This window comes from Apus apus, chromosome 3 (assembly GCF_020740795.1).
Source record: "Apus apus isolate bApuApu2 chromosome 3, bApuApu2.pri.cur, whole genome shotgun sequence".
Taxonomy (NCBI): domain Eukaryota; kingdom Metazoa; phylum Chordata; class Aves; order Apodiformes; family Apodidae; genus Apus; species Apus apus.
Window position 1 is genome coordinate 73,616,561 of NC_067284.1, and position 144,179 is coordinate 73,760,739.

At 43.5% G+C, this 144,179-nt stretch overlaps 3 protein-coding genes across 6 annotated transcripts in view; all 3 read right to left on the reverse strand.

Moving 5' to 3' along the window:
* Positions 1 to 286: 286 nt before the first annotated feature.
* On the reverse strand, positions 287 to 80,234 carry PLB1 (phospholipase B1). Its single transcript, XM_051616061.1, has 58 exons — positions 80,189 to 80,234; positions 77,873 to 77,910; positions 76,630 to 76,693; positions 76,105 to 76,163; positions 74,573 to 74,613; positions 73,649 to 73,692; positions 72,601 to 72,685; positions 72,276 to 72,327; positions 71,200 to 71,286; positions 70,659 to 70,721; positions 68,541 to 68,623; positions 65,621 to 65,687; positions 64,824 to 64,928; positions 63,039 to 63,128; positions 57,344 to 57,412; positions 56,471 to 56,551; positions 54,899 to 54,965; positions 54,112 to 54,170; positions 52,954 to 53,027; positions 51,582 to 51,625; positions 50,635 to 50,743; positions 49,732 to 49,783; positions 47,676 to 47,756; positions 46,088 to 46,153; positions 44,927 to 45,027; positions 41,875 to 41,956; positions 41,117 to 41,221; positions 40,349 to 40,444; positions 39,793 to 39,864; positions 39,105 to 39,164; positions 38,640 to 38,700; positions 37,917 to 37,975; positions 36,070 to 36,137; positions 35,163 to 35,206; positions 34,643 to 34,751; positions 30,953 to 31,004; positions 30,728 to 30,808; positions 29,550 to 29,615; positions 29,115 to 29,215; positions 28,156 to 28,237; positions 27,540 to 27,644; positions 25,696 to 25,791; positions 24,538 to 24,609; positions 22,758 to 22,835; positions 20,714 to 20,774; positions 19,941 to 19,999; positions 17,328 to 17,386; positions 16,128 to 16,171; positions 14,829 to 14,928; positions 13,385 to 13,436; positions 11,454 to 11,534; positions 10,321 to 10,386; positions 9,681 to 9,775; positions 8,442 to 8,523; positions 6,981 to 7,085; positions 5,850 to 5,945; positions 1,915 to 1,989; positions 287 to 1,441 (listed from the first exon to the last, which is right to left on the reverse strand). Exons 1-58 carry the CDS (start codon positions 80,232 to 80,234, stop codon positions 1,220 to 1,222), a joined length of 4,413 nt encoding a protein of 1,470 aa, XP_051472021.1. The 3' UTR covers positions 287 to 1,219.
* An 18,333-nt stretch (positions 80,235 to 98,567) lies between these two features.
* Positions 98,568 to 114,999, reverse strand: FOSL2 (FOS like 2, AP-1 transcription factor subunit). Of its 2 annotated transcripts, XM_051615507.1 has the most exons (4): positions 114,732 to 114,999; positions 108,574 to 108,828; positions 104,775 to 104,882; positions 98,568 to 103,318 (listed from the first exon to the last, which is right to left on the reverse strand). In XM_051615507.1, the coding sequence occupies exons 1-4, from the start codon at positions 114,828 to 114,830 to the stop codon at positions 102,809 to 102,811; spliced, it is 972 nt and encodes a 323-aa protein (XP_051471467.1). In that variant the 5' UTR covers positions 114,831 to 114,999; the 3' UTR covers positions 98,568 to 102,808. The 2 variants fall into 2 exon arrangements, with proteins under 2 accessions (XP_051471467.1, XP_051471468.1); XM_051615508.1 differs by lacking the exon at positions 104,775 to 104,882.
* A 26,936-nt stretch (positions 115,000 to 141,935) lies between these two features.
* Positions 141,936 to 144,179, reverse strand: part of BABAM2 (BRISC and BRCA1 A complex member 2) — a 172,982-nt gene continuing 170,738 nt past the window's right edge. For all 3 annotated transcript variants that reach the window (XM_051614076.1, XM_051614075.1, XM_051614077.1), the window contains exon 12: positions 141,936 to 144,179. This exon is cut by the window's right edge and continues 1,097 nt beyond it. The gene's annotated coding sequence lies outside the window, so the exon portion shown is untranslated.

Consider the following 144,179-nt stretch of genomic DNA (forward strand, 5'->3'; position numbering starts at 1 on the left):
ATATATCCCCACCAGGGGCTGCATGTAGAGCTCCTGGACACACATCTGTCGATAAGATTTAGACAAATAAGAGTCCTACTAATAATAGCCCAGCCTTTGAGAGCAGACCAAAGGAGAGATGAGTGGAGCTACAGCCCCTGAAACCTGACTATACAACTTGTTTTTTACCCATCTCTTTTTTATCTTAGCAAAGACAATTGCAGGAGTGAAACGGAAAAAGGAGAAGTCTGAATACCCTCTGTATGCATAATAAGGAAATTTAGGAATCTCAGAACACTTTCTTCTCTGAAACATTTTAATTTTCTGCTCATTTGCATTTCTGGAGTAGAAATGTAGTACACCTCATAAAAAATTACACCACTGCAAGCCACACTTTGGTTTCAATAAAATCAAAATGTAAATTATTAGACACAGGAAATAAGATACCAGAAAAAAAAAAAAATCACAGGGAACCTGTGAAGTATCTTTTGTGTTGGTAGATCATATTAATTGACCTACAAGTATAAAACAAGGAATGTCTGATTTCCCAGAAAGATCTCTGTCCTGGGCTACTTAGCCCTGGAGGAGAAGTGATGCATGTAGCCCAGCTCCACATCCAGTACCAGAGAGATGGAGCCTGGAGTCCAAGGCACTTGCAGAGAGTGAAGTTATTCTAGCTGTGATGCTCAGCACTGCACCAGGGAGGTGACATCGATGGTCCAGGTTGCTTGGAAGTTGGCTTAAAGATGTTTCCATGGTATTGTACTTGCCTGTGTAGAATCAACTTAGCACCTTCAACTCAATGGTCTTGCTGGAATTTAATGTGTAATTGCAGCTTTTCTTTTTTATCTCACTTACCTTGCTCTTGGGGAATACAAGGTCACAATCACAGTCTTGTAGCTAAGATTTTATATACAGTTTTGTAAGAAAAAAGGGCAGTTGCGCAATTAATGCCAAGATGCATGAACAAGTTTTCTCACTTCATGGAGCCAACTGACATCCCAAGTAATACACATTAAATGGAGAATTGCATCCCAGAATGAAAAAGCTTTAACATTTTAAACTTCATCCTCCACTTGACTGATCTGCAGAAGCTAAATCTACAGCACATTTTGGATCAAGATTATTGGGCCCCAAAATCCCTGGCTAACAAAGAAGCTTCATTTTTATCCAACAGTTCTTTTTATCCTGCTGCTCTCTGGTCTCTCCTCAGCAAAGGCAGATGTTTGTCCCACTTGCTTTACAGAGATGTCAACTTAATGTTCTTTCCTGTGTCAGTCTCATGTTGGCTCCTCTTGGCTCTTTTTCGTGACACAAGCCACATGAGTAAAGAACCTGCCAGGATTCCAGCTACTGCAGCCACAATGACAGCCCAGTAGGGGACTGAAGTTTCGGTTTTCTCCAAGTTGAGATCTGAATTTCTGAAGCCACTATTTCTCAGTGTAGAAAGAAAGGGTGTCTCCTACAAAGGAAAAGCAAAGGGTTTAATGACCACAAACCACTCAACAGGCAGCACTCAGACAATATGCCATCTCCCCTACCCAGAGAGAAACTGTCAGTCTTTGAGCTGCTTCTGTCTTCATTCCATCTTAGCTCAAACTCTTTCCTGCCTTATTCCTTGAAAGTTCCAAGAACAAAAAACAGGAGCCATCTCAGAGAGCAATGGCATAGTTTCCAATTTTTTTTTTGCTGCAGACAACCAAATGGAAATACTTAGACTCACTAAAACTGGCTTAAATACGACGCTTTCCACTGGAGTAAAGAAATTTTTTTTTGCATTACATTTTAAGCAGACTTTCCTGTGTGTAACAAAGCAGAAGTTAGCTATTTTAAAACCTTCACAAAGATACTCTTTTAAATAATTTTACTAATAAGAAGAATGGAGAAACATAAAAATGGTAAATGGAGAGTATAGACAACTTGACCTTTACTTACTCGGTTTGGACACTTGAGTTTTGATCTGTCATGGGTAAAGTTGTTGTAAGTCTGCTTTTCACCAACTGGCTCCAGCTGAAGAAGAGAAAAGCAATAGTAAGCATGCCTCTTTTTTTCCTCCTCAGAGTCTCCTGACTTGGGCGGTTACAACTTTTTATTCTATCTTTTAGTGCTTGCAGCAGTGAAGATATATGGTAGAAGGAGCATCACAGGACAGTTTCCAAACAGTTTAACACTCATGTAATGTAGACATTGAGAATCTGATGTACTGTCTGCAGAAAAACTCCCTCAGGAAGCAAGGAACAGGAGAAACCTTTCCTCCTTTTGCACTAAGTGGAGGAGAAAATAGCTCTGAATACCACATACTTTAAATATTCTGCTAAAACAAAGTGGTTCACTCTACATCCAGTTCTCCCACGTAACACATCTCAAATGACAGTATAAACCACAAAGAAAAAAACCCAACAACATACATGACAGATGTTAGTCATGTTACTTAGCATGGTATTGAAAGATCCTTAGGTGTCACAGTGACAGGATGAGATGGTGCCAACCTTTGTAGTCTTCACTCAGACAAATTTCCTGGGAGTTTTAGCTGAGGCTAAGTTCACAAGATTGCAAGAAGTTAGTCAAATAGAGCTTTTTTTATACTAGCAGTTGTCAGCTAGGTTGCCATAGGAGATCAATGGCTCATTCTGAGTCCATTTCAAACTCAAAATATGTCCAGGCTAATGGAATAGCATTTGTGGTTGGTGAGGAGTGCACATACCATCGGTTACCATAGTTAAGCTAATGAGAAGAAGCTTGCTCAGTCATGCTAACTGAAGTGCTTACAACTTTTTACGGACATGCCTGAAGTAATGACTTCAGGGCTGGTCCAAAGAGAACCACAGAGTTGTCATCCAGCACTTCTGGGAATACAGCACAGCAGAGTACTGGTGCTTCTGCTATTGTCTTTATATGCATTTACAGTCCTCAAGTGGTTAAAAGGTCAGCTGTATGTTGGAGAGAAACAATACCACAACAAGTCTGCCACAATATGGAGAGAACAAATTCTATTAATAAGATTCTCATATGGAAATACTAGGAATATCTTCTCTCTCTAGTTTAGACTTAAAAAAAACAAAAACAAAAACCCAAACCGAACAAAACAGAAAATAAAAGGAAGTAGACACTGAAAAATTAAGAAAGATAAACCGTGTCAAAATGATACTACATAAGGAAAGAAATCTAGTAAGTGGAGAGAAGATGAGAAGCAAAACAGAGTGCCAAGTTTTGCTGATTGTCATGGGGTCCTGCTGGACTCACGTAAGAGTCCTAACCACTTGGCCTGCCCATCAGCTTCTGTTATGAAGACTGAATTTGGTAGTTCTTTTGCATCTTAAAGGGAACATCTCAAATTCTGATGTGGTAATTTGTAAGATGTGTGGCTTATATCCTATAGCATTTTCTCTGGAGTACAACGGGTTATTTGCAGATAATTGCAATATTCCCATGCCAGGATACTTGCTAAGGAATCTGTTTCAGAGCCCAGGCAAAGGATGATAAGGTGCAAAATTCTGTAGCCAGCCCTGCTTGCTTCATCTCTGTGCAATCTGTTCCTCAGAAGCATTAGCGTTGAAGATGACAGTATCTCCATGTTCATGAGCGTACAGGCCAACTTCTGGAAGAAATGCATAGCTCCTCTAGAGCATACGGCAAATGTGGAGGCAGAAGTTAAAGACATTATCTGTGTGCAAGTCTTTCCCTGGGCCAGGGGACTAATAAGGTGGAATTTGGAGCAGTGGGGTCCCTTAAGACTACAGAGTTCTCTGACTTCAGAGAGCAGAAGCATGCTTTGCTTCGCATAAAGCAAAAAGGCCAAAGAACATCATGGTGAGGGAGAGGCTCCTTAAGCCATTCTTGTCCCCACATACCAACACAGTGGCCAGGCACAGTCTGGCCCTTTATGTGTTCTGACAAGAATCCATGTCATTTGGCCATGAGCCTACAGCCTGCTGAGCTTTTCAGGGAACAGGGAAACAATACGGCCTTACAGGAAGCTTGCACAGCCCCAGCGTACATGGACGGCGAGTGAAAAGAAGCAGAGATGTGTTACAAGAACTAGATTTAAATAACAAATAGTAAAATCTTCAGCTGGCATAGACCTACAGATCTCTCTGGAAGGGAATATTGCACTTTGCATCAGTAAGAATGTGATCTCCACCACCTCAGTAGAAAGCTTTGTGTCGATATCCTGACATGCATAGGAAATGATTGACATTCTGGACAGAATAAAACTCCAGTGGTGTAGAAAAAAAACTCATGGTGATTCAGGAATGAGTAATGGCCAATAGGAACACCATGTGACAACAGAAACCCAATTTAAGGCTATGATATATCCAGGTGCTGTCACTTTTTCGTCTTGAAACCTGCAGCCATGCTCAAATTGAATGTTTCTACACTTGCCTGGGGCTCCTGGGCCACCATCAGCCCTGTTTTAGCTACTGTACAACAAAGCCTACCAGACTGTTCTCATCTGGAGTCTGAGACAGGGAAGCCTGATGGAAAACAGGCAGATTTGATGTGCATGCACAAAACAATTACTCAGAGCACATGCATGCTCTGTATGTCTACTGCTTTCTATAACCCTGAACCTACAGCTTATATCCTATCCTTATATCCTACAGCTTATATCCTTATATCCTGTGCAACTGCACAAATTTCTGCCCTGCATTTCCCAGTCCTCATTCTCAAGTTCATAGAATATGCTGAGTTGGAAGGGACCCACCAGGATCATCAAGTCCAACTCCTGTCCCTGTGTAGGGTACCCCAAGAATCACACCATGTGCCTGAGAGCATCATCCAAATGCTTCTTGAACTCAGGCAGGCTTGGTGCTGTGACCATTTCCCTGGGGAGCCTGTTCCAGTGCTCAGCCACCCTCTGGGTGAAAAACCTTTTCCTGATATCTAAGTTAAACCTCCCTTGATTCAGCTTCCTACCATTTCCCCAAGTCTGTCACTGATCACAGGAGTGAAGAGATCAGTCTCTGCCCCATCTATTCCCCTCCTGAGGAAGCCATAGACTGCAATGAGACCCCTCAGCCTTCTCTTCTCCAAGTTGAATAATCCAGGTGACCTTAGCCACTCCTCATAAGTCATTCCTTCCAGACTCATCACTATCATTGTGGCTCTCCTTTGGACACACTCCAATAGCTTGATGTCTTTTTATACTGTGGTGCCCAAAATTGCACACAGTACTGAAGGTGAGGCCAGCACCAGTGCAGAGTAGACTGGGACAATCACCTGCTTAAACTTTTACTTAAACTGAAAAAAAAAAAAAATTCTCCCCCATTTATGCTTTTTTTTTGTACAAACCAGGATACAGGATTTTTGCTATCACAACATGTTTGGGTACTGGTGTTTATGAGACAAGAGGAGGAAATGTTGCTGGGGCATGAAAATGTCATAGTCTTCCTTCCACCATGGGAAACATCATGGTGTTCTGAAAGCAACTGTGACCTTGGAGTTACCAAGTCCAACATGTGCCTCCTATACACCCTTTCAGCACTATTCAAAACCTATCATTTCCCCAAAATGACAGAAGGAATGTGACTGCAAGCAGAGGCATCATAGGTGTGATTTCAGCCCCCCAGTAGCTTCAGTGACTCTACTAGAATTGCTTCAGATCCTACAGGGAATTTTTCATTACATTCAGACACAGAACTTCTCATTTTGCATGAGCAAAGACTTGCACTTTTTTATGCAACATGATTGCTTTGGATTGTGTTCTTAAGGAGTGCAGATTGAGAAAGGTCTCAGAGTTGAACAGCCCCCCTCTTGTCACAATACTGATTGCATTTCTTGCTTACTGTTTTGTTTCAGACACCTTTCTTGTGATCTTTTGTAGGGACTGCTACCACAAACATATAAGGATCTAGGTCATAACCTCTTACCATATTATTCCAGAGAGCCATGGCCATCTCAGCATAGCCTCTTACACTGAAATGAAAGCAGTCTGCAGCAAAGAAACTCATATCTGGCTTGTCATTCTACAATAAAAGAAAAAAATGTATTTCTCAGCACATTTCAACCTTCGTAATCCAACATATATAATAGTTCACTGTACTTGGCATACTCACTTCACAATTTTGGTATCTTTCTAAAGGCAATATGCTCATATTTGGACACAAAATAAACTTAGGTACTCCTGCCTGTGGGCTGATTACTGCATCTTGACACCTACGCTGTAATTCAGCCTGCTCGACTTCAGTATTCATAACAAACCTAAACTTATCATTAAACCAACAGACACTGCTATTGACCCACACTCCACCTCATACAGAACTGATAGAAAAGTGCTTATTCCTGCTTGATAAACATCTATAATTCAGACTTAGAACCTTTCAGGTGTTGAAATTTGTGATGAATTTCAGGCAATGTTAAAAATTGTGGGCTTAACCAGCTGTGGCAAATACCTGTCTGAGGGAGAGTTTGCCTCATCTTTACCTGCATGGTGGCCATTCTTTGGACTTGAAGGCTGCCAGAAAAAAATGGGGATGATACTACCAAAGGATCAGTATTATGCAAAACTGGATGTTTCTGACCAGGATTAATGCTAAATATTTGTATCCTTAACTACACAGCATACATAATGCTAAGGTTGGAGAAGAGGAGAATCGGTGTTTGGCTTCAAAGGCTGCCTCCTGTTTCCAGGCTGGGATGAACCAGGCATACAAGTGCTGGTCTCTCTGTGAAGGAAACCTGAACACGTTCCATAGCCTAGATCAGAAGAAAATTTTGGTGCACGACAACCAAGCCTCCAACAGGGGAAACAACATGCAGTTTAGAGGAAGCCAGAAGGTGCTTGGGTTTAATAGGTGCAAACAACAAAGGTTTCCTAAAGCCACTTTGACTAACAGGCAGCACAGTCTTTCGTGTCTTTTCCTCTGTCACTCTTACCACAGGTTCCACCCTGTGCTGCCAGACTGTGCAAAGAAAACACAGACTGTGTGGTACAGATCTTACTTACATAGAGAAATCAAAATACTGGTCCTAGTGTAAAGGGAAAGAAAAACAGGACTCACTCTATCCAGGGGCAACAAAGTGTTTCGGAAAAATGGCTGCATGACAACGGCAAAGTCCTCTCGCTTCTCGTACCGCCCACTGTTGATCAGCTGTAAGGCTTCAGTCTGTATGGAGTTGCACGAGTGGAAACACCAGAATTACTTACAAGGTTCGTCTGATATTTGTCAGCCATCAAACCCATGCATATTGCACTTCCTTCAGTGTGGGAAGCCATAAATTATTAATGTAAATCCAGCTGAACAGTTTAAATCAGTCCAGAGAATGGCTAGGAAAAGAATTTGGTTCATGAAGAGATTTCTCATGAAGAAAATGCACAGAAGGTAGGAGAATTTGAAATGTAAAGTTGCTTAATAAAAATAAAATAAAAAAAAGATGTTTGTACCTTACACTGCTGCACAATTGCAACAAGATTAAAATGTACAGAGAATTTAAAAAAAAAACAAATGCCCAAGCCCAAAATTGTTGAAAGTTACAAGTGAAGTTGGCCCAGAAGGCCAACTTGAGACTGAAGTGTGCTTGATTTTTCAGAAAGGTGTACTTGAAGTAAAATGCAACTTAAGCATTGAAAAAATCACCTGCCACTTTTGAAAACTACGGCAATAGACTTTAATTCAATTAAAAAAAAAATATCTCATTGTTACTTGCCAGCTTATGGGTATAAATTCTAATGCTCCCAGTTGTATCTCTAAACATTCTAAGTGCCACTTCATTAGTTAAGAGAACCACTCCCTGGATAGGTTTATACAAGTATTATCCAAGCTGGATTTTTTAAAGCATTGTCAGGTTCATCAGACAACATTCACTGCCAGAGCAAGAATGGAAGACTGGAGAACATAATGTGAACTGATACAGTGATTCCTGTATTTATAGGAGTAAGGATGGCCAAACTTTCTGCTCCACTAGCTATTTATAGCCTTTGTTAAATTTGAGTGAATCTTATGCCTGGGGCTTCAAAAAGTTACTCTTAGGTAGCAAGCTGACCCATGGGAAGCTATCTGTGTGCGTGCTGTCAGCCCATAGCAAAAGAAAAGAATATCAGGTTGGCTTAGTTAATTTTCTCTGCTAAGAATTACCACAAAGCAGCTGATACAAAGCAATGTGTCACCCTTGCAGTGATGCGTTAATTCATGTGAGCCGTTCATTGGATTAATAATGGACAAACACATATAAACAAAACAGCCATCACCAGTTACTCCTTTTCAGCTGTCAAAACAGCAACGGGAGATAAAACTGGTCTCAATCTGCCTCCAGCTCAACACTGAGGTCAAATTATGAGGCAGCATGGAAAGACTTGCACTGCTGCTAACCAGTTAGCTGGGTAAGGCTTTAGTTGTTAGACTGTAGCCAAGCTGTTTCCCAGTTATTCCCCTCTGTCCTGCTGAGGAAGGGTCTAAGAGGAAGGGAAGTGATATAAGGAGAGACACAAGTAAAGATAACCCATTACAGAATCAAGGTCTTACCTGAAAATCTCTGTTAACTCTTTTAATTTCTTGTAGTTCAGAAGAGTTTTCCTCGGGGTTTAAGAAACATGGACAGAAATTCCTTCAACAAAAGAAGTACTAGAATTAAAAGCTGATGTGAAATAGCTTAGGCAATTCTTCAGCAATTTGTGTCTGTTTCAAGAAGCTCAGGATACATGCTCAAAGCTCTCATGCAGAAGGAGAGCCACCTCCTTGGCCTAGAGGTTGACAAATACTTCAGAAATAAAAAACTCTTACTGACTTAGTTCTCAAAGTGACCACCTGTCACTGCCAGTAAGAGCTTCAGGATCCACAACTCTGAGTCAGATACACTGTTTAGTATACCACATACTAGCAGGAAATCACGTTAGGCTTAAAAAACCCCATATACACACTTACAGAAGAGTTTCAGGGTTTGGGGGTTTAAAGACTGAAAAGACAAACTGTTCATGTAGTCTGACTACTCAGACTCCTGTGCTTCATTCTGCCAATCCCCATATCAAGAGGCAATAACTTGTGTTTCACTGAAACGCATCCTCTAAGAACGTGCCTGGAATAAACGTGAAGACATAAAGCAATATAGTCTATTCACTGCTTTTCCTTCTTGTACATTCCAGGAGTTAATTGCTTCTGTTATTAAAAATCTATGCCTAATTTCATTTGAATTAATTAGGCATCAGCTTCCAACCACTGGTCTATGTTACACTTTTCTCTTAGACTAAAGAATCTTTTCATGTCCACACTGACTCATGTAAAGGCACTACTGCTTTCTAAAACAAGTCCCTCAGTCTTCTTTAAGACTTTGCTAACCTTCATTAGGTGTGAAAAGTTGTTCCTGGTTGTGCACTCTGCTGTATGCAAACCAGCCTGCACCCAAAGGAATGAAGCACTGAACACAAACAGAGGCATCAGGGATGTCAGTCTGTGCTGCTGAGCAGTGAATGTCTGGGCATAAAAGGCTTTGAAGTTCAGTAGTACAGCAATTATATGGTGATTCATGCTGTGAAGGGCTGCCTTAGAGCTTAGAAGAAAAGTGATGACTCTGCTACCTACAGGTGCATGCCTTTTAGTTGGAGTATTGGAAGAAGTAGTAGAAAGTTGATGGGAACTAGTGTATCAAGTAAACGCAGCAGTGAAAATAGCTTGGAAAGCTCAGTCTGGATGTCCTCCTGTAGAAGCAATCTAGATTGATGAAAAAAAGTAGCACTTTAAAGGCAAAGACCTGCTTTGCTCACTTACTTTGCTGTCAAAGCACACTGTGAAGAGCTTGCTGCGATCTGACGCAGTCCAGAAATCTCAAGTATCTCCACCACGTTGACAAAGACTCTTGGAAGCTGCAGGGATTATAATAACCAGACATATGAAATCACCAAACATTATACCACTACAAAGTGAGAAAGAAGTGCCATCTGTAGGTCAGGGAGTCAGGGCAAACTGCACCAACTGCAACCAATGGCATGTGCAAGGATTATGCATAAAGGGAGGGGGAGGGAAACATATAGTGGATGTCAGCCAAAAAACTCCCGGCAGCTAGTACCAGCTAGTTGAAATGCTGCTTCACTTTCTGGGGCATTTCCATTTTCTCTATGGTAAGAGAAACTTCATAGTTTGTTTAGCCCTCAAAACTGGCAGTAGCGTTGTGCTATGTTTGGTTCACAGCAAAAATACCACGAAACACAGTTTTCCTGAAACTACAACCCATTTTCTGAGTGTATTATCTAATACAGTGGTTGAAATGCAGTGCTGAGGAGCAGTCTGACTCAAGCTATTTGGAAGATGACCTTTTGTGAAACATAATCACTGGCAGTCTATCAGAGGCGAGAAAAACACCAGTGTGCTTGCCAGGAACATAGCTTGCTAGGGTATCTTAAAAGCTTACCTCCTTATAGAAAACATCCAGAGTGTCCTGAAGGTGCTTTACATACTTTTGCACTGAATAGGTTTCCTGTGTAGTTAAAAAAAAAAAATAAAAAAATTAAAATTGGATCAGGCTTCTTTTAGGAACCAAGAAGTTTAACTGTTTTGCCTGAACAAAGGAGCACACAGACTCTAGTTGCAAGGAGCTCCATGAGAAGGTACACCACTCAGTTCTCCTTTTTTGCCTTTGTTGGCAGATATGTTTTCAGATCAAGAGGTTTATTGCCACATGCACACAGGTTATGTAGTGCTTGCATTTCTATGTCACTAATATATTCCCCTAATCTCTGTAGAAAATCCTGAAGTATAGAATAGTTCTTGGCAGAGGCTTTGCCTGATGAATGACTACATAAATCACATTTTTGGATTTCATGTTGTCTTTTATGGGACCTAGATCAGACTGGTTCACCATATGAACAGAGCAATATATTTTTTTTAAACTGCCAATCTGGAGAGATGGATATGGAGGCAATCAGGCCTCTCAAAACCCATAGGCAAACGATTTTGTGACTGTGGTTACAGAGGTGTATCTCTGGGGGCAAAGGCTCCAGGCTGCAGCAAAACTGAGAGCAGAATCCCTGATAATTTAAATTAGCTTGGGTCCAGACCCCAGTCTGTGCTACATGAACACTTTCAGAGGGGGGTACCTAGATAAAGTACATCTTTTTCACTATAAAGTGATGTTATTTCTTTTGGTGTCATTCTGAATCAGGCATCCTCAGTAATTATTGCATGGAGATGCTTTCCAAAATAAAACATCACTTGTGTCCCCATAACAACATGCCTAAGACACTACACTGTCTTGATTACTTTGTCCAGTTAAGCTGGGAGAGCTCTTCAATATATCCTTGGTGATTTGTTCAATATGGGGCAGGCTGCTGGTTCTTCAATAATGCATTACTTCAGAGCTGCCTGGCCCCAGTATTAAAAGCTGTGCACTTTTTTTTCTGATAAAATACAGATTAAAGGAACAGGACTTCTAAATGCTTTTTAAACAAAGAGGAGCTTTGGCTCACAGAGAGAGAGAAAGGTTAAATTTCCAGGGCTGGTCACTTGCCAAGAGCCCGGATGAGCATGTCTAATTCAGATACAAACCTTGTCCAAGCAGTACTGGCATAGGTCATTGCCTCCAATGAGGACTGTGATCAGCTTCCAGTCTTCCTTGAAATTAATTTTCTAGTGGCACATAAAATAAACAGATTGCAGCATCCATTGCTTAGGCATGCAGAGGTAACATTCCCCAATGGGGCTAAACAGGGTACAGACAGCATGGCAGAACAGAGAGAGGAGGTAGGCTGAGTGAAGACGACAGAAGAAAAGCATCTGTCCGGGGGAAGACGTGAACTGTTTGCTAGTGTAGCTGCAATTCACCTTGGCTTTTGCAAGGAAATCCTCTTCAGCAGACGTGATCTGTCAGGGTAGCTGACAGAAATGTGTCTGTGGCAGCAAGCATGTCTAAATGAATATTAGCTTCAGGACAGGGATGGACAGGAGAGATTTACCAGCCATGGCTGAACACTGCAGGCAGTGTGGGGATGAATCAGTGTGGGTGTGGATGCTGGAGTGACTCATGGAGCTGCGGAACTGGAGCTGCTGGGGATCTCTGCCAGCTGGGCAAGTATTACCCCATGGCCAGAAGGGGTGAGGAGCGCCTCAGGGAACAGACAGCTGGATTAAAATAGAAGAATCCAAGAGGCTGGTGACTTCACTGAGCTCATATAAGGGCAGCTGCAGCATCCACGTCACTGCAAGCTAACAATAGGAGCTGCTGGGAGCTGGATCTCATAAAAACATTTTGTAACATTCAGTACAAAGAAAGGAATCAAAGGCAACTATTTTTAGAGAGGCGCATTTACGTAATAAACATCTGCAAAAGGATCCCACAGATAGAGGAAAGGCCTGGGAATCACCCACAGGTCTGAATTCTCCTCCTTAACCAGCACTTAGCTCTGAAAGGCCTTTCATGGAGAGGCAAAGTGTGGCAGGGACTTCCCTCCTTCCCTGTTTTTAAAGATGCATAAAAAGCAGCAAATAAAGCTCTAGAGCCATGTACTATTTTATTGAAGAGCCATGCCAGCACCCTTCACTCTGCCAAACAACCACTAATACAGAGTAACTGTCAGTGGGACTAGCATGCAGCATCCATCAAGGGTGCTGGCACAGAGAGATGAATGCTTTGACAAATCCTGCTTATTTCATGCTTTCCTTTCCCATTCAGCCTGAGCCAAGGAGCACCAGGCACTCCCATTCCCTTAGAGGGTGCTCTCCGTGAACCACCAGCTCACACCCAGAGAGTCATCTGCTCAAATTCAGCTGACATTTGTAGCAGGGCAGCCTTGGCTCTCTCCCAGATTTCCTCCTCCCACCCCAAACTGCAGCAGCAGCCACTAAAAGTGAGTCGCCCTTTTGGTGCCCATTGTAGCCCTCAGTGGAGCTGGCACAGCAGGCTGGTCCACAACACTAGATCCTCTACTAATTCCCTAAAAGCTTGTAGCATGACAAGGATTCACACAACCCTGAGGTTTCCAGCCTCTGATTAATCACTTGCCTGTTCAGCAGAAAATTTTCAGAGGTCCTAATCTCCTGGGAAGACTTCAGTTGTCCCCCTTCCCAGCTCTGCCATTTCCCAGGGCCAAGAGTGAATAGTGTGATTGGTGTTGGTCACCAGGTGTTTGTTTCAGTGATTCTACACTCAGCCCTTATGACCTCCACTTCAAATGCTGCTGTTCAGCTAAGCAGTCCTGTGATCTCCCCAGATCTTTCTTCTTCCTCAACACCACTCTCACAACTCCTGGCCACACTGCACCCTGCTTTGTTTGTTTGCACTTTGCATGGATTTGCATAGGAAAATTATCATCTCCTAAAGGCTAATCCCTAGTACATTCATCTTGGAAAGCACACCAGAGACAAGGACACTAACTTTTCTTCCATCAGTAAAGTACTCTTCACTACTCAAGCATCCCATCAATTAAAGTCATCTCCCAGAGACCAGGAAAGCAGTGAGGGGTGGCCCAAGTTGCACTTACCGGGCTGTTTCTCATTAGCTCCACCAATTCATGTGCTTGGGCTAACATATTGCTGTAGAGAGAGGACAGAAGCAATTTAGATGCATGCCCTGGAAGCACATGATCTTCCTCATCTCCCACTCCTCATTTCAGGGAATATTAGGATCAGCAGAAATCAGTACAAGGAATGTGATGCCTCAAAAGGATGAGCAAACATAGAAGGACCAAGATCAGCAGCAGTTGCACAAGTGAATGATCTGAAGGGGCTTCAGCTAGGATGGCGGCCAAGTGGCAGGCAACTAGGATGAATTTTTCCTATCTCAGGAGTTGGCTAAAGTGGATTTTGTTTGGAGAAAAACACTAATGCCCAGATGCACAGAGATATTTAGTTGCACAGCTCCCTTCAAAATCTAGGGGTGGAGTTGGTAGTTACACAGAAGCTGGGCACATAATCAGTATTCATGATCTGGCCTTAAATTTCCATGGCTTCTCTTATGGCTGGAAGATACTGTTTACTCTGTGAAACTGGCAGGCTGGACAGTCCCTGTCCAGCTCTGGGCAGGATGCTATGTGTATGGAGTGAAGCACAAACCATGCTGAGACACCAGCTGGAAACTCAAGCTCCTGGTATACTAGCATGAGACTATGCTGGATATAATAATCCCTGCCCACGCAAATGCAGTTAAATTATTTGCATCCCCACAACCATACTGATGGCCCTGAGTCTTTGCTCAGGGCACCCATGTAGTATTTACTAGCTAAATAGGCTTTGCTGGCTACCCTGAAACTCTCTTGCAGTAATTTAGTGACTGTTGAAGGTGTCACAGAAAGTCTTGGAAGCAAATTCCATGAGCATCCATAAGCAGGCACAGTATATGCCATACAAACTCTTAACTATTTTGGTTCCTAACAGACTGGTTGAGTTTTCTTCTGAAGGAGAAAGGAATTACTTTCCAGCTGCTCATTCTGTTATTTTAAGTTGCACTGCAAACACAGATAGTTCTTAATGCCCTTGAAGATAAGAGTGGGCTTCTATTTGTTAGTTTGAGGCACATTTTGCAGAAATCAAGAAATAAATGAAAGATGCTAATGGATTTTTTTCCCTCTACAGATATAGCCTGACAGTGAATCAGGGACCTGTGTACTGAACGCTGGGCAGAAAAAGGTATTGGTGGAATAAGATACATAATTAAGGAATTGACTTGGAAATTCTGGGTAAAGGTCAAATGAAGAAAGGAAGTTTCTGTTCCTAATTTAGAACAAAATACAAATAAATCCTCCAAATACTTAATTATTAAAAAAAAATATATTAAAACCCAAACATTTAAAACCATCAGATCACAGAAACAGGCTCAGTACAAGTAGCTCACCTATATTAACTCAACCTTGACATGCAGTTCAAAGTTATTCTGCTAATCCATCAGTTCTCACCCCTTTGCCCTTTCTCAGCTGTGACCACACTCACCGTGCTGCGGCACCTCTCTGTGCAACGTTGAATCCAGCTGTTTCCTTGGAGCTGCCAGTGGAGAAGCCAAAGAGGTTTGGATTGAATTTTTTCAAGATATCTTAAAAAGAGAAAAAAACATGTTTAATCATTTGTAGTTCAACTGGCAGCGTTGCCTCCTGCAGAAGTGCAAGCCAATTGAGTGATAAGAATACAGAACTGGGTTTTCCCCTCATTTAACCTGACCTTAAAGAAGCTACACCTGCCTTGGAGACCATAGTTACTGTCCAGATGTCAGCACTGCAACTATTTCTTTCTGTAGCCTTGAGGAGCCAGGGTCTGGCAGATGGACGGGTCCCAGGTAACTCGTTAGTCTTGTATTTGAGTGCCAGAGTAATCATAGTTATTTTCCTTCATGAACCAGGAAGCAGATGCTCTGAATATGGCCCTCTATGTCCTACTCCTCCAGCTACCCACCAAAATACTAGTAGGGGTTGTAAATAACTGAATTTTATTCACATTTCGAGATCCCACCAAACCCTCAGTGGGGAAGCAGTGTCTGAAAATTGTTACTGTATCTGTAGTGCTGTCTGAAACCTCTTGATAGAATCTCATTTATAATGCGTAAATGAAATGTGGCTTCTGTTTTTCTTTGAGCACAGCAATGTGTGTGGTACAAGATAAAGCACGTTAGATTTTATTACCAACAATATCAGGTATTGTCAAACTGCCCCACAGCACGGATCACAAACAAATAGATGAACGATTGTCAATAAATGCCCTCCAATTTGTGGTCACACTGACCACTTAATGGTTTCTATGGCAACTACAGGGGCTGACTACACAGAACACTAGGACAAGTATTTTTAGATATTTTTTTTTTTAAGTGCTGTGTAGCAACTCAAAATGATCAGGAGGAACCATAACCTTGTCTACAACCCTCTCTAGATGGACTGCTAATTGTTTCATAACCCTTCATTTGCCCTCAGCCTTTATGACCAGTCACTGGAAAGCACAAAATGAAATCAGGGAGGAGCAGGTCTGCCATGAAGTTCTGTTACTTTCAGCACATTTACTCCTAATCATTTCTTTCAAAAGGACCATACGATCACATGCATGTCTTGTGACGAGGAGGGGCTGAGTCAACTTTACAGCTAGTCAGGTCAGTCTGGGTTTCAGCTGTGACTCACATGAACTGCCCATATCCACAACAGATGGAGATCCCCAACCGTTTGCAGATGTTTACTAGCATCCACTTAGACTACTTTCAGAGTAATACTCGCCTTCTGCTTTTCTCAATTGATTTTCCAGGATACTCACTGGGTAAAGTAGTCTGGGTCTCCAGGGTCCCATCACCTCCAATACTACAAAGGGAAAAAAACAAGACACCAAGTAGGGTTAATCCTGCAACCATCTGTCATAATGTCACCATATGTTGCTGTAGCAGCCCAGGAAGAAAAAAAAAAAAAAAAAAGACAAAAAAAAAGACTAACCTCAAACAGGACTAAGGAGAGAAACCACAAGAATTCAGGGAACGTACTGAGAGGAGATTCACATTAAATCAACCAGGGCATCACTTAAGCTAGAAGCTATGCCTCCAGACTGGGAATAGAGCATACTGGGAGAACTGTTTTTTCATATACACATGCTGGGGTGCCCATCATAGAAAGGTGTATTTCCTCACCAAAATTGCTGAAACTAAATTTGTGTACAGTTATGCATAGAGGAGAGACTCCACTAAATGCTCATTAACCACCTCTCTGGGATTCTGCAACATTATGAGAAAAGCTTCTGCCCCTATCACTCAAGATTTGTCTGTGTGCTTAGCTGATACATTCTTATACCACTTCTGTCAGCCCCTCCTGAAGACATCTACTCCTGCAGATATATACAAGGTGAGAAGAAAGGATGAAGGAAAGAATGTATACATGCGCATATGCTTAGCAATCTCTGCCCATATGAAGCAGGCAGTTTCCTTTTGCTGTAGCATGGATATTGAGAGTCACACTCATTCTGACATGTATTCTCTTTGTCCACTTTGCAACAGCAAAGATATTGGAGACATTTTCATTGAATATGCATGCAGTGCTCTCAACATGCTCATGCCAGTCCACACTTACTCAGACTCTCTCTAGCATTAAACAACATGTTAGATAATCACAGTAACACCAACGTTTGGAATAAACTCCAGAGAGACTAGCAGGAGGCTGAAAGTATTCACTCATATTAATAATCCAGTGCTGTCAGACACACAGGACCACGCTTGTAGCAAATCAGGTCTGATTAAAAAAAAAAAAATATTAAAAAAAAATCCACAAAAACCAAACACAAACCCCCCACAAGAATCACTCCCTTTCTCTTCCAGTTATGACTCCTCCAATCCTTACCCAGCAATACTTGCTCTCAGCATCCTACCCCTGCATTTACATACTTAAACATATAACTACAGAATGAGGTGACCCAGGCTTTTAACTGTGTGTCTAGATAGAAATGCGGAAAGAGAAAATTGAGCATTTTCACCTCCAGGAAAGTCCCCTCCAGTCTGTTTGTAGATCAGTTCCTTTGGCTTCTAATGCAGTCTGGAAAGGATGGAAAGAACAATTTATAAAATATTAGAAGAAGAAAATGCTGCAAGTTTAGGTAAGACAGATAATGTGATTTGAAAGTGCTAAAGCATTTTGGTAACTCTACACTGCATCCAGCCAAGCATTTGCAATATCCCAGTTTTAGCATAAATGGTCCATGTCGTTATTCACCACCACACACTGGCCTCTGGGCAGCCCTGCATCTCCCGTGATTCAAATTCATGGGCTTCTCCTCATATACAAACGCAGCTCATCTAGATAGTAAACCATGGAACACCAGAGCAGAGACAGTCCAGCCAGAGGTTATCAGACTGTAATGTCGAGGACATAAGGCTACTTATGTACTCAAACTACTACCTTGATAATATTTTAGCAAACAATCCAGTGAGACACAGAATAACATCAGCAGGTTTGTATTTGTTTGGATTTTTTCTGATGGAAAATTCTTCATCCTGGCATTTCCTGAAGAATGTTGATTTTGAGAGACTTAATAATCCAGGGGAAAAACAAAACCAAAAACAATCCAACCAACAACAACAAAAAAAAAACCCACTGATGAAAACTCCCAGCCAGTTTAAATCAGTAGAGGAGCTACTTTTTAATCTTTAAACAAATTTTTGGTGTAAAATCCACTTTTCTTCTGCTGGACCCAGTCTGCTAGTCTAACACACAGACTTGATGAGGTGTAGGCAGGATTGTTTTTTGCCAATACAGATAAGCATATCGGCATATTGATTGCCTTCACTGTGCATTGGTGCTAAGAAGCCAGGCGGATACACTCCAGCCAGTGACATGACTAAATTACTCAATGTTTCATTAGTTTCCAAATGCATCTAGACTGAGAATGGCTTTCCTGTAGTGTGAACTTTAATATGTTTTATAAATAAATAAAACAGGCAAGCAAGCCATCAGAATTAAGAAGTTTGTGAGGAATTAGACTAGGTGACAGGACTGGGACAGACCTCTAGCAAGGTCTGCACGCTGACTTGCATTCAGGACAGCAATCGCGAATATGGGTTGTTCTGCAGTGTCACTGTTTCTTAGTGGTTTCACTTAATGTTGTATTCTTCAAACAGCCATGGTATCAATTCAGCCATGAACACTGACTGCATTCAGGGCTTTAGTGGGAAGTCCAGGTGGAAAATCAATGCCATAGTGGACCAAGGCAGATTTTCACTGCTGCAGCCCCTCTGTGCCAGAGGTGGTTAAGCAGCAAGTGTGCACTGCTGCTGGCTGTACTGCTCTTTGTGTGTGCATGCATATATAAGGGTGTGTGTACGCAGGCAACAGAAACACTCTGTCACTGCCCACCATCCCAACTCCCCAGTCCCCATCAGCAATAAATCCCTTAATAAAAATCTCAGTCACATCTTGCTGTGGCAACAGCAATGAATAGGAACTGCATGAATAATGGCAGAATGAAAACTGTCTTGCTGAGCTCTTAAGACACAGACCTCGAGCATCAGAGTCTGGCCCTTATGACTAGGGATCTCCAAGATATTTTATGTACTAAAAGAATTTACATTTTAAAAAGATGTGTGCTAGTGCACATGTCTAGCATAAGATATGGGAGAGAAAAACCAAGCAATTAATTTTAAGAGTCATGGCAATGGATAGGAGGGAGACTTGCAGGGTCATTACTGAGGTCTTCTAAGAAAAGCTCAAAGCTCAGCAGGAGGAAAGACAGGATTACATCAGGTCAAGCAAAATCAGTTTCAAAGCTAATGAGGAGGTGAAGACATGCACACCTGCCTATAGATAAGCCTGATCATTTAAAGGCTTCATTCCCTTCAACTCCCTCTGAACTCTATGGGAGCTGAAACTGCCAGAATGAGCACCAGTTTAGCTCGGGAGTTAAAATTCATGGGAACTGTTGACACAAATGTTTGCTTTTATCCTATGCCAGAAAAATTCTGTAGTGTTGTGTAATTCTGGAACTTTTTCCTCAGAAAACTTCAGTGCAGATCTGCAGTATTGCCTGCTATTCTTTTCTGAAGCCTTTCTCTTCTGTGCCCAGTCTTTTCAGTTTGCATTTCTGAGTACATGAAATACATTAGAGTTTTAGCCAGAAGATGTCTAAACTAGGAAGCAACATCTGAAAGAAAAATTCTGAGATACAGAAGCATCAGAATTATCTCAAGTGAGAAGCACTTTATTCTGCAATCAATTATTTCCATAGGATTTTTTATCAAGATTTCTCATTGCATGAAAAATATCAATTGCTTGCTCTCTTTTTTATGGCAGAAAAGACTGTTATGATAAGGCAGACATTTCCCTTTTCAAAAACACCTGAATAAACTGTGTGCAATAGAGAATGTGATCCCATCTCCATTCTGGCCTGAATTATTCATTACCAGATTACACAACTACCAGTGTCACTCAAATCCCTTTAGGCTGTTTCTTTGCAATGGGACACAGGTAGGTTAGTTTTACTTTGCCAAGCCAAAGCAATTTGCTTTCTATCTGATGATGCCTGAAACGACCACATTTAGGTAGGCATCTACAACTGCTCTTCACATTCTAAACATGGGAATACAGCAGTACTCACAGTCAGGGAATCTCCCAGTGCTCCTATGACTTTGATGTCAGCAGGTTGCAGCTCATGTACTAAAAAGCAAGTAGGAGAAGCAAGTATGACTGTTGATAACTGACACCAAATACTGTTTAAGAGAATAAAGATCCAAGTCTTTGTTTCCAATCTGATTATATTTTTATAGACTTCTAGGGAGAATGAGCCTGAAGTTCTATGTGTCAGCTGGGCAAAAGGCATAACAAAAGGTAAAACTTTTTGCCTTCTATTCCAATAGTGTCCTCAACTAACAAAGAAATAAATAGACCTTAAAGCAGCTTAGGAAAAAAAATAAATCAAAACAGATTCAATATGTTTAGGGATGCAAACATTCAATCTCTCTTAATTGGTTTCCAGGTTTCAGTCAGAGATCGATACTTCCCATTAGCAACCTGCCCTTAAAACCTTCCAACTACACACAGTGCCCCTGCTGTGCTCCTTGCCAGAGTAGGCTCGTCAGGTAGGTCACACTCGGGAGCCACTAACCTACATAGGCCATTTCAATCTGCCATGTTGCTGCATATGATATATGAACATGATAAATGTGATATTTTTTTCCACAGAGAGCAAACCTGCTGTGTGCAGAATTTCCTGTGTATGGTAAGACAAACTTTTTTCCTTTGCTGATAAAAATATCAGTTTTTATTTTTTCCTTTCCATCTAGGACTTGAAAATGCAAGTTCTTGTTGTTTTTAAAAACAACAGGTGAAATCTTTCTTATTTGTGATTTTAGCTTACAAGTTTTTTCTCACCTGATGTTGGGACACGACTGGAGGGAGCCTGTTCAGGACATGACAGGTCACTGCCCCAATTCTGAAACAGCAAGTTACAAAATTGGTTTACTTTGTGGTTAGAAGGTAATACAGAAGTCATAAGTGGTTTCATTGTCCAATGAAGGGCAAAATCAAGTTAACACACAGATCCTAGGTTAGCACCTATATAGCTCAACAGTCCTTTTCTCTTCTTTGTGGAATACTGTCCAAACAATAACTACTTTTGGTGAAATTTTCTAGCCAAAGCTTAAAATTTTTCCAAAGACAAAACATTTAATCTAAAAATATTGCTTATGACAAATTTCCATAAGAAAGATAATTTTTTTCCTCTACAGCCTAGATATTTTATTCACAGTCTAGAAGTCTGGATCTCAAGGTTTGAAGTCCTGCTCTGTCTCAAGAGACGTCAGATGTAAAACCAAACAAAAAAAATACAACAATAAAATCCTCTGCAAAGTTACAATACTATATTAATGTATTATATTATTATTTCCTATGTATCTTGCTAAAAACCTATTCTTTACCTAGAAATTTTAAAAAGGTCTTGTTTTCACTGAATATAAAATATAAACAAAAATTCTGAAGCTTCAAAAGTTTCAGCAAATAGAGCAACCAGCCTCTAAATAATTGGACTTTACCATACATTTGTAGCTGATATAATAGCTATTATGTTTATTCCACCAGTTGAGGAACACAGGTCACAGAACATATTGGTTCACCAGCAGAAGCAGCTGATGAATATGCTGCCCATACTTTTTGATAGTGATCAACAACATAGCAGAGAAGGCAGCGAGGGAAAATATGTGATTGTTGTTATGGGCAGTCCCTGTAAGAGCAAAGACAGTTGCTTATGATGATCAAAGAGCCAGCCCTGCTTGGAGCACTTGGACAAGTGATATCCAGAAGTCCCTTTTCCAACCTCAGTTATTCTACAATTCCACAAATTCTACCAATCAGACAAACTACATGGACCAGTGGTCTTCAGAAAGCATGGTTGGTGTTAAAAAAAAAAACACAAAAAATCAAGACAAATTAATCTGTTGCTGTAAAAAATTGTGTAGTAGGGTCTGCATCAGCCATCTGATTCAAGACTGGTTGCAGAGGCTAGAAAGGAGAGCTGGACTTTTTTTTTAGACCAGAGAGGAAACTGTTCCTTTACTGTTCTACTGTTTCTTTCCTTTACCCTATCACTTAAAAACTATTACTGTTGAGATTCAGTGGAAGTGCAAGAATTGCCCATGAAAAATATACCTCTAGCTCTACAGATAAAAATCCCATTTCAACTTCGCAAACGATGGCTTCCTGAAATAACAGCTGCTGCTCTTTGTAACCCTCAGGGCGCACACAGATTTTTATAATCTGGCTAGGCTACAGAACCTCCACTAAGCTGAACCAGCCCAGCCCATTTGGCTGCCATCTCCAAGCACACTTAGCCTGCATGCCTGCAGCTGTTTGTCAAGCAAATAACTGCCCCATTTCTTCAAGTCCTACACCAAGTCTGTTTCTGCAGTTTGTTCAATCTACTTTGTGGTGGTTGTTCAGTCATGGTGGAAAGTGAATCCCTTTGAAAATGGATTCCTATTGCCTCTTTTGTACCTGGCCACATACCCATATGCAAAGGAGACTGCTCTCTGCAGGTTAGGCTTACTTGAGTGCATGGAAGTAGACTGGCTCAAGAAGAGAATACTTAAACCTTCCTCAGATCATCTCGGGCCTTAGGGTTCTCAGTTATCTTCTTCCTGTTGTGAGGAACTCACTGTCTGAACTAATGATGCATCCCAGTTGACTTACTGTTTAGCACAGTTTTGATACAGTTGAACCAATTAATACAATAATTTTGATTGGCTTTTAGGAAGAGTTAAACATTTGTTTACACAGGAATAAACGCAATGTAAATTAGACCTCCCTTTCTGAAAACAAGTAATACTTTATCTCTTCTATAAATTCAGACTGATGTATAAACAGTTGCCAGATGCAGTTTTGCATAGTTCTTCTCAAATGCAGCAAGAGATGCAACAATTACCTCTATTGGCTCCTGAGTGGGCTCCACAGGTGGAGGTGTGTAGTTGCTATTCTTGTATGTTCCGAGGAATGGTTTGTTCTAGAGAAAGAGGAATACAAAAGTAAGAGAAATTAAGCAATAAACATGTGACACAGACCATAACAAGTGACATCAAGAGATCATATCACCAAGAAAATAATTGCCTAAGCTACAAAATGGGGATCTGGATTTTAAAGCCATGCTCCTTACTTAAAATTTGGAAGTAAAATTTGTGTTTGGCACCTTAAGGCAAAAATTACATATGCCAGATCCCGATTCCAGTTTAATATTTTCCTCTCCTAATCTTCCACAAATTAGTTAGACTTCATTAGATGTTTATTCCTTTCAAAAGACACTGATGCAAAGTCTAGACAAATCTGGGCAGCTCCTCCTGTGTCAGCAGAGGGGAGATGAGAGACTGATTACTAAAAGGATCACTCCTCCCTCCAAAGAGAGGCTGTATACATCACATGGCTATTTTTGTCCCCTACTAATGCAACATGCTGTCAGGAAGACATGCACATTATATAGACTAAAAAAATGTCACCAGGTTGCCCAACTATCTCAATTAATAGCAACTCCAGGATCTGCATAAGGAGATCTTACAAAGCATTAAAATCAGAAGACATATTTAACTGATTAGAAGATCCACTGGTTCATTTTTTTTGCAGGGTTTTCTCTTACTTTAAGTTGCTTCAATAAAATACATGGAAATTGTGGGTGTCAAAATACGAAATAATTTTCTAGTCCCTTTAGTAGCACAGAAGGTGAAATCCCCCGGAAACAGTCTATTTATTCATTTGTAGCACTGTTTCATAGTCTCTATATCAGAGCTTTCTGAGCTGGGAAGGGTACTGGCACTTTTATCAATGACTTTTTCAAAGCACTGTGAGCTTACCATTTCTTAAAAAAATGGGCATATATTCTCTGCAAGTGATATAAAAGCCACATTATTCAGCACTGAGGAAGTTGCTAAGTTAATTTAAGCTGCCTGAAAAGAACAATGGATAAAATTAAGTACGATAAATTCAAATGAATGTGAGGACTTTTGAAACATGCTTATTAATAACTCAGCAAATATTCCTTTTCTGATAGGATAGACACACAACATAGCCAAAATCCTCCTGTATGACTTGAATTACTCTCTCCAGACCTAAGAATATGACTCAGCTCCCTGGTCTTTTTAGTTCTTTGGCCTCCTCGTTGAAACTGGTAAAGAAAGGGGGTAATTTCTTGCTGATTGCAGTGGTCATTTCCACTTGCTGATACCTCGCAACTGTACTGCAAGTTCAACAGGTTGTTTTATAACTGTAGAAGCAGCTTCCAAAGAGTCTGAAGTATCTCTGTTATGCATCAGGACAGGAAAATTAGCCTGCCAGTAATTCAAGTGATAACAGATACTGGGGGTTTTCAGAGCCACTGTGGTGCCCAAACTCATTGATCCTAATGGGAAAGTTAATGCAGAATATTTTGTTGTTTGCTGCTTGAGTTGCCTCTGTACTTCACAAACATAACAACACAACCTCTGGTACAACTGAAAACACACAAATCATCATGTTGTCAATCAGCATTCGTTGCACAGCAAAAAGCCTAGGGACACCAGAGCAGGTGGTATGTAAGAGCACCTGCTCACACAGAAGTAAGCAGAGAACACAATTTTTCAGTAAACTTCTTTCAGATATCCCAACCCCCCATTCTCTTCAGCAAGCACAAGCACTTACAGCCTCCTGATAGCCAGCTTCCACAACACGGATGTATTTACCTGAGCTGGACAGTCAAGGACAATGTCAGCCATGAAATCAAATGAGTCAGCTTTCTGGCCTACAGGCTGTAGCTAGAAAGGAAGAGAAAAAAACTGATTTTGTAACTATGTTGGTTCTCCTTACATTTGCATAACAGTTCTAATCCAAAAGGATCTAAATATGTAAATTTATGTAAACCAGCCAGTATTTACAGACCTTGATTTACCCAAGGCTGAAATGCATCTACTTCTCAGAAAGAACATGGCAACTGCACAACTAAACAGCAACTCTAGAAAGAATCTTAAAATGGGAGGTTGAAAGCTACCCTGGATCAGTTTAAACTCCTGGAGGATTTTGGCAGGCACAAGAAGTACCTTGGAATTTCACCAGAAGGCAAGGTCGTAAACTCTCTCTTGCATAAAAGACAAGACACGAAGAGTCCCTCAATTTTTATAGCTAAGCTGCATAAGGGCATCTCCAACAAAGGCTGTTTATGCATAGAATATTAGACCAGATTTAATTAGAGGTACTGCATGATGATTGCAAGCAATCATGTCAGCTGCTAAGACATTACCCCAAAGTATATAGGAGTTACCATCCAGGATCTGAGGTACCACCTCTGACTGCATGCCTGCTCCAACTGCACTGCAATGCTAAGTAAAATAAGTTTGCTTAAGCAATCTTTAACAACACCTTTTTGTTGAGCTTAACTCGTTTCCAAAGGTAATAAAACTAAACTGAAATAAAGGCACTTTAGTTCGTAATGAGACATTCACAATACATGGATTTAAAACAAACTTCCAAGTAATCAACTTTAAATTGTCATATGCAGTTACAAGTTTTTATTTGGTAGTTTCCCACATCAGCTCATAGAAACATCATTCTTATTGAATACTGTCCTGCCTGTCATGACAATAGGTGACATAAATTGTTCAGCTGAAATCACAAATGACCATGATCATTCACTTACAGCACCCCTCTGCTCCCACAATTTAAGAAGCAAGAGATTCTAGGCTGAGAGCAGCACTAGAAATTTGTGGGTATCTGACTACGTAAAAAAGAAACAAATACAAGGTCCAGCATTATCAAGGCCTTCATTTCAATATTAATTACAGAGATTATTTTAATGGCAGTCAGGTCTAGGTAAAGACCACACTATGCAGAGTCTGTCACCTTACCATAGCATTCCAGAGAGCCTTGGCAAGCTGAGAATGGCCTTCCTGGCTTGGATGGAAGCAGTCAGGTGCAAAGTAGGAGACATTTGGATGCCCATCCTACAAATGAAAGCATAAAGGACATCTGAGTGCAGAATAATCCATACAACTCCAAATTGGATTTTTCTGAAGCCAAATCAGAGCCAGTAATGGGAAGTTCATGCTTCTTGCTCTTGCTGCTCCAATGCAGAAGGTCTCATGATTACTTGGTGATACAAAGTGTACTTCAGCAGGTCCATGAGCTACCAAAATTCCTTAACTAGAGATGCTTAGGTGCATTCAAGGGCAGATCCACCCAAAAAGTAGCAAAACTGCCATTTTCAATTATGTGTCAACTCTCTTTGTGTTCTGCCATAAAGAGGGATTCCTCTCCTTAGCATGTCATCAGAACTGGCACCACAGGCAACACTGCTCTCCAGTACCTTTATATAGCAGGAAGAATGTTACAGGTGCTTTACCAGAAGGAAGAGAGCCCATCTACTTTTTCACAGCTGTGTTCTGCATATTTGAAAGGAGCAGGAAGCAAGTAAGTGTTTGAGTGAAGGCTGACCAAGTACACCAGTATAGTCTCTTTTCTGAGCAAAGCCACACTTTAATACAGATCCTGGAGAATCTGAAGGAAATGCAGTTTGGAAATTTAAGTATCTTGGCTTGTATTTCATGTGAGTATTTAAATGAGAAATAGTTTAGGTCAGAGATGACTGAAATTTTTTTTTTTTTTTTTTTTCAGAGCAGTCCTTCCTCAAAACTTGAGGTTTTGATTCAGCATGTTTGGACTACCTTATTAGAGAACTATGACCAAAATTTGCATTTATATCTGATCGTTTGCCAAGTTTAGAGTTTTCAGTTAAGGAACATCTGAATGTTGTATAAGATAAGAAGAAAAAAACAGCATCCTGGGCTTTCTCAAATGCTTGGGAGACTATAAAGAAGTTCAGAAATATTTCCTTTTTCTATTTTTATTTCTGTGTTCCCTACCTCAGCACAAAAACCCCTTAGCGATGACTTTTCATATGAACCAGCTTCACAAACAAAAACAACCAAACCAAAATGAAATCAATCCCTCCAAATGTTTCCCAGGAAAAATTTCAGCCAATTTTCCAAATTTGTCTGTACCAACATTTGAATTTTTCAAACTTATCACAAGCCTTTGCCAGCAATAACTCTAGTTAAATTATACCAGAGCAATCCCTGCTCAGTATTTTGCCCCATCTGCTCATAGTTCCAAGTGAGACGAGGAAGTGCAGATGTGAGTGAAAATTAGAAAATGGAGTTTCAGAGTAATTTCCTAGATTTATAATCTACTGAGACTTATGATTCAAGGTATTGAAATATAATTGCCAGTAAGAGGGAAAAGGGCTTATTCCATAAAACTACTGCTCCCACTAGATCATCTGTAAATTTCTCTTTCAGTCAGACGCAGAAGAATGAGTTATGAGACATGAAGATGTGATGCTGTAGCCTCCAGGAAACAATGCAACGATGTTGCTGTAGGAAATGTAACTTTGTATCTCTGTCCTTTATTAATCATATTTTCAGAAATAGAAATATTTAGGTACCCTTGAGAACATACACAAATCTCTTAATTCAGGTTTGGTTCCTTTTCCAAAACAGAAATTCATACTGACATCCCAATATGTAGAACAAAGAACTGCTAACTGTAGGAAGAAATCTGATGTACTATACCAAAAAGCAACAAGTTCTAATAAGAAAAGCACAGAACGAGCTGAAAGTATTTTGCATATAGTGTCTAAAATTTAGATACCCACACTTAGTCCTTTGCATACAGAAGTCTCTTTAGACCATACCTGACCGAAAGGAATCTTGACATTTTGGAGGAAAGGCTGGATGATCACTGTGAAATTTTCATGAGTATCGTATCTGCCAGACTCCACTAGTCTCTGAAGGCCAAGCTACAAGAAACAAACAAAAAAAATCCACCAATAATCCATCAATATCTCTGTATCATAACTTGGTGTTGGTTTGGGTTTTGTTGTTTGTTTGGTTTGATTTTTTTTTTTTTGGGGGGGGGGTGGTGGTGAGGTGGGTTTTATTTGTTTGCTTGTTGCTGGTTTGGAGAGCCCAAGAAACAACAGAAAGCATTTACTTCTTAACTGAAATAGCCACCTATGTTGGCAAAAGTTGAGCCTTGCAAAGTGGCTGAAAAGGCTGGAACACAAGATTTTTGGGGGACAGGATTTTGGTTACTAAATTCCCACCTATCCATCTGTACTAGAAAACAACATTTTGCTGAAGAGCTTTGCTGCTGGTTTTGGTCATGTGGTGTTTTGGATGGCATAAGGTTACCTTCTGCTTAGCTCATGGGGCGCATTTGGGCAAAATATTGCTTTTATATATTGCATGGTAATCAAGAGCTCATCTCAGCTGGAAATAAAGTAACTGCACCATTCTTTACATACATACCTGGTAAGCTCTGGTGGCTTCCTTCACCATTGTTAAATTTGGTGAATTTTCTTCTCCTGTGAGAACACAACTACACAGATAACTGTGGGAGAAGTTAGATGAAAAAACAGGAATAGAGACAGTTAGAGATCAAAGAATGCAGAAGTCATCCTTTACCACCCAACAACCTCATGACATAGGAGGAACAAGGAAACCTGTGCAGTCATGTTTCTGTGAAAATGTCTTATTGTCCTTGCCATCATTCATCATTTCAACCCTTAGTGTTATTTTCTGCCTCACGTGAATGATACTACTTTAAATCAGTTTGGTTTCATCACTAGGTATATCAAAGTGATACACTACGATAGTTTGTCCCATTCATGACACCCTGGCATCCAAAGGCCCTGCAGCCTGACAAAGGTGCACAGCAGTTCTTCTGGAACTAGAAAACATATCTTTGAAATGGACTGTCTGCATTACCTGTGAGCTGACAACTTTCCAATCAACAAGTCCTTTTGCATTCCCACGACAGAATTTGTCCCTGTCTGGAGCGTCAGCAAAGAATGCAAATTACCCAATGAAATAAAGCCTCTGAAACAAAAGAAACCTGTCTACTCTGCAAATACTTCACATTCTCTCAAAAAGCCTGAAAATCCAAATGCTTGTAGACTTGAACCCCACCTTGAGGAACCCTTTGTCAATAACTTCAACCCAAGCTTACTGAGGTGTTCATTATGCATCACAGGAAACCTTACAGTTATAGACAAGGACAAAGCAGGTTTTAGGGCATCACTTAGGTCAAAACCAAGGGAATGCAACACCATCAGGCAGGGTGATGTCAGCACTGCATGGGATGTACTTAGGACTGTAATGCTACCTTTGGACATCAGTTCAAATTATGAGAGAAGCATGGAATAAGAACATGCTTTCTAATCATGGATAATGAGCTCAGGTACAAAAGGAAGTCAAACAAGCCTTACTCTGCCATGTAAGTGGGGCACTGAACTTGAGTATCCACAAACATCTGTCTCAAAGGGAGGACGTCTATCACATCAACCAGACTCACAAGAGCTTTTGGAACCTGAAAGGTAAGACAGACTTTAGCCTAGAAGAAACTGGTTATACAGCCCAAATTGCATTTGTTTTCCCCCAAAGTCCAACCATTTGGCACCCCTTCCCTTTCTCCATTGTTGGAAGGAGGGGAAAACAAACAAACAAACAAACAAACAGAAACCAACCAAACAAAAAACAAAAAAGTGCAATGAAAACCCCCACCAAACTCCCCAACTCAGCTTTTGATTCTTTGCCAACACCATGGTCCAGTGTTCCTGTCTGTGGTTTCAGACTGCATCTCAAGTCAAAACAGGCTGGCAACAGAATGAGCTATAATGCCAGAAAAATTTCACAGCACTTGCCTGCTCGTGCAGAATATCAAGAGTTTCTTGAATCCTTCTGACAAAATTTGCAGCTGAGTAGTGGTCCTGATGGAAACAGAAGAGAAGAGATTACTGTTAAATGGAGACACAGGCATTTTGGTTCAGAGGCTGGAGAACCACATGAGTTCACTTCCTTTTCTGCCATATAACACCATGGTCAGTAGAATATTCTTGCTTCTTCCTAAAGACCAGGGATTTTAAGAATATCAAATAATCCAAAATGTAAACTTTGGATTTAGAATAAACCTTGTTGAGTAGCAGTATATTTAAACCAAATCCACTGGGTCCTTCATGTAAAGACACAAGAAGGAACCCAATCTGAGTGCATGCTGAACAGCATAAACCAAGCAACCATAGGCGTGCTCACAGTCAGGTGAGAAGCTCTCATAAAATTAGGTGAAATCATTGCTAGCCAAGGTCATGTCTATAAATAAAGCTATAAAACTTGGCAGCAGCAGCAAAGACACCTAGCAAGGCTCCTGCAGAAGCAGACAATTTCTCAAGCACAAGGAGCTGCAGGAGAATTGAAAATGTTCACAAGAAGTTAGCATATTAGAAGCAAGAGAGTAAGAACTGGCAGAGAAAGGTGGCCTCTCCCTGCCACCTGCCCACTCAGCTCCCATGATCTCCTTACAGCAGCCCTAAAGGCTTTTCCATAATCCAGAGAAGCGTAAAATTCAAATTATATTTAGCACTGCAGCAACTTCCCTAATATGTACTCACCTGCACCTAGCACCTCCCTACATTGTGAGTTACAGGTGATGAGAACTGAAGGATTGGACTAGTGGCAGTTCAAAGCAGTAAAATTAGTGCCTGGATGTCTAGAGAGACCTTTCTAATGGTACAGCAGTTACCAGATTAGAGGAGTGAAGCTTTTCTCCTCTTCCACTTTTTGCTCATGGTCAAAAGACAGTAACAAAGACAGTGGTTCTTACCCTGGAGTAAGCCAGAGAGAATGCAACCATCCCACTCTGTTGCTGGTAATGGTTTTTATATCAGGGCGCTGTCAGCAGCAACCATGATTAAAACATACAGCAGCACAGATAACTTATCCTGTCTCTTGGAAGGCTCTAAGAATCCACAGATTTCCCTTGACATACTTCTACACTGACACTGCAGTCCCACTACAATTTCAGTTAACCAGTTCTACTACTCACAGGGTCTTTACAATAGTTGCACAGATCGTTGCCTCCAATGTGCAGCGTTATGAGCTTCCAGTCAGCACGGAAGTCAATTCTCTGTGCAATAAAGAAGAAAAGAATGAGCTTGAATTTCCCCGACTTTGTGATATCCACATGGTATCACTGCAAGTGGATCTATTATGTGATGCAACACTTCTTTCTTTTCATGCTATAAGATTAAAGGGGTCCCAAACAACTTACAGGATCAGTTTTCATTAGTCTCAGGAGATTTCTTGCTTGGGCTGGTAAGTGCCTGTGAAGAAGGACAACTTTTGAGTGAAAGACATAGCCTAATGGAGAGATCAACATTAATGCTCTTCAGACACCTTAGATCAAATTGTCAGGTATCAGTAATTAATCAGGTATCATAAGTTTAGCTTCTACTACAGTGCTTAGCACCTAAACCAGCTGAAAAGCCAGACACAGCAACACGTTTGTAAGCAGATGGCCTGTTTAGAACTAGGCTGCTATCAATCGTGGACTAAACCAACAAGGAAATCCCACGTCCCAATACCAAACTGACCTCTTGAGCAACATTTGTACATAAACCACTGCTCATCCTCCTGAAATACTGAAGTGTTCCAGAGCCCACAGTGCACACTTCCCTCATTTCTGTAGCCTGCACCTGGAGTCAATACTTAATTTTCTGTTACGTAAAACAGCTCCATGCACACTGCCTTTCCAGGTAATTAAAAACCCAAGAAACTTTCAAGATTACTCAGACAAGTCAAGATGACAGTCATGCTGTTTTCCAATAGCCAGGTGAGCACTCTCTTTCTGCATATATACACATTATGTATGTATATATACACACATATGAGATACACACACACACACATATATGAATTTTGAGTTTCATAGGCTGAACACTTCAGTCTTGTTTGACTGCCCTGACAGGCAGATCCTCAAATATGCATAGAGAATGTGGTCAGAAAGCTTTGGCCTTCCAGGCAGCTTTGTTGTATGATATGAGCTGCGTCTCCCTCCAGGCTCTTGTTAGAAACACTTCACTGACTGTCATTTCTGGAAGCATATCAGCTGACATTAATAAGCATGACACTTGTTCTGTAGGGCAACTGGAGCTTAGCTCTCCTTTGCAACACTGTGTTTGCTGTGGGAATAAGAGATAGCTCTCACCACCCTCCTCCAATTGAATACTGATCTAACACTAACATACAAGTATTTACTGGGGAATGAGCCCTGTCATCCATTTACTTGTAGCAGACACCATGCGCATCTGATAGTTATGTTCACTGTTACCCTTGTCCAATGTCATAACCCACTTTTTTATATCCCAAAGCTAGCACAAGCCACAAGTGGTCACAATTTCCCTCTGTTCTTGCTGTGGAAGTCCCTAAGCTAGGGCATTGACTTCAATATTGATTCAGAGGAAAACACCACTTACTGAGCTGAGACTCTGCAACAGCTTTGATCTCTCATGCAGACACTGAAGTGCTGATTTATCCTGAACCTAAGCAGTCAGTAAGATCTAACAGCATCTTGAATGAAACAGTGCCAACAATCACCAATCCTGGAGCCGCAGTTATCACCAAATTTATATTCTGATCAACAGAAAGGCTGGCTAATGGGAAATACAGATATGCACCGTTCTCTCCTCTCAGTCTTAAATTCTTAGCTTCATTTTTTTTCACATTAAATCAGAGATCTCAGCCAGGCTCTGCTTCAGCAACATACTTCAGATCTATCCTTAACTCCTGTATATATATAAGCACTTTGGCAATGAATGCAGATAGGCTTAGGAACCTTTTGCTGAATGAGACCTGCATTGCTACATTGCCATCAAGTTCACTAAAGAGCCCTTCAAAGAGGCCACTGATTTAATTTTAAGAAACCCTTACACCTGGTTTCCAAAAGCTGGACAGGATGCAGAACTACCTGAATGCAGAAAGGTCCCAACACCTCTGGAAAGCAGTTTCCAGTTTGGCACCCAAAAGTGAGACAGGCCAGATAACAATTCTGAAATACCAGCATTAGCTGATGGACTGTTTTTGCTCTCTGAATCATAGGAAAATGGATATTTTTGACTGATGAAGATAAAGGCTGGATTGTATCCCAGAGCCAAACACCTAAAGCAAGAGACACATTTCCTTATGTTGCAATACTTTCCAGTATTCAACTAGGATGCATTTATCTTCTCAGATGCATTTAAGAGCCACAATGTGACAGAACAGAACTGCAAAAGAAGCATCTCAAAGTTGAGGGAGATTAGTGTTGTAGTTTACAGGACTTTACTTCTGCACACCTTTCTATGGATGGCTATGAGACAGAAACAACAGAAGACTAGCAGAAGTCTGGGACAATTGTCTGCATCTCCTTGCTGAATGTTTACAAAACATGGCTGCAGAACACAGAGAGCTCCACTTCATCATGTTTATCCAGTCCAGCTGCTTGCATGGGAAGAGGGAAGGCTAATTGGTATAGATGAAGGAGACAATTTTTCATTAGACACATATCCATCAACTCATTTCATATAGCTAACAAATAATTATGTAATAGTAATGCCTCAGTTACTACTGATACAAACTGCTTTAAGTCATATTGGAGACTTAGGAGGTTGTGTATGCTGTTTCAAGTCCTGCCACAGCTCCAAAAAGCCTGTTTATGACTTAACAGACACAAAATACAAGACAGGCACCTATCTTATTCTTTCCTATAGCAAGCAAAAGCTAAAGCTAATCTGGATATATGCTGCATATAGAAGTATGTTAACAAATTCTTATTAATGGCTGAACCTGGGCCATAATCCTTTCACATTTCACTGACATACACAGATAGATTCATTCATCACTAGGAAACAAAAGCCGTTCTCTGAGGTATGGGCTGCTGTAGGATATACCAGGGCACCTAGCAGACCATTTCTGTCAGAAAATCCATGCATTTACTGAGATTGCTAGTATGAGTCAGAAGCTACTCAAGGCCCACAGGAGAGCAATAAAAACCACCTGATAAATCCCAATGATATTTGCTTAGATAGAGCAAATTCAAACACCTCACTTGGCCTATTAACCTCACTTTCAAGACCTCTTTGGGAAGAGGATTTTTTTTTTTAAACAAACAAACAAAAGACTGTGTAATATCAACTAACAATGTCAAATCCATGCATGGTCTGCCAGAACCTGTGCCCAGACTATCACAAAACTCAAACAGCCATCTGTTTTGTTAATTAAACAGCACTGACTCTTTCAATAAGAAGCCAGGGATTTCTGGGATAAGCAATACAACAAACCTCAACTCAGGCAGCCTTCCAGGTGTGGCTAAAAGCAAAGAGCCAAGTTCAGATGACTTCAAGATATTACAATTCCTATTATATTGGCAGAACTGGCTGCAACTGCACAGGTCTACAATGAACCAAAACCCACATATGACCATCCACAATTCTGACCATCCACAATTCTCCTTTCTCCAGATTCCAGACTGTGGCTGTTTTTTTTAGCTCTCTCTTGACCATTCTTGCTTGCGTATCCAGAAGCCTTAGGCCAGAACATGAAAGATTTCACCCCTTTTTTCTCCTAGTATCTCTTTACCAATCCACTACATGCTCATTTCCTGAAAACATCCATGCTCTCAGACATTTGAGGAGAGATCATAGATAAACGAATAGAGGTTGAAGAGGAAGAGTAGAAACCACCACTGCCAAACAGTTTCTGCCAGTTTCTTGTTTGTGGATTTCGTAACCAGGACTGTTGGCTTCATTTGAAACTTCAGCTATGAAATAAGCCCATAGATTTAACAGGTTTGCGCCAATTTTCAACTCTGACTAGACTGGTTTTGCTTGCTATTCAGAGCAAGTTGTGACAGCACATGAGACAGTTGAAAGGGAATTAGATGAAGCATCCATCATCTGCAAATGTAAAACAAAAAGCTATGTACTCAGCCTGAGCTCCAGGAACTGCCTGGTTAAGGAATGCATTCGAATCATTCACGCTCCCAGTGCCAGTTGAATAGCCCGTGATATTAACATTGAACTCTCGAAAGATGTCTGGAAAAGAAAACAGCAATGAAAGGAAAATGCCTACATCTGCTTCTTGGCTACAGGGATAGTGCACACCAGCACTGCCAGTTCTGCTCTCTGACAGCACAGCACAGCTGCTGCAGCCTCCACTCAACTAGCTGGATCCACCAAGCAGTGGCAAGAGGAACCATCAGCTGGCAGCAACTACTGCACGCTTGCTGTGCCCTGTGCATTGTCACCAGAGGGTAACATGAGCAGAATCAAGGACTACTGTGTGCAGTTCTCTCTCATATTGTCTGTGGCTAAGGCCTAAAATAAAATCCTCAGTCATATGATGGTGACTTTGAGATACCTAAGAGCCCTCTGTAAACCAATCAGAAATCAGCCCACTCCCTCTCTTCAGTCTTGCCTATTTGATCTAGCAAAGCATTTACTTACTGGGTAGAGTTGTCACATTCTCTAATGATGCATCTCCTCCAATACTAAAATGAGAAAGAGAAATCCCAGTCACTCATCTCTTAGCTGGACACAGACAATAAACAAAATTAAAACCTACCCCACATCATGAAAAAAAAACCAACAACATAGGTTGATTAATTTGGTAACTATCAATCTGTCAGATTACATGGAGAGGACAGAAGGGGAAGTGCTATTGGGAAGAACAGCGGAGCTACAGCAGTGACTCCTTGTTCTCTTCTCCTGCTTCCTGCACAGGGTATGTTCTCTCCAGCTTTTCAGTTGGTGGGACACACTGAGGCCAAACTCTAGCTTATGGAGAGGGGTTAGGAAAGCACAGAACTGCTTCAGGCATTATCTACAGAGCTACATTGTCACACAAAAAATTTAGTCTTTTACAACTGTGCACTGCATGTGGTAAAGGTCTCCACTTAAACTCTTTTCCATTACAAAAAGTTCAGAAATAGCAAACTTTGATGATTTGTCCCCAAACCAACCAGTTCTTACTTGTTGGTTGCAGTGATTTTTCTCCACTTATGTAGATTTCCAACTTGTTATCCCATTTAAAAAAAAGAAAAACAAACAAAAAACCAACCAAACACACAAACAAGCAAACCAAACCAAAACCACAAAAAACCCCCAAACCCTAAACTTCACAAGCAGCCAAAGATGAAAGCATGAGAGAATTCAAAAGGCTAGCTTAAAATCCACGGCTGAAAGTGTTTTCTGGCAAATCCTAGATCTTGCTACATCTTCACAAGAAATGTTAGTTCAGGAAGTAACTTTTTTTTTCTACTTTCTGAGAGCTAAAAGCCCAAAAACATGTGGAAGAGAATAATATTCTTTTCAGGAGAGAATACACATCTCACCACCTTGGCTGAAGACTTACCTCCAAGACAGTCCCCGGTATTCAGTGCCCAATTCCATGAGATTATCTGAGGCAATTCCTGTACCAGCCTGGACATTATTTTTCATTAACCAAATGAAATTAAAGCACAATTACTAATACAATAGTCATTCATATATAGACATGTTATTTACTTTTGAATGCATCTCTTCAAAAGCTTTAGAAGGCATCTGGCTTCTCCTCAACCTTCCTCCTGAAGAATGCATCAATACCTTTCACAATTATTTACAAGCATCATATTGTACATGACGCACAAAGTACATGATGGAGCCACGGAACAAAGGCTTTCTTCTCATGGGTCTCGATAAGCTGAATTACTCATTTACAATTGTGTTACTCAAAAATGATTAAACCATCTCAAACCCACACACAAAACTTTTGACTAATGATAAGAAACACTAAATGAAGTCACAGAAAACATACATAACACAGAAAGAAGCACTGTAATGCTTTTACACCAATTTGAAAAGTTCTTTGCTAAATGCAGAGACCTGTAGTAGTACTGCAGCAATGAGGAAAGGACTTTCCCTATAAGAGGGGAAGCTAAGAGGAAGCAAGAGGCTTCAACCTAACAACTACATTCCTCCCAAAACAACACCAGAATGCCTGCCAGCTGTGATACTATAGTTTCATGCTAAATTTGGGTGTGGGGTAGTACTTCAGTACAGCACAAGACCAGGGGGACTATTTGCTGCTACTTCAGCATAAACCACAACACTACATTTTCTCCTGTGCATTAGCTTTATCAAATTAATGGAAGACTAGTGTTCAGAATTACTGTGCATGGGCCAAATGCAGCTCTGAGAAAGCAGAGCACTGCTGTGCTTTCTACGAAGCAGATCTTACTCTCAGTTCTTACAGACTATACTTAGAAGCAGAAACACCTGCAAGATATTATAATATGGCAACCACAGCAATATCCAGAATATCTTTCATTTGTCAATGTTGCAGGTTTTTAATTCAAGTGCTTCTATTTATTTCAGTAGCCTCCTCTGTGTAGGAGTTTTAGCAACATGTCTGCCAGAGGGTTGTAAAGGCTTCATGGTTTGTACACACAGTATCTTTGCTGATAAGGTTCAGATTCAGAGAATTATGTCTTTCTATATTCCAATTATGTATTTCTGCTCATTGTTTACTTTGAACCGGTGTTTCAGTCTTTGACCAGTATGAAAACATTAGGCAGAAAGATATAATTGGAATACAGGATATCTGGATCTTGAGACATATTCCTTTTCTAGGCTACCAAAGATGATAATCCTCAGCAAGAACTACATCTGGACAAAGACATTGGCTATGAGTTAAAACAGGCACAATAAAAAGAATTCATATCTTCTGAGATGGACAAAGTCAGAGGTTTCTCACCTCTGTACATCCTTATCTCATTAATGCCAAAATGAATAAAATGCTATTATCTGAAGTCACTTAGTCATACCCTGTTCCTGAAAGAACAGAGACAAAAGAACAGGTTCACCAGTTTGTTCCTATTCAGAAAGACTTTCAAAAACACAGTCACCTAAGGCTTGTGCTGTGTCCCATTAGTTTCAACAGCATCTGATCTCCTCTGTTTCCATTTCAGCAAACCATTTAAGCTCCTCTTTAAAGGATTTGTCTGTGTTTTTGTCTGAGTTCAAAAAGTATGTGAATATGTGCGTGGGGGGAACAGAGTGCTGGAGAACTGACACCTTCTTTCTTTTTCTAGCTGTTGGATCTATTATCATCCAGGAATTAATGGATCTTTGCTTCTAGGTACAACAGCTATTTTCCCTCCACTGGAGAAGGCACATGTTTGTAGTTTTACTAAAAGAACAGTAAAAATACTATCTTCTTACCGTCAAAGAATCTCCAAGGGCTGCTATAATTTTCACATCAGCTGGCTTTAGGGAATGCACTGCAAAGGAAACAGATGCAGATGAACCTGGATAGCAAATAGCTATTCTTTTTTACATATGAAACATGCCATTTTGCATTCTAATGCTCAGACATGTTTTTCCAGTACTCAAGTGATAAAGCCGGAGCTCACTCCAGCTTATCTTGCATGGTTGTAGCAGCAGCATATGCATATTATTCAGCATCTCAATGATTAACATTGCTACTGAAAAGACAGAAAAGCGAGGAGCAAGTACCAGTAAGCTGTAAACAATACCCAGTGTCAAGATGAAGGTAAAAGGACAAAGTATAAGACAAAGCAGGAATGTCTTGTTAAAGCTCTAGACGGCAGAGAAAACTCAGGGGAAGACAATATGAAGTTATTTTAAAAACTGAATACTGCTATGTCAAAGACTAACAAGCATAAAGCTGGATTTCTAATTCCCTTCCCCAAGATTTAGGTGGGATCACTTATAGGCTATGCCAGCACACAAATTTGGATTTTATCATGAGATATTTTGAAGTTCTCTGGCAGTGAGGTAAGTCAAAAGTGATGGTATGACATTGTATCTATTAAGCAGTTGCATCTTTTCACAGTCCAGCAGTCATTTCACCAAAAATATTAACTCATCTTGAAGGACATTTGAAAGTAATTCAGCCTCTTAAGAGAAAACAGGCAAGACTACCTGAAGTTGCAGGAGGGGAGGAGGGAGACCTGTCCTCGCATAACAGCTGGCTTCCATAATTCTAAAGAGAAGAAAAAAGCTGAATATCGTTTTGCTAGGAAATATAGTCAGTAGTAACTGGGATATTCCTTATAGAGGCCAGGAGGATAAACCAAAGCCTTTCTAGCATATAATTAACCAGACAAGACTTGATTGCTCAACTCAATAAGTCATATTCAGTACTGCACAAACTAAAGTAGTACTGTACTGATAACTGTACTGTCTGAGTATGTGTTCATACAGGTGTTTCTGGATGCATTTTGCCTAACTCAGGGAACGCTTTCTTCTTCCCTGCCATACACTTGGCCTCCCAAACTCCTTTGGCCAAAGACTGATTTCACCTGTGGTGCAGAACATTACTCATCTGGTTATTATACAGGAGCAGACTCAGCAGAGTAAAAGTGGGATGGTGATGTTGACACTTACTGGGGTTTGGTTAGGGTATGTGTAATTACTGTTCTTGTAGGTCCTCAAGAATGGCACAGCCTACAGAAAAATAATAATAAAAAATGGTAATCTGAGTCCATGCAAAGCATCAGAAGAATACATTGAGATTTCCACTCTCCAACCTTCAGTTCTCACATGTCTGTAGATTACTAGCCGCTTGATGCAAATGAATACCAGGGATAAAAAATAAAAAAAAAAAAAAAAGGCATTTTAAAAATGCATACAACACTGTAAACCTGGGACAGTATTTTTACATAGCTGGGATGTACAAAATAAGCTTGGGACCCTGCTGTGTATGATTAACAAGAAGCTTGTGGTTGCTCTGCAAGGTAGTCGCAGTGACCTGTGCTGACTTGTGCCATCATTGCTGTTTCTCCCACTGAAGCTCTGTCGTTCAGCATGGATACTTGATGGTCTTGGCTAGGTAGGCCAAAAAACCTTCCCTTGTGTTTCAGCTAGCCATGCTGTGTGGCTGCGAGAAAGCTTGCTCCTAAGATGAGCTTGCCCTCCATCTCACGGGGCAATGCTCATACTGCCACTAGTCACAGTGGCACAAAACATGCAAGGAAGAGTCAGACTCCCCTCACGGAGACAACGTTTCAGGCTCATGCAGACCCCCAGCCAACCCCAGCACCTCTACAGAGACACAGGTACCCTTCTAACTTACCTCACTTGGACATTTGAGAACAATCTCATCATCTATTTGCTGATTATCTTTCTTCTCCCCTAAGGGTTCCAGCTGTGGGAAAAGGGGGCAGCACAGAAGAAAAGTGAAAGACAAGAAAACTATCAGAGACCAACAGGTAATGCTGTGCTACCAGCCACTGGAAGCCACCTCTGCAGCACAGCAAGACAACTGCAATGCACTGCACCCATGCTGGTGGCTGCCTCCACACACTGCTGCCTTGGGCACTGAAGAAGCTAGTTCTTACACACCATGAACGTGGCCTGATGGTCAACATGCCATGCAGGTGTCATCTCCCTGAGAGAAGTAGTCTAACACTCTCAGCCTTAACACAGCCTGAGATTTATTGGTTTGATATGACTGGTTAACAGTTTGAGTGGCCTTTCTTCACATTGTCACTTTTTCCCTTGTAAATATATTTAAGGGTCCAGAAGAGATAGGACTATCTACACAGTATCCCCCCTGGGGTATTTTTTTGGCTGCCAAGGGCAGGATGGACCAGACAAGGAGTGACAAATACAACCTTCAGAAATCTTACCATGTTGTTCCACAAACCACGTGCAGCCTGGGAATGAGTCTTCTGGCTGAAGTGGAAACAGTCTGGGGCAAAATAGGAACTGTCTGGCAGCCCTTCCTAGAGAATGAGACAGATGCTGTCACAGAGGCAGTACATGTGCAACAAGCTGTGCCTCATCCCCCCTCTCTTCCAGTGAGGTACACCAGCTAACTTCACACTGAAGTAGATGCAAATGCCTCTGAGGTCAAGAGAATTAAATCAGGCCAAAGAATGCTAGCAACTCAGAACTAAGAAGCCTTTTAAAGCTTTTCAATATAGGATTTTCACAGTAACAAGGAAAACAAACCTCTATGACTCTGGATATAGTATATCTGGGCACAGATATTAATTGTATTCTTTATTACCCCCAAGATTCACACATTATAGTCTTTGAAGCATGTGGGGTTTCATACTAAAAGTAAATTACCAAAGCACTGGAGGGGACTTTGTGATGCATAGGAATATAGGGTGTTTCCTGACTTCGAACTAAGTATCTACTGCATTGTTGTTTGATTGCAGTGGAGTGGACTCAGTGCCCAAAACTGTGCCTTCAGGGTCTGTATTCCTGTTTCCCATTATATCCAAGTTATTCCATAAGCCTTTTTTAAAAATCTGGATGTTAATTCAACTGGCCATAATAATTATTAGGCCAGAAAACTGCTGGTCACATTTACAGCCAAGACAACTTTGACAAGTCAGTGGAATCACACCAGAATTTAATGTAGGGGTGGGGGTTTTGGTTGTTATTACCTGTGTTTTTGGCACGTTCACATTTATCATAAATGGTTGCATAACCACTGTGAAATCATCTGTAGTGTCATACCTTCCGCTCTCCACCAACTGGCGGGTTCTCTCCTAAAGAGTGAAAGAAAAGTTGTCACCACTCCTTCTTTTATGTTTAGCTCATCAAGTCCCTCTGTCCATTTACATTTCACCCAAAGGGTCCCCCACCCTAGTGCAGAAACCCAGACATGGCCATGGTTTCCAGCTCACACCAGACAGCCAGTGCAGCCATCTTTTTGAGACATGCATCCCAGGCTTCTTCTCAGAGAGGCTGCCTGGGGGTGACTGCTTCACTGACATGGGCAGGCAACCTGCCAGCAATTAGATTTTCTGCCAAAAAGACTTCCTTCCAGAAAAACTGAAGCATGAAAAAGACTGACATCCCATGCCCAAAGCTTGTTCCTGAGCTATCAGGTTCATTGATTTAAATCTGATCTTCAGTGAGATAAGTGATAAAAAAATTGCAGGCTCTCTGACATACTCTACTTTACATGGCTCTTTAACAATTTTTCTTTTCATTTAATTCTTTTAATGAATCAGTTGTAAAGCTCGAGCCTACATCCATCTCCCCCTCACCTTTTTTTTTTTTTTTTCTAAATCACAACTATAAACGTGTCATTAAAACAAATGGAAACTGTTCTCCACCTTCAAATATTAACCCCTCTGTGGTCCCTTGATCAACAGGAGGATGACATTAAACCTGTGACAAATACTACATGCCTTACCTGATACCTTCTGTTAAAGTAGACCAACTTCTTGAATTCACTGGAATTGTCCTTAGGGTCTACAACACAAGGGCACATCATCCTGTGGGATGAAAACATGGTGCTGAGATCTGCTCCTCTTTTTTTTCCTGCTCCCAAGCTAACAAGCTGCAAGGTTAAAAATGTCTCAGAAATATATTTCTCTGAAAGGCTGCTCAGTGGGAGCTTTAGCTCTCACAGTCCTGCTTTTTGAGTAGAAACACATTTATTACAGATCAATTCATAAATGTAAAGGGAGGAAAAGGCTCCATTCAAGCAAAAAGTGTCCTGGGTGCCCACAGCAGGAAGAGGAGAGGCCAGGGCTGCCTGTGCTGGACATGGACAATTCCAGCCAGCTTCAACAAATCAACCACAAGGCACAGCTGAGGTTGTCAGCCAAGATGGTGGTGCCTCTGTGAAAACCTGTTTAAGAAATGGCAGAAAACACCAGAGGGCGAGGAGGAGAGAACAACAGTGAGAATGAGGAGAAGGTGCTCATGGCAGAGCAGGCATTCCCCTGAAAAGACTGTAGCCTGTCGAAGAGCCCATTCAAGAGCAGGTACATCTGAAGAATTCATGCTGGAGCACAGGACAAGAGTGAGAAGGAATGGCGGAGTGCTAACACTATGTTCAGAACCCAAATTCCCATGCCATCCATGCCTCACTGAGAGTACCCTGCAGCACTAACAAGGGAGTAGGGAGAGGTGCTTGGAGTGAAATTGAGCCTGGGAATAAGGGAGGATAGGTCCTTTTAGTGTTTAGCTTTTTTGTCTGTTTGTTTCTCAATACCTAAATCAGTAAATATTTATGCTAATGGACAATACATTCAGTTTCATGCCCCAAGTCAAGTCTGTTTTGCCTGCAATGGCACTTGGTAAGTGATTTCCTTGTCTTTATTTTGATCCATGAGTTTTCTTGCTCATGTTCATCTCATTTTCTCCCCTGTGCTGCTGGCATGGGGTGAATGAGTGGCTGTGTGGGTGCTCAGCTGCCACCTGCACCTAGGGTGCAACCCAACACAAAAGACATTCATTAGTACACCTGTGCAATGTGGTTTGTTTCAGCAGAACTATGCAAGCATCCTTCAAGACAGAGTTCCCACAAATTTGTTCTGATCAACAGGGAGAGTCACAAGTTGCAGGAGGTTTAGCATGGAAGATGGTAGAGCACTAAAATTAATGTTAAGACTGATGATGGAATCTCCATCCTTAAAAAGCCATTCCAACCTGAGCCATTTTAAGTTTCAGTGAACTCCTGCTGGCCACTTTTATTCCCCCCTGAAATTCTGACCCTTCTAGCACATTGTTTTTCTCTTCTGATGCTCCCACTTCCTGGGCATGCCTCATTACTTGACAAATCCAAATCAGAAAAAGGGCTTCTTTTAAAAATCCTGTCATATGATTACATTAAAGCATCTCTGAGAGAGCTGCTAGAGAAATACCTCCTATAGAGATGCAGCTGATACATATAAAGTATACACAGATGCCTACCACCTCCAAACTTGTCTTAATGGAGAGCAACTAAAAAACTAAGATTTTACTTCTACAGCACATTTATATGAAGGCAATACAAACATAAATTGTGTTTTCAGAAGTGTTCAAGTAACATAAGCAAAACAGAATTAGTGAAGACATAATATCTCTTCAGGTTATTTGCTACTCTTGGAAAAAAAAGAGACAAGCTTTGAAAATCAAAAAACTCCTTCAGGTCCTTCTTCAATTCAGTAACATAGCATTTATTATCCCACACAGGGTCTGGTTATTACCCTGTAAACTTGTCTTGCTGCCAGACAGGCAAATGTTACATTCAACATGGCACCTGAAATTATGGGAAAAGGCTACATGTATCTTGAGATAGTCTAATCCTAAAAGCTCCACTAACTCCCCTTATCTGATAATTAGAGTTTTGAGATACATGTGCACTCTAGCCACTAGCCTTTGTTAAAAATAAAAACTACAACTGGTTATTGGAAGCATCAGCAGTCTGAGTTTAGAAGCTAATTTTCCACTGACAGCCACCAGACTATACTTAAATGAGAACAAGAAGGTCATATCTACACTTCTCCAGTAAAACCACCTTCTTTCATGAGGCTCTTTTAGTTTCCACACCTCCCTTGTCAGCAACTGCAGAGTCCATTATGGCTGAAGGGATCCAGCAGGATGGATTCAAAGCAGATGTTCTACAGAGGCAGCTGGGTACAGGAGACCCTGTAGTTCTCCTGTTACTCTGGCCTCCAAGCTAACTCTTGCAATCTCTGCTGATGGAACCTGCTACCAGCTTCTTGGCCCAAGCAGTGGGAGAGGCAATGACTGCCTACATTCACAGGACAAAGGTATTCTGCTGGTCTGTCCAGAAAATTGAAGATTTGTTTTTCTGAACCCAAGCAAGTCCTACCAGGAGCAAGTCTGGGGGGGACATGCTGGATCCTAACAGAGTCACCAGAAGCTCACTGAGGCACAGACCTGCCACCTCAGTGGCAGATTGAGGCTGACCTGGGAAGATTGTTTAGCCACAAAGCAACAGGTAGCACAATTAAGCATCCCGAACATCTACTTGAGAGATTAATTAACAATAAAACTAATAATCTGCAATGAGATTACAGAGATCGGAAACGACAGAAACAAGAGCCAGAGTTTTAAGATGGCAGAAAGGTAAATCTATAAATAAAGCTAGATTACAGTGATAACTAAGAAAAGCTTGTGTCTTAATTTCTTTTCTGTTTTTGCCTGAAGAGTGCACAGCTGAGCTTCTTCTGTGCAGGCCTGAACTCTCCTGCAGCGTAAGTTACAAGCCACTAAAAAGGGACCTCCACAAAAAGTGTAACAACAGGGCTCAGATGTAGAGACCTAATAGACAGACAGGTATTTCTAAATGCTGTGTTGAAATTAGTGTGTAGGTACATAGGGGCACAGAGAGGAACACATTTGGTGGTCTGAAGTACTAGAACCTTTTCCCTTTAAGGAAACAGTTTCCCAAGAAGACCTTACAGCCTTCTGTGAGCAACAGTGAGAGCTGTAACAAATAATCTTCAGACCTCATAAGCAGCTTTGGGCAGCTACTGGCTTTTGATTCATACAGCTCCCGGAGGCTTGTTATGGAAAGCACTGTCACCAGGTTCACAAACGCCCGTGGAACCTGCCAAGAGGACAAGGAAACCCACAGTCAGTGCCCAGAGCACAATGTGCTATCTTTGTCCCTACGCAGCCACAGCAGCCCTCAGGTAGCAGCCTGCTGATTCAGGCAGCTTGCATTATTTATAACACAGGTGTTCAAAGTACTTTCTCAATAATTAATCCCCCACACGTACAATACTAAATTACAGCCCCTGCCTGTGCTGCCTAGTTCTACCTTAAATGCTGATGGCTGGTCACTTGAGAACGATTACTTCAAAAAAGTCCAAACAAGTTGATACAAGTTTAAAAAAAAAAAACCAACAAACCACCAAACAAAACACCAAAGAAGAACAAAAAAACCCCAGACCAACTTACCAACCCAAACCAACTCCAAACCCAGCAGAAAACCCAAAACAGCCCAACCAAAACTCATTGGCCAGTTTGGATCTGTTGCTCTGTCTATGCTCTCTCCCAGCTTCTTGTGCATCTCCACGCCAGCAAAGCATGGGAAGTTGAAAAGTCCTTGATTTCTTAGCAACAACGAAAAATATTAGTATATTATCAACATTCTTCTCATACCAAATCCCATACTAAATCCAAAACACAATGCTGTTCTAGCTACTAAGAAAATTATCTTCATCCCAGCTGAAACCAGGACAAGGTCTCAACATGGCTCAGATTTCTGCTAATTCTTTGAGTACTCTCATCATCCTCACCCTCATCTGGATTACCAGAATCTTTCTCTTAACTACCAAAAAAATCCAACCAAACTTATTTGCAGTATAATGAATGAGAATTTTCTAACCATTGAATACTGTATGTTTGTTCAAATTTGTTAGAACGCTTTTTCTGTTATTTGTCTCCAGCACATCAGCTAGAACCGATCACAACCCTATTGCTTCAGCAAAATACTTCTCTAGCCCTTTCTGCCTCTCACAAAGATTTCCCTGCAAGCAAGTATCCCTGCATATAGCAGTGCTCTGCAGATGCAAGAAGAGAACTACATTCTCAAGCAATGATCAGTGACTGCTTTACAAGCAGAACACAACCCCCACACCACATACTAGAAAAGTCTGTTTTACCTCTCTGTGAAGTATGTCCAAAGCTGTTTGTATACTGTAGGTGTAGTTTTCAGGAGAATAGTGTTCCTATTGAATCAAGAGGGTTGAATTTTGTTATCAGTTTACTAAAGCAGTCAAAACAGTGATTAGCTGCAGTCTCTCACAGCAGCATTCATGTTTCTAACTCTTGGGTCAAACGTAACAGAGTCTTAGGAAAAACTGTCCTGTCTCTGCTTTTCTGCCTTCCCATCATAGCTCTCACTCTAGCAGCCACAGGATACCTGAGCAAATTCAGGGGGCATTATCAGACATCACAACATCCCCAATCCCCAGGCTTGCTTGGGCCAGTCTTAAAAGCAGGGCTAACATTTCGCTAACAAGGGACTGACTTTAGGAGAGATCTGTTTAAGTAAAAGTAAGTTTGTTTCTGCGGTATGAAATATTAGCAATGTGCCTCCCCTAAGCTCCTTACCTGCCATAAATAATAACTGGCAAAACTTAAGTGTTTATAGGGGAATTTAATCACTTTATATACCTGCCTCTTGGTGGCAAAATTTCCTGTTCCATTTGAGTGGTTTAAAACCTCTAATTTAATTGTTTTAAGTAATCCAACTTTTATTTCTTCACTCATAGAACTATTCAACACTCAAATAAACTTCCCTATGACAAACGCCTGTCTTACTTTCAACCTTAATTCTCTTTGATTTAAATCCAAACAGAAGTTGTTCACTGAGACCCCACTGGCCTACTCTACAAAAACTAGTCAGTTCAGTTGCTTTATTCATTTCCTAAATCAAAGCTCACCAAGAGCATTGGGGTTGGCACTATTCGTAGCTGTAAAACATAAAGGAAGTATCACTGTGATTTCTGGATGCAGATGCACCACCTCCTTGTCACTCATATTCATGTGCCTGCCATTTTGTGTCTGGGTCAGAAGCAGACGGTAGGAATGGTTAATTTGCTCCTTCCTTGTTTTATAACCATCTTACTGTGCTGCTTTACTGTCTTTCCTGATCTAAATCTAATCACAAAGAATGAAAATTATGTGCTGTGCTGCTAGTAAGTAGGTAAGACTCACCACTAAGAGAGGAATCTGCCACTACCTTTCACCTCCTCTATACTCACATATACCAAAGGTCATATCATATACAATATATACTACATTATATATAATTGCACCAGTGAGAGTTGTGCGTAGGACCATTCCCATTGCACTGAAACTGGCAAGAGAGCACCAGCTAAGACACAGGAGTGAGAGTGTACACAAGGCAAAGAAGAGCAAAAACCCTTGATCTTTTATCTTCAGGTGCTAAAGTGACTAGATAATGGAAAGTTATCTTATTAAGCAGCAAGATAAAGTAGCCACAATTATGTAATGTACTAAAAAGATAAGATTCTAAAGATGTGTTCTGAAGATACCACTTTGTTTATGATAACATAAGGGTGAACAAACTAAAGGTCTCAGTGCAGTTACATTCTAGCGCTGCACAAACAAGATCTACCTCATTCTGGTCACACCCAATGAGTTCTGCCCTCTCACCCACTGCAATGCACAGAGACCCTACACCCAGGCTGGCCCAGTTTCTGCTGCAGGCAGCAGGGGACTTACTGGATTGACACAGAATCCGCATAGGTCGTTTCCTCCTACGAAAAGTGTTATGAGCTTCCAGTCAGTCTGAAAATTTATTCTCTGCATGCAGAAGGAGATGAAATGAAAGTTGTTATTAAAATTAAAAATCAAACAGTAAAAAAGAGGAGGGAGGAGGAAGGCAACATACAAACCAAAAAAACAAATATTTCTCAGGGTACCTGGCTGCAGTTCTCTAAGCATGCTCAACAAAAATGCACTTGTAGTCATGACTGAAGGTGTAGAAAATACTATGACCTGAAGAAGGTTTGCAATATCAATAGTACCATGAAAAAAAATTTACTTCAAAAAACTACAGCTTAAAATCCATCTGTATGCTTCTTTTAGTGATATCTTGTGTATACACTAAGTGACTCCTGCAGTCCTAGGGATATATTTTCATTGCAAAAAAATAATGGTATATGTTTTACTGTGTCATAAATAATGCAGCTATCCTGCTGGAAAACCCTTAAGAGCAATATATTTCAGTCGTGCTGTGAGACAAACTGCAAAGAACAGAGGGGCAATATTAACTCCGTCTAACCATGCTGGTAAAAAATATAGCACTTCTCTGGAAGGATTTTGCAAAGGGCTAGTTAACTCGAGGTAGTTATACTTCAGTAAATGCACACCTTCTTAGCTTTGAGGAAAGGTTCCAATATGCTTAGTATCATGTAGCTGATGTTGTATTAAATATCTTGACGCTTTAATTTCCATGCAAAACACCACTAAGAAAGCAGCAACAGTACACTAGCCTCAAGCGGTTTAAAAATATCTATCTTCAAAGGCAGAAGGCAGCATATTCCAGCTAGTAAACATACTGTTTGGTTGTTTGGTCTCAAAACATACTTATCGGAATAAAATGAGGGGGAAATTTTCCTCCTGCATTGAACAGGTGTTTTAGAAAGAGGGGGGGGAAATTTTAAAAAGAGCTCTTAAATCAAAGATATACGAGCCATATGATGTATGAACATTCTTTCTAGTTAGGCAGGAGTTTATTGGTTAAATAAAGAAAAGTTTATCAGTTAAATCTACAGCATTTACTATAATTTCTGTTGTGTGATGTTTCCAAACTGATAAGTATGACAGAGTAGACTTAGAAGCCTTGAATGGTTTGAACAAAAACCATCCAACCGCTACACTGCTAGCTGCTATCCCTTTTAATCTCATTTCACGTATAGCTAGCTATCAGAGTGAAATCTTATTTATGAGAAAGTGAACCAAAAAGGAAGGTACTGCAAATATTTTTAACAATATGTATTCACCAGAGTGTTTATACTAGACATGTACATAGAGTTATCTTGAAGGCTTTTTGGCTGCCTTCCAAGTGTACAATTGGAAAGCCAAAATAATATCATGTAACTTAGGTCACAGATTTCACAGCGTATTTGTCAAATTACAAATAGCAAACATTCAAAGCAGTAGCCGAGGTGAAAAATATGCAAGCAATCCTCAACTTGATATGTGTTTTACAGACCATTAATCAAATAATTCCTAACAACAAACATGTAAGTAAAAATCAGCTGATGACTCAGCTTTGTGAAAGAAGGGAATAAATTGGTTTTAAAGAAGACAAGTTCTTTCCTCACTTCACATGTTCACTCCATGTGATTTGCCACTTGAAAAGTTTGCCCTCAACATCCTACCATGTATCATTCCTGCTGGCAAAACCATATGCTTACAAGATAATTATTAGCACCACAGCAAAATCCTAGCAGAGAAAAAGTTCTGTCATCTTACATGATGACATAGGTTGGGAGGGGAAGTAATAGCACTGAATTTAGCTGCCACTTGTGGTAAAAATGATAAGATTATAATTATCTGGGTTTGATGGTAACTAGCACATGGCGTTATAAATTCATTTAAGATGAGGCTATAGATTATTTTGTTTTCACTCACTCTCTGCACTTGGGAATAATACATGGTACACTGCTGTACCCATAGCTTTTATGTTTGGCATCTGCTGTTGGTCTGTCAGGAACTTATGATGTCACATAACTTCATCTTTCTAAAGATATTAATGACATATTAGACTCACAGAGTCACTCTTCATTCGGTCCAAAAGTCTTCTAACCTGTTCAGGAACATTCCTAAAAAGAAAAGTAAAATAACAAAATTTAAACAGGAAATAAAGACACATCCCTCACATAACGCCTAAACAATTCTAGAAAAGTCCAGTTTTCATTGGATTAGAGGTATGATAGATAGAAAATGGTTTATTTTGAGAAACTGATAGGAAAAAATGTGAGAAACTAATTAGCATCCAACAGGCACTTGTACCCTTCACAAACACTGCATAGTTCCGCTTTTACAGGCTATATAGAAAATACACTATACTGCCACAAAATAAATGCACTCTGCTCCTTCCCAACATCAAATAGATGCTATTGATACATGTATCACTGAAGCATCCATGCATGTATCAATGTTATTACATGCACTCAAGCCACTGATGCATGTCTCATAAGAAGTGCTCCCAAGAGAAAAAAATTTTCTATGAATTTCTGACACAGACTCATCAGAAGCAATTAATAATTTTCTCTGTGTTTGATTCTCTACACAAACTTCTGGTCCTACTGACAAGAGAGTTTGAATATACCAACCAATAAAATAGGGGTATATTTTTTTTCTGCCTCAGAGTAGGAATGTGAAGAAGCTTTCCAAGTAGTGCTTGTAAAGTGCTTTGTGATACTTGATCAAAAATGCTAAAGAACCATTGCTTTTGCTACTAATTTATTTGACATAGATTAGAAACATTGCAAAGTTCCCATCACATTTCTTGGTCTTCATGCTAGAGATGAGCTAAAAAAAATTGGGGGGGGCTTGCCTATCAGCCTTATTGCACTCCTGCCCAAGTACAGACTTTGGGCCTTTTTTAGCTCAAACTGAGTTTTAAAGAAAAATCAACTTTCAGTTGAAGTGAAAATGGTTTTTCCCTTACTCCGCATGAGCCCCTGCCACAGCTTGGTTGAGTGCAGCGCTCTTTGAAGTCTCCTTTCCCCTGCCAGTGGAATACCCTACCAGGGATGGATTGAACTCACGAAGAATGTCTGCAGAAAAAGACAGCAGCCTGAAATGTTGCTTCCTTCAACAAATCACAAATGAGGTTATAGAGATTAGACCTTAGCAAAAGATAATTTAAAAGCTTTAGGAGATACCGATCAAAAGATAGCCTTGAATTTCAGTTGACATGGGGATTATCACCACACAACTTCTTCCTTGTGTTCAAGATTTCTGAATTTCATTAATTGAGATATCTCATAACTTAATGTGATCATCTTGGCCAGCAATGCCATTTTGCCTGGTAAGTGAAGCTGAGTAACCCTATGCTCAGGCAGGAGACTCTCATGCCATTGTACTCTAACTGCAGATGAGTTGGAATAAAATCCTTTGGCCTGATTTCCCCAGATGTATTAACCCCAAAGACCTCACATTCCCTTCTAGATCTTAGGTTACAAACCAGCCTTACAAACACCCCAGATCTAAAATTTCCTGACATCTAAAAAGCATGTAAAATCTGATCTTGTAACATGATTCTGCTCCTGCTTAAAACAACTTTTCTGTACAGTCAAAACAGTTTCTTTAGGCTATGATCTAAGATCTTTGATTCCTCCATGCCCAACACTTTTTGGACAGAACTATTACCAGCAGTATAATACTGAAACAACCAAACCCCTAGGAATTACAAAATACATAGTTAAGTCATGCACAGCAAATTAAAGCCTGGGTGTTATGCAACTTTTACTCAGCACTGGACATTGAATACAAAGGGATAGCTTCTGTCATACTACAAATTGTAAACCTTTCCTCATGTATTTTTTTATAATATCAGCTATTTTAATAAACAACTCAAGATATTTATCAGGTTCACAGAAAAAAGGCACTTACTTGCTAGTGTCGTGACTGTGCTTATGTTTTCATTTCCTCCAACACTGTTAAAAAGAAAGAAGAAAAATGATCCAAGATAGGATGGACTCGGTAAGGCAGCTCCCCCTCATGGGGTTTCTACACATGTACACAGCACGTCCTAAGCCAAAGCAGGCTCTTTGTGTGCATACCAATGGGGTCACAAAAGCAGAGACACTGTTATAATCACAATAATTACATTAAAAGCCCTGTATATGAGCTGCCCTTTCATTTTTCTCATGTGTTTTAACATAAGTTCAACCTACATGAAAGAAATGAGAAATTTTAAAAGCTGCTGTCTTTGCTACTGTTGTCCCTGTTAAAATATTTATTACCTCCGTTTTTAGTTAACAGAACCTTTGTATCCATAACAACTAGTTCTAAAAGCATATATTTCACAGTGATAAGTATACTCAATACCTCCCTCCATTTCACTCAACTGAAAAAATTCTACTAGTCTGGTAAAATTCACCATATGTCTGTGTGCTCTTTACCCTCCTTCATGCTGTAGAGAATGTGAGGATACTTTTCCCTCCAAATGTCAGTAGAATATTATGAAAGATCAACATATCAAATGCTGGACTTACAACATCTCTACAGCACCTCTTTAATTTGGAACAGAGTATTTTGAAGTGCTCTAGTCCCTATTTAAAGCTCTTACAGAGCTGCAGTATTTCAGATGGATTAGAAATTATGAACAGAAAATCAACCCGACAGGTTTGGTGTTAAATAATACAGTTGCAGAATAATAAGTGAATGTAGTTGCCTGTCTTCAGAGTGGCTTTTTGACCTATCTAATTAAATGCTGCATATGTAACAGTCTGTACTGAATCATAATTGATAAACTGTTCTGCATGATGTAAGCAATACTGGGAAAGGGTCAAGGAAATAGATACTGTCTATGAAACAGAAGCAGCAAAAAAAGATCCCATTCTGGCTTAACATAGACCACTGGTTTTAAATGAGACACATGGGTGACATGGGCCACCACAGGGAGGAGCAGACAGGGTATAAAAAGAGCAGGGACAGAAATGCAGCATGCACAAGTGGTGCAATGCCACTGGGGTCTAGAAGTTCCCTTTACAATAAGTACAACCATAACAGGAGAAAAGGACCTTGTTCCATCCGCATAACCAGGCCTATTCCAGCCACGCTACATCCTAGTCTACATAGTCGCTAGTTTGAATATTTTATTTCTCATGAGTAAAAAATACAGCTGTTCATCTCCATGAAAAATGTGGAGTTAAATTCACTCTCCACAAGCCTCCATTTGTTACAAAAAAAAAAAAGTGATACATATGTAAACCTAAGAAAAAGGATTCCCTCCCATTGGAGGGGAGTTACTGGGACTCACCTCCAAGAAACACCTCGATATTGAGTCAGGACATCAATAACATTGTGGGGTTTGGATACTGCCCCATTAGCTGCCTGGAAGCAGAAAGGAAGAGTTCATCTTCAGAAAGTAAGAACTGCTACAGTAACTAATTCTCTGACTGATCCTAGTGAAAATAATTAAAGAGGATGTTAATGAAGCAAGTTACATCATTTCCCCCAAAATATAACAGATCCTGGCTTCAAGAGGATCAAGGACTGAGGTTATTTCATGTCTACTCCAGTGAATTAGCCTCTTCTATCAGCTTCTTGATTAGATCAAGTGGAGAAAAAAATGGTTGAGAATGTTCTAAATATTCATATAATTATAAATTTATATAAGGAATAAAAAAGATAGCAATGGTCCTGAATTAAAAATTTATTATAATGTTCCTCACATTAACAAGTGATATGATGATTTTATGTCTTTTCTCCCCCAGTTTCCCCAAGGAAGGAGACTACAAGGATTTAATGTGATAATTAACACAGGACACATAAGAAACATTAATTATTATATGAGCTGTGAAGCAGTTGTCACTGTCTGGAGAATCATGGCCACTCTAGGGTAACTAGTTTATATAGTTCCTGGAAGAGTGTTAAAAAAATTCTCAAGTTACACTTGATACACCCAATGATCTATTGTAATTTTATGCAAATATGTAGTTAGTATAAATGGACATGGCTTTATATCCTTTGGTATGATCATATTTCTATAAATTATATATATGCATATAACATACATGCATATGCATACACACAGTTTGCTGCAGAATTTGTTCTTACTATTTAAGCTGCTTACTAATAGCTTTAGAGGCCAGTACCTTGGGAGCTGCCTAAAGTCAATAAAGAAAAGCAATTGTTCCAAGTTCACACTAGCAGGCTGGTTTTGCTGCTGTGCCATCTAATCTTGTAGCTCTTCCTTGTGTGGCACGCTTGTGGACTTTAAATGGGAACTGTGCACTCAGATTAGACTCAGGATGTGATTACCAGTAAATCAAGGTGGAGTAAGGAAAAGAACATGTGAAAAATGTGTTTGGCTCAATGGGGCGTAACTGTGTGTATTTTGTGTTCCAGGTTAAAAGCTCAGAAATGCTTTTGCATTACTGGCTTTAGTGAGAGAGATCCAGAAACCTTAACTTACTGTGATTGAGTCTCCCAGGGCAGCAATTACCCGAATATCTGCTGGTTTCAACTTATGAACTAATAAATAAAATAAATAAACTTTGTGTAAGTGAAAGAGGAAAGAAATAAAACTTCAAACTGTGATAGTTATCAGAAACATTCTCTAGAATAAGCCTAAAGTAGTGCAAAGACGGTATTTTAATATTCATGATAGCATCAGCTCAGAATGACAGACACTGCCAGGCATCAAATCAGAAATTATGCTTGCTACTATAGCTTGGCATTAGCTACAGTGACAAGGGAAGCATTAAGATTTCAGTCTTGGATCTGTGCTTACTCAGAATCCTTTTAAGCACTGGAAATGCCTGAAAAGCAAGCACAGCTCTGGTGCCAGCACAGGGTGGAAATTTTGGTATAGTTGCAGCTTCCGAGGGAAGACAAAACTCACCCAGTGACAGGATTCTTTGTGGCTTCTTACACCCCAGAATGCACTGACAAGAGCCCCTACTCCATCCATACACAGTTTTACCACCCTTTCAACTGAAGTACCCAACTACCTCCTGTCTTTTCCACTGCCAGCTCTTTCTACACAAAAGGTACCATTACATAAGGTTTCACCACTGTTAAGGGAGAATTTGCATCTTGCTATACAACTCGTTAGGTTGCTCCAAAAAGGACCTTTAAAGCCACAGCCGATACAGTGCACTGCTTCAAAGAAAAGTGTATCTTTTCTAATTAAACCTGTTCCAGTTCATTTTCTATCATCATATGAAGTAGCTCTACAATAAAATTGCATAGATATGTACCTGAAACTGGAACTGTGTCAGAGGGATCCCGGTCAAAACAGGGAACATTTGTTCCATAATTCCTCTCCTGTAAAGACAAGACAGGGAAAGACTCCACATCAGACCCACTATACTCTGGTCACGACAAACCATTTATGTCTCAGAACATTAGATTAGAGAATTTCTCACATACTTTGTATACATCTAGCCAGCTTAGCCTGCCTCCAGGCCATGCCTACAACTGCCCTGTGATGGCAGACACAAGCTCAGTCTGCTCAGAAGTTGCACGGTCATGTTACTGCAGCACGGCTCTTGCCTACCAGTGGGGCCACTTATTTCAGATTCTGTGCCATGTTGTGTTCAGCTATGAAACATCTTATGCACCCATACTCTGAGCTAGGCAAGCTCACATCCTTTTGTGAGGAATTGTTTGAACAGCCCTGGAATGCCCCAGCACTGGACCGTACCTTTGTCAGCAGGCCGGGAGCCTGTCTTCTTCACATGAGCCCTCTATGTGCAGCCATGGATTTGCCCTCCTGGCTCTTTTGGGTTGCAGCCTACTGATGGAAGCACCCCCAAGGTCTACTGTTAGTGAAAGCTGATTGTCTACCAGAGCAAACCATTGCACATGAGCCAAGGACGTGTGTTTGCTTCAAGTCTCCCCACAGAACTCCTTACGTAGGCTAACTTGCCTAAGGAAAAGATACTTTGGTGTGTTGTCCCATTGCTCCATGTTGTGGTTTTGGGTTTTTTTGTTTGGTTGTTTGGGTTTTTTTTTAATTTTAAAAGAAACAACCCACAAACATAACACAGTGTTGCTTCTTGCCTCCTACACTATAGCTACCACCAAAACTCAGAGTGGTAGGTACCATTGCCCCATGTAGAGGTCTATACACCCTGAATAAATAACAAAACAGATGGCATTGTATTAAAATGAATGGAGAAATGTGTATCACTATTTCAATGACATACAGACCATTTTGAGTACAGATGTGGTCGAGACACTGTATTCTGGGGCATAAAAATGAACACTGTCACCCTCCTCTGTAGCTGCTTGGGAGCACCAAGTCATGCTCAGAACATAGACCATGATTAAAAAAAAAAAAAAGCACAGCTGTTTATCTCTGCCCATCACATCTGCAACTGTTGCACAAGGAGAAAAAAGAAAAATCCGTATTTCTTCAGTTTTACTAAGGCATAAATGAGATTAAACCAGCCCCACACAGTGGTGTAATGCTGATCTGATCTAGTCTCCTCCATCGCAGGACGTAATGGTTCCGTTTTCACTATCTTCTCATCCCAGGGAAATTAACATTGTTATTCATGTTTAAAAAAGGTTCTTCACAGTGAAGGCAAGACTTAATGTAGGCTGGCTGAAAACATCTACCTTAAATCACACTCTACAAAATCCTCTAGGGACAAAATGGCTATTAAGCATCTGACTATTTAGCCAAGCATGGAAATGAAGAGCTAGAGCTTTGTATTTAGCTTACCCAGGTAGCATTGTTCAATTTAATTACAACACACTCTCACCCATCTGCCCCACTCCCTGGCATGCACACAGTCCACATGATGAAAACAGTCCTACTATACCTGAGAAGTTTCTTCAGTGTTTGATGTCTTCAAGGAAGATGAGTAGTTACTATTTCTATATGTAAACAAATATGGATTTTCCTGCAGAGTAAAGAGAGTATGTTTACCAACACTAGCAGAACACACAGCCAGCTTCCACACAAGTCTTCTGGCTAGATTTTCCAAGGGAAGAAAATCATTACAGTATGAATTTTTGAATTAACATTGCACTACCAAAGTAAACCAGGTTAGACCAGAAAATTAAGCCCTGGTATGCTCTAGGCACAGCACCACCTCTTACCTTAAACATAACATCAAACAAATCACATAATTCCATTTCTTTGATGCTTTAATTGCTGTTTAGTGAAGCTTTTGGATGCCAGTAACATTTTATCACTATCAAATTATTTAAGTCAGAGCTTAAATTCAAAAGTGTGCAAGAACCAGTTCTTTAAACCAGATATGGTGAGACCCCGAAGATACTGCTGGACCACTGACAGCTCCAGGGACTAAAACAGTTAAACCTGACAGCAGACAGAGTCAAATCACTGAAAAAGCTAAATTATATAAAGTACATGGATTCAGTTTTATTGCTGACTCAGATTTTAATACTTATCCTGGATATTCACAATTATTAAATTCAGATTAGCTAGTTATATTTTTAAGAAAATAAAATCAGACACAATAAGATGATTTAACTGAATTTTGTCGAAAGTTCTTTTCCTCAGAGTTTCGTCTTTATAAAATAAAGAGTCTGTGTGATCAAACTTTAAAAATAGTATCTTGGGTAAGTGCACATTCCCAAGAACTTCAGAAGACAACAATAGTATTTGAAAACTTGTAAATTCTTCAAAGAGGCAGTAAAATCTCACAGTAATAAGGAAACCCTTTTACCTGCGATGGACACTGGACCGGATACATTTTTGCGAAATCATAAGGCTGTTTCCATCCAACTGGTTCCATCTGGAAAGGGAGAGAACAGAGGAATTGTACCCATGCTGTGTGGGGGAGGGAAGGGAGAGAAGCAGCAATACAAAGGTTCTAGTGCCTGGAGTTTCCCCGTCAGGTCCATACAGATATTTAAAAACTTGTTTTGTTTATGATAAATATTTATCTATGTATAACACACCACATGGATACCTACAAAAGCAAGAAACTGAAAACAAGGCCTCTCATATGATCAGACTGTCTTCCAATCATTGTTAAAACAAGCATCCACACATTAACTCTGCTCTTGGGAATACTTACCCTGTAAGGGTTTTTCTCTCAAGGCACTGTCCTCATACCACAGTACTCAACTGCTTGCAACCAAATCACTATTTATCAGCTCAACCACAGTAACTGTAGAGATGTTTTAGAAGAGCATAGCTTAATGCACCCTCGTCATTAATTTTCCCCCCTTATAGTATGCAGTTTAAACTTCACTGAGATTTGCAAGCCAGTTTTAATTCCCAGCTGGGATGAATGAGTGTGAGAAAGCAAAAGGTGGGTTGCCAGAGCTTCTACATCTGTCTGTCCCCCCAGGCCTCATTCACCACACGTTTTTTTGTCTTCTCCCAGGCTGTGAAACCATGCTCACAAACATTTGAGACAGGAAAGGTCAGGAGACCTTTCTTCAGCTTTCTACAGTTTATAGTTGTCATATAAAGAAACTAAAGACTTTTGTTTTGGAGGAAAAGCAACTCTGAGTAGACTGAAGCTTTGAAGTAAAAATGGTATTACTGAAACTCCTTCTAAAATTAATTTTGACTTAGATTATACACAGAAGGCTTGGGTAAGTCCACATAACTTTAACTCACAAGGAGAAATTATAAAATCTCTAATATAAACAGAAAAGTAAAAATCTTCCATTTTGTGATACATTCATGTAGCTTTTTTTTTTTCCTTCTGTCTCATGGGCACTATCTTTATGTACACTTCTGCTACAAATACATTTTGCAGCAATGTCAGAACTGTGGAATACAACACATTAAGGTCACACACCAATCCTCTAAGAGCTGTAGCCTGTGCAATTCAAAGCTTGCTAATACAATCCATCTTCCAGAGCCATTTCCTTATCTGTGTTTACATACATGTTAGATAACATGAAAAGGTGCACTCCAAGTCTGCTCAGAGGTTTGTTAATACTTATATTTGTTGGTCATTTTCTAACAAGATGGAAAAGGGATTGTTGTTAATGAAAAATTACGGAATTATACTATACTAAATACTGACAGCACAAAGTGGTAAGTACTACCAAAAAATCACTTCATCTGTTCAGGCACCTTGCTGGGTGCTAATTAAATTGCAGTCACACTCAAAGGGGTTGGCCACTGTTTTAGGTTCCTGAGTGAATGTCTGTTCATTTTGCATAAGCAGCTGCCAGAGAACAGACTACAGGACAAACAGGATTGAAGGCACAGAAAATTACAGCAGTAACAGTCTTGCCGTCACGGATTCATTGTGGGCAGGTATGTTACAATCTGTTTTGGTTGTTCCATCAGTAAAAAAAAATAATTGTACAATTCAGAGAAATAGAGGTTTACAGAGCTAGGTGTTCTTTGAAAGAGTCTGTTCTTTTTTAAGAGAGAGACAGGAATAAAAGGAATGTTTATGAAACATGAATAATAATAAAGATCAGAGAAAAGATATATTGGGAGCTGGTACAATCCCATCCTCCTGGGACAAAACAAAGTAGTTATTTAATTACATTCCTAAAAGAAAATATTCTTCTTCCAGCACAGAATGATCCCACAAAACATGGGACAATGGTGGCATTTCTTGGCTATGAATGAATTTCAAACAAGTATTAGACACTTGTATGCTGCTGGGAGTTTGGTGATGACAACTAATTTTTCCAGGAGGCAATTCATACCAGGTGGCTCAAAGACACTGTTCTCCCAGCAGAGACTGACAACTCATGCAGAAGAGCTGCAAGGTCCTGGTCAGGAAATCAGGCAGCAAGGCTGCAGTTTGGTCAGTCAAAACCTCCCCTGATTTCTAGCACATCTGTTGTGCAGGCCCATTAGTGTGCAAGTCTGCTCTGGTCCTGCAGCAGTTTCTAAGTCAGCATAAACCCCTGAGCACAGAATAGAGGCACAGGCAACCACCAGCAGTGATGCTGCCTTTTGGGTTCTTGCCTGTTTTGAGTTTCTCTCTTCATTGCAGGATAGTTTTTTGTGGCCTGTTACAAAGGAGAATGTCAAACACAAGAATAAGAGCTTCTTGTCCAAATTCTTTACACACATGAAAGGAACTTTGCTCCCAGATATATTTCCTGAGATAAAATTGTAGGCATTTGCCAAACTGGATCAGTCAGGCTCTCTGTGGTAAACATCAGAACTGTCCAAGTAAACAACCAACCTCTCTCAGCTTGTCCTAGGTACCCAATGTAATTTTGCAGACTGTTCTCTGATGTGCTTAGTGTACAAATTGCATCGCTCCTAGATAGCTAGAAGTATTTTTGTTACAATGTCCAGCCATGCCTAGGACAAGTCCTTAGCACCTGCTAGCTCAGCTTCTCAGCCAGATTGAAGCACAGTCCAACTGCCAATTTTCAAAGTTTTGCCCTTTGGCCAATAAGCAGGTAATTACTCCAAGAAGGCTGGTACCAATCCTGAAAACAAGGTATGGGTGGCCTGGCATACAGCAGGAGGAGGGAAACTCTCTGAAAGCTGTTCTCAGGAACTTTATCTTTTTCTTGTTCTTGCTGCTCGACAAATCATGTTCTTGATTTCCTGTCAGATTCCAGTACTGCATTGTGGGTTGGTTTGTTTTTAAAGCAGTCAGCATAAACCATCAGATGGACTTCCCAGGAGAAGCAGAATGACCTTTACCCAGTGAGGACACCTGGCAGTGCTTGTAACGCTGAAAGCATCTTTCATATCATCTGCTTTTACATCATGGCAGACTATGATCACAAGCAGATAAGAAACCTACATGATTGCTCGCTGTACTAAGAAAGGTCCACTAAATCAAAGAGGAGGCAGGAAAACAGAGGGGAAAAGGAGTTGTGAAGGGGATACTACCACTCCAGTAGTCTTCCTTCAAGCCAGTAGCAGGACGTAGTTTTGCTACATTTTGCACTTCCTCCAGATCAGCTAGGCTGTCCCTTCACTAGAGGAACAAGCTCACAATCAGGAAAAACACTGAAATAAAGCAAAGTTGGTGTTTGTCTCCTTTATGACAATTATCAGATTTTGGTGGCTTCCCAGCACGCTCACTTGGGTACCTGGCCCTAACACAGCCATCCTTAAGAGTACAACTTCATTTTGCTTTTACTTTCCCACCTCTGCTCTTTCCACAAAATGCTCCTAGAAAGAGCTCTACTCTAGACTTAGAAAAAAGTGAAAGTGAAGACCACTAGCAGTACATGAGCTCTCCTAATTGCAGAAGGATATTACTCAAAGCTGAAGGTCAGCTTCCAACTGATAAGCCCTACAATACATATTAGCTCAGACTGATCTATCACCACAGTTAGGTGGATCTCAGATTCTGACAACTTTGGTTTAGCTGGACCCAAACAATCCCTGATGGAGATGTTCAAAATGGTCTGGGAAACTGACAGTACTGTGGTCCCTCTGCAGTTTGAAGCATTATTCTCTCAGCTAGTGCAGAAAACTATTTATAATTTTGTTTCAAAAATTTGCTGATTGAAAAACAGTTTAAGCAGATGTTAAGGACCACTTTTCACAGCAAGTTGGATGTTTGTACTTTGTCTGACTTGCTCCTGACTAGCTTCAGTATTTACAATGGTTAGCATTAAATAAGGGTATGCCACAATTTCTAGTGTCTTACACATAGTAATTGTGTTACCTAGGTAAATATCTCCAACAACAATGGAGACACCAAGATATGGGCAGTTGAAGTAACTTGCTCAATTTCTTAACAGAAATCTGCCAGAAACAGAGAGAATGTTTAGTTCACATATCAGGAATCTGACTTTCAGTGTCTACTTTGCTCATTTTAATAGTGAAACTCATTGTCTAGTGAGGTCAAGGTAAAACAACAATAAAGAAGCCAACATACATCTTATCATGGCATCTATTTTATGACAGATAAACTGAGGAAGGAACTTTGACATAATCATGGGTTATGTCACAGATAACAGCAAAGGATATAACTGGATGCAGCACATTTGGTCCAAGGTTAGAAGTTCAACACCAGATCAGTTTTTAACTCTTTGGCTCCTACTAATCAACTAAAGTCCCCCTAACTTTAACTAAAACATTTTTGTTTAGAGTGATTCTATGATTTTTCTAGCTATATCATCTGGTTGAATGAAAGCCTCTTCCTGCAAATCCTGCTTCTTTAAATGACCAGGACTACAACAGCATTATACTGCCAGAATTAGCATAAAAGGAAATGAGAATGTGCCCATCTGCATGGATTTTTAAATGTGGTTTACTAAAGGGTGGTTGCAGTATATAGACTTTTTTACCTTCATGTCTAGGATAATTTGGACAGACATGGGAATAGTACGTGCTCTCAAATGAAAATCTTATTAACACATGGACTGCAAAACAAGCCAAAAAGGAAGTCTTTTATCTCTAACTCAATTTGCCATTACAGATTCTTTTTAATGAAATAAACCAAACCAAACCAAAAAAACCCACAAAAGTTATATATGCTATAAAAAGCATCTTAGGAAATAAAGCAGAATATTTTGGAAGTTTCTGAGTCAGAAAGAATAGCAAAATCAACATCTTATCTAAAGCCACTGATATCAGGGCATATCCAAACATAATACGCGCTAAGCAGTAACATCCTGCTTTGCTCTGATGAGTCCAAAACCATGTGCCTTCTTTTTTGTCTCATTCATATTGAAAAGCAATTCCCTCTTATTTACTTGCCCTCAGCATAAATTTTTAAATGCTTTCCAGCTGTACTTGCATCCACCTGGTCACACATACAAATGCTGTGTGTCCACAGCTCAAGCCTGCAGAAGAAAATAGCCACCTACAGGACTGGTCATCATGTTCAAGCATGAGTGGGTAAGAGACTCCACGTTTCCCTTAGACACCCACTCCCTCCCATAAGAAGGCATAATTTGTTGGCTTTCCCTAGCTGGTAGGACATCCAGTTCTTAAGGAAGTAATAGGAGCACCTCAAGTCTGTCTATGACCTTTTTAGTATGAGCAACAGCAGCAGAGGAATTATGGTTAGAGGAGCAAACCTTATGAGACTCATTAATAAAGAGGGGGATGGATATGGGATAGAAGAGTATAATTGCTATAATCTCAGGTCAGGACAAGCCTCAGTTTATCACTGTGCCGCTCTGTCACAGAGGTGAGACTAGCAAAAGAAGGGTCTGTGACAGCTCATTTACTTCCTGAGAATTCCCAAAGAGCTACTTTGGAAACCTTTCTAAAAACCTCTTGACAGTAAGTAGCACCACAGAACAGAAAGACATCTGTCTCTGGAGTGTAGGGCATGTAGCATTATTTGAGACCATTCTCTTCTCAAAGCTAGAAGAGCAGTCATGGGATGCTTCTTTCCTATATTCTTCCTTCCTTTCCCCTCCTTACTACTCAAAGTCTGGCTAGTGTGGAGTTGCTACCAGGCATCCATACTAAGTCCAGTAAACAACAGCATCTGTGGTACTGCTCACCATGTTGTTCCAGAGGCCCACAGTCATGAAAATACAGTCTTCCAGAGTTTCCACTTGTGCCTTTGATGTGACAATGAAACCATCCCTGTCCTGAAAAAGAAAGCATTTTGAGCATGAGGAAACACTTTGGAGTACGAAAACAACCCAGGGAGGCTGCTGATGCCCCATCCCTGGAGATTTTTAAGGCCAGGTTGGATGAGGTTTTGTGCAACCTGGTCTAGTGGTAGGGTTCCCTGCTCCTGGCAGGGGGGTTGGAACTTGATGATCTTTGCAGGTCCCTTCCAACCTTAACGATTCTATGATTCTATTGTTCTAAGGCGAGACATTCAGCCACAAAAGATCTCATTCTAAAAAGTAATATTCATATCCACAAGAATAACCATCTCTGGTACTCTCATTAAGCCACTTGTTGTTAATCTCTGTTACTGCTGGTGTGGCAAGGCAGAAGAGTTGCTGTTCTTTCAAGTGATTGCTGTAAGGTAGCCGTGAAGGGACAGCACATCATCACGACAAGAAGAGCCACATCAAGGCACAATCACAACGGTGACAAATAGGAGATGAGGGAAACATGCAGCTGTGATCACAGGAATTATTTGGAATAAACAACACTTCTAGCTACCACTTACATGCATATAAAACATGGAGGCATGCAGAGTTTGTCTTAAAAGATCTTGCCTATTTCAAATGAAAGTGACTGTTGGAAGAGTTTGAAAGATTCCTCATGGGTGGTCTGCAGGTTTACCACAAACCAGAAGAAATAAAGAATCCACCTGTGACATAAGATAGCATTTGAGGCAATGACAGAGCAAATTGCTGAGGAAAAAGTAATTCCATGAAAGTTAAAAGGCTGCCATTTACATACAGGCCAACTATCTACAAAGCAAGCCTATCATAAGACCGAGCAGCAAAAGAAGATTTCACAACACAGCAGACCCCAGCCTTCCTGGAAGACAAGTTTCTCCTCCCAGTCCGTTTCATTCTGATATTGAGCTGCAGGGAGCAATGGAACTGCCACAAATTCAAGGAGCCTTTATGATGCCTAGGAACCTGACCACGATTTACCACCAACGTGTTTTACAGATAACCACCTAATGGTTTGTGTTGGATTTTACTGCCTTGGCTCTGAGTGAACCATTATCTAGTAAGCAGTATCTTCTCTCTTCATTGCCAGGTCACAGATAACCTTGTCCTTTGAACTTCCCGTTATAAATCACCTGCCACAAAATCCTGTCTGACATCCCAGGAAACCCTACCTATATTCATTTCCCACTGGCTATACCAATAAAAAATCTGGACAAAATTAATGCCCAGGTTCTCAGATTCTGCATTAATCTCACTGTATGGAGGTAACTCTGTTTTCCAACAGAGCTTTCAAAATATTTATTTTTTTTTTCCCACTACCCATTTTTAAATATTTCTTGTTACTTTCTTCTTGCCTATGTTTCCAAACACACATTAACATAATTGGGGAAGAATAACCTGATGAGTTCAAAGATATGGAAGAAATTACAGTTTCCAGACACTTGTGCCCTAATCCACAGAGGTGCCATGACTTGATTTCTCCAAGGAACATACTATTCAAAAAAACACAGGATATCTGACTGGCACTGTTGGAAGCAAGCTTCACTGTCAGAACCTCTGCATCTGATCCTGAGATGTGTTCTGCATGTGCCTAACTGCCCTTGTCTTCTGGCATTAAACATAGCCTAGAGAGGAAAGCTGAATATTGCACTCAATCTCAGCAGATACGGTCGAGAAAGGATGGAACAATTAAACTTTCCTCACCGGTCTGAGCAGCAGATTTCTTTCTTGGAGAGAAGGCTGAAGAACAACAGTGAAGTCATCCTTTTGATCATACCTCTCAGATTTCAGTAGTTTTTCCCAAGCATCCTGAAGAGACAACCATTTAATCAGATTACTATTATCAGGCAGAGAGTAATGGATGTGCAATTCATCAGGGCTTAAAGTGAAGTAAAATTATTCCCATCCCTAATAAGCCACAATAGTAAAATTCTGTAATCTAGAACAAAACCAAACAAATCTAGAACAAAGTTCAATGAAATCTTCTTACATAATAATTGTAAACTCCTTGTAGAATCATAGAATCATAGAATCATAGATAAGAGAAAGCTCTGCTGACCTACCATCATTTTCTTTCAAAGAGCAGCAAGGTTAGCAAGGCGATTAAATGTCATCCTTGCTTCCCTCCTGTCATTTTTTAAAGGAATTCCAACACAACTGTCTTTGTCTTAACAGAAAGATTCCCCCTTCTAAATCATGTTTCAGGTTACTGGACAAGATGGATCATTTCTTTGATGTGATATGATAAATCTTAGGTTGCCAAAAGTTATATAGTCATTAGAAACTTTAGGAGACACTTAGATCACTCTGATATAGACAGAACTTATCTTCAATGTTCCTAATGTGAGAAATGGGGTCAGGATCACTGTGGACATGTGGTTAAAAAGGCTGCTAACTTCCTTACTGCTATTCCTCCCTTAACTCCTCACTTCAGTCAAATTTGGAATGTGAATAGACATGTGTAGCAATACTAGAGCCAAACAACACAGAAGATGCCATACCTGATAGGACCACCACAATATGTTATCACCTAATGTGGAACATTCACCAACACAACTGCACTGATTCCTGCAAAAAAGAATGGAAAATGTGAAAGACATTATGACCTTTCAATAGCCAAGACAGATAGCACCAACTCTGTTAAGCCACTGACAAGCACATATTGAAGATTAAATTGTTGCATATACTGAGAAAGCTAATTTTTTATATAAACATAGAATGATATATATTCCATGTCCAGAGCTTTGGATTGCTTTTTGATTTAAAAGCCCATTGAGATAACAAATATGCCGGACTTGGATTAGCACAAGGTCTCACAGGATAGATGCACGCTCCGGCTTAAAAAAGCAGATGCACTAGTTTTGAAACATTTCCCTCTCTATAGTCACGTAGGAAAACCAAACACACTCAGAATATTTCCACTGGAACTTCTGCCTTAATATCTGGCAGCAAGACCTCCATCTAGAAATGTGGATGGAAGCTTAATGCTACAAAAGCTTATGTGTGCTAAAGGATGGCCAGGAGCTATTAAGCACCAACCTCAGCCAAATTCCTGACTTGCAAGGTGAGGATGTGTATACTGTGTATTTCTGCAGGTAGTTGGAGAACTCAGACCTTCTCCCATTGCTGTAGACAGGAACAATATAAGTTACATTTATGATTAGTCTGGTTCCAGCAAAGGCATAATCAACTGAAAATGCCTGGATAGACTGGGCTCCGAGACATTTTGTGAGGTTTGCAGATGTAAGCAATAAGTACCTATCAGGATCAGACTATCATTTTCACAGAACTCCAGCTAATCCTATAAAATGGGAGTTTTCTGTTAAAATGCTTTTAACACTGCTGGTCAGTGAAAGAAATATAAACTCAGGACCAGAATCTTACACAGTCCTAATGGGAGAACTTCATACAATACACAGAGAGAATTATATGCCTAAAAATGTGTTTCACACGGTACTTTTACACAGACAACACTTCTAGTTGGTAAAAAACTAATAAAGGAAGGAACTTTAAATCCCTATTACATCCCAAAATTCAATGCCTAAAGTTAGGCACTGGCGTGGGACTGCAAGTGTCAGCCACTATTCTCTTCTTATACACTTGAAATTTCATCTTTTGGGATGGGCTTATGTTTTTCTCTCAAAGGATAGTTCAAAATGTGAACCTGGTAGCCTAATGCTGAGGCCCTTATCTGGGAGATGATCTGGGCCTGAGGCTGAGATGAACCCAGGAGTTTACCAAACATTGAAGTACAAGGCTTGCAGACTGGTAGAACTGTTCAACTAGATAAACACAGCTACAAGAGCATGCTGACAACGAGAAAGAAAATGCCTTAACCTGAAAAGGAAATACACAAGTTTCTCAGAGGAAAAAAAAATAGATCTATTTAATTTTATTTTAAGGCCTTCAGTATATGGCAAGGCCCATATTCCTAAATTCATCTTTTCCCCCTCCTATCTGCCTGTCTCGTATTTTCTCCTCAGTGCCTGTGCAGAAGAAATGAGCTAGAATGCTCCATGCAATTGCTTCTGAAAAGGAAAGCTTCTCCTCTGCTTATACTTGTTGTTAAGCACATGGTTATGCAGCTCCTTCCTTGACTGATGGAGTGTCTCCCAGGTTGTATACATGCAAAGATTATGAAACACTTCAGGATGACTATATTAGTACATATGGTGTCTTATGCCACAGGCAGAGGAAAAAAAATTACTGTGGAGTAAGATGGAGTGTAATCTTATCAGCTCTAAACCACCCTGTCATAACTGTCCATGTGCCCACTCCTACTCCTTACTAAATTGGGACATAAGCTACTCACACTTTTGTTACAAGGTACTGAGAGACAGAGATGGATGAAAGCATCTATGCACAGTTACCATAAGGAACCAACAAGTTGAACCTTCTCCATCCTACCACACCCTAAGCCTGAGTAGTAGCTTTCACATAACATAACAATTCCCTTTAAAACCAATTATTCCTTTTGTGAACATTGATACTTAGAAACACAAGCTTTTAAATAGCCTTGAGAGTTTGAATCTAGAGTTGCAGGGCAGAAGTAGCACTGACTAAAATGCAGGGTGTAGGTAGACTGCAGTCTTGTGACCACAATCTCAGTACTGGGTATGGCTGGGATAGAGTTAACTTTCTTCATAGCAGCCCATACGGTGCTGTGTTTTGGATTTGTAGCTAAAACTGTTGATAATACACCAATGCTTTGGCTCTTGCTGAACAGTGCTTCTACAGTGTTGAGGCTCTTTCTTTTTCCCCCACTCTGACCCATCCAGTGAGTAGGCTGGGAGCAAACAAGAGATTGTGAGAGGACACAACTGGGACAGCTGACCTGAACTGGATGAGGGTCACCACATAACATCATGCTAAGCAATAAAAACTGAGGTAGAGGAAGAAGAAGAGGGCTTTTAACTTCCAAGGTTGCTGTTGTTGGAGACTGGCTGGACATTACCCCACTTGTAGGAGGAGTGTTGGATGATTACCTTTGTGTAATTTTCACCTTATTTTGCCCCCACCCCTTTCTTTCATCTATTGAACTGCCTTTATCTCAACTCAAGAGCTTCCTTGCTTTCATTCTTCCTAGCCTCTCCCCTGTCCTCTTGGGGAGGGTGGGGAGGTGAATGACTGTGGATGCTGACCAGGTTCAATCCCCCACAAACACAAGGTGCAATATTTAAACACATGCTATCCAACCTGGCAGGATTAAAAACACCTGCTCTTCCTGATAAAAATATGCCTTGTAGAGAGGGGTTATCAGAAACAAAGTGAAAATGTAAAATCTTTGACATACTTTTGTATTAAGGGCAGAAAAACTGTTCAGAAGACTCCATTTTAATTATAAAGTCAATACATAAACACATCTGTGTGTCTGAACACTACCAGGAGACAAGGACAAGAATTTAAAGGAAACTCTGTTACCTGGTGTAATTGTAATCTTGGTATGCAAGAGAGCAAGTTGCAAGTTCTGTGGAATCCACCAGATTTACAAAGGCCTTGGGAACCTGCAGTCATAAAGTAAAAATCAATCACAATCTATCTGAAATTCAGGATTAGCAACTCGTGTTCTTGTTTGGTGGGTTTTTTGGTAGCGGGGAAAGGGCCGCAGGGGTGGCTCTGGTAAGAAGCTGAGAAGCTCCCCCTGCTTCCAAAAAAACAGCCAAGGAACCATTAGAGGGACAACAGATACGCCTCAGGGATTAACATACGAAAGAAGTGGTGTAACACCTGAGCAGAGAGGCACCTGGGGGGAAAAGAGCTGTGCAGGAGGAGGAGAACGGTGCTAGTGGTTGGTGAGGAAGAAGGGGAAGAAGGTGCCCAAGCAGAAGTTTCCCTGCAACCCATGGTGAGATGGCAGCTGTCCCCCTGCACTCATGGAAGAACGTGGTGGAACATTCTCTGAAGGCCCCAGGAGGGGTGAACTTGGCCAGTGGACTTGGATGATGTGGCCAGAGGATTTGCTGCCAGTGGACTGACTCTAAACCCCATGCCCTGTCCCCCTGTGCTGCTGGGGGGAAGGAGGGAGAGAAACCAGGAACAAAGTGATTTGGGCCCAGGAAGAAGGGAGGGGTGTGGTAACATATGCAAGCCCTGCTCTGTGTGTTGGCTGTGTCCTGCGTGTGGTTGATTACTGTGAAATCAAATTATTATTTTTTCCCCAAGTTGAGTTTCTTTTGCCCATGACCTTAATCGGTGAAGAACCCTCCTTGTCCTTTGTCTCAACCCAGGAGGTTTGTTCTCCTTGTCCCGGGGCGGGGGGGGAGTTGAGTGAGCGACCATGGGGCTGCTCCTTTGTTGTCGTGTTGGGCCCAAAACCATGACAACTAGTGATAATGGTAAATTACATCAACAGCTTCACATAAGTTACCTCTGGCCTGAGATTCTGCCTGCATGAAATTAATGGTCTAAGTCTTTGCCAGTTATGTCCTGAACACTACTCCTATGTCTGCCATCTAGAATAACATCACTCTTAATTCATGAAGTACTTGTGACCATGACTGCTTGACTGAGAGCCAGCAATTAACTGTACATAACCAACATGGCCACTAGCCAACTAAATTGATTTTAAATTAACTAGAAACTACCAGTTTGATGACAACATGCCGATGCAAAGCTGGGAATTTAACACCCTGCACTCGTGCATCCCACCTCACCTGCTCCCCAGGCAGAAAGCAGCTTTCCATTTACATAATGATATTTCACTTTTACAATGAGCACAAATAGATTCTGGGAATAATAGTGGAGAGAATCTGAAGAGAACGCATGAGTGGAACTTCACCTCTACACAACATTTGTTGAAGTCAGCCTGAGAAAAATGAGTGATTGCGGTGTGATGCAATCAAACTGTAGTGGGTTTAGAATACCTTTTAGGCCTTCAATCCAGCAAAACAAAACTCTTGGGAGATGCTATTGGAATACTTCAGATAAACAGTTAATATTTTGCTTTAGTAGTGATATATCTGCATCTAGTCTACTATTCAATAGTAGACTACAACTCCGCACAGAGTTCCCAGAAACCATCCTAGGTAAGCCGATAATTCATAGCTGAAGCATCTAGAAAACCTTTAGAAATGCTGAGATCTTAAAATTAACACATAGTAGAAAAAAGACACATTTGACATCTTTTTAATGGGTGTTTTCCCTGGTTTGTAAAAATTATCTCCAGGTAGTTAGCAGCCTGCACACTGCCTAGGTAGCTCCACACATCCAGTAGTTAGATATCAGTTATTTTCACAAACAGCTCTGCTAAACATGACTGGCTTTCAGCCTAGACAAATGTACTCCACTTTTAATAGAATGAGTGGTACATCAGCTTGTGTTGCCAAACAAAGCCGTTATCTGTCTGTTCTTCCAGTTTGCATGCATTAGCTTTTTAAAAGCACAAATAAAACACTTATGAACAAGGAATGAAGCCAGTGGACTGAAGTCAAGTTCAATGTTCTAAGTCACCTGAACAATGGTAAAAGCTCTAGTCCAGTAAGGGAGACTAGAAAAATCAGCCAAGGATTCAGGTATTTAAGGTTGATTAAGAAATCTTACGTTTTTATACAAAAAATCCAAGACAGCCTTAAGTTCTTCCAGGTTGTCCAGTATGCAGTTCTTCTGTAAATGAGATGAGAAATACCATCAAGACTAGTAGAAAAAAAAAATTAAAAATTTCCAAAAGTCACAAACCTTGTGTGTTGAGCTGTGTGTACTGAAATGACCACTATACTTTGGAGTCAGCCTTAACCAGCATTAAGAAGAAACACAAGGAGCTAATCCTGCAATGCAACTACCTATAATTAGACAACATAAAAAAAAAAAAAATTGGGATAGGGAAGAAAAGTATCTTTACACTTGAAGGTGGAAAAGAGCTGCTCTACTAAGGCATCTCAGACTTGGGATCACAAGTTAAGTACGCGTGTTTATAAACAATCAAATAAGTAAATAAGTGTTCCATGAGCTTACATCACTGGATAGAGTCATTCCAAAATCCCAGAATGAGCTACTGTTTTGCCTCACCATGGCAGGGAGCAGAGCTTGGCAAAGTGTCTTAATGATGTGACTTGACTGCTACACCACCCTATCAAAAGCTTACCAGTTGTTTGGAGGCACAGGAGGAACACAGGTTTTCAGCATTAAAAAAAACTGTGATCAGTTTCCAGTCATTCTGGAAGTCCATCATCTGGGAGGAAAAAAAAAAAAAATTAAAAAGGTTATAATGATAATATTATAAGAGATTGATTTGCTATTCTCCTTTCTCACAGAAGATTCACTATGGCTTTAAATCAGCAACACCAAGCACTAGTCCATGACTCAAACTGGCTACTCTGGTCACTTCCATTTGACAAACCATCCAGATTTCTCAACAGCAGAGAGCAAATGGATGGTTAGGCAGCAAATAAAAAAAGCCGAGAGCTAGTGCCCTGCTCAGCTGTGCTATGTTTATTAGACAGTTCTTGCCAATGCTGAAGAGTATTGGTTAGAACCACTCAGTTCCACAAAACTGTGCTAAATCCATGTACAAACAGTTCAGTGGGCTCCCTGTAGAGTGAAAAGGCAACAGCAGAATTGCCTTGGCAATTAAATTTTCCTGTTATGTCAAGACCATTTACAAAATAACATGCCTCAGGGTTAAGAATAGAAGAAAAATGAATGCATAAAATTCCAGGATGGAATTTATAAAGCACTCAGCCATAAGTGATAACTCAAGCTCTCACCTCTCTCTCAAACACTGACATCAGCCAAAGCATATCTATCTTTACTGTCATTTTTGAAAATATGATCCTAAAAGACTAAAAGGAAACTGAAGACTTAAATGCTGAGAATTATTTGAATTGGTTTCTCAGAAACACTGTCACGGTTATTGTGTAGCTAGCAGAGGTCTCACACCCTTAACTAGTAGAAAACAAACATATTAGCTTCCTCACCAAGCACTTCAGGCACCCTGACAAATGTAAACTAGGTGGGATACTTTCAAGAACAAAACTCTCTTCATGAAAGGTACAGATTTTATTCTTATTTACAACAGAAAGACCAAAGTCTGTTAACATCAAGAAATGGCATTTGCTATTTTGAAGAGATTTTTGAGTGCCATTTAACGTATTTTATCTCATTTCTTCCTTTTTCTGCTTAGGGCCACATTCTCTGAATTGTCCTGTGCTTTAAACAAACCTCATTCTCTTTCATGAGCTTCACTATTTCTTCTGCTTGATGCAGGAGGTCTCTGAGAAAAAGAAAGGAAAAGAGAAACTATGAAGGCATCAGTAAGGGTTTGGCTTTGGCTGATTTTTACCACTAAATCAAATAACTGATGTTCAGTCAGGTGATCCAGACCCCAAAGTGCACAGTGGGCTTTGTTCCTCATGCTTCTGAAGGATGTCAATTGAGCCACAGCAGCAGGGTCTGTCCCTGTCAAGTGCTCCAGCATCAAAGGCTTCCATCTTCCACCTTTCCAGCTGTAAACAAACTGCCCAGCCAAAAAAACCCTCAGACTTACATGGCTTGACTGTCTGATGTCACTCCCTTTGTGCCAGGTGGAGGAGACTGGTGCAGGACCAATGGATTAAAACTGCTAATAAGAACTGAAAGACACACACAGGTTAGACCATTTCTGCATACAATGAACTGCTACTCTGCAGTTTCACTATAAACACAACAGAACTAGAAGAGCCAGAAAATGTGAACTTTGAGGATCTCTTAGCAGGCATGACTAGTACACTTGAGCGCCTCTGCAGCTGTTCTTGCTGGTTTTGCTCCTCACCTTCTGAAGTGGAGGTTTGGTGTCTGAGTTTGCATCCACACTCACGTCAGAAACCTCCATTCCCACCTCTCATGTCAGCCACAACTAGTATGGGTGGATTCACATGCAGACAGCTGTAGAAATGAAGCTACTGGGAAGGGCTACCCAGAACTGCCTCTTGAAGCTCTGAGGAGTTGCCAGGTTTTATAACCCTTTCACAGGGAAATAGAGCTGATGTTAAAACACTAGGAGTGAGATTTGGAGGGGGACAATCCTGGAGCTACACACTACTCAACTCAGCATTTCAGTAGACCTGAAGGTTTTACCTGCAACACCCTTCAAGCAAGTCAAGAGGCTTTAGAGCCTTCAGAGCCAGGGGGAACCAGCTGATAAATCACTAACTCAGCCACATAGCGCGTGCCCCCGTGTAAATCCTGAACACGTCAGCAGAAAGAGTACTGGACAGGCAAACTCACACAAGATTTCACTGGGCTAACCCGGGCAGCAAGCACATGCCAGCAGCATACCCCAAAATCCCTGTTGGACGTGCAAGACTCTTACAGCACTCTGGAGCACCACTTCTTCACCACTATTTGTCTACCTGGACAGTCTCTTTAAAGCCAGCACAGATAATCCAGTTTGGCTGTACTCATGTCCCCCCAGGTACGCTGATCCTCAGGCCTTGCTTACACTCCTGCAGTGTGCTTCTGCTGCACGCACCCTGCAGTCCAGCAAAACACTGGCCCTCCTGCCAGTGTGCTGTTCTACCAGTTTGCTCAAGTTTCAGTGTGACGACAAGACACACCTGCTAAAGTTTCCACGCTGACTTCAAGGAGGCACTTTCCTCTGCTACAGGAAGGAAAGAGAGAACAGGAAGTTGCTGTTATTCCGTTTCTCAAAGAAAAAATATGCTACAGCACAGCCTCAATTTCTTATTAGCTATGCTACAGCTCTGAGTGCCTATTCACAGCAGCTGCTGAAATCAAGAATGGGGCTTTTCTCTCCCCAAAACCATCATGTCACCAGCTACTGCTGAGTATGAACAAAGTCTTGAATCTCAATTTTTTGGTGTCTCTCTGCACTTTCCATGTTGCAGTAATTGTACTTATGCATATGTATGAGCAATGCAGGAATCTCTTTGTGTGCACCCACATAGAAGTGGACATGGACGTCTGTACAACCATTTTCAAAAATTAACCTTTTAACGTTTTTCTGCACAGAGGCAATTCCTCATCCAGAACGCCGTGACTCAAAAGAGCTACACAGACTTCTATCTTACATGGTTTAGCCATTTGTTCACTCACTGATTTAGATCTACTAAGGGGGCATAAAAGAAGAAAATGGGGTAAGGCTTGCCCATGAAGCACCGGGAATCATTCAAGCAGGTATCAGAACTACTGGGTTCTTACTTTGCTTTAATCAGTCTCTGCTTTCTGGTTTCTAACTACTGGATGATGATATTTACTCCCTAGGATTCATCATGTAGCAATGATTCTTAATCAAGGTTATTGCAACCCTAAGGTAGTTCTGTATCTTGCATAAGTATGAAGAATTTCTGTTAAGTAAGGATTGGGAAGGCTCCAATGTCTCAAAATCCATTATATTTTATACAGGTTTTCTCCTCCTCTCTAGAAAACAATAATAAAACCTGCTTGGGTCTAATTCCTGCACTGTGATACTTTATAAATTAGTATCATGACACTTTTCAACGCTAACAATTCATGGTTACCTTCGGAGTAAATCCTCATGATATACACCAGATCCCCGTGCCTGTGAACAAGCAAGCAATAAGAGTAGTATTAGGCAATGGGTAAACTAGCTATACATGTGTTCCCTTCATCTGTTCCCCTACCATATTCCACTCCTTTTATAGGTAGTATTGTTTCCTACATACGTTTCTCCATTTTGTTGCTGTTACTCACAATTTACATGATTTTTCAGAGCTTCCTTATTACAGCACATTTGCATAGTCTGGTAATCCTTTCTTAGTTCCTGCTTTCATTAATGAATGTATTACATATAACTTAACATAAAATTGACTAATTTAACTCAGTCAAATGAAATGCTGTTCTTACCCAATTTTTTTCTGGATCTACTCTTTTTTCAACAAGGGACATGACCTGAAGTCATTTAAGATCATTTACATGGATAGCACTCAGCCAGTATGGTGTCCATAAAAAAACCCTTAACATAAACAGAAGAACTTCATTAATTTCAAAGAATCTGAGGAGGAAACAGGGACAGAAAAGTTTGCTCTTGAAAAGCAGACATTCCTTAAAATAAGATCATGTGTTTTTCAACAGTGCCATCCATAAGCAGCAAAAACATTAGCACAAAAAAGACTTGCTCTTAAGGGGCATGCATCTGATATGGGTGAAGCACCTTTGCACTGAGGACAATCATTTTCTTCCAAAGAGAGAGGTACTCACAAGGACTCCAGGAGGGATAATTTTCTAATGGAAAGCTTTCATCCCAAGGGATAGTATGGTATCTTGATGAATACTACCTCAAATATGAAAGTTGATTTGTGATAAGAGAGAATCTCCCCCATTTCTTTGCCAGTGCAGCCCCAGCAATGGCTACCAATTTTTGCTCAATAAGCACTTCCTCAAAGCTTGAAAATTGTGGTTAAATACTTTTAATTAGGCCTCATATCTACTTCAGATGTTTGCTTCCAACTATTAAGATAAGCAAAGATCATCCAAATCTGACTATATTAGAACAGGCAGAAGAACTTTACCCAATGATTTATACATTAGAAGTAAATCCTTGTGATTCTTCTAGAGCTTCTGTCTTGTAGAGAGGAAAACTTTATCTATGGAAAACACTTCATCAGGACGGAAAATCTACTGCATTTCTTGATAATCTGTTATAATGGTGATCACCAAAACGGAACTTTTTTTTCCAGTTTGAATTTTCCCAGCTTCTTCTTCCAGTAATTCAATCTGCTATGCTCATTGCTAGGAAAATCCAAGCACTCTAATCAAATATCATGGTTGTCTGCAAGAGCACTGTTACCACATTTCCTCCTGCACCAAGTCAGCTGGCTATTCTTAGACTCAGGGTATACCGGAACACTGAACAGCAGGTATTTCCAGTAATTTTTCACCAGAAGTCTTTGATGCTTGTGGGAAGATTCAACTCCTGAACGCCCTAACTGGGACCCCAGACTACATCACCAGCTCACTTCATCGTCATCTCATCACGGGGCCAGAACAGAGGAAATGGGTTATGTTCGGCACACTTCCTGCTTGTACTTACTCTTTGCAAATTTCCTATTGCAGCAACTGTTTTAATGTCAGCTGGCCTCAGAGCATGAACTGCAGAAAGGTGAAGGAATTGATGTTAAAAAGCAAGGAGCAGTAATGCTGAAAGAAAATTACATTCACCAGTGTACTAAAACATAGGCAAATTGACTAAAACATAAGAAGACTATACTGATCTTTTTTGACTGGCAGTTTTAAATTGGTCAGAGAGGACGAGAAGCTTTACTCAGGTGTTCAGTAAATACTTTGGGTGCTCAGATGCATTGAAATGCTCAGGCATCAGGCAAAAAGAGATGTGGATTATTAAGTAACTGTGGCATCCTCAGTTAGCAGCTGAAGAAACTGAGGTAGAAAAGTAATTCTGAACAGAAGAAAAAAAATAAGGAGTTCATAGAACCCACCCTCACTTCAGTCACATCCCACATATATACATCCCCTCTAACAGCTTATTTGTCCCTCAGCTCATTCTCAAATAATTTTGGCAGAGAAATCTTCTACCAAGACAATATTAAAAACAAACCTGAAGTTGAAGGGGTCTCAGGTAACTTCACCTGCTCACATGAAAACTGGATTCTTCTTAGAGCCTTTGACATAAACAAATAAAATATGATTGATTGCTTAGATCTAATAAGATATTTGTGGAAGGAGAGGTTATACGGGCTCCATTCTCACACAGTACCAAGCTCTTACTTGTGTAAGATCAATTTTAAAGAACAATTACACCTCAGGTAGAAATACATGGTAACACCAATTTGGAGAGCTGCATTTTAAATCCACTCATCCAAAACTGTATGGTTTTTTATCTATTTTCTTACTGATTGTCACATAAGTGGGCCTGAGCAAACAATAAAATGTGCTGAACACAATCTGCTACATCCATTGTTGCAAACAGTGAGTGATTAATCTGGAAGATGTCATATGAACAGCTACTGCTCACATCTTCACATGCCAAGGGGCACACAACATACACAACAAAAAGCTACAACTCCAGTACACTACAGGAAAGGTAGAATGAATGAAGAACATCACTCATACTCTGGGTCCTTGGCAACTAGCAGTTTCCATGTGATCATACAAATAACTAAATAGAAAAAAAGAAGATAATTTTTTAAAAAATTCTGGGTCAAGGGTATGAGTGCTGTTATTCATGCAGCAGGAGAGACACCTCAGTACCACCAGGACAATTATTTCACGCCCTCCTACACCCTGAGTGTAGGTACAGGCCAGTCTCTTAACACTTTAAAGAGACAATAAAGTCAGCCCACTGAGGTGACTTTGCTAGGGATTCCCTTGCCACTGTGACCACGTTTGTCTAGCTGACCACTGCTATTATGTAAAGATGAAATCCACATTGTGTCAAGGACCACCACCACCCTCCAACTAGTCCTCAGTCAGAGGACTTCAGTGGCACACACTTGGCACCATTATAGTGTGAGAAAGAGTTTAATGTTGTGTTTCTAAAAGGGCAACAGAGCATCCAGGAAGAAGCGTGAACTACAACCGACCTGTATAGAGGATATGCAACCTAATAACAAACGTTCCTCTGAGAAACCTTTCTTTCCTGATTAGGTACTATAATCCTGCATCTGCAGTACCACATCTCTGCATCATTCACCTTGCATTTATTCTTTGCAGGATCAGTTTGGAGTACCAAGCTGTATTGTTTTTTCTTCTGCCAGCCTCAGAGAAAGCAACAGCCAAAGAGGTAATGATAGGTATTGAAAAAAGGATAAAAAATAGATAAAGCTGTACTTGTACTTTACCTTTAGTTTTTCTTCTTCTTTCAGATTATCTGCATTACCTTAAAAACATTAAAATAATTAATAGTGTTTTGTTTTTTTTACCTTTAAAAACACTTCAGAGGACTTAATACACCTAAAACCACAGAATCCAGAGAGAAGAAATGTTTCTCATATGCCCTTTTTTCCAAAAGTGAGGCTCATCCTAACAACCAAACGTATTGTCTTAGTTTTTGCTATACTAGAATAAGGTTTTAGTTATTATAAGCAGGTGTGATCTGTGGAAATTACTGGAGTACACTGAAGTCACACACAGAGGTCATGGACTGCGAGCGGATCTTCTTGACCAACCTCATCCTTTTCTACCTCTTCTCCAGCACATTTAATATATTTCTGTAGTCTTATTTTGTCCAAATTTAGAGTAATTTGAACACATTCAAATGGGAACTTCTTAGAAAGGAGCAACTCACTTGAATCTACATATTCTGCAGTCAGAGAGTAACTGTTGTGAGCTTGCCATAGTGACACAGAAACAGCTGCAATTTCTTCTCTTAGCAGAGAGTGCTGGCAGATGAAATAGCCTCTGGAGCCAGAAATCAGGCCTCTAGCTTTTTCAGTAAACATTATTCTCTTTCCTTGAGTATACACTTGAATTAATACACATAGATTTTGGTTTATCCTGAAATCTCCACAAAAGTAGCCACGAAGTCTGGGTCTGGATCCTCAGTTGAACTTCAAAGCATGCTCGTATCCGTCCCTGCTTGCCAAACTGAAGCCATAAGCATCCAGCAAGTCTCATAACAAAACTTTCTATGCTTAGAATAATTCTTCTTTGACATCTCCTTTGACATTTAGATGGTGCTTTTACTCACAATAACAACCAGAACCCCAGTTCTGTTGTTTGAGATACTGGAGGCACATGCAATGAAGGATTCTGCATCATGCAAATCTGTTTAGAAACAGTATCTTTGAGATTGGTAACACTCATTTCAACTACATTTGAAAACAGATCCACAGGTTACATTGAGGAAGAAAGGGGGTCCAACCCCAGTTTCTGGGACTGGGGGGCCAGGGGAAGAGGGACCAGTCTCTCAATATTTCAAAGATTTAAGAACAGCCATTCTGTGTCAGACTGAACATCCATCTAATCTGAGATTCTGCCTCTGATAACATCCAAATGTAGAAGCTTAGGGAAACAATAAGGAAAATACAGTTATACTTCCATGCTCTATCCTCCCAACTGTCTGTGCTGTTGTGCCCCCACAGCAAACACTTAATGTTGAAGAACTCCCTGAGACCTTTGTTCCATTATTTTTCTTATTTGTTTTTCCTAACACTTTCACACTTTTGGCTTCTCCCCACGTTCTGTGGTACAGGCGCTTCACCATTTCCTAGTAACTTGATGTGTTTCTTCTTGTAGTCATTCCCCCGTTTCCACAAAATGTAACGTTTTGCATACTTCTGTATGTCATTATCATATACCTATTCATCCTTCTTCCAGGGCGATGAGTCAGTCTATTCATATGGAAATTGTTTCGGAAGTCTGAGCAGTCTTCCCCTTTATCCTGCTCCTAGGATTTTCTGTATCTTTTTTTTTTTTGAGATGAAAAGTATGGATAACTCTCAAGATGCGGGTGAACTATGGACCTATAAACAGCAGCAGAAATCTGTTTTCTGTGCTGTTCTCTCCCTGACTCCCGAAATTGTTTGGCTCTCTGACTGTTGCTAACACTGAGCTGATGTCTTCAGACAGCTATGCTCTGTGACCAAGCAATATCTAATTTAGAGCTCACCACAGTGTACACAGAACTAGAGTAAATTTTCCCCACATAAGTTACTATTAAGTTTTCATTCTGAGCACCCTGAATAGTTCTGCATATAGTATAGGGAACAGAGTCTCTCCCCCTGCCCCAAAATTTGCAGAAATCTGAACAATTCTCTGAGTGCCAGGATATTGCTTAACCCATTCACACAATCTTCTATTACTGAAAAGAAGATTATCCTAGATATGAATTCCTCTGCCCATTGCTTGAATTTCTGCGCCATTTTGGGACAGATCTCACTGTTAGTCTCATTATTTGATGATGGTTTTTTTCATCAGAAAGCCTTAGTGCCTGCCTAAGGTGCAGTCCATTTCCAGAACACTGCAAATCGAGGCATGTATCCTTATTAAAAATGATCAAACATACCTGAAATTACATGCAAGATCACAGTTTTACTCACTGATTCTCTTTATCCTGCCTCTAACACTCCTGCCATACACCCACCTTGCAACAACTAAAGATGTATGTTCCTAAATACTGTGTAATTTGAATTTTCAAAGAGCCTTTCAAAACTCACCTTCTGAGGAGAGCAACCAAAGGAACAGGCCTAACAATAGCTTCATGATAAGTGCCTCTATGAATTGATAATTTTGGAGTGCTGTCAGCGAGACGTGGAGTCTGTGAAGAAAGAAAATATCTTCTCTTTCGTCCTTTATATTTTAACAAGTTGATAACTCAGCAGCCATAAAATTTATTAGCCTCTTTACCTTTGGAAAGCAAGGCAACAGTGGTGTCTTATTTCAAAGACACGAGCAAAGACAAGTTTGCCCCATCCAAGGGTCAAAGGAGTACAGAAGTGGCACAGTTTCTCTCACTTGTTCAGAGACAACTGAACTCTTTTCAGGGGGACTCTCAGCAAATCCTAGACCACATGAGTCAGCTTCCAGCAGCATCAAGGCTCTTCCAAGCAACACACAACACATTGATTTGGCATTAGCCTGTCTCTATCAGACAGGAAAGAAGCCTCTGTTCATGAGGCAACAAGGGCAATTGAGCCCAATGTAAGAGCCTACAGGCACTGAAAGAGAAAGGTTGTGGTCTTCCTTGTCTGCTTTCCTGCTTCTGATCCTGCCTTGCCTTCAGCCACCTTCATACCATTCTTGTTTCTCTTCCACTAGCTCCAGAACCGTCAGGGCCTTCCCTAAGCTGATTTGACTCACTGAAACTCCAAAAAGCTAAGTTTAACTGGTTGCCAGAGGGGTGTGAAAAACATCAGAGACAGAACAGAAGAGTGTGGGAAGGTCACGATCTAAGCAAGAAGACCAAGCCTCCACCCAGAGGAGCAGCAAACCATGGCGCAGGGCAGCACAGCTCTGCCTTGTGCTGTGAAACCTTGTCCTAGATTGAGACAACATCAGGGGTGCGTCACCTCTCCTGTGTCACCTGAGACAATAAAGTTCCTCATAGGGGGAGAAGAAGCAGACAGGCACTGAGGAAAGCCATGCAAACCTTCAAGTACCATCAGTCCTGGCAACAGGCACATTAAAGACCACCTTCACAGCTTCAGCCCAGGATACGTGGGCAGGTCTCCAGGTGAATTTTCCTTCACTGGTATATGCAAAGACACAGCTCTGGCAGAGAAGCAGGATCTGTAATTCTGTCCTCATTCTGCCCAGGTCTTCTAAACCCTATCCTGCATGCAGAGCATGCAGAAATGCCAGTGACGCTCCTCAGGGAGACTCTGCTATACCTTGATTACAGCGTCAAGCCTCTGAAGGACAGCTTACTGTCCTCACATAAAGCATCAGAGTGCCCTCATTGAGACCTAGGTAGAGCTGCTACATGAATAATAGGAGGCTGCTTAAATAAATAGCTTAAAAGGCTTAAGTAAGCCACTGACACACATCTCAGGCAGCCTAACCCATCCTTCAAAGGGCTGTTTATTTTGGCTTTCTGTTGTTTCATGACTGAAGTTTGACACTATGTGAATGAACGTGTTGGAGGTAGGATCTTATGCCCACTTCACTTTTAAAAAAATAGGAATGTAATATTAAAGCTGAAGATGAACAGCTGTTGTTCAGAAGTGACATGCAAGGAGATACCTGCGCAGACAGGGGAAAATATTCCTCCACCCACTGAGACTCCAACCTCATCCCAGCAAAAAAAAATGTCATAGACCTACTACTCACCTGAGACACGGCAGCACATTCAAGTCTGAGAGGGATTAACTCATTCCACATGGGAAGTCTCATCTCTCCAGTTTGACACCCAGGCTCTTTTGACCAGTAAGGTAATGAAAAATCAAAAGCTTACTCACTGTCAGGGCAGCACAGCAGCCAACAGCTCCTCTGGCTGGGCTGAGCTGAAATGGACCTCCCAGGCTTGTGGGCAGGGTGAAGGATGCCCCAGGTGAGGCCATTATCACCTGTCAGTCAAGGTGGCATTGCACAGTCTCAGTCTGGATGGGAGTTGCCTTTGGTGGGTTTTGCCATTATGTGCAAAGGGTAGTTACTGCTTCACTCAGCAACAGAAAGCTCTCTTTATCAACAAGAAACAGACTTTTTGGTGAGCTGCAAGTGTTTAAAATCCCAGGAAGTCTCTTCTTCACTGTACATGAAGCAAAACACAGAGAGGAAGATAGCATTAATTCATATATTTGCCATAAGCCACAGCTCCAAGAGTAAGAGTTTAGCCTTTAGACACTGTGACATGCTCCAGAAGGGAAACAGCATTAACTGAAAGGCTTGTAATCTTCTGTAAACACTCCATCCCACCACTCAAGCATCAAAATAGCTCCTAGATTGAATAGCAAATAGCAGGTGGCAGCAAAGATCAAAGAAGTTTGCAAAAAGGAGAAGAGAGAGTTTTCTCTTAGATGTAGAAGGTGTCAGAGGCAAATTAAAAATTTCACATTACCGCAAGGGCAAAGCTGCATCTCACAGAAGGTATGTAGAGTTCCAGACCATGAGTCAACTCTCAGCTGACAGTATTTAGATATACTTCAAGGAACTGCAGCCCTATAACTAATTACCTAATGAGCAACACAGAGCATCATCTTGTGCCTTCCCTAAAGTGCCTGCCACTGCTCAGGTGGTACAGGAAGCTAACTGGACCTTGTAGCTAACCCTGCCTGAATTGTGTGACTTCTTTGTCACCTGCCCTGGATGGAGGAGGCTGACAACAGAACTGATTGAAGAGCTTTATGTGGAAGTTGGTGGTTTAAAAGCAGAAGTTTTTGCCTTGGTACATTCTCAAACAAAGGACCTGTTTCACATGCTTAGGCCCAGCAGTGCATAATAACTCAAAAACAAAAGTCAGGTCCCACTTACAGCTGGTTACAGCTTTAAAATAAGCAACGTTGAAAAGATACTCAAATGTATGCACTAAAATGTTAGTCAAACTTCTCAGCCCATTGGTACATTTTTAGGTGGCTTATACCTAGAGCTTCACCTCTTATACCTGGTATGGAAGCTATAGCTGGGAAAGCCAAGGAATTTTTCTACCTTATGTTTAAGTTTTTTCTTATCTGCTCACTTAAATAACCTATGTCCTCACTTATAGGACCAGTGTTTTAAAATATAAAATAATTACTCTATAGCTGCACATGTAAAGAAAATAAAAAAACAACCAGCCAACCAAAAAAAACCAAACAAACCAGACACAAAATCCCATAACATTCAACTACTCATCATTAAATCCAAGATGTTTGTCACCACAAGCACAGCCTTTTACTGAGTACGTCAGGGAAGTAAATTGCCCAGCTGCTAGCAAGGAGAAGCCGTATATTAGAGGGTAATATAATGGCATCCACAAAACCATCATATCATATCAGCACAGCAGAGGACTTGTGGAAATACAAAGCAGACTGATTCTCCATTTCATTTGAAGATACAGCCCGTGCGTGACTTGTGAGTCACTTCAGCTAATTCTACTGCTTAGACAAGGCCTTAGATCTGAATTTTTTATTTAGGAAGCATATCCCTGAATTGTTCTATCCACAAGACCCCCTCCTCACCCATAAGGGGTAGAATCTTACAGAGCCGTGAAACCATTAGGAGTAAAACTTATACTTTCCTCTTGATCTTGTGCCATCACTTCCTGTTGCTGTGCCTCACATTGCTGGTAAATTCGGTGCACACTCTGGACCTAAGCAGCAGATCTTTCTCCACGGGAGAGTTCAGGCATGCAGAGGGTGAGGAGATGAAATGAGGACAAGGGCAGCAGGGACATGAATCACAGGGCAGCGATTCTGCGGCAGGAGTACAGCTGCACAGCTTAAAGGAGGCTGCTACCACCTGCTGGACAGCATGGAAATACTCAAAGGAAAGGAAGAACCCATACACCCATCTGTCCATTTCGGGCAGGAGTTGGAAAGCATTGCTCTGCATATAGTCAGGTTACTGAAAGTGGGCAAAAGGCCTTGTCATACTTGGTGCCCTCCTCAAAACACAAAACAAACCACAAAAACCAAAACCCAAACAAACAGACAAGCAAACAAAAAAACCCCCAACAACACAAAAAAACCCAACGAAACAAAAACACAAACCCACCAGACTTGTAGAGTTGCAGATGAGGAGGATTTAAATTGTTTCTAAAATGGCTTTCCAAAAGAGAGACCAGTAGATACAAACAAACACAAAGCCTCAAATAAACGTCCTTAAAGCACATTTTTCAAAGCTCAGCACATGACTGAAGCACTGGACTCTTCGCTTGGGTATTTGGGATTGTCAGAGCTGCTACAGAGACCTGAGATGTGGCCATAAATACGTAAAAAAGCAAGGACACCACTGAAGTTAAACCCATGTTTTTTATGAGCTATGAAGCAGCAGCCTCCCGCAAACATCCAGCAGTAGCTGAAGGCAGCAATATTACAATGAAACCTCAGATCCACCGTTAATAAGTGAGTGAATCTCAAGACTTCTTCCTTGTGCCTGCAGGAGGGAACAACCTCCCACACAGATTGTTTAATTGCTTGGCAAGGGCACAAGCCCTTTTGCCACTGACCTGAGGCTGGCACCAGAGTAAAGCACAAAGTCCATCTCCACACGCTGTGCACGATGCTGCCGGGAAGCTGGTGGTACCCCAGCCTGCCTTTGCAGCTTGTACAGCTGGCACAGGTCCCTCACACCCCAACACCTGACAAAAAAAATCATGGTGTATGTACCCTTGCAGCAAAAGCTGGACCTGCTCCTTGATGTCTTTTCCAGGACTTTGATACAGGTGAGCTGCAGATCATGCCATAGGCTGAATTACTCCCTGCTCCACAGGGGCAGGAGCCTCAGGGCTGTGGAAAGGGAGTCCTCCTGCTAGTCATTTCTCTACTGTAGGCCAGCTGAACTGTGATGACAGCTGCAAGCCAGCTGAGGGCTCTGAACACTCTGAGAATGGAAGTCAAGATTTAAAGATCCTCTGCTAAAGATTCCTTACTGGCTTTTCTGTAGCATGAGGATTTGTTTGAGCCTGTAAGCAGCATGAAGATGGGCACCAGATACTCCCCATGTCCTCAACTTCAGCTGGCCCCTCAGTTACCAGATCAGGAGATAATGCTCATTTTTGGAGAGCCCTGTTTACAGCCACAGACTTGGGAGAGTCCACCAGCGCTACCACAGCCTTGAGAGAGCAGCACTGGCAGGAAGGCAGATAGCAAAGGGAAGCAGTCTGTCTGTCTCTGATAGACAGTGACAGCATTTTAATGTAGGGACCAGAAAATATGTGCTGTCTTTCTGTGAGTCTCTGGGTGAGTTCATTAATAACTCACATTCAAAGAACCTAATTCTCAAAGATTTGGATGAAAATCAGGCACTTCAATAAATACCTCTGTGAATTGAAGCCCACGTCTCAAAGCACTGTGGTTCTCTGTAAAATGGAAACAGTAGTATTCCACTTCTCCCATTCTTTTCCATTAAGTTATAAAATTCCCAAAGCAGTACCAGCTTTTTGCTGTTTGTACTCACGCCACAAAGGGGCTCTGTTTTCAGCCCGCGTTGTAATTGCAGCAACCATGTGGGAAGCTTCTGACTCTCCTGTGCTCTCTGAAGCTCTTCCCACATGAAGGTACAAGACACAGACTTGGTGGGGTCAGCCTGTCTAGGTGCCATGGTGTCCCAGACTCACAGGTCCACTTACCCACACCCCAAAAACCCTCTGTTTACCTGACTCCCCCGCAGAAGTTTGTTTCTCAGCCTGCCTCTACATGTCAGAAAACGTATCCCTTTGACCTCAAGCAGCCCCAGCTGCACTATATTCCTTTTGCATCGGTAATATTTGTGCTGCCTGTGAAAAAGAGGACTATCAAGTGGTAGTATAGTGGATTAGATGGGGAGAGGGGGTAAGGCTGCTTTTCCTCACAAGGGATGAGGCCATTTGACTTTCTTGGCTGCAGTTGCACCAAACATTTACAGAACTTTACACTCCACGGTCCTCAAGGGTCATCAGTTTTTGTCCATCCCCAGAAGGAGCACCTGGAGCCAGCAGCTTATGGCTCAGCATGCTCCCTTTACATACTTTACACACCACGAATTGTGGCAAACACGTCCTCCCACCGTACTGTTCACCATCTATGCAATGCTCTCAGCTGCTCTCACCTGTTTTGTGGCTAAGAGAGCCAAACACAAGCCATCCAGATGCTTTGTGTCTTCTTGCTCACCAGTTCTTTCACCTGGTGAGTGGAACCGCATTGGGGAAAGCCTGAGGGTAACAGATTAAGTGCTTAGAGAAGTGGGTCAAAAGGCCTTTGGACACAGGTACACTTCTTTGCAAGGGCAAGCAGCTAAAGCCTTCACTAACTGTGAAGAGGTGCTCACAGAATGTAAATTTCCTTTCGTGAGGTAAAGAAATCACAGGGGAACAACAAGCAAACACCAGCAAGCTGATCTCAAACCCAAAGTCACGCACACCCTCAGCAGTCCAGAAGGGAGAGTGGCTAGCCGGGCACACAATAAATAGGAGGGGTGAGCATACAGAAACTATAGAAGCCAGAGTGGACTAGAAATATTTACAGTGCAGGGCGGAGAGGAATATCACCGCTGTGGCTGGGGCACATGGCCAGTTGGCCTAAATGACAACCCTGGGTTTGCACGGTCACCCTCGCTTTTGCCAACTGTAACTCGCAGAGTAACCACCAGAGGGCAGCAAATTCCTACGTTTTCACTTCTGAACGCAACGTGTACCTGGACCCTCCGGCTGGCAGGAGGGAAAACAGAGTCCTGGTGGTGGAACTGTAGCTCCAGTCCTTAGGAGAAAACCAGGCCAGAGGATTCTTGATGAGGACTCTGGTTGTCCGGGTGTACAACCACACAAGAGTAGCTTCATCTCCTCCCTTACAGTAAGAAGCCAATTTCAAGCTTGCATCTTTGCAGTGACTACACGTTTTGAAGACTGGTAATAATACAGAAAATATCAGTTATTCAAACCAACACTAGACGATTGAAGACCAAAAGCCACTGCCAGCTGAACAGATGCTCTTATTCCATATTTCCATTGAAAGAGCCTTCCAAAATTCACAGCTTTGCCAGGCTTCATCCTGACATTTCAGCTGAATACTGCAAGAACGCCATCAAGTGCTAGAGGCCTTTCTTTTTAAGACAGAAAGGCTGGGCTCTGGAAGCATCTATGGGTGCAGGCATGGGCCTGTGCATAGGATTTTCTGAACAATTAATCTGCACGTTATTATTTCAAGTGATCTCAATAAATTGCAAAACCTGCTCAGAATCAACTGGATAAAATTCAATTAAAACAGAGCAAAGTACAATGATTGGGAAGGAGAAATTAAGTGCACAAATGAATGACTTGGAATAGTTGTTAAGCAGCAGTACTACACCAAAGGACCTGGAGGAATTAGACTGGATCATATAATGAGTCAACGGTATGCTGCTGTTGCAACAAAAACATTTCTTTGGGGATATGTTAATGGCGTGTCATAAGCATATCACAGAAGGTCACTATTATGCTTTATCCCAAAAGAGTGCTCTCCGATGCTAAACATTGTGCCAAATTTGGGACACACCAGCAAGTTCAGAAAGATGGATTTTAGAGCAGAGCAGCCGGCCTATAAGAGGAAGCTTAAGAAACCCTGAGGAAAACTGGAAGGACTGGGGGAGCTTTTTCCAGGAAAGAGGAGGAGAGTGAGGACAGCCACCCCAAATGCAGGATGCTGTTCTAGCCAGCAGCAACTACCACTCATCTGTTTTCCCTTGCAGCTCAGAAGAAAGATATGAAGCGGGGTCCCAGATCAGTGTGGAACAATAACAGACACCAAACTCAGGGCTAGTTTGGGTTTCACCCCAACAGGCATCTCTGCTTCCCTTACACAAGAAGGAAGGCATGCAGGTGGGGGATGGGAGGGGTCATGAGTTTTGATGTGACTGTCAGTGACAACGTGGAAACTTGCTTTCAGGTGAGGAATGGTCCTTTTAACACAACAAAGTGGCACACCCAGGAGTGCATACACAGACCACACCTTCTGGAGCCAGCTTCCACAGGGTTGTTTGTACAGCAAGCAAAGGAGAAAATAAAGACTGGAGATGGAGCTTCCTTTTTGCCCATATTTCCCCAGGTCAACCAGGCCCTACAAATAGTAGGGCAAGGCTGTTCACATATTACTACTTTCTGCTTCTCCTAGGGAATTTCATGGTCCAGCTAGTCTCACAGCTGTTGTTAGATTCCTGCCACTTAGACCTGGTTTCCATCAAGCACCTAAACAAATCTGGCCTTATCCCCATTCAGCGAAGGCCTTAAGCACATGCTTACACTTAGGCATGAGCTTCCGACAAAGTGAGTGTTCAACTACTTCTGCAAACAAGGCCTTAACCTTACAAAAATACGGATAAAACAGCTTTTCACTCTAGCTAGGTTCAAACACTTTCCTCATACTCCTTCAAGTCGAGTCTACCACCTATTTGACACTGAAATAATGCCTTGCATAAGAAGATTCTCTTGCTTCCTCTCTGCTGTAACTCCTCAGCTCTTCCCTGCTCTGGGGCACGTACCTCTGGGGACAGATGAGATCTACTGTTTGTTACTATGCAGAGCTAGATCTCAGAAGCAGCGATAAAGGCCCTTGCACATCCTAGCTTGCTTTCTGGTACTTCCCTTTTCTCTGGAATTCGTACTCCTCACCTGCCCTCCCTTCCCCCTTCCCCGTTTGCTCATACTTCTGGAAAGATGACTAAAGGCTAACTAATGAGTAAGACGCTGCTGCACGTCATCACCTGTCTGCTGCAAGAAGGGGTGAACAAGTTCGCTTGTCCATGGGTTAAAGTGAGGTTGCCATCCAAACAAGGAGCATGTAATTGGGAGACCAAGCAGTGGGAAACCTGCCCTCTCTTCTCTCTCGTCTGGAATGTTTAATTTCTCTTGTTTTCTTCATTGCATACACCACTTTATGCCTGCACAGCATCTTTCAAGCAAGGATCTCAAAGAGCCTTACAGACCTTAATTAAACTTCATAAATCCCTAATTGATAGATGAAAATTCTGAGTCACAAAAAGGTGAAGTGGTGTGCTCATGGAGAAACAGTGAGTCAGATGCAGAGCTTGGAGCAGGGCTGTAGTGATCCCAGTCTGCTATTCGGCATCTTCCCCAGTCACCAGACCTTATGGAGGACATGGATCTGCGCAGGAAGTGAGTTCAGCAGCTCCCTGATGCAGCTGCCAGTGGCTGTTCAGTCACCAGCAGGGAACAAGCATCAGTGGCATTGGGCACTGGCTAAGAGCGGAGGCCAGGACAGGTGGACTGTATGAACTGGGAAGAGCCTGAAGCCCCGCTCCCCGCTGGTTGTGACACCAGAGCCTGGCCGGGGCCTGGTTAAGGCAGTTTCCAAATCCCCAGGCAGCAACCACAGAACAAGGCCAGCCCCTTCGCCTTCCAAAAATGGTGGCCTGGCAGGAGGGTCTTCACACCCTGGTAAATGCCTGTGGGAGCAATGTTGGAGCCGGCTTCGGGCTGGGCCAAAGGACCCACCATGGACCTGCAGGGGCACAGTCCACCTGTGCTAGTGGGACCCAGTCCATGTGCCCAAGCCGGTTCCTGGCTGTCTATTGGCTGCAGGCAAGTCCCTTTTCTCCTCCAATTTCCCTCCCCAGCTTTTGTTTTTGTGTCTGCAGCGTGTGGGCTCGGCAGGGCAGGGACCCTCCCGGCGGGGCGTTCGCACAGAGCCGTCCCCAGCCGGGCCCGCTGGGCTGGCAGGACAGTGTGGCCCTGCCCGCCGAGTCCACCCCGCCGCAGTGCCAGGGAGCCGGGCTCTCTCGGTGGGCATCGTCACAGTCTGCTTTCCAATTACAGCATTTCAGGGCTGCGACCGTGTTTAATTGTCTGAGTTTTATAAACACTAAACGGCCTTGGCTGACGCCCGAGTTAATGATCCCCTGCAGAAGCGACTTTGGCCAGCCGGCTCCCAGCCACACCCGCCAGAAAGGGTCAATTAAAAAAAGACAGGAGAGGATAAAAACGCAGAAAAGGGACTTAAAAGATGATGCTGCATCTAAGGAAATTACACATAACTCCCTGCTGTCTGAGAGTGTTACGTGATGCTGCTGCTGAGCTGGGTTTTCCTGGAGGCACCAAACAGCGTCTGCCCTGGTCCTCCAACCCACCTGGCTCCTCCAATCCAAGCACCGCTTCCTGCTGTCCTGGTGACCACCCGGACCAGGGGCCAACAACTGCGGAAGACCTGTAGCAGGACAAGCAGTTGGATTAACCTACCATGTCAAACCTATGTTTCTTTCCTTCAGATTTTCACCCCTGTTAACATCAACAAAGAAAAAAAACCCAACACAATGCACCTCAAAAATGCGAACATAATGAAAAACCCCACAAGAGTAAATAGCCAAGGCTTTTATATTAATTCAAGAGTCGCTGACAGCATCAAAACAAAGAAAAAAAATCTCTGGGTCAAATTTGCAACTGATGTAAATAGGCCTGTTGAGTTCCAGTGTAGAGCACTGACTTCATACAGTAAATACATAAGTATATATGCTCCCCTCGGCCCCTTCTGCTAATGCATCCCAGCTCAGTGTGATGAAGGACACTGGAAGGGGAGCAGATGACACTCTGGTATAATTTCTACATATGCACCACTAAAGCTAAGCATTTCTATTTAAAAAAAAAAATAATAATAAAATAATAAAACCAGGCGAGCACACAGCTGCAAGGCAGCCTGGGTAATTGTGCAATGCTGGGAACTCTTAGGTAGTTAATAATTATACTCAACCTTCAGTCTAGTTCCTAACAACACCCCTAGGCGTGTCGCTCTTACAGAATAAGGGCACACGCCCTGCTGTGTCTCCTTGCTTAACAGGAACACAAAGTACAGTAGTAGGAGGTGTTTCCTTGAACTCTGAACAATTGGACATTTAAGGATTAATTACTGTTAAGGAGCTTTGGACTGGCAAACACACTAACTCAGCTCTTGGCTGCGTCTCCCAGCCAAGTTCTCCCAGTCATCCTAATTAGACATTCTGATACCATCTTTAATTATATGATCTCACATGCTATTTTTTTTCTTCTTTTTTTTTCTTTTTTTTTTTCCCCCTCTTTTTACACTGAACCCCTGTCTTGTGCAGCATGCCGAGAGGGCCGAGCACAGAGGGGTGAACTGTCGGTGAGGAAGGTGCCTGGTTGGCAGTCACTGCCTCCCAACTGGCTTGGTGCAGAAGCGGCACAACCCTGCACCGCAGGGACCCGAACTCCCTGTGCTGCTGAAAACACTCTGGGTCTTTTACAAGAGGGAGGAAAGCATCAAGCCTGCCACTGCTCCCTTGCTTCTGTGGGCAAGACAGGACGTATACTGTATTTGTCAGTATTGACTGCGGTCCGACTGGAATAATCCTGCGCTGAGAGGCTCCCGCGCCAGCCGCAGCGAATGCATGTATACGCACATGCATATACACACACGCGCTCTCCTGTACACACCTTGGTCTTGTTGAAACAACAGGAGGAGCACAATGCGTGTTATTACTGTTTTCCACCTTTGTAAACACTCTATCGCTGGGGCGACGCTCCTGCGCCCTGACTTGCAGCACTGCTGGTGCTGCAGGCCTGGCGCCCTCCCATCCCCCTTGTCCTGGCATCTGCCAAAAGCTGCTGCGCATTCAAGCTCGTCCTGCTGGTCTGCAACAGCCTCCTAGGAAAGGGACCTGGCTACATCCGAGACTCGCTTACCCAACATCCCCTTGCTTTCTATGCATCACTGTTTGCTGCCCATCTTCCCATAGCCCCCCCTTCCCCCAGATGCAGGGAGGGAAGTTTTGGGTGGCATGTTTTCAACTGAAACGCTGCGCCGCTGAGCTGGAAACTCAGTATACCCTGAGGTCAGCCGAGGTTCACTCAGCTGAGGAACTCCTTAAATGGTATAGTCTGAAAAGCCAGCTCCCTACGTCTTCGTGAGCAGAGCGGCAATGGATGGGCAAGTTCTCAATGGGACCCTTTTCTAAATGCTGGATCCCCAATCTTGCATGAATGTGGGAACAAGGAGGTAGCCACTGCCTCCCTGCTTTTGCCAGCACCAGCCTGCTCCCTGGAAATAGCTCCAAGATCCATCCCTGCCTCTATCTGCCAGCGCACTGGTTGGCCTCAGCAGGGAGGGTGCACAGCACCCATGCTTGTACCATGCTCCTGGGGCTGGCAAGCCTGGCACGCAACCCAGCAGGGTCTCTGCCTGCCATCCTCTAGGCTCTGGGCTAGCCTGCAGGCATAAGGGCTGCTGAGTGCTCCACTACCTCTTCCAAAATCGAGGAGGACTAAAGGAGGACCTGACTGTCCCAGGCAGGCAGCAATACCCCACACAGGGAGGAGCCCTCTCCTCCCAGCTCCTTGGCGTGTCTCACTGATTCAGAGTCAACATAATGGGGCCGAGATGGCGCCATTGATCCTGCTGGGCAGGCAGAGCCGCTGGATGGCTGGGATTAGTAATGGCTTTCTTCCCTGTGGCACCGGGTCACAGGATTCAACCCTTCATACCATACAGCCCTATGGCAGAAACAGCCTTACTCCCTCCATACCACCAGAAATGTACTTCTGGAGCAGCCACTGGCCCTGGGGAATGCATCAATGGCAGCAGCTGCACAGGGAAATTCAGAGTTGGAGCCAAGTGAAAAAAGAACAGCAAAGTAGAGACCAGATAGTCACCATGGATGGAGGATAGGCATCTGTGCCAAGGCAGCCAACCATACTCTTTAGAGTGAATCTCTGGGACTTCCTTCCAGCCCCCAGGACAGGCATGTCCATGCAATCAAGGACCTCCTACATTAGAGGCACCTCTTAGGGAGCTGTGGGTTGCCAAGTCCTTCTGCTCTGTGCCACCTCAACCACAGCTCAACCTCGCTCATCACAACTGCCTGAGGCAGCCTGGCCAGGGGTGACTGTGGCTCCAGCAACCCCCCACCTCCACCATGGTAACAGGAGCTGGGGACAGGAAGAGCAGAACTCGAAGAGCACCCGTCCCAGCTGCAGGTGCTGGCAGAAGAGCATGCACAAGGTCACAGAAAGCACCTGAAGGTGATATTTTGAAGGTGTCACTCTTCTTTCCTATTCCCTCTGTTTCACCACAGTGTCACAGGCAGGTCTTCATTTCCGCAGCTGCCAGAAGTGGAGAAGGTAATTAGATACCAGCATGGCCTCAGAACATTGCTCAGACTAGAGATGTAATCACAGTCCTTGTGGCTCATAAACACAATGTTAAATTTGAGGCTACAAATGGCAGCTAACATCTCCCATCACCCCCTGTGACCTGTAGAAGCCAGCAAGGAGTGGAGGGTTGCAGCCCTCCAAATCAGCATCACTAGAATGAAGTCTACAGCAGCTGACTCCTTCTGCAGGAGGCTCTGGTGCTGCTCACTCTGGTGCTGGCATCCTGCCCTAAGCCCTAGCTTTGAGTGGTCGGAGCAGGGCTGTGCCTGGTTAGACCACAGGGCAATCTTAGATGTGGAGGGATCATGAGTTTACCTTTCCCCCTAGATTACTGGAGACATTCATGGACCTCTGGCATGTAACTTCTCTTTTAAGCCCACAGGCTGGCGTCTGCTGCTCTACCCTCATTAACATGAGATAAACAGTTTCAAAACAAAGTTAAGTCCATTTCAGAGTAATAATATGATGTAAGCAGTTGAAATAGAAATTAAGTGAATTAGAGCATCCAGTGCTCAAGCTACCCAAAAGAACTGACCTATTTCTACCCTTTGCCCAAAACCAGCATAATTTCCTGCTGTGGCCATTCACATCAGCAATCACCAGCGTGAGTGTGTGTCATCATGGGGAGCCACTGATGAATTTGCTCAAGTTTAGGAACTGAATTACAGTTACAGAAAGAGTGGGGGGGCACAAGGGGAAGCATCTGTGCTCAGTTGATGGATTGTGCCTGATTCATGAGCTCACCTAGGATCACTGGCTGTAGATCTGTATGTACCTTTCCAGGCAACTTGAATAACAACTTCTGCCTGAGAGAGGAAAAATTGTAGGAGAGCCTATGAAAGACAAGTAGGCAACAGTTCCTGGAACTGCCTGTGAACTTGCAGAGTTGTACAGTCATTTGTGGGATGCAGGCTTTAGATTACGGCCATGTAAGGCCTGTCTCCCTCTCTTCCCCCGTCTGTGGAATGGATCATGCAAAATAAAAAGGCAAATCTGAGACTCACACTGAACAGGCTGAACAGTTTACATTCTTGTCTGCCATGATATCCTCCTCCCAGCTTAGTCCTTATCTGTTTGACCTCGCATAGCCAGCATCAAAAAAGTCGATGGTTAGTACAGAGGAATTCTGGAGTTCAAATGCAAAGGGGAAAGAAATATACTAGCAATGTACTCTTTCTGGACTGTGTTGAATCAAAAGCAGAAACATAGAATGGTCAAGGCTGGCAGGCATCACTGGAGAGTGTCTAATTCACCTCTCTGCTCAAGCAGGGTCAGTTAGAGCCATGTCCAGTCAGGTTTTGAATTTCTCCAAGCTTGGAGACTCCACAAACCTTCCTATGCAACCTATGCCAGTGTTAGACCACCTTCACCATGAAAATGTTATTTTCTTGTTCTCAATTGCAAATTGTGATCCTTGCCTCTTGTCCTGTCAGTTGGTACTATTGGGAAGAGTTTGACCATATTTCCCTTGTTCCCTATCCCCACCAGGTATTTACATACTTTGGTACGATACTCCCTGAGCCTTCTTTTCTCAAAGCCAAACAATCTTTCTCTTTCAGCTTCTGCTCCCAGCCTTGCCCTGTCTTCATCAAGGAAAATCTTCCTGAGGTGCCTTGGATCTCCCTACACTGGAGCGTGCATGAAAAACCTTCTTTTAAATCTCAGCCTTATGAGAACATGCCAGCAACTTCCACCCATTTGATAATCCTCCTCTATTGCTCCCTATGCTGACAGTGGCCAAGCATTGCCAACAAGGAGACTCACTTGTGCTACAGGAGACAGGAACCCTTGCAACAGAATTCAGGAGCTTGTTATGATGACATGAAACTTCAGGAGGATCAGGTCATAAATGTCAATAGGAGTAGGACCATAAGGTGATGTGAGTTGTGTTTTCTTTTTGATGCACAGTTTGTTCCACTTTGGGGTATCTGATGCAATAGCCATGTCACAGTTTTCCTCTGTCACATCCTTCCCACATGACAGTGGAAACATTACTTAAAACCAGCATTCTGGATGTTCTCCTTTCCCCCACACTCCCACTCCAGTTTTGATTGCCTTTAAGCTTTCTTCAGGTTTAGCACATGCTTATTCTTTCCATTGGCTGTAGAATTTCTACAGTGTTCCCGTAGCTGCTCCTGCAGATTCTAGATGAAATTTAAAAAGTTTTCAAAAAAAGACACCACAAGCCTTCATCTGACAGCTTGCCATCTCTGACGTGATATATTCGAGTCACTCTTTCTTGCCACAAAAGCTCTGCCCCAGGTAGGGTTTCTGCTCCACTGAATAGGTCAGAAGACCAGGCTACCAGCACACACTGCTTAGAGAGATGAGCCAGTTCTTGGTACTTCACTAAGAAATGTGACCATGAGGAAACTCCAGAGATGAGTCTCACATCATGGGACAGGCAAAAGAGATTGGGGAGCCTCTCATAATTCTTATACACACTAACGACCTAATTGGCATGAATATTGATACTGATGAAAGAGGTTTTGGTGCATGTGCCCCTCACAACCTTTCTTTGCAAAAAAGAATTGGAGATCTCTCTTCCAGCAGGATTCTGCCTGCCCCATGGTAACACACAGATCACTCATTTGCATGACAAGGTCTGGGCATCACAGGGAGGAGGAAAGGCAAGGCTCTTTCAGAAGGAGGGGAATTCCCTACGTGAAGCAAAGATCTAAAACAAGATGAGGATGTCAGGAAAAACACAATTTCCATGTCAATGTGGTAGAATTTGGCCTCCCACAGGTAGAAGACTGGTGGAGAACAGTTTGCTCTGCTGTGTAATTTAATCCTTCAAAACCAAATTATAGCAACTGCTGTGGACATTCCAGTGTCTGCAAGCTAATGATGATAAGAGGCAGTCAAAACCAGCCAGTGCTTGGAGGAAATCAGGTGGGAGGCACAACCTCACAACCAGCATTTGCAGACAAGCAAAGTTAAGCCTTTTCGAAGGGTGCTGTCAGCAAACAGGAGCTTAGGGAGCACTTCAGGTTGGCAGGAGGCAAGAAAGAACGTATCCTCCTGTTAGCCTTTTTTTTTTGGGAGGGGGCGGAAGGGGGATGCACTGCCAAAGGAGCCGGTTTGACAAAATCGGGGCTGGATGCCTCTGTGCACCAGCGTAATGGGAAAGCCCTTCATGAGGCAGGAAATCCTGGAGGCATTCCCCATAGAGAAAGCTTGTGTGCAGTAGAAGATCAAATGGAGACTCCCCCATGCCTGAGGCCCTGCAGAGATAGGCATTAAGAGATTATGCTCTTGTATTTGCTTATAATCACCATGCCCCACAGAATAACTACTTTTTCCCTTAGCCCCACAAGGACAAGTGCATTTAGAAAAAGGCTCCCAAAGGCTCTCCCTCACCCCCTGTGTCATCCTTGGCCCCACAGGACACCCTAAGGCTGGCACCAGCTCTGCAGTCCAAACCCTCCTATGTTGACTTTGTGTCAACGTTCCTACAATATGGATTCCTAACTGCTGAACTAACTTCACACAGGCATATGCATGTATTCACCATTCTGGTGACTGATACCTTTAGCATTCCCCATGACTTCACAAATATTTTCATACACCAGCCACATAACTTACTCTGACATCTCTCATCTTCCCCATGTCACTGTGAGAACATGGGTTAAAAAAAAGAAACAAATAAAAAGTGGGGGGGGGGGGGGGGGGGGGTGCGGGGCAGGGGGGAAGAAGGAAAAAAAAAAAAATGATAGGGACAGGGACCAGCAGGAAGCCAAAGCAGACATTACTCCTAAGGAAAACCATGAGTAAGGAGTAGCTTTGCCTGGTGCCAGCTGGGCTAGCCACAACTCACCTAACATCTCCTCACCAACATTTTTTTTTAACTTGAATATGACATCCTCCATTTCTGACCTGGTGTAGCAAGGTTCCTTCCACTCCAGAGACTGTAGCTTCTCCTAGGTGAGCAAGGGAGCCTCATCTTAACCTCCTCCTTACTACCAGTCAAGACACCATGCTTTCTACCCCATGTTTTCAGGATAGAAGCTTTGAGCCCTTCTGGCTGAGGAGGTAAATTTTTTAAAAAAAAAAGTAAAGTCACCTCAGCACACATTTTCTAGCTCTAGCCCTTTCTTTTTGAAACCAACATGAAAAGATTAATGCATTATGTGCCTTTTAGCCCAGGTGGTCTGCTCTGCTAGCCTCTGCCCCATTTACCATTGTAGCAGCAAACAACTGTCTGGATTGCAGCTGCTCTAATGAAAGAAGCCCTGAAATGTGCTATAACCAGGCACCTGGCAATGTACCCGTTTGTTCATATTGAAGGAACATGCGAACTTTTAATTGTTCATGGCAAAGGGAGCTTTTTAATTACTTCAATTAACAGAGAGAGAAAAACTCCAGTTAGCTCTTGCTATACAAAAGAGTGTCCACAATGTCATTAAAACAAGATTTACAAGTGTCATAACTCTCAGCAGCATAGTCAACAATACAGCCAATCATTACAACTGAGCACCAAAGGAAAAGGGGGGAACACCACACCACCAAGGAATGGGAAGAAAAGAAAAGAGTATCGGGGGGTGGAAGGTGCAGAGGAAAAAGAAAAGTCATTTTTTCTTTTCAGTCTAAATTGATTTTATTCTACAAAATTCTACTCAGTTAAAATTGTAAAAGCAAAACCATTTTAATAAGTTCTTTCTTCATAGCAGCAAGCTTTCTCTAACAAGCTTTTTGTTTTAGTGCAAATACTGTAGGCCTGTATTACAGTAAAATAACAAGAACAGAAGAGACAACACCAGAGAGAATGCCTCAGAGCTGAGACTCTCCAGGACTGCAAGAACAGTATCAAGATCACAATGAGCAAAGAAGGGTCCCAATTCAGCAGTCACCTTTAAGAACCTCCTTGGCAGAATCAATTTCACCACAGACAAAAAAAAAAAAAAAAAAAAAAAAAAAAAAGGAAAAACCAAGATCTAAAACTTAACTTTTGAGGGGAAAAAAAATATAATGGTGCCCCCAAACCTTCGATAATCCTCATGGTTGCCTATTAATCACTGAGGCTTGATTCCACCTCTGACATCTGCTTTGCAGCACTGAAATGCTACTGATACTTTAAATTTGCCCCCAGGAGACTGGAATCAGAGTAAGGCCCTTTCTGTATCTGAGGATCTTAAAGCAGACTTTAGTGACACTAGTAACTTATCGCTCTAATAAAGATGCACTATCCCTTATTGATGTTACTTTGAACTACACAGTATATCAAGATATATACAACACTTCATCCTCTCACTCAGCAAAAACAATTGGATACCTATTTTCTACACATTTTAATATGGTTTTAATATCAAGTAACCACAAACAAGAAAGTGGAATAACCCTTTAATCATACAAGATAGGAGGGGAACAATTAAGTAAAACAGGATGGGATTTTATTATTATTTTGTATTCTGAGATTTGTCCTCAACTCCACCTACTGTTCACAGAGGAATGATAATGCATCTTTAGAAACATCTCTTTTTACATTTTATACAGACAACAACAAAACCCAGAATCTTTTATTTAAAGAATCAAAAAAAAAAAAAATTATCAGCCTAAAAAAAGAAGATTGGAGTATTTTTAATGCTTTATTATATCCAAGTCTTGAACAGAAAAAAAAATGTAAACATGATAAATAAATAAGAAATAAAATGTAGATTGTTCCCCCCACCTCTTAAAATATTTGACTTGGCCTTCCTAATGAAAATGAACTTTTAAGTGTCATAATGATAAGATTACTTACATTTCAGAAGTCTGTTTTAGAATGGAAAAAAACAACAAAAAGGGGAAAGAAAAAAAAAAAAAAAAGGCAATAACCGAACACCAGGAATGTGATTTGGGAGGATGTTAAATTAATGGCGGGCAGATCTGCTGGAGCAGGCACAAGATGGCTGCCTGCCAATAAATAAGAATATAGCAGGGAGGAGGGGGGTGTCTTAGGTTTGTTTTCATTTTGTCTTTTCATTTAGGATGAGGGCCAGGTGGATCCTACATACAGTAAGCAGCAAAATTAAAGGTTCAGATGAACTAAACAGATCATTTAAATAATAATTATAAAAACAAAACAGAGAGCTACTGTCCCCAGCATGTTGGTCCCAAATCCCATCACACCACAAGCAGTTTGAGACTTACCCAGTCTCCACACCTACAAGAAAGGAATGGATGAAGGCAAGGCCACAACTGGGAAGGGGGAAAGAGGAACAAGGGAAAAACTAGAACAGCAAACATGACCTGGAAGCTGAATGTTGCCTCCAGTGCAGCTGCAACTGCTCCTCCCAGTTTGGCATTGGTTAATTTAAGTTATTATTAGAGGCTTCATTGGGACATTTGCTAGAGGGTTGACCCAATACCAGCTGAAATTCCCTGGGCCTTTTTATACTGACTTCAACAACTCTTGATCAGACACTAGTTATAAGAGCTCCCATATCTCCGTTACATGCAGAACATGGAGACACTGTACATTTAGGAACTGGCAGGGAAGATAATAATGGAAAATACCATTTTGGGGATGGGGAAGACAGTCAATTCCCAAAAAGCACACCAATAAACCTGAAAAGAAGGCAGCGCCGGACCAAAACAGCAGCAAAGCTCAAGTTGTACCTGTCTGCCAGAAATTAAACAAATGTAAGGCTGATCCACAAAATACAGAAGGCAGGAGACCAGCGATCCCAACATAGACATCCTCTGAGAGATCTGAGTGACAAAATGGACAGGCACAAGGTATTCAGGGCTTTTCCCAGATACTAGAAAATAATCCTCTTTTCTGGGCAGTTTCACATGGCTCCTGTCAGTATCACAGGACAAGAAAAGGGACTGTCCTGTGTCTGAGAAGGTTGATGACAAGGCAGCAGGCAGTGGGCAAAGGCCAGCTGCATGCAGCTCCTTTTGGCAATGATTCAGTGACCAAAACCAAAGGTAGGCTTTTTCTGTTCCACTAGGAGTTAGGCTGCATTAGGTTTGAGGAGGCACCTGGCTTCCCAAAACCCCTAGTAGGAGTGCTCCTGATCTCCTGGGAGACAGCAGTCCTGTTCAGATGGCCTCAAAAGTAGCTGCATCACATTAGGATTCACCATTTGTCTATGTTGTGTTCTGCTCAACAATGGGTGGAAATGACAGTCAGAGACATTTTATTGAGAAGTTTCAGATTCTTAATCCAGAGGGGCCCAAACAAGCATCTGGCAAAATGGAGACCATTAAAGAAGCAGCAGTTTCACCTGAAGTGGTATCATCTACATAAAACCCTATGAAAATAGGATCCTCTGTGCTAACTACAAGAAGTTTAAGGTTTACTTTATTAAAAAGGAAGTTTTGATGGTTTGTGTGAGGAAAAAGGAACTCCTTAATCAATTTTACTTATTATGTAAGTTCAGTTTGAAACCAGTTCGCTCTAGCACCAGTATAATGATCAAAGTGTTTAAGTAATAAAGAAAAAGCCTGAATCACAATCAGCTTTATGAAGCAAAAAGATCACTCTGACAGGTCTGGTAAATACCTGGGTTTAAAAATAATAGTAGTAATAAAAAAGCAAAGCCTACCTTTAGAGCCAAAGTAGTGTCCCTTTGAAATGATTCAAGGAATGGGCAGTGGCCAGGGTTTGAGGGAAGTCAGCCCTGCTGAGTAAAGGTCCAGTTCCACTAAACGGAACCCTATTAATTCCAAGTGGAGTTGGCGGGGATTGCAGCAGATTAGCATCTTGCAGGACTGGCTCTATAATTGCATATTGCATTTCTCCAGGTCCAGCCTGACCAAGAAACACCCTGGTTTCAGTTGATTACATATATATATATATAAATATATATATATATAAGAACAAGAAAATCTTACACCAAAATAAATAGCTGCCAACACAGCTTCAACAGGCAGGTTCAAAGAGTTATCCCCCAAGTGGCTTAGCTGGTAAGCTGGGCAATCCTAGTGTGCATATGGTCGTGGTTCGTCAGTGCCTTGACATCAACAGGAATTGAGCTTGGCTCCAAACAGGAACAGGTTACACACGTTACTGTTTTCAGTAGTAAACACCAAGGCTGGAGAGCTTGTGCCCTCTGTGCGCACTTAGGAATAGCAGCCAAGCCCACACATTGGAGAAGGTTAAGAACCCAGTGCTAGTGGAATAACCCTCTGATTTGTTTTTTGTCTTCATGCCAATCAATCCCAACAAAACCAGACCAATTGCCAAAAAAAAAAAAAAAAAAAAAGAAAAAAAACAAGCCACAGACCAAGGTGCAAATAACAGCAATCGATTTTCCTCTGCTGTTGATTTGTCATTCATAATCCGAGTTTATCAGAAGCTCTCTTCTAGTTCAAACAGGTCATCACTTCAACCATGCCATTCCTGCTGAGTCAGGAGTGCCTTGTGGCCTGTGCTTTGCTGAAAGTTGGACCAATGCCTTCCCCCCAGCCTGGGAAACTGGGAATCTCTGAGCAAACACCCACTAGTATCAAATGGTGAATGCACACTGCTGTGTTTCCCAATAACACATAAGTCAGCAAGGGTACAGGCAGCTACTTTCACTCTCTTATCTGCTGCCAGTCTCCATCCTAGATTTATAGGAACATGGTGCCACCTCTTTTTTGGTAGCATGTTCTGCAAAGATGGCCAAGGGGAGGATTTACTAACAGGAAGAGATCAGCCTCTGAGTCAGGAGCCCTGATGGGGAGGAAGATGCAATACTCCCTAGAGAGCGGGCAGCCCAGGGAAAGTAAACAACAAGCAGCAGATTTCATATCCACTAAACTAGGGTAAAACCCTGCCAAAGACACTGGTAAGTGCCAGCCCAGCAGCTTTTCTGATGCTGCTTTGGCCCTGAGATACTAACTTGTTTTTTGAGGAGCCCAAGGGGATAAATATATCTACATTTTAAAAAAGAAAGGCTTCCACATGAGCCTCCTGCTGTCTCTGTTCACTGCCTCCATGCCACAGGCCAGGGTTATGAGCCCTGCCCTTGCTGCTGAGCCCCTTGGGCTGCTCTTGATCCCCCCTCTGCTGGACCTGCCAGCCACCCCCCTCCTGCCTGGGCAACCCTATGTTTTTCCCACAGCCTGTCCGAAGAGGAGAGATCCTAAAAAGCCTTTAGAGTTCAAAGCAACTGGATGAAATGTCATGGGATCAACAACATTGGAAATCATAAGCAGAGAGAAAGAGGGAAAGAGAGAAGTTGTAAGATCAACTAACCAGAATGATCTAAGCACAGAGCACAACCGATCAGATCAATTCACAAAGGAAAGGGACGACTAGCAACTGTCTGCAGCTCGCCTCCAGTCCTGGCCAGGAGTACTCCTCAAGTCCACTGTGGCCGTGAAGAGGTTTCCGTAAGCAGTCCCTACAGAGGAGACATCACCCTCTCCAAACAGTCCTGGCACGTCAGTCCCACTTTTGCCATTTCCTGCCTCCAGGGAGCTGACATTGGTCCTTACTCTCTCCTTCCTGGAGCTGCAGCACTTCCCCATCCTTGTTCTTGCCACCTTTGTGCTTGAACGATCCTGTGCCTGTCTCTAATCCCATGGAAGAGGGCTCCCCCCATGGTGCTGGAGGGGATGTAACACACTGGCAAAATGGGGGGCAACAGGGGGATTACAATGCCAGCAAGGTGGGAGAGTTCAAGGAATCTGAGGATTGGTCACCACTGCTGCTGCTCCTCCGGTGAGCTTTGGAGCAGGACTCGGATGGGGAGAGAGGAGACTCCTGATCCAACACGCTGGGGTAGGTGAACACCAAGTTGGATGAGCCAGGAGTGATGGCTGGTGTTGAGGTCACCACAATGGGAGTGTTGAGTGCCTCCTCCCCATAAAAACCTCCAGCAATGCTGATGGGCTTAATGACAGACCTCTGGGCTTTGTCAAGGACCAAAGAGGAAGATGGGATCTCTTCCTCCACAGGCTCCTGCTTCACCACCACCGCTCCGCTTGCTCCAGTCCGAACGCTCTGGAGGCTGCTGGATGGTGGGCTCCTGCGTTCCTCAGGGCTGATTTTGCACACAGGGCTGTGAGCCACCAGCATAAACTCCAGCTTCTCCTTCTCCTTCTGAAGCTCAGCAATCTCCTTTTGAAGCACTGATTTCTCCTCCTCCAGCACTTCAGTTTCCTGCAGACAAAAGGGGAATAAGTAAATATCAGAGACTCTTTAACTGCTCCTCAGCTGGAGCATTACCATCAAGTCCAGCTCCCATCTGGCATGGGCAGATACACCCCAGACTCTTCTTGAGCCAAGTAGGTCATTGACAGCTGAGCATTTTGTGTTTCATGTGTCTACTAGTAGGCTACTCCCAAACTCCACCAATCTAAGGATTATAAATAGTCTTCTCATGAGCTTGCCTTAATTTTCTCATGGCCAGCTTCTACCACTCTGTCTTGGCCTGTGACTTCACTCTTGTCTCTGGCTGCCTGCCTGAGACACCTTCGCAGAGAGTACTCGGCTCTTCTCCCATTGTTTTTTTGTCTTAGCTAAGTCATATGCTTTTCACTTAGACAGAGGTACTGTGCACCAGTCTCTAAACTATTTCCATCTTCTTTCTGTAGTGCGTATTTCAGATTAGGTCTGACACTTCCCTGACTCTTGTACAAAGGACTAACACTTTCACCTTCACTGGATCACCCCTTGATGCATCCTAGGATTACTACATTTACCTTTCCCGTGGTCACAGCACATTGATGGCTCATAGTCAATCTGTGAACAATTAGTACCTTCCTGTGCGAGGAGCTCACCATTTCACAAAAAGCTCACCCCCAGTTCTTCAAGATAAGACCTCCCACTCCTATTATTTTAGTCATGACAATCCTTAAATTCTTCCTATAGATGTCCTGCCTCCCCTACACCCAGAACACCTCCCAGCAGCACATTTCACTGGTGTGACTTCACTGCTGCTCCTGTGCTTGTTATTAAGATCACTGAATAAAACCAGCCCTAGGCTGGTTCTTGAGCCAGAGCGCTGGAGCCTTCTCCCCAGCCTCTTTCAACAAAACCCAACCTTGTCTCCTCTTCAGCCAGTCCCTCACTCACCCCACAGGTCTCATGCTCACCCCTACCTTCGCAAGCTTAGCTAGTTATTTCCCCTTGGCACCAGACCACAAATCCGTCCAGTGCTTCCTTTGTACAGTAAATCTGTTACCCCTCATCCAAAGAAAAGTTAGCCTACAGGATGCAGCTTTGATAGATACACATACCATCTGCCTCATTTTCTACTGCTTTCAGATGATCCTACTATCTTCAGTGCTTTTGTCCTGAAAGTCTGCCTTTGAGGCACGCAGCATTGTAGGGACCAGACCATAGGGTGACTCACACCAGTTGGGAGGCTACAAGGGAAAAGAGCTCCTAGCACATTCTGGGCAGTCAGCAAGGTGGAGTTCAGCTCCTGAGCTCCACGCCCGAGCCCTCACCACCACTGATGTAGGAGCAATGCCACTGGGCAGCCTTAGAAAGTGAAAGCAGCGTGTGTTTTGTAGCAGCTTTCTCAAACATGCTAGCAGAGGGAGAGCAATGTCCTTCAAGCTGGTCCAAAGGGTGGGCGACAGGGAAGGAGAAACGTATGCAGAGCACGTACCGCCTGGAGTTTCTCTGTTAGCTCTCGACGCCTGTTACGACACTTAGCAGCTGCCAGCTTGTTCCTCTCTCTCCTGATCCTTCGCTTCTCTTCTTCTTCAGGCGACAGCTGTGGGCAAGTGCCAAGAAAACCCACAATCAGATCTGAGCAAGGCATTCCTTGAAGTTTGTGAAGATTTAACCGCAATGCAAAGGAAAAAGGCCTGATCCAGCAGGATGCTGAGCACTCCCCCTCTTCACTGATGTCAGCAGAAGATGAAAGTGCACAGTATCTCTGCCTGCACTGGGTCTTAGCAGAAGGGTGAGGAGAAGATGGAGCAGGGGGAAGATTGTGTAAGAGGACTGTGAATCTCTGAATCTGCACCAAGGCCAAACAGATAAAAGATGCTCTGATTGTTTCACAACTTGGGTGGTACATTAAGCAAAACCAGAGCATGATGTTGTAAGTGTCTCTTTCTTGAAAGAAAATATCTGCTGCTTCCCACACAAAAACAGTCGTTAGCTTGAAGGTCGGGGATAGGGTGGAATGGGAGACAGGGAAATCAGCAGAGCTCCCATGAAGTCCATGAAGAAACAATGATTTATACCACCCAAAAACCTGACCTCAGATTTTTGAGCACTCGGCAAGATAACACATCGTGCTTCTTGCATCAGCAGGAAAAACTCCAGTGATATCAAGGACTTCCTGAGGCCAGCTGACATCCTCACTGATGTAAATCAGGAGCAATTCCACGGAGATCCATCAGCAACACTCTTGCGAAATCAGAGGAAGTGAATGGGAGCCCACAAGGTCTGGTCAAGTCAGGCCTAGCTTTTGGGGTTTGAGACAAGGTTTTACACACATCCTAGGAGCAGCAGATCACCTGGCACCACAGCCAAGGCCAGGGAGCTGGTACAGCAGCATGTGAGGAAGGCCAGCGTGGCCCAGCTCACTGCCGTGGTGGCACACAGCACGCAGGAGCTGGTGCACAGAGACCGCCGTGGGCATTCACGGCATGTGCTTGGCCACACACCCTCCTCTGCTGTGGACCAACCCTGTGCCCTGCACTTTATCCTCACTGGGCTGGTGTGTGCTGTGGGGGCTTTGACTCAGTGACTGCAAACAAAAGTGAAACCAGCACCCTGCAAAGCATGTGTCAGATCTCACAGTGCACCAGAGGATTATGGAAAGGAAAACCTTTTCATAAAAGCTTTCAGTTTTAATATCTTCAGGGGCTGCCAAAAAATTGCAAAAAGGACATTCACCTTTTTACTAGCCTTTCTTTTTAGTGTTAGTTTTACTCTAACCTCATTCTGGTTTGCTTTGGTTTGTTTTATTTCCTTAATTTTGTTCTTCACAGTTTCAGGGAGTTTACTTCAACCTCTGGGCATTCCCCTTGCTCAGTTCTGCTTTTCTGGCGTTTTGTTCTGTGGCTGTGATTTCACCTGCAGGCTGCATGAGCCCCAGATCCACACTGAGCAACACTAGCGCTTCTAGGACTCTAGGACACAGGTTTTGGGCCTGAAAGCTTTTCCATCAGCAGATCACAATGCTCTGTCTCAGGGTTGGAGGTGGGGGCGGAGGGGTGAGAGGGTGTACCTCCACCCTGCTGGGAAGCAGCCAGTGGGGCTTTGGCATACTCCCCCTGAGCAGGGATCCCCCACAGGCACCACTCTCCCCAGTACAGCTCTGCCTGCTCAGGTCCCTGCCCATATGTAAGCAGAGTAAAACTGTATTTGCACACAAGTATCTGATATATGGCAATGCTTTAAGCATGCACATAGATTCTGTGCTGACCTGGGGCCTCTGTCTACAGTTTACAAAAGCCCTTTCATGCTTCAGAAGCACAGACCTCACTGAAATACATTTGGACTGAAATTTCTCCTCACAGGACCTTCAGTCATTTTTAAATTATCTGTTTCAGAGGCTATGCTTTGCCAAAATCATATGGGCAGGGCTGAAGCCCCTAATCTAGATGTGCTTAACATTATACTAGGTCTGAAAAGGAATATTCTGTCAGTGGTTGCTTGATTTGATTGAAAGAGGTTGGATTTGCCCCTGGTGTACACGTTATCTGTAGCTTGTCCAAGCCAAATACGTGCATTCGGCGGCAGAAGCATTCGTCAAAACAGGTTCTTTTCATAAAGCATGACACAAAGTTTTCCAAAAAGGCACTCCGATGTGGTGTCCAAAGCTCCAACAGCAGAAACCTGAGCCAAAGAGCCACGGTAAAGTGCCCGGATACTGCCTAAGCACGTGTCTAATCAAAAGGACTTGGCTTTGAATGACCCACAATGAAGAGCTTGCAAACAAGCCACAGGCCAGGAATTGCTTGGCAGGCATCCTTCAGCAAATAACTCTGAACAACAAATAAAGTGGAGAATATGGTGATCTCTTCACGGCCAATTTGTGAACACAGAGGCAGCATTTGTCAAACAAATTAGTTGTTGCTAATTATTCCCCCAGTTCTCGTGAGAGTTTCCCTAGCTTTGGACACCAGCCCTGCATGCAGGGAACCAGGAGGTAGCTCCAGCTGGTGCAAAGGGCTGGCACTTTCCCGAATCACCATGGCTGCCCAGTCCTTCCTCCCAAAAACAGGTCCTCAATGCACCCATACACGTTCCCAGGACAGAGGTGCAGCTCACTATGGACAAGTGACTTTAACCCCTTCCCTGCCTCTTGGGTCTAAACCAGACAGCAACTGTATAAAATAATCTGACTGTGAATCAAAACAGATGACGTGGAAGTAAAAGTAGGGCTGGTGAGTCTTATTAGAAACAGACCTCATGCAATAGTCTGTGCTCGTGTACTGGGGGTGTGCAGAGCATCTCATTACATTGCTCTGCAGCGACCCACACAACTGCTGCTTGGGAACAATTTGGGGAAATCTACTTTTTTTTTTTTTTTTTTTAAAGGAAAAAAAAAAAAAGGAAAAGAAAATAAATCAGCCCAGCACTGTGGAAAGCTATTCACCAGACAGCCCTGGAGAAGGCTGTTTCTTACCAAGAAGAGACTGACATGGCTGAAAGGATTTCCAGAAGAAGAAGTGCCTGAATCTAATCCACCACCCTGCCCCAGCACAGGATCCAGGGTCCTGGCTCCATAATCCCATCAGAAAGCTGAGCATAGGGCAGCAGTGGCACAAGCCACCCCATCCCTGCTATGAAAATACCACTGGGTCAAGAGCAGAAAAATCTTTGCTTATGGGATCCCCACCTCAGCGCTGCAAAGAGACCAAGTGATTGCATGTTTGTAGTGGGAAGGTGGATTTAGACCCCAGACATCCAGAAGGCTTTTGCTACTAGGATTGAGGTGCTCTAGGGAAGCTGGTCCTCCCTGCATGATGCTGGCTGCTACTGGTGGTATCATCCAAAAAGTGAGACTGAAACAGCGCAAGCTGCCACAGAGCAGATATAAAACACCATTTGGGTGTCAGATTTGTAAAGGACCTACATAAAAACGCCTTTGCTTGCTCAGAGGTTTCCTTCTGCCTGAAGTGGAAGAGACACTCAAACCGAAACCCAGGGCTCATCTTCAGGGTTTCACCTGCTTTTGAAACCGAGCCGCAATGCGGCCCAGTGGTGCAAAGCGTTTGACGGAGATTGGGCAAGTCTCACTGTGTGATGAGGAAGCAGCAATAAAATCACCCTCACACTCTGTGTCACGCTGAGAAACCCCAGCAGCTGTGCAGCATGGGGGACAGACGTCGGTGCTGCCCTGTGAGGCCAGGAGATCCCGAGACAGAGAGAGAGCACAAGGGGGGAAACCTCTGTACACCTGTTTTCGAGGCACCCCCAGCCACTCTCCTCGCTGTGGTTACCTGCTCGTCTCTCCGTCTCCGGCCTACTGTGGTCCCGATGGTTTTGATCACACCAGGTCGCTGAAGGGCCGTGTGTCCGGCCACCGAGGAGAGCGGAGGCAGCGGATGGCTGTAGGGGTGTGAGCGAGAGTAAGGGCTTGACATGGAGGTGATGACGGTGGGCTGGACCATCCACTGCAGGTCTTGGCTAGTTGTGATGGCGTTGATCGTTGGGATAAAAGCACTGCCTGATCCTGGCATATCTACTCGAAATTTCTAGGAGGAAAGGCAGGGGAGAAAAGAAGGAGAGAGAAGAAACTGTCAATGAAAGCAGAACATAAGTGGTTACTCAGAAACCAGCTAGACCCTCAGGAGCTGCACCAGTGAGGATCAAAGCAGCACCCAAAGCAAAAAGTTGCAGCATCCCAGGCTGCCTGTGCCTGCTGCAGCCTCTCTGGGGAAGGTGCTGGGTTCAGGTGCTTGCCCTATGGAGCAGCCCTGCCCACTCCCAGACCCCTTCCTCATCCCCCCTACACTTCCCCAGCATCCTCTATTCTACTCGTCTCCTGGGCAGCATCCCCACTGCCCCCTGCCTATGCCCCCTGATCCTTCCAGCACGGACCAAAAGGGGAATTAAGGGTTTTCTAGAAAAACACTTCTCTGCTAGGCAAAAGAAAAGGAAGAGAAACTTCAGTTCTGAATTGCCGTTACCAACCAGAGCAAAACCTTCTTCTACTAAAGGATTCCCCTGAAATCTGGGCTCGGACCACACAGGGTTTGGTACAGTGAGCACAGCAGCTTGCTTCTTTTTCAGTGGTTCTGTGCTGGCCGCACACGCAGCACAAGCAACCTGGCCCTGGGATGGTTACGTGCACGGATATGTATTTTAATAGCAGCCTATAAAATAGGTCTCAGGATTCAGATCGGACAAGTTCCCTGCAGCTCTCTGCACTGTCTAGACAAAACAAGGCAGCAGTAAAACCAAGGCAGCAGGTAATGATCTCCTCCAAAATACATGTACACCTTGTTTCAGACAGAGGTAAATCCATCTGGATAATATGCTGGCACTAAACTGCAAGGAAAACAATCACTTGTCCCCGGAGGGGGAAGCAGGGCAGAAAGAATGCTTTTGTCTATGCAGGGCTCCTTCAGGAGGCTTTCAATGGTTCAACTGGGTTTTACAGACAGACATGCCTTGCTTCAGCAATCACTGTGCAAGGGATTGGGCTAGTAAGACCAGCAGCCATCGCTACTATCAATTTTTAAGTCATTAAATGATCCCATGAAAAGTGCACATTCTTGGGTCCACAAACCAGCTTCCCAGAGAAGTGAGAGCCCTTGCATCAGCCTGACCTCAGCTCAGGTAAGCGTCCCAGATAAGGGACAGCACTTCAACACAGATTTCCTTTTCAGGGTGTGCCTAGTCAAGCACCATAAGTGCTTTGTTAAACCAATGCTACTGCAAATAGTACTTCACATTCTGATAGCTACAGCATTTCAGGCCAGTATTAGCCATAAGAAGTCCAGTTGCCAGCGTCTGGAGACCAGAAGATCCAGTTTGGATACCGACAAATGCTGACTTACAGCTTTGGACAGCTCAAAATCTAGCAAGAAAGGACAGGAGAAGAAAGGAATTAATCAAGTTAAGTGGGTAGGGAAATTACACAGATGGTATGAGACTGGCATGAAGACCTTAGCAAAAGCCCCAACAGAACCTCAAAGACTCATCCAGAGTTTGAGTCCAGCACAGCCTCAGCATGCCCCACATTTCAGAGTGCATGCCATCTTCGTCACCTCTACCAATTAACTACAGAGGGCCAGAGCTGCAAACTGTCAATGCTATAGAGAAATTTACAGGCACAAATCCCCTTCTTTGCTCTGCCCAGTGTAGGTTGTGGCCACATGGCACAGGAGAGGATGGATGCCTTGGTGCCTTCACAACCATAAGACAAAGGGATCTTAACCCTGCAGAAGGGAGGAATGTCAAGACTAGTTATACCACAGGTGCTCAGGGGACAGCAAGTTCTGCTTTCATCTCCACAAATGGCTTCTACCGTGGCCTTTGCCTACCTGTGCCGCCATCCCTCCTGTACCCAAAAAAGCAGAGAAGACAGGCTTCTGCCTTCTTAGCAGGGACACTAGAAAGCTGTGGCTGCAAAACATAACGAGATCTTCTGGTGCTTTGCTATGCAAAGGCACCGTTTGCATTCCAGAGGAAATGACCTTTTGCAGTAGTGCCAAGTTACTGCAGCCTCCAACACCCAACGACCTGCTAAAAATTCCCATCAAAGGTCAGGAGAGTCAGACCCACCAACACATCAGCCACATAAGATACAAGTGTCTGACACAAAGATCTGTCTTTGAGTTATTGATAAAGTGACTAAGCCACTTGCAGTCACTCTTGTATTCAACCTAGGACCCTTCACTAACACTGGTGGAGGCCTCCTGGACAGCAACGGGGAGCTGCTCAGTTCAGTCACATCCCTCAGCAGCTCCACGGTACTTGCTTGCAGACGCAGGGAAGGGACCAGTCAGACTGCAGTCCTTGTCTGTACTATGCTCCATCTCTTTCACCACCTTCTTTTCTAATCCCTCAAAATAGCTTTAAAATTTTCCCGAACCTCTATTCTGTATTTTTCAAATGCAGTATTTTTTCCCCCAGATAACTAAGAAGACACACTGCTGTGACAGGCTGACTCTTCAGCTATGGGGTGTTCAGGCTATCCCTGGGTTTTACAGGCTGACTGGTCAGGCTTTCCCCACATAACTCGCTTTCTCTGCTAGGACACTGCACTGGATAAGCTTTGCCATGCCAAAACACTGCTGACCCTCCGCTCTGCCCAGTGGCTGCCAGCTCTGATGCCTGGGACACTGCTGGTTCTGAGTTACCTGACACCTCCCTGCACAGTCCATTTGAGCACCAGCCTTCTTACTTTGGAGCTCCAGACCTTTCCCCAAAACTGCAGCCCCAACTTTTCTACCCCTTCAGAGAGCTCAAATTCTCCTGGCAGTACCACCTGCACTCACCCAACCCCTGCTTCTCCTCTTTCCAGACCCCCTCCTGCCATTTCCTCATCCAGGACACCCACCCACACACAGCTCTCCTCTCCTGACCTGGGAGAGGCTCCTAAAGGGAACTCTGTGCCAGCTCTCAGTTCTCCTTATCTAGGAGGAATTCACAGCACTACAGAAAAGATGTGGCGATAACCAGATTGCAGGGCTACACAGGCAGCACACGCTCAACCACGAAGCCACCACTCTCCTCCTGACCCAAGCAACATGCAGATGAAGGTATCATTAAAAGAAAACAAGAGCTAAACAGCAAATAGAAAGAGTCCTGTCATTAAGAGTAATGAGAACTGAGATTTGTCTCTGCTCCGCCTGAAAAATACAGTGTTGGAGAGGAGCCTCCTCTGATACATAGTAGAGGGAGTCTCCAGTGAGTCCTGCCACAGGCAGGGTCAGGCTACAATAGCAGGTGGCAACATAGGTGCACAGGCAGCACGGAAACATTTCAGGCTCTGGCTCTGTGGTTCCCTCCTCCATCTTTACAAGGCGTTTCTACACTGCACCTGGTTGCGTCTCTGCTCCCCTCCATACTTTCAGTTACATCTCTAACAGCAAGCACGGAGCAGCACCAGAAACTGGCCTCGAAAAGGGTATGCTGACCACAGAAAAAAAAACAAGCCCGACAACAAATCCACCAAAAGGCCACCCAGGGTATCTTCTAACAATACAGAGTGTATAGGATATATCCTATAATGAACACAAGGCCCCTGATGGCTCTCCCATGTTAAAGATGTCCTCAAAGGAAAACTGGACAGAGCGCTGAGATATCCAAGAGGAAAGTCAGCCAGACTAAGAGAGTACACAAACTCTTCCCATGAAAGTCTATGTTTACCACATGGCAAGTCACTGATTAGGAAAATAGCATGACACGCAACTTAAAAGAAAAATGTTCCAGTGCTGGGTTGTATGGGAAAAATAATTAAAAAGCATCAAAGTTTTGGCTCAGAGACACAGTTTCCACTTAAACATGTGACTGATGCATCTTTTCTTACTTTGGGGAAAAAAAAAAAAAAAAAAAGGAAAAATTTCGACAATGCATATTTTCTCTAGCAATAAAACTTAGCAGATCTCCATAGACCAGAATCAGCAGAACAGCCCAACTGCTAGGGTAAAGGCAACGCTTACATTTGATCCTAATCTACAACATCTGTAAGGATCAAGGGAAAGACGATGCACAAGGCCTTGAGAAATCTCCTGGATTCTTAAAGAAAACATTTCTGTTCTCGCTAAACCAGCATCCAGCTCAAAGCCCAGTTTCAGATAGTAACCCTAGAAACTGGGCTCTGGCCCTTGTACCAAATGCCGTGCACGCTGCCTGGGGAAGACGTGCAGCCCCAGGAGGGAAAAAAAAAAAAAAAGGGAAAACCCACTTATCGGTCAGACCTCGATAGCTCAAATACGAAACGGCGCCGGAGTTCCACGACCTCCCGCAGCACGCGCTTGATCCCAGCACGCTGCCGAATCCGAGGAGGAGGAGGAACGGGAGAGCGAAAGATTTGCAACTCGCCGGGCGTTTCCAGCTTCTCAGCCCCCTCTTCCTGCTCCCCCACCTTGTCCTGGCATTTACCGTAAAACAGGGAACGAGATCTAATCCCTGGAAATCTCGGCCCGCAGCCCGCAGAGGGCACCAGCGAGATGCGTTGGGAGCGGGCGGGGAGCGGAGGCGAGTCATTTCTGGTAAAACTTCTTTAATGTGAGGAATGTCACGGGCTGGTACGGTTGGCAAAGTTTAAGACTGGACTTGTTTTTTTTTTCTCTTCCCCCCCTCTCCCTCTTTTTTTTTTTTTTTTAATAATCCTATGACTTCTTGAAGCGAAGGCAGCGATGTGCTTACTCTGCCAGTTTGCTCATAAAAGCCACATAAGAAATAATAATATTGTGCTAAAGGGGCGGGGGGGAGGGTGGGGGACAACTCTGAAGAAGTAAAAAAAGAGTGAGGCTGGGCCAGCTGATGTAAACAAGTTATGAAATAACCCAGGTTTGTATAACTCCCCCGATTGTGTAATGGCTTCCCCAGAAGTGGTGGATTTAGGTGTGTAAGTCATTCCAAGATGTTTTCTTGAGAAAACGAAAAGGAATAAAACCTCAAACCACCCGACTAGCCTTTTAGGTCCGTGAATTCACGCCACTTCCACAGGAAATATCTCCCATTCTTCAAGTGCCGCCCGGCAGCGGGAGCTTGCGGGGGGGGGGTTTGGAAGGCTTGGGGAGGAGGGGAAGGGCGGGGGGGGGTTAGCACCGGCCGGCAAGAAGAGCGCTGCGGAGGCTCCCGTGGAAAACCCTGCTCGAGAAAGAGCTTCTCCCGGTACGGAGAAGGAGCAGCCGGGCAGAGGGTCTCACCGGTAGGAGAGGCAAAAATAACGTCACCGCCACGGAGCTAAACTGTGGGACACCGGGGGTGAGAAGCGGGGAGACTACCTCAGGCACTTAAAAGAGCCAGAGGCCGCTTCAAGCCACCCCTTGCGCGTTCTTAGGGTGGCTGAAAGAGCGCCTTGAAAGTAGCTGAGACGGCACCTCCCAAAGTCGCAGGGCTCAGCCCGATGGAAGCGATCCCAGGACAGTGTCCGCGGAGGGGCGGTGAACGGCGGGACAGAGAAGGTCCCGAGGAAAACAGAAGCAGGAAGGAGGAAGAGTGAGATGCGACCGTGTGTTTGCGCTACCGGCTTCGGAGAGGAGTTGCCCGCAGGAGCCCTGTGATTTCCCAGCCGGCCCCGACCCGCCGCCGCGGCGGGTCCCCGGCCAGCGGGCGGTCGCTCCCCACCAGCGCTGGCTTTTCCCGCTCCACCTGGGGCCGGGGCGGCGGCAGCAGCCTCCCGCCGGGCGTTCCCCATGCTTGGGGCAGGCCCCTGCCTCTCTCGGCACCCCCGGCCTCCACCGGGAGCGGGGCTCCGCTCGGCGTCCCGCCCGAAAGGGTCGCGACGCTGGCTCGGGAAGGAGGGAAGGAGAGAGCCGGCGCCCTGCCGGGAGCGACGGGACGGGACGGCGGCTGCGGGCAACCCGCTCCCCCGCGGCCGGCGCCGCTCCCCGGGCGTGGCGGTGAACTCCCGTGCCGGGAGCGCTGGCAGCAGCCTCCGGAGAGAGCGGGGGAGAGGGGCAGCGCCCGGCCCTACCTGCTGGGCTGCGCCGCTGGAGTAGGTCTCGGGATGTCCCGGGGAGCCGCTGCTGCCTCTGGAGGAGGTGTCGAAGTTCCCGGGGTAGTCCTGGTACATGGTCCGAGGTCGGGCCGGGGGAGCCGCGTCCCCGCCTTCCCGCACCGACACCCGCCGCTCCCCTCGCTGTCTCCCCGCCCCCTTCTCCCTCCCGACCGCTTCAGCTCTTGCCTTTCGCCTCCCAACGCTCGCCGCGGGAAGACAAAAAATGATAATGATAATAAAAGGCTTTGAGGGGGGCAGAAGGGGTGAAAAAAAAAAAAAAAAAGTCGGGGAAAAAAAAAATAGGTGGGGGGAAGAGAGAAAAAAGAAAAATGAAACGATAATGCAAGAGACTCAGGTGGCAGCGCAGCGCCGGGAGGGCAGGACGGGAGGTCTCGGCGGACACCGAGCGGAGCCGTGCGCGCAGGCAGCTGCGGGCAGCGATGTGGTCTCTCCGCGCTGCCCGGCGAGACTCGCTCCGCCGGCAGAGCAGCCCCGGCCCCGGGGGCTGCAGGCGGAGCGGATCTCCTCCGCGCCCCCACCTCTTCCTCCTCCTCCTCCTCCTCCCCACCAACACCGGCCGCCCCTTTCCCCGGCGCAGGGGTGACTCAAGCGGGCCCTAACACCCCGCGGCTCCCCGCTGAAGGGCGAGCGGGAGCTCCGCGCACCCGCGGTGACTCAGAGCAATGGCATCGCCCCGGCCCCACTCGCTTATTATCCGCCCGCCGCCGCACCATGTGCACCGTGCGCGCACGTCAAACCCGCGGCGCGCCGGCCCCACCTTGCCCGCGCGGAGCCTCCCACCTGCCGCCCGTCCGCGGGGGGGCGGGGCGGGACGGGACGGGACGGGACGGGGAGACCGGGACCGCGCCGCCTCCCGCCGCTTCCCCCGCCCCGCCGAGCGCGGCTCCGGGCGGGGCGGCGGGGGGCGGCGCGGCCGCCTTGTTCCCGTCAGGCCCCGCCTCCCCGGAGTCCTCCCCCCTCCCCCCTTATCTCCCCCCCCCCAGCGCCCAGCCCCACTTGGTGCCGTCCGTTGTCGCACGTTGCCAAAAATGGTCATTTGCGTCGCACGACGCCAGCGCGGGTTTCCTCGCCGCGGATGACGCGGTGCGAGAGGGATTCCCTGGCGCCGCCGCCGGGATTTAAAGGGGCAGGCACACCGCTGCTCTGTGTGTGTGTGTGGGGGGGGGGGGGGGTGTGTATGTGTGTCTGTGTAACTATGTATATAGGTGTATGTGTGTGTAGGGGGGGCTGTTTTTCACATCTCGCCCCTTCATCCCCCCTCCGCCCCGCGGTGCCCGGTGCGGGTTGGGTATCCCGGAGCTGCCCCCCCTGCTTGAGGGTGGGGGCAGCAGCAGCACCCCAGCAGCACTCAGGGTGGTTCTGCACAGCAGCGGTGAAACGAGCGTGCGACTCGGCTGGTTTTTATAGCAGTGTTAGGACTATTTTAAATTATTTTTTTAATCATTATTTTCTGTTATTTTTAGGGTTGTTTTTTGGATTTTTTTTCTATTTATTTATTTTAGTTGTTATTTTTCTTCTATTTGCTTTTTTCTTTATTATTTTTACCCTTTATTTGTTTTTCTTTTTTCTTTTATTTTCTTTTATTATTTTTTATTATTTTTGTTATTATTTTATTTTTGTCATTTACATTTTACCTTTATTTTATTTACCTTTTATTTTACCTTTTGACTTCATTCTTATTTCATTTCATATTTCATCTGGGTTTTGCTTTCTGCCCGTATTTTTCATCTTTATGCTTATTTTCATTTTCCAAGTGGACTCCACCCTCCTATCATCCTGGCTGCAGAACCCCACATTCCAGGCCTCCAAGCCGGAGTGTGTCCTGGGAAGGGTGGGTAACACCCTTGCAGTGGGAGCTGCCGGGGCAAGGCCTGTAGCAGCCCCCCCCCGCCCCCAGGGGTGGGTGGCCACTGGCTGGCACGGGCTGGGAGGTGGCAGGAGCAGAGGGAGCAGAGCCATCCCCATGGAGAACGTGCCCTCCGGTGCGACCTGCGGCAAACCCGTTGTTAGAATGTTGCTCCTAAAGCCGAAATGTTTCCGTTTCACCCTCCCTGGAGGATTCACCCAGCCCCTTTGCTCGTCCTTTTTGCTGGTAGGGAAGGTGAAGTCATCGAAGTTCAAGCTGTAAAATCCCATTTCAGCTGTCTCATGGGCAAAGTATTTTGCCACAGGAGCCCTCTGAGAGTAATGGGCTTTCCTCCACTTCCATCATCCTCCTTGGGAAGCGAGAGGGAGCGCCCATCCCAACTTGGAGCCTTTGGGGAGCTCTGAAATGAAGCAGCCCAGTGGTGCTAAGTCTTCACCACCTGTTGTTTTGTGTTTGGTTTTTATTATTATTATTATTTGATTTTATTTAGCACCAAGCCAGGCATTTGGGACAAAACCCCCTGCCCATGCTGTTTCATTTTCAGCACCTTCATTTTCCAGGCAATTGGAATTCTCCCTCCGAATTAGCCACAGCATCTGACTCTGGGGGAGGTGGGGGACAAGGCTGTAAAAATAACCCCACGTTTCCAACTCACATTGCATTAGGAGCGAGGGGCTGGGGAGGGGAGAGGTACCTCGGTAGGCACAGGGAGGCTGTGATGTGGTTTTCTCCTTGGGTCACACGTCAGGCAGGTGAGCTGCACGTGCTTCTTTCTGCTGGGAAGAGGAGTCTTACAAGATGTGAGGAGGGAATCTGGCTGCAGTTGTTAAAAGATGAAGAGGGACAGGGGGAAACACACATCGCAATAAAGAAGTTTAACAAAAGGGGTTGGGTTTTGGCTGGTTCCCTCCCTTGGCTCTGGCTCCAGCTCTCCTCAGGTGGAGGCTGCTGCTGGCACCAGGGTTCGTCAGGAATTGCTGCTGTCATCTGGGGTCACCTGCCCTGGCTTCAGTCATGTTTTAAATCAGGCTGGTGGTCTTACAGAAACCATGCTACTCTGCAGTGAGGAATGTGAAAGCGTTTGGTCCAGGGAGAGAGAGATGGCCAGAAACAGGGGGGCAGAGAGGGGGGTTCTGGAGCATTAGTGCTGAGGCATTTTACGAGGGGGAGGGGGCTTCTTGTCCTTCCTTCTGGAACTGTTTCTGTCATTTTTCTTCAGCCCATCATTAAGCCTAAGCTACCTGCTGTCCTCATGTCTCAGCTGAAGTTCCAGGATTTTGAGAGTTGTTTTCAAACATTATTCCAACATGATTTTGGCACATCTACCCTGTCCTGCTGAATTTACATGAGGCCTAGTCTGGGAACAGCTCATTTGAAATGACATTCAGCTACTGTTTTAATACTCGGCTGCAGGTCATGTAGATGCAATTAGTTGACACTTGTAAATCCTCAAGTTAAAAGCCCTGTAGGAAGTGTAGGAAGCTGAAAGCACACCTGAGGCCAAACCCTCAGTTCCTGGTCAGGTGATGAACCTCCATTCTGTAGCTGGACCAGCAGTTCTTTGCCCTCTGTGAGTGCCTGGCCTACGGCCACCAGTTGCTGAAGTTCCGTGTGTACTCACATTGACTGTGCTGGAGTTCCCTCTGGCCTGAGAGTGCAAACCCATTTGGCTATGATGGGGTTGGCACATATAGAAGTGACCTGTATGTCCCATAAGGAAAAAACAATCAGCCCCACGGACCCTACTCATTCCCTATCAGCCCTTGACAATACCTTGTATTTTTGGATCAGAGTAACTCAGGCTAGCATGTCTCATGGTGCCCCAGACACAGGCATTTTTAATCCGTATCCAGACCAAGCTCCATTGTGCAATAGGCTCCCTGCTTCCAAAAAGACAAGAGATAACATGTATGTCTGCCTAGTCCATTCTTGCCTGAACCATAGACAAATTAAGACCAGCCCAGGTTCCAGGGCAGGAGAGGATCATTGTAAGGCAAATGAGACCTTGGCTCCTTCGTGCTTCTGGATTTCAGGAGCAATTAGGAGACTGAAACCCAGACCTGGGAATGCTTTTCACCATGTTTTTTATAGGAGTGGAGGGTAAGGGCACAGCAGCTTAGACTTGGCCCTTGGCAAGTGCGTGGCAGGGCCTGCAGTTAGGACCTCCTTCTCCAGCCTCCCTGGCGTGCCACCTCTCCAAGGCTGAAATAAATGATTTGCAGTCCAGGGGGAATATTGCAACCAAGTTCCTCTTCTCCTTGACCTTCCCCCGCCCCCCCCCCCCCCCCCTTTTTTTTTTTTCCCAAACCTTTATATATCTCCTGTGAAGAAGCCTTTACCTTATACATGCACTGCCACCAGTGAAAGACAGCCAAGAGGTTCTCTGGCTGTCCCCACTGTATGGACATTTCCCCACATTTCCAGGGCTCTTTAGCCCTTCCTGACAACTGCACTTTCATCTGTGTGCTAAGTCTGCTTTCATATTGTCTCCCTAACTGCTAAGAGCAAGTGTTTTGATGTTAACTCTGGGAACGAGCTCTTAAGCTACCACCTCACACTTAATTACAGTCATTTATTAAGTACTGCAGTGTATCCAAAGGAGAACCAAGGTTTTCTGCTTCAAAGGATTTCTGGACGTGGTTCGGTTCGGCAAACACCTTTTGCCAAGCAGAGTGCTCTTCCTACCCATGTACCACAGAGCCCCTTCTCCTGCTGATAACTCCATTGTTTTCAGAAGGACTCACAGTGGCCATAGGGCCCCACTCTAGCAGCACACCATATCTTTAGGGCAGGGAGGCACTCCCCTCAGTTGATCTCAAGTGACTGTGGTGAGAATGTCCCTGTGTTCAAGCACGCAGCTGGCTCACCCGCCCGTTCCTGGTGGGATGAGCACTGCAATAGGTCTTGTTCAGGGTTATGACACTCACCTGCTACTCTTACCACAGCCTGGTGATGAGGTGACATCGTTTAACTTTCCCAACCCTGATGCCAACAAAAGCCCAGGATAATCCCTCTTTTGAACCAGGGCTGGGTGATGCTGAGGGCCTGGGATGTGGGCAGGGCAGCAGCGGGGCTGTCCTATGGCAGCCTCTGGCACCAAAACCCTCTGGCACTGCTCAGTCAGGCTTGTGGCACAGCCATGGTGTGGTGCCAGAGCCAGCGGTCCTACTGGCTCCGCATAGGGTCAGCTCTGCAGAGATCTCAGACACTGACAAAGCCACATGCTACTTCAAAGCAGAAACAGATTCAGCCTTCTTAAAATGCTCCAGAACAAATATCCTCCCAACCCACTAAGCAGCAGGTGTAAGAAGTGGGTTAGGACCAAGGGCTTATTAAAAGTGACCACGATGCACAGTTTACAGCATTTTACTAGTGTAGGGAAGCAGAAAACAGCTTCAGGAGATACCAGCCTAGGGACAAGCAAGCTCCCTCCTAGCCTCAGAGCACGCAGGACATGAGAGATGGAAACAGAGATCCAACAAGCTGAGCTCTAGACACTTCTTGGCATGAGATGAACGGTCCTATCTTGATACCTGTGTTTGTTTGCCCAGCTTCAAACCTGTCTCAGCAGCATGAGAGGCTGCCTTGCCCTGCTCCCATCTCCTGCAGAGACACCACCTCCTGTCCCAGCTGCCAAAGGGCCCATAGAGGCTCATCTGAACTCAGCCCCGGGGCATCCTCACAAGATCCCAGGCAGTGCTGCCAGGTCAGCCCCGGCAGATGCTGCTGCAGGAAGAGTTTTAGGGGATGTGAGCCCTGCCCTGCAGAGCTTAGACCTGGCTCTTTCCGCATTGCTCAGTCAAGTAAGGGACTTGAATATTTGCTTGCTGTATTTTATGATCAGGGAGGGCCTCAACAAACACATTTTCTTGTGTCAGAGCGCTGGAAAGGACCAAAAACTTAACTTGGGAACAGTGACACCCACCCCTGTCAGTACCCCTATGGCTCAGCTGAGCCAGGGAGAAAGACAGCATCTTGCCTGAAGTGCCTGTGCTCAGTTGCAAGCAGGATCAGGCCCATGGTGGTGCAGCTGAGGTGCCACTGGAGCCTAGCATGGCAGGAGGGGGACCAGCCCATATTCTTGTACTGCAGGGTTTTGGACAGGTTATTCTCTGAAGCACTTGCTGCTGGCCAAGTGGATCACCCAGATGAGCTTATCAGACAGCTCATTGTTCCTGCCTGAGTGATTCAGCCCCTCCAAAGTACTCCCAGGCAGCACAGCAGTGAGGAGGAGGAGGAGGGAGGCATGCAGCACGTGCAGATAGTCCTCCTGATAGCAGGAGGCAGATAAACACACTCGAGTTAATGGCTGAACTCTCATCTAGTTGAGGCAGGTTGACCTTTCTGTTGGTAAGCCTCCCTTCAGCTGACATGAAAGAGTTTGACACAAGCACTCAGGGGAATGTGTGGCCAATAAGTGAGACTTACTTTCTCCAGCAAGTAATATTGATTAGCGCAGCGCCTGCAGATGCAGCTCGAGGCGGTGGTGGTGGTGGGATTCCAGCACAGCTCACGCGGGGAGTGAGCAGAAGAGACAGCTAAGATGCAAAGGTAAAATAATGTGTTGACTGAACCTGTAAAGTGTCCTTTCTGTCTCCCACCACAGCGACCTGTGCACTGCTGAAAGCCTTGGTGGGAGGGGCTTCACAGGCTGGGCAGCAGCACTGGGAGGCAGCTGCTGTCCCTGTGTGGCCTGGCCCTCCAACCCGGTGGGTGTCCTTGTAATTGAGTGCCCCTTCCCATCTTCCTGGGGCACTTCGTCCTTTGGCACCCCTGGTAAAGAAACACCTCTTAGGAGCATGGATGCTGTCTGAGAATTTGGGTGATTAGGAGAAAAAACATGGACCAAGGATCCATCTGAGCACCTGAGAAAGGATTTTTCCTCTCGCCGTCCAGGACAGGTTCTGCCCCAGCATTCCAGCTGCAAAGGGTGACACAGGACTGTGCCAACACATGAAACCAAACCCAGACCTGTGCAGCCTCACTCTGGGAAGCAGCGTGGTAGCATTTCCACTGGACTGAGGTCTCTGACCCCTGTGGACCCACAGACATGGGTGCCAGTGAGCCTGGTGATTCCCTGCTGGCTGCAGCATCACAAGCCATTACTTAGCAAGGAGTAGCTGTGACTCAGCTTCTTGCTGCCCCAGACATCTTGTTGGTGGCAATATAAAGCTGAAAGATTGCTCACACTGCAAAGAGCGGCAGCTTGGAGACTATAGCCAAGGTCATTTGTTTCACAGAGGCATATTTTTTAAATCTTTCTCATAGCCTTTTGCACTTATGGAGAACCTGATCCACCCTTAAGTAAGAGTACTGGGCCAAAGCCTATGAAAAGCCCAAAAAAGTCACAGCAGGAAAATGTGAAGTACCCCAATTTGTTTTAGTTCTGTATTTATCCTGATGGCACTTAAGTCCCAGCAATACCAGCCAAACGCTCTGAGACATGAGATGGAGACTGCTATTATATAGTATTTTTTAAATGCCCCAGTCAAAATGCCTCCCATAATAAACTCCTAGTTTGCTCAGGAATATAGAATGGATTTTTTGAAAGCAGCAGGATGACCTAGAAGCTCAGGTTACACATAATCTATATGCAAAGGCACTTCAAGTTCTTTTAAAGCAATGCATGCTACTACACCAACATGAACACTGACTCCAGGTAAAGGCACCGGGCATTTATAATGCTGGGTGAGCTTCTGGAGGATTACAAGAAGGTGCTGTCACCTAGGATCTTGTTGAATCTTTCCATCCCAGCCTGCACTTGTCTTCCTACTGCCTTCTTCCTCTTGTTGCTATGTATGAAAGTCGAGGAAAAAGCTTTTCCACCTGGGGTCTCAGGGAAGGACGACGAGTCTGTTGCTCTGGACAAGAGTTTGCCCACCTACCATCCCTCTGGCTAGGATGTGATCCTAGGGTTTGATCATCGGGGTCATGATGCAAATGTAGGAGCTCCCCAGGAGCTGGAATCAGCGAGGGCAGCCCTTGGCTGCAGGCAAATGTGTAGACAAGGATGTGGTGTGTAGGAAGAGCACTTCCAATGTGAGAGGGCAAAGCCCAGGTAAACACACCAGGGGCTCCCTCAGGAGCTGGCAAAGGGGTGTGGGACAGCAGCAGGAGTGCTCAGCAGGCTCAGTTTTGGACACATCCAGGCCCACGTGGCTGCTGGCAAACTCATTCCATCCCTAGGAAAGCCTGCTTCCACAGTGGGTTTAATAACATGCATTAAAATACCAGCGGGTCCAGAGTAAGAGAAGTTGTTTGTGGACACGAGTCAGTTTAAAGAGAAATAATATGCATTAACCAGCATCAGGCTGCAAGTGGGGACAGGCCCTGAGCTGCCAGAGGACATCTGTGCCTTGCCCCTGGCTGGGGCGTGCCATGGGAGGGCTGATCTGGTGTGGGCAGCTGTTTACAGCCCCTCTGCCAGAGAGAGAAAACCCTGCAACCATTCATGGGCAAGTGGAAATTCTGGGACCCTATAACGCCTGGGCTGGCTGGGTGCAGGCTGGTCCCTGAGGTACATCCAGCCCTTGGTGCTGCAAAGCCCTGAAGATGGGAGGGAGTCCTGCTCTCTGCCATCCACAGTTGTCCTCTGTTAGATCATGCTGTGCTGGCGGTTTGCAAAGCTGTCTATTATCAGCACATTAATAACCTTTCACAATGTTTAATTACTTGGAAAGGTAATCAGTCCTGTGGTAGTTCTTTAAAAAGCATGCCCATTTCACTTGCTCTTGGCAGAGACTTCTGCTTTTTCATCTTTCATTCTTGCAATAAATATGTTACAACTGATCCTGCTTCCAAAGGCAATGACTATTCGTAAAACAAAGAGGAAGATTGCTCCCTGGCTTTCTGGGTATCAGCTCTGCAGCCGGGTGCAATGCCACAGATCTCTCCCACCGACACCATTGCGTGTGGATCCAGGGAGACCATCTGCATTTTGTTGTGTTTTTTTTAATGGCTTCTCCATTATGGTGCCTGGTTTGACATGCACAGCCAGGTACTCAGAGGCAGACTCTGCTTCACTGGCAGAGCTGGCCCCACCACTGGCTGCACCTCTGTAAACAGCCAAGAAGCCATATGTAGGTAGCCTGGTTCCCTCTGCTTGCTCACTGCTGCCCTTCAGCCACCAACAGCTGGGTAAGGGCTGTGAAAGGATGAAATAACAGAGGCTGGAGCTGGGAGAACAGAGCAGGAAGACCCAGCAGCTGTAGGAAGACAGGCAGAGACAGTCCAGGTGGATGAGAGTGCCACCAGGCTCTCTCCAATGACAGCTAACCACAACATTGTGAGGGGCAGGGGCTCAAGACTGCCACCAGCCACATCTCTGCTACATTCAGTACCCCAAAGAAAGTGCCCCAACTCATGAAATGAGGCAACATGTGCACATTGCCTGTGGGCTTCTGACCCTACGCTGGCAACTACAGCAACCATGGAAGCTTGGCCCTATTCCAGAGCCCACCAGCTGATGGCTGCATCCCCCTGAGGCAGCTTGGGACCACTGTGTAGGCACTGTCAGGGTTCCCACGGCTGCCCCTTGACATCCTGGTGCAGCCTGAGAATAGATCTGTCTCGGTGCAAGCATTCTGCTGCACTTCTATGAAGGGCACATGTGTGCACGCACATGCATGCACACCTGTGAGCCTGTGGGGTCCTGGTTGTGTTAGAAGCTGTTCTGTCTGTACCAGGGGCCTATGGTCTGTCAGGCTCAGGCTCCCACTAGCCATGGTTACAGCCTGCAGTAATGGAAAGAATTAGACTAGATTGACTAAATTTGTCCTTTTCCACTGATTAACACTATGAGCCAATGTGTTCCACCTCAGCCAGGGGGTGTACTCACTTTTGGGGAGAAAAGCAAAAAATGGTATCAGAGCAAAAAATTAATGATAGCAGCAAAAGTCTGGTATTTTCTTCCTTTCTGTGTAAGTACAAGCTTGTCAAACAACCAAACAAATCCCCCAGCAGCTTTCAAAGGGCCAGGCTCTCAGCCTGCAGATACCTGCACGTGAAAGAATAGTCAGAAGCCTGGTCCTGGTCCCACAGCCCTTCTGTGCTGGTGCTTTTCTCATTTTCTTGGAAGTCTTGTCAGGTTTGGTTTCTTTCTTTCTTTCTTTCTTTTCTTTCTTTCTTTCTTTCTTTCTTTCTTTCTTTCTTTCTTTCTTTCTTTCTTTCTTTCTTTCTTTCTTTCTTTCTTTCTTTCTTTCTTTTCTTTCTTTCTTTCTTTCTTTCTTTCTTTCTTTCTTTCTTTCTTTCTTTCTTTCTTTCTTTCTTTCTTTCTTTCTTTCTTTCTTTCTTTCTTTCTTTCTTTCTTTCTTTCTTCTTTCTTTCTTTCTTTCTTTCTTTCTTCTTTCTTTCTTTCTTTCTTTCTTTCTTTCTTTCTTTCTTTCTTTCTTTCTTTCTTTCTTTCTTTCTTTCTTTCTTTCTTTCTTTCTTTCTTTCTTTCTTTCTTTCTTTCTTTCTTTCTTTCTTTCTTTTCTTGGAAAAAAAAAAGGAAAGAAAAGGAAAAAAAAGCTTTTAGCAGCCCTGGGGCAGAAGCCTCTCGCTTGCTAAATCACAAGGTTTGCCACATTCAAATGTAGGGACGTGCCCACAAACGGGAACTGGCTGTCTTAGCTTTTGTTCTTGACTGTTTGCCAGAACCCTTAAAACAACAGGAGGAGGTTTAGCCACCTAAACATCCCAGCGCTCGGAGGAGCCTGTAAACGTGGGTATTAACATATCAGCCACCATCGGCGCCCTTGCCAGCAGCACAGGCAATCCCGCTGCCAGGCAGCGTCAGGATGAGGAGGAGCAGAAACGCTTGGCAGTGCTGACAGGGTGTCCCTCCTGGCAAGGGCGCCGGGTTGCACTGACCCAGGATCCTGTGTCCTTGCAGCACTCGGTGAGTACGAGTGGGAGAGAAGCGTGAATGTCAGGAAATAACATTTGGTGCTGTGATGTTAGAAATACAGTTATCCTAGATTTTAGAGCCAGGTAAGTAAAAATCCCTGCGCTGTCCCACTAGGGAGGTTTCAACAAGATTTGGGTGTGTATTAATGATATGGACAGTCACTTTTTCCACTCTCCCATATTTTTTGAAGAACAGTGGTGGGAAAAGACAGCAAGAGACCAAAACTTGTAGATCAGAACAGCTTATTAACAAAATGCTGCCCTTGAAGAGCCAGAAGCAACCTCCAGTGCAACCAAAGCTGGAAGGCACTTCGCAGCACACACCTAACCCGTATCTCTCCATGCCATTCCAGGGCTGTATATCCTTATTTAACTTGGAGACCACACCTCAGTCCTCAGCTACAGATATATTTAGATTTCTATTTCAGTCATAGACTTGGAGACAGACCAGGTGTACACCTCAGACCTTGCCTCTAGTCATTCCTTGGCCACCTCAGTCTTCTACTGTTTATTTAAACAGATGAGGGGTGGAGTGTGACCTAGCAAGGGGTTGACAAGCTCTCCTAATGTCTGTCCCTCAGCTGGGCTCTTGTCAGTCTCCTCACTGCAACATTTTAACCTGGGAACTCTGGGGTAGCACAGCATCTTTTTCCAGGCTCCACCTCCAGATGCTCAAGGTCTGTCAGGTTTCTTCCGCTGGGTCCAGTTTCCTTCCTGTGTGACCCAGTGGGGCAGGTCTTCAGAGCGATCTAGGGTTTGACAAGCTGCACCATTCTCCCAAATTCTATTGAGTACAAGCTCTACAGGTCTTCACCTGTAGCTCCCAGTATAAGCTTTCCCTTGTGGTCTCCTCCACGAGTCTCTGCATACCTTTGAATCAATGAAGATTATCCTTTCCCTAGACCTAGACAGCACCTAGACCTTTCCTCTGCTCTCCCTAACCTATTTCCTCTAGAATTTTCACCATCACTTGGCACCCCCAACCAGGAGACACCACCCTCACTGCTAGCACTTCCTCAACCCTATCACTTGGGTGAAGGTTAACAAAGACATGCAGGTGGGCGCCCACCTCTGAATCACCTCGGAATCACCTCCTTGAGTTTGCAGGTCCCATGAGGTGGGCAAGCCAAACCCTTTTCCCTTGCAACGTCACGGCGTTATGTTATAAAGTTCAGCTAGTCAGTAACTAAGCCAATCCCACCCACGACTTCTTTCCACGTAATTACAGCTAGTGGAGATATCAGGAAAAAAAGGAGAGCCCCTGCCGGAGATGCTGACGTCTTTTTCCTTTCAGGTTCCTTATTGTGGTTGGGTTTTCTTCCTCCCCACTGCCCAGTCGTTCTCTTGACTGGAATCGTTCCCCTCTGAAAAACGTGGTGAGTTTTGCTGAAAAGCAGTTCTGCCACTTCTGTAGCAAGGCAGCACTCATGAACGGCACAGTGGTAGTTACGGGATGTGTGGTTTACCTCAAGACGTCACATCTCCTCCCCTTGGAGACATCAGAAGGGTTATTGCTCAAAATCGCCTTCGATTCTATAAAGGAAAAAGGCCCTGTGACTTTCACTACTACTTTTAATGTTCTAAGAAACCTTCATGCTCCCTTCCCCAGCCTCCTTCAAAGGGCAATGAGCTGGGGCACAAGATGCTGCCTTTTGGTAAACATACGCATATGGAGTGCGGTCTAAAATCCCATGAGTCAAACTGCAGGAAAGGAGCTATTGAGTTTGGTCGGGGATTTTTCCCAGGTGAAGGCTGGCCAGAAGGCAGGGCTTCATGTATCAGAATTTGCCCTTTCCGTTCTTACATACTTCTGGAGAGGAGAACGGGTGAAAAATCCAGTGTGCTTCTTTCAGTGCTGGAGCCACGGTGCTCAGCGGGAAGACAGTCCCTAAGGAGCCATTGCCATTCATGGCTGTGGTCCGTGCAGGGAATGAGGGCACCAGGGCTGGGCTCACCCAACAGAGCATTGTGCTCTGCCAAGGCAAACACCAGCCCAGCAAAAGCTGGGCATCTTCTCTGTGACAGGAAAGCTGTGAAACAAGAGGCAGGCATGCTCAGTTGTGCCAGACACCAGCAGCGCAGGGCTATGCTAGTGCACACTCAGATAGAGAGCTGAAAAAGGAAACTGGCAAACCAGATTACCCTGTCCTGGATGAAAAAAAAAAAAGCACACGCAGAAAGTAAACAAATACCATCACCAGTGGAAACATGGCCATTCTCATCTCCTTCACACAGGCCGTGGGGAACAGCACGGGGCTGCCCCACCAGGCCACTGGCGCTTCGGTGAGGGACACCTGTGCTGACGTGGAGACGCACTGCAGCTTGGGGGAGCCCAGCTGCTGACATCTACCCCTGGTTTGGTCCTGTCCCTGGTTTTGCTGGCAAGGAAAATCCCTTCTTTTCACACAAGCCACCCTCAGGTTTAAACAACTTTCCCCTTCTGCAGGCCAGTGTTGAGCAGAACTAGTATGAGCAGGACACTGAATTCTCAGAGTGTGATGTTTTGCCCACACAGCAGCTGATGTATTTTTCATGAGCTGTTTCAGCCTCGTGTAAGCCCCAGCAAGTGGGGTCTGCAAGCACTGCTCCTGAGTGCTGCCCACCCAAATTCATCACAATGTGGGGAAGGGCAAAGGATGCAAAGACAAATTGTGTCGTGGCCTTTTGCTCACCTCAGCTTTGAGACTACAACTGCAATGTTTGACTAAAACCACGACCAAGCACCCCTTTGCTAAAATAATTTCTGATTTCCCATGTGGTGCCCGAGGATGGGGTCCCCAAGGGACATGCAGGCTTCCCTTTATTTTTATATAAAGACATTGCACTACGTCTCATGAATGCAGGGTTTACTCATGGGTGCCTTCCTCCCGTGTGCAGTACCGCTCTGTGACCTGCCCAGGAAACGCATCTGGTTTCCTGCTGGTGAGCCGGGCAGTGCCTCCTTTGCTGAAGAACTTCTCCACCTGCCTATCACTCCAGCACCAGCCTCTCTGACTCCTAAGGGAAGGTTCTTGAAGAAAAGTGGATAAAAAAGGGCTTGCCAAGGGGATGAGTGGTGCTTACAACCCGCACGGCCAGAGGGAAAGTGACCTGCCCCAGCTGCCACACCAGGAGCTCCATGACCACCTTCCTGCCAGCTGGGATGAGGGATGCACACCAGGAAAAGAGAAACAGTTATGACACGACCAGGTGGAAGATGCGTGTGTGCATTGCAAGGATGTTATCTCCTAATGTGAGGTCCAAACGGGGAAGGACTTCCCTTCATTAAAGTTGTCCCAGTAGGGAGAGGCCAGGGATGGGCACCTTCATCCCTTGCACTCTGTCTCTGCTGGGGCTGGCAGGCTCCTGGCATGAGCTAATTAACCCTTCAATTGCTGAGGAAGTTCAGAGGACATTAATTAGACAGTCACCGTAAAAATATTTTGCCTGTCAACAGAGTCTTTCATCCAAGGATCTCAAAGAGCTTTATAAGTATTAATTAAGCTCACCAAGGTAAGTATGAATAATTACCATCATTGAACAGCACGGAGAGCTGAGGCCAAACTTGCCCAAGAGCATCTGTCAGGCCCTGGAGACCAGTGCAAAAGAGGAGCAATTCCCAGCTGCAGTCACCAGACTGCAAACCTTCTTGCAGAGAACAACCTCAGCCTGAAAATCTGCTGTGTTCCACTCAAGGGTGTCCTCCCCTAAAAGATCACGTTTAAAGGACAGGAAAAAAAAAGAAGTTATTTTCATTTTGGAATACAATGTAACCGATGACACTGGAAAAAATATTGGGCAAAAATGGCGTGAAAATATGAACTTCTCATGTCTGTGTGAAAGCTTTCTGAAGAACAGAAAATGAATGTTGTTTCATTCATCCTGTGTCTTATGTTAGTCCCTTCTACTGTATGGATAGTAAATCAGGTGTTGAAAAATTAGGAACAGAGCTTAAGGATTACTTTAAGCCCCAAATGAGCAAACCTTCATTTATACCAACTTGCTCACTATTTCCCCTTACTATTATGAATTTCAAGGCCTGGAGCAGTTTCTTTTTCCTATGCTGTAGGAAACATCCCATACCAAGGAGTCTCAGATCAGAGTTCCTTAGGTTGCAGGTTCAGGTATATATTAAAGTGATAAAGACTCACTGTCATCATATAGTGTGAACTATTGCACAGCCCAACCCAGAGGAATTCAGCTATTTACCTTTTAGATAGACCAATTACTTACATCACAGTATTTGGTTAATTTTCATGGATGTATCTGTAACTGCTGAAAGGCTCTGAAGTTTCCTGACTTTCCAAACTCTGCTCCACATTGCATGGAGAGGCTCCAAAACTGGGCTTCTTGTTTGCAGATTCCTTACCTACAGGAATGCTGTGGGAATGAATATACAAATATTGTGAGATTCGAAGATAGCAGAGCAATGGGGAGGGGAGTCATAAATATACCTCATGCAGATAATAGCAGCTATAAATTCTGTTGCCTTGATCTGGCTTGGCACTGGCACTCTGCAGAGCTGCTTGCAATGCTTGTTCCTCTCTCCATGGCAAGCTTCACTGTTTATTACTTATATGTAACTATAGGATTATGGTTGTCTTCTGGATGGCTCCAGACAAAAGCAGCCTTTTCAGTTTGAATTAGGCACTCTCCAAACCAACAGCAGCGAAACTGAAGAATATCCATATGAGGTGTGTTATGGGGTTAAACTGATGATTTATTTTATGCCAGCACAACTTTCCCACCCAAGTATCTTTCAGCAGCTATTTGGTCTCTGATTCAAACCATGCTTGACACCTGAGCCACTGCAGATAGGGCTCTGAGGGATGAACACTACCCAGAGTGAACAACCTGAGTAGGTGACTCTTTTCATCATACAGGATACTCCAGCACCATGATTGGACTGGAGGTGGTGGTAACTTCTCACACAGTGGAGCAAAGCCAGGGGTGGTCTCCTAGAAGGGGAACTGACATGGGTATGCTGCTTGTATGGAGGTGACACCACATGTCTCCTACTCCAGGCATGCAGTAGGAGGATCAGTAGGCTTGGAGGAGTCCTTCCTCTTCCTCTCCATGCAGAGGGTCATCTCCCCTGTGGCTCCACCAACCCAGCACCTCTGCCCTGTGCCTCACCCTGCCTGTCCAGTGTGCAGATGGTGGTGGGCTCACAGGGACCTCCTCTCTCAGGAGACTTAGGTGCATGCTTCATTGCTGTTGAATCCCTGGGCAGCTTCAGATAAAAAGGACAGGCAGGGTGATGGTACAGGGTTTCAAGTTACTGGCCTGTTAATTAGGTAGGGGGAGTCTCTTCTTGAGGAGTGCTGGAAACCTCCTTACCCAAGCCATCGCAAACTGAGCTCGATGAAGTGTTTCAGATCGGTGCTGTCTGTTTCCAATTACATCTCAGAGCATTTCTGCACTGAAGAGCCAAAGTCTTGATTTATAGGCTTTTGGGCAAGGGAATGCAGTGTTTTTTATTATCTTTATCTCTAAATCTGCTCTTGTTGCTTACAACAAACTTCAGAGTGTAATGCAAAGGTCTTTTGTTAAGGTTTCCTACACTCAGATGCTAAAATTCTTCATTAAATCCCAGGCTAATTACTTCTGCATCAGATAGACAGGCCCATCCATTTCACTCCATTCAGCATGCCCTTGGGAGGAGAACACGTTTTGGGACAGCGTCCCCCCAGAAGGTGGGCAAGCTGGAGATAAACCTCAATCTGAGGTTACTCAGCTGTGCTGCCATCCCACCCAGACCTCGGCCATGGCCAGAGCCTGAGCACTCGCTCGCACCTCACAGGCGCCGTGGACGGTGGGAGAGGCAGCCAGGCTGCTCCTGCACCACTTGCTCTGCAGCAGACATTCCTCTGGCTGGATTTTCTGCTGCATTGGCTTCCCACATGTTTACCCTGACATCACATGGGCTGGGGCCCTTCCCGCCTCTGCCCAGTGTGAGTTTGCTGTGCAAAAAAAAAAAAAAAAAAAATTAAAAAAATCACTTTCAGAAAGCGGTGCCTTTTGTGGAAGGAAAATGCTCAAATGCAGCAAAGGAGAATTTTATGAGCTTTGCTTAAATATTTGTTGTGCAACATCCTTTTGGGATTTCGTTATTTATGATTTTATCTAACTACAGTCTATGCCTAATAGCTTGGAGGTGCTGTTGATTAATTTTTTCCAGCTCTTTGATGTACCGGCAAAAACTTGTCCATGTTGTCCTGTGTCAGTAAAGTGGAAATTGCCACAGTGCAGTCAAGGCGTGGTATCATGAGGTGGCCAAAGCCGGAATAACTGCCTGTGTCCATGGCAGGACCAAGGTTCCTCCTGGCCATGCTCTCCCCATTTGCACTGGCTGATGGTGCCGTAATGAGTCAACTCATTAAAATATTTTTAAAACTATCCAAACTGAAAAATGTTGGGCTTTTATTTTCCGGGTTAGTGAGTTGGACTCACTCTCCATACAACCAGATATGTACTGGAGCCAGTGTGGAGGACAAAGGGAGCCATCAGGCAGTGCAGAGCAGCATGAGGAGGAAGAGGAGGGAGAAGGGCAAGTGGGGGCAGGCTGCAAGATCATCTTTTGACACCACACCCTATGTATGGACACTGTCAGTCTAATTCCTACCATACTGGTTCCATCCTCAGTGTTGTAATCCATTTCTGTGAATCTTTTCAATTAGGTAGTGATGTATTGGTTAGTGGGGTGGGTTTGGACAACCTCCAGCAACAGACATGAAATCCATTGCCATGCTGAGCTCCATCCTATTGCCTGCAATGAGCAGGCATGATTTTTTTTTTCTCCAGGAAATGAATCTTTTTCAAAGCGATTATAAGATTATATGACTAGGCTATCAAGTGATGTAAAGCTGCCCATTTCCAAAGGCTTTGGTGCAGTTACAAAACTTACAAAAGGATTTGCTTCAAAATTTTTAGCTGCCCCAGCACATTAGTTGCTGATTAACTGAAGGTCTTCCTGAAAAGAGTGCATTTATCAGCATAAACGGACCTCTTTGTTCCCTTATGCAGAAGTTTTTAGTTTACCCAAGTTAAAGCCTTGGCCAGTTCAGAATTTATTATTTCTTGTCATTGCTTCTCTTATAGTCATCACCTCTTCGGTATTAATCCAATTCTGTGGATTTGTCAATCAGCACCACAAAGAAACCTAGAGCCAAAATAAACCTGGCACAACTTGATTTCTGTATTACAAATGTATTGGCACAAATGTTGTCCACAAAATCTCCCATTTCAGCAAAGTGCTTGAAATCCCATTGCCTTCAATTAGTAAGTTAAGCAAGTGTTTAAATGCTGTGTTTGAACCAGGGTCTAAAGACTGTACCTTTGCCAAGTGGATTTGTTGTCTTTTTTTTTTTTTTTTTTTTTTAATAGTTGTGCAGCTTTTAGAAGAATTTCCACACTTAAGTTCAGTCAGGACATCAAAAACTCGGGTGAGAGCAAGGAGAACTAAAAACAGATACTCCATCTTCTTCAGCATCTTTCATTTAGAAACTGTTTGTAGGAGGTTAAACATTCAAAAAGAGTGAATGAAACAATGGGATGACCTTCTTGACTTCCCTCTTCTTGAAATTACGGGGTCAAAGCTTGAAAAAAAAATCTTACTTGGGCAAAATGACACAAGGAAAGAAATAACTTATATATAAGATAAAGGAAGAACCTGGACCACTACGAACTATCTTTACTTCATGAAAGCTGATGGTGTCTGGCAATTTTATACTACATGCTACTCCTGTTCACCCTGTCTGTAATTACATAGGCATATCAGTTTAATACATGGTTATTACAAAATAACCACAACATGCTGGGAAGAACATTTTATGCTTCTCAGTTGGACAAGGCTCATCTGGTCTTAATCTGAATTTTTTTCTTCTTTTCTTCAGGAACATAACCTATTTTAGGATTTTCCCCACGTAGCCCATGGAATCTATGTTAATTCTACCCCTATTAAATACATATTTTTTTCCATTATTCTCTCTGCTGATCAAAGAGCTCTGAGGCAGTTCCTTGGAGGCAGGCATACCTTGCCGCTGGAGCAGGAAGGCAGAGCAGCAGCATGCAAATGTTCCCCCACCTTCCTCCTGTTGGGAAAGCGGCTCCCAGCCCTGCTGCCTCCTCAGCCTGCGGCTCCTGAGTTCCCACTGGCTTTGGGTGCCTTTGCTCAGCGCTGAGGGGAAGTCCTTGGGAGCTCAGCCTGCATGGTGGCTCCTTTCAGGCACTGAACAAGAGGGCAGAGGCGGCAGCTTCTTGGCCTTTTTGTTTTTGACAAGAGTGGCCTGGACTGCTGCCTTACGCAAGGCTCGTTCCGCCGGTGACTGGGAGATGGGCACTGGGCATGCCCAGCCTCAGCCAGAGCCTCCCAAGGGCACGGCTGGCAGAGGAGCAGCCTGGATCTGGTGTGATCCCAGGCAGGCTGGTATGGCTGACAGCGGGCTCCCGGGGAAACTGCTTATTCCCAACTGGCAGCAAGAGACTTTCAGCTTTAGGCAATAGTCTAAAGGACTGAAATCTCTCACTCAGTGACTCAGGGCATGGCTATGCCATGTGATGGAGTAGGGGAAGAGCCCTGAGCCTGCATGGAAGGACCTTTGGCCTTGTGTCCCTCCTATGCTGCCCCACCTGGTCTGTCCTGCCGCTTGGCTGCGGGGTGGGACATGCCAGCCCAGGCACAGGCCAGGTGGCTGCCAGGGCAGAGCAAGGGCAGCCGGGCAGCCTCCCTCCACCCTTCCCAGCATGTCTGCTCCCAGGCAATGCAGGTGGGATGGGGCAGGAGAGACCCAGGTTTGGGATGGAGCCATCTCCCAGTTTCACACCTGGCATGGATGGAAGCAGTGGTGCTGGCTGCAGCACAGCTGGGCTTGGCCCCCACTGTGCTACCGAATGGCCACGCTGGCCTGGAGGAGACAGATCCTTGCTTTTTGCCTCAGTCTTTTGTTTGTAAAATGGACACAAATACTTCATGAGGGTGTTGTGAAACCTGATTAATTAATACCTGTAATGCACTTTGATGTCTTCGCATGAAAAGTCCTATGTAACTACAAAGCATTTTTAATGTTATAAAGCAAGAACTTCTTGCTGTCTTGCCTTGGCAAAGAGGCTGATTAGATGTTATCAGCTTTGCTGTTTACATGTACAGAAACTGCTGCAGTATGGTTTGGATCCTGCTTTGTTTTTAAAGAGTAACATAGAAAAATGACGGAAGAGTTAATTCGGGGGTGTGTTCCCTGTAACTTCAGGGAGCATCCAGAAGTTACTTTATATTTACTGTTAAATAAGCTAAATAGTTCTTCAAGAAAAAATACAAACCAAAACAAAAACACAAACAAACAAACAAAAACAAAACAAAAAAGAAACCTACCAGAAAAACCAAAGGCAAAACCAAACAAAAAAGCTGATGTACCTGTGCATACTGGTACATCCCAATCACACCTTCTAGCCTGACCTTGGAGAAAAAGCTGGACTACAGGAGCACTTAATCCTGTGTTTAAATTATTGTGTATGGCTTAAATTTCATAGAATTCAGCTGGCTCCTAAATAAGAAGCTGTTTGGGCCAAATCTTGTTGACCATTTTTCTCTATAAGCTGCCATTAAGCCTGTTCAAAGCAGTTTTTCTACTTAAGTGGTAAAGACCCAACTTGGGGAGCTGAGACTGAGGAGCCCTGATTCTCCCCTCATTATGAAATGCATAGTGCTGCCACACCAGCAGACACAATTGCAAAGTCTGTGCTTTAATTTACACTCGTTTGATAACTAATGTTAAAACAGGAGGAAGTTGTGCTGTATGGCCCTCCCCACTGAGCTGTATGGCTCAGTGATGTATGTGCACAGCAGAGGGACAGAAGTGTAGCTTTAAATGTTGAAATTCTCAACAGGCCTGTCCAGCGCTGCATCTAAAGATGCTCTAATAAGTTACTGACAAAATACAAATGTGTTGACTCCTGTAATTTAGAGGACTGGAGCCAAAGGAGTCTTAATAATCCTGTTTTTCTTTCCCAATTAACATTGTTTACTTTCTGCATTTCCTTGACCTTGAAAAGCAATCCTGCACAATTCCACATACTTGCCTCCACCTTTAGCCCTTACAGCATGAATGCAGCACCCAGACTCTGTATGACTCAAGTGGCATCACACTTGGTTTAAATCAGACTGTAAAACTAGAATAAAACTCCATATAAACATTTTCTCCACAGTTAATAGATGTACTTTGCAGTCAGTCCTCCCAGGACAGGATAATTTCACTGCACTCAGCAGTGTCACTCCAGACTGACAGCAGCACAGCAGTGGTGTGCCTCTGTTCCTTCCTTCTCCACTGCCAGCACTTACTTTTTCTCCCTTCCTTGAAACCTAAAACTGGCTGTAAACTTGGACCTCATCATTCTGCTTACACAAATGCATACCTACACACATGAAGCACACTGCAAAGGGCTTGTGCTCTTTGTACACTGTCATTCCAGCAGCCACCTCAAAGCTTGGGGATGCCCTGAGTTGCCTGCGAGCAACAAGCAAATTGCTCACCAGCAGTCTTTTGGTCTTTTTTTCTTTTGTTTTTTAATGACAACTTCTCTCCACGTGCATCTGAACAGCACTGAGAGGCCAGCAGGGTCCTGTGCCTGGCTGTGTGGCTGGCAGTGCTGTGGCTGAGCCGGGTCCTCCTGGCTCATCCTGCCCAGCGGACTGAGAGGGGAGGGAGACAAAGTCCAGCTCAGGTGTGAGCAGCTGGAGGCAGAAATACACACAATGAGAGGAAACTGGGTACATCACCTTTGCAAAACCAAATAAACAACACATTTGGGGAAAACAAAACCCACAACAAAACGAAAAAAGAAAAAAAAATCCTTTCCTTCCCCCAGCAACAGCGGGTCACAGAGGCTGAAGTGCTTTCACACTGAAAGCATGGTAGCGTTTGGGAGGTTTCTCTACAGTCTACAAATAAACAAAACCCAGGGAGTGTTTTGCATTCAATAGTTAATAACAGTTGGCTGAGCATTTATATTTTTCTTCACTGTAAAGGCATTCTTGGTCCGCCTCCCAAACAGCTTGTTTTGTCTGCGAGATTTAATCTTGAGCGGCAGGACTAGGTGCAAAGACAAGCCTCAAAACAATTCCTATTTTTCTACAGCAAGATGTCAGGATGTAAAAGCTAAATTCCCTGCAAACAGGTTGCTCAGGCTGGCATGCACAGGACCATTTTCCAGTCTGCCCTGACAGGGTGGCCCATAAGCAGCTAATTTCACCCAGTTTTAACACTTTTCTGTTTGTGAACTGCTCCTTAAGTACTCTAAACAACTCCGAACAACTAGAATTTGATGTATGTTGGACCAGTTTCCCGTCCTAGCTCTCCCCTGAAGAAGCATCTTGTTTGTATACAGGGAGCACTGGCTCCAGATGCCCCACCTACTTTCAAATCCAAACATGGGTTGTCTTTCTGGCAACATCAAGGTACCTTTCATAAAAATGACAGGATGATGCAATGTGTCTATAGTGCTTCAAGCACTTGAGCTTCTCCTCAGAATTAGCATAGGCAGTTACTTAAGAGCACCATGTTGTATAGACATCAGTCACATTTTTGCTGTGGTCTCTACTAACAAAAGCAACTGAAAAAGTACTGAATTTATGTCTGCACTTGTAAGATCTGAGAAAGGTTAGAAACAGTGAACTTTGGACATCCCATCACTTTTGCTCATCATTTTGTTTCCATGTGCTACTGTCTCTGAATAATTTTTAGAAGTAGGTAATACCAGGTTGTGCTTAGATCTATATCATAGGCTTTAAAAAAGTTAATAAAACCATGTCAATGTTGTCTGAGAGGTACATCTACAGGTCATTTAGTTCATCCTTTTGCTTGAAGCAGGACTATCAGTAGCACTAGATCAGAACCACTATGGCTTTGCCTATTAATGTCTCAAAAATATCCAGGGAGATGTCCCAACCTCCAGGGGCACCTCTTCCACTGCTGACTGTGTCATCTTGGCGGAAATACTCTCTGCCTTGGGCTTGGTGTCGTGAAGATTTGCTCCTGTGACAGTGGAGCTCCTGCTTCTGGAGGAAGAATTTTTTATAAAAGTGTTCCCTGTAAACATAACCTGACAGAGCCTGAAGGAAGGAGTCATGAGACTCCTTGCAAATTAATTTCACCAGCTTCTTGCAGCTTCCCTAATCCTATGTCTGTAATGCTAGACACAGGCATATACTTCTGGTATTTCTTTTCCATATATGCTTTAACATCAGTAGATTTTGTTCTTAGCAAAGATGGGGTCTGTACAAATCATGCATTTAATGATGTTTGAAACCTTCAACACCTTCAGAGATGTTTATCTGAGCTGCCTTTAAGTATAGACCCTGCTTCTTGAGCCTGCCCCATGGTACCTCTGGGGCAGAGAAGTAACACTTCACACAGTACAACTAGTATGGGGACCCTTTTGCCAGAGTGTATCACAGTGACAAATACATGGCTGAATTTTAAAAATAATCACATGACCCATTTCTAAAACACTGTAATAAAAATAATGCTAAATTCAACAAAATAAAGACCACACATAAAAAGTACTCCTATAATCCATAAAAACCCACAAGAAACTAGGGTATTAGATTATTTGAGAATCTCACTTTCAAGTACCCCAGCACCAGCTAATGCTACAGACCAAGCAATGTACTGACAGACAACACCTCCTCTTCAAAAACCAGGCACCGCCAAGTCTTGTTTGCAGCCTTGCTTGGAAAAGCCTTTTCCTCATGAGCAGGCATTTACCCAGCTTGGCAGTGAGCAATCCACCTGGGTGCTCAACAGCCATCCATCGAGTTGTGAGGGTTCTTCATGCGAACTGCCCATAATTAGCCTCCAGCAGCGGCTGAGTCATTCACAAGAGTCCCGGGTGCTGTTAGGACCAGACACGCCACGGCCCAGCGTATAATTATACCTGCCGCCACTGTGCGGAAACTGCTCCATTTAGCTATCTGACCCCATTAGACAGAACCTGCTATTTCTTCTTGGCTACAAGTGCTGTTGGGTGCTCTGAAGAAGACAAGCCCAGCTCTCATTGCACGAACTCATTCACCCAAGCTCACCTCTTCCTTGCTGGAGCCAGAAGGTGCCGTCCCATTTCCCGGTTCACCCATGGGCTGCCCGGGAGCACCTCTATGGTCTGGAGTGAATCAGAGATTAACTGTGGGGAGGGACAGCACCCACCCAACACAATGGACAGGGACATGAGTGAAGAAAGTCTTGAAAATGCTGCATTCTACAGTACCTGTTTCAACAGAAAGCAATGAGAAAACAAACACTGAAACAAGCCACGGCACTGAAGAAACGTAAGAAACAAGCTGCTTCTACTATGCAGCTTTTTTATTTGGACATTTTCTATCCCCTTCTCATAACGAGGATAGAAAAGTTCAGATGGATACTGATGGCCCCTGAATATTTTTCTTGCCCCTAGGGATGGTGATACGGGGATAAAGTTTTCTGCAGTGCCAGCAGAACAGAGGCAGGTTCATCTGGCCAGAACACACAAGAAAACCCCCTTAGCTGGCAGGGCTGTTCTTGAGTTGCAGCTGGATTTAAGGCATTCAGAGATGCCTGGCTTCAGCAGCAGGAGCAGCAGGATTGCGTTTCCCTCTGGCACTGCTTCTCTCTCAGGTAGAAAAAAAACAACCTAGCCACAACTGATGGGCAAGCAAAGCATGTTATCTCCTGCAGCTGGGATCTCAGGGATATGGAATGAGGGGGACCTGGGTAGCTGAGTTGGCTATGTACAGCGACCGAGTTTCAGTAGTAAAAAGGGTCATAGTTTTTGTCACTCCTGGTTGTCATCCTGTCAGACACAGTTCCAGTGAAGTTTGATGGGAGAGGTGCACTGTCCCTAGGCTGCTGCTGACCGTGCATTTCAGAGAAGAAATGCATGGCTCCAGCCTCGAGCTGCTGCTCTCACACCAGCGCTGCACCCCTTCCAAAGACACAGATAACCTCAGCAGCTCCAATTTCTAAACAAGTGCTAAAAAAACCTTTTGCTGAAAGGGACAGTGGAATAAAAGAAACAAGGTATCAAATTATAATCAGCTTGAATAATTTCAAATAAACACTGAGAAAATAAAATGTACTCTGTTTTCTGGCAGGGTTGGTGGCTCACAAAGTACTTGCCCCTCCCATAGCAAGGGCTTGAAATTGAGCAGCAGTGGAACAGAAACCCCTGATAGCATCAGATTTGCTTTACCCTGGTTGCCATTCTCAGAGACAGAAAAAACATCATTAGGGTTTAGAGTTTAATGAAAACATGGACCACCCCAAGGATCAGTTTTCACCAGAGGCAGCTGCAACACGAGGCCTTAATTCCTCACCTTCTCTGGTGACAGAAGAAACGCGGGGAGCTGTAGGTACAAATAATGTTAGACTTCTAGTGTGTATTTTGCTTTTCATGCCTGCAATTAAACACTTATTTTACTTCCTGTTGTTTAAAACTGAATTTCTTTCTTTAGTACTCTGAGAAAAACCTCCTGTGTTGTCTTTTTTTGTTTTGGTTTGGGTTTTTGTTTTTTTTTGTTCAATTTGCACTGGGGACACATCTGAAGGCCCATATTGTAGACTCAGCAAGTGGCAAGGCAGCCGCCAAACCTGGCTTCCTTTGTCGATTTTGTGATGATTTAAGACCTATTTTCAGCAGCTGATCCCAATTTCCCCCCTGCCTTTTTGATTGCTACCATTTTAACAAAATGGTGCTTCAGCAGTGCCTTGGAACCAAGAATTGAGCTTTTGAACGTAAGGCAGGGAATAGAACAGGAAAAGCAGCACTAAAATCATCTACACACCATGACTTTTCAAGCCACATGCTTAGAAATATATGGCAGAATCCTTGAGTTCTTGCAGAATACTAGACTGCTAGTCTTGTATTTCTTAAGTAGCTAAAATTACTTGCATGTTTTTGATATTTTTGTTTACCATTCCCCAGCACAAAGTTTGAAATTATTCTCTGAACCTACAGGTGTCATTAAATAAAAATATTACAAAGCCCTATTCTGTTGATGTACATTATTCAGACTTTTACTGACTTTGCCCATAGGGACAAACCCTATTGTTGCAAAGTACAAACAGGAAAAGATATAGCTTAATCAATGGTTTATTTAGTGGCAGGCTTCCTTCAGAAAAGGAGAATATACTTTCCCCTTGCTGATGCTAAGACACAAATTAAGATTTGGTGCAAAAATGTATCCCGTGCCATCACTGTGATTATCCCCTCTGTTCTGGGTAACAACAGTCTTTCCTCAGAATTATTCTGCTGTGGAGAATACAATACTTGGCTCAATAAATAATAAAAAAAACCGTTTATCCTGAGTATTTTAACAGCAAGCAATTCTATACTTAATGTAGGCCCATAAGATGCCAGCACACTCCTTGTTGCCTCGCTAAAACATAAACCTCAAACTTGCTAAAAATAGCAATATCTAGTATGGATGAGATTCTCCCAAAACATTACAGACACTTGAAAAGAAAAACTGAGAAGGAGATGACTTAAGGAATTTTCTGTAACATTTAAGAAGTATGAAACATTGTAACCTTTAGGTTTAATGAGCATTACAATACATCAATTACAGAGACATAAGCAATTTAAGAGAAGAGCATTCACTGGCAGTCAGTTTGGCCACACACTTCATTTGCTTCACAGGGAAAGGACAGCACCCTGTAATTAACAGTCATGGTCAGAAGCCATGTCCAAAGCTTCTTACCTTCTCACAGCACGCCCTTCTCACAAAGCTGGAAGGGCAAGCAACTCCCCTTCCCCACTGATGAAGGACACTTCCCCTTCATCTCCACATACTGCTGCAGCACAGACGTGGTATTAGAAACATATTTCAGACCTGCAGGGGTGGCCCTCAGGTGCTACTACGGGTTTTCTCTTGCCTGCTGCTTCTCTGGTTAAGGGTACTTGACAGGAGGAGGAGGCTGTCCATGCCACAGTCCCTACTCACCACTTAAACAGGTTTTTGAGCTCTTCAAAACCCTCCGTCATGTATTAGAAGCCACTGCTTGACCAAGACTAACCAGACCTATTCCCTTCTTTCCTACATAATAAGTCTCTTTGTGCAAGATACCTCAAGCAAGACTTAAGATACTGCACTTCCTTGCTAAATCTCATTTCCTGACTGATTCACCAAAGATGCTTAATTGCCACCAGTGCCAGGCAGGATGAGAGAAAGGAAACAGACACAGAAACATGCCTAGTGAGGGCCTAACAAAGCAAAGGGAATCCATGCAAGTTCTTGCAACAACTTCTTCTCGAAACATGAGTCGAGTCTACTTCGTATACAAATGGGAGGATGTTCAAGGACACTGACAATACAAAAATGCTGCTGATTCAGCAAATGAAACATACTGATCAACAAAGTGGTGACCAACACAACAGAAAGATAAATAAAGGCCAAACTATACATGATAATAGTTAACTTTTATTTATTCTTCCAGCTGCTTGTCCGGTCTTTCCAGCAATTTCACAAAAGGTCTAACTTTGAATTTGAAAGGCTTGGTATTACTTCTAGCACATATGCAGATGAATAAAGGCTGGACTGTAAGTTCACACTTTAAGGACTTTCAGAAAATGGTGCGTTAATTTGGCTGAGTAACTAGAGACTCGCCACATTGTTTCGATAAAAATTATGACAGAGTACAATTCAGGCTTTTCAGTAAGTTCATAACATTGATATTTTTCTCCTATGTATCGTGGTCCTCATAAACCAAAGAAATGAGCCTAGGTCCAACTGCTCCTTTCAACTACATATATCACATAATAAGAAAAAAAGCACTGAAAGTCTCATTGCCATTAAACTGGCCACAATGGATATTATAATAAAACAGGAGATAAAAGAAATAACTCCCAACTTCCTAGATTACAACTTCTGTGGCTAATTTAAATGCCTTCAACAAATACTTGATAAAATTATTCAAACTAGCTCTCTTTTCTGATGTAGTATTTATATGGTAATCCTTCCAGAGAGAAGAGTTCACTCATTTCCACGTCTTTCCTCCCAACACCCCATTTGTAGGGCTAACACCCCCAAATACATTCTTCTGAGAACTGTCAGGAAGGGCTCCATAAAATACTGTGCAGGGCGAGTTGCTTTGAAATTAACAAAATGTTCATTAAGTGTAAGACAAATGCCTTTTCTTCTCATCTGAAAATTGATAGGCTTGCAGACTTCATCTTAAACACGAGCAGATCAGATTCTCCACTTATCTACCCTTTCCTTTCCTTTCCTTTTATTTTTCCAAAATAATTTTTTGTATTATGATGTATAATTAGTCTGAAGCTACTGGCTCATTTCCATATATGCTAGTGAAAAACTGGTGAAACTACTGAATTCAATATAAGGACTTGCTAGTTTAGGCTCCAAGTCTTTTCTTACACGGCTTCTAAAATTCATATTCCTTTAATAATAAAGCAGTCTTTTGTCCAAAATTAGTAGGACTGAAGTGAAGGATCCATTTTTGGTTGAAAACACCTATCAATTCAATAGAGCGGGCCTCTTTTTGAAATATTTTTCAATTGCTAGCCTTTGAAATATGGTAATTTCTGAAAAGATAAAAAAATTACTGGTGCCATGTGGACAAGCAGGTATATATCAATCACTGTGTTCATGAGGCAATCGCTACAACACTAAATCAAACACACGTTTATAAAATGCAGTATTCCAGGAATCTACTGAGGCAACTTGAGGGTTTGGTTTTTACATTTTGAAGATGCTAGAGGCAGTTTCTATTGGATTTTGAACACTATGAGGACCAATGTTTTTCATCAGCCATCCTCCTTCTCCCACCTCATTCACAAGAGCTGGCTTATTCTTGAACGTGTGTGAGTAGCTTTGATTTTTACCTGCAGAAATGCAGATATAAGATTCTCCCCGTATACTGATCAATGTCTGGTTTTAGGCATTTAAGTTTGTTCCTTTATGTTTTTGCTATTGCCATAAACCCACTACCTTCCACATCTGCTCTAAGTCTTGGTTTGCATGCAAGAGTCTAATGCAACACCTCCACTGAGTAAACTGAGGCTCAGACCTTTGGAGCCATTCACAGCCCACAGATAAAGCAGCGAAGAGTCACGAGGGGGTGGGTCACAGGACAAAATATGGCCTCTCATCTGTAGATTTGCAATAAGGCTTCTGATTTTGTTTGCAGCTTGGTTTCCAGTCAAGAACTTCAGTATTAAACATAAAATTCTGCCTATAAACTAGCTAAAAATACCTTTAGTTTCTAGAGGCAAATTATCTGCATAATCCTTAATTATGAAGCTTCACTGCTCAAAACCTGTCTACATTTCTTAGTGGACATTCCCCTGGAAAGCACTATTTTTATGTTAAAAGAACAAGTTTTAGAAAGGGTAGGAGAACACTCCCAATCAAGTAAGTTGATGAGATTTCATTGCATAAGCAGACAGTGGTGCTACAGTGAATAATTTCAAATTAAATGTTTTCCAGTGCCATTGTATCATCTGCATACTATTAATCTAGTTCCTTATATTTCGCAGAAGTAGGACACATTTTCCATATGCCATTTATAAGCAACATACACTGTTAATTTTATTCCTTACTGGAAAGTACCCTGGTCTATTTACAAACTAATTTGGGAAGTGACATTGTGACAGTCAGACCCAAGTGGTGCATCTGACACAAGTGT

Excerpts from the sequence above, each read along its gene's own strand:
- PLB1 (XM_051616061.1), bottom strand. The coding sequence starts at position 80,234 with ATGAAGCTATTGTTAGGCCTGTTCCTTTGGTTGCTCTCCTCAGAAG. Across the intron at positions 57,413-63,038 it reads TGGGCCTCTGGAACAACATG|ATGGAACCAGTTGGATGGAA; the intron begins GTGAGCAGTACC and ends CTCCCTTTCCAG. Across the intron at positions 31,005-34,642 it reads GTTCCTGGAGCTCAGGCTGA|GCACTTACCAGCCCAAGCAA; the intron begins GTACATAGCTTT and ends CCTTCTTCACAG.
- FOSL2 (XM_051615507.1), bottom strand. The coding sequence starts at position 114,830 with ATGTACCAGGACTACCCCGGGAACTTCGACACCTCCTCCAGAGGCAGC. Across the intron at positions 108,829-114,731 it reads CCAGCGGCGCAGCCCAGCAG|AAATTTCGAGTAGATATGCC; the intron begins GTAGGGCCGGGC and ends CTTTCCTCCTAG. Across the intron at positions 103,319-104,774 it reads TAACAGAGAAACTCCAGGCG|GAAACTGAAGTGCTGGAGGA; the intron begins GTACGTGCTCTG and ends TTTTGTCTGCAG.